Source organism: Phoxinus phoxinus (assembly GCF_949152265.1).
Source record: "Phoxinus phoxinus genome assembly, chromosome: 6".
NCBI classification, from domain to species: domain Eukaryota; kingdom Metazoa; phylum Chordata; class Actinopteri; order Cypriniformes; family Leuciscidae; genus Phoxinus; species Phoxinus phoxinus.
In genome coordinates, this window is record NC_136881.1 from 2996005 (window position 1) to 3140183 (window position 144179).

Genomic DNA, 144179 nt, shown 5'->3' on the forward strand with positions numbered 1-144179 from the left:
TTCTATTATTGCTCATTTGCTACTTTTATTTAGAGGGAAATTGAAAAAGAGGGTTATTGGGAAATTACTTTCAAATCACAATATAAATGATTTTATGTCATATTTTTTCAGGCACAATTATTTTATTAGTGGTGTTTTTAAAGTCAGGAATTCACTAAAAGAAGACGCAATGGGGAATAGGCTATAATTCCCACGCTGCAATGGCACATTTCAGAAGACAACGTGAAATCAAGTTGTGTATGTGCTTCACTATTTGTTAAAATCTGACATTAATCAGATGTACAACAATGTAAAAAAAAAAAAAAAAAAAAACTATTATTTTTATGTAGATGTAGATCTCTCAGCATCTCTATTACTGAATCAATACATCTGAATCACATGACCCCATACGGTATTATGTTACATATAATTATGACTCCACTTGTGAGAGGACGGAAGCAACCAGAAATTCAGTTTCATTTGCTTGTCAAGAGGATGAATTGTGAGACTGAGAATGGAAGATGGAAAGCAGCAAGAAGAGAAATAAAGACGTCAATCCCACGTCACTCCAGCTCTAAAAAAGAAAAAATATTCAGAGGAACGGAAACATCTTTACTCCAGCGACCTGGTCCACGACTACAACCAAGAGAGTTAGAGGCAAGACATGTGCATTTAAATGATGCAACTCATTAAAAGTAGTCTTTCTTTGGATAAAATGACCCTCAGGATGTGTATTTCCTGTCAGTGAGCGTGGGTTAGCTCTATCTTTCAGTTTTATACGTGTAGAAGTGGTTTTGTCTCAAACGCTGCCAGCTAGATCACAAAGGTCAAGCTGTTTCCCCATGCAGATGTAAAAAACAATATATATATGATTCAGATACAGCCATCATTAACATGGCTTCAGTCCACAAACCCCATCAACATATTACCGCTGGCTTCTAAGAGGGAAACTAATACTCTTGAGAATGATTATCATACAGTTATCCTCATAACACACTACTTAAGTTGCACTGAAATAGATAGCGAGATGTTTAAAGGAGTGTTATAATGCCCCTTTCACAAGATGTAAAATAAATATCTGATGTCCCCAGAGTGTGTGTGTGAAGTTTTAGCTCAAAATACCCCACAGATATTTGTATATCGCATGTTAAAATTGTCACTTTTTGAGGGTGAGCAAAAACGCGTCGTTTTGTGTCTGTTTCTTTAAATGCAAATGAGCTGCTGCTCCCGGCACAGGGGGCGGAGCTTCAAGAGCTTGTGTCCTTTTACCTCACACACACACACACACACACACACACTGAACATTTCAAAAACTTTTAGCCTTTTATGTTGAAACCGGAGTCAGACAATGATGGAGAGACTCAAGAAGAAGTGACAACATGTAGAAGAACAGGACATTTCTGAATGGTTAGTTGATTCATTTATGAAGCTTATGTGTAGTTATCTTCTAGTCATTGATTAGCATATTCTGTCATGATAATCTATACATCGTGTTCCGGGGGCGGGTTTATGTAAATTTTAGGTTTGGTGATGTCACTTACCATGGAGGAATGTCGTGTAGTTCCTACCAGCCGTTTGTTGTAGTGCTTAAAAAGTGATTTCTTTAAAGCTAATATCTCGCTTTGCTTTGAACTTTGAGCGTTGTAACTTTGCAGATGTTGTTTATGATCAAACACCAACATTACACACTAACTAAAGTTAGAAAAGTCAAATCATAATCAACCACTCCTTTAAACATTTATGTCCTTCCAATATGCTGTTATTTGTGAAACCCAAAATTGTTATTTTTTGTGCTTTTTTGCTGGTCATTGTATGCTTAAAAAAACTGCATGAAAATTCCTTGATTTCTCCATTCGTTTGAAACGACACGAGTATGAGTAAATGATGACGTGCTGGACTATTCCTTTAATGCTTTCCTGGAGTCTTTCTCCATTCTTCTCTTCTGCGGCTCAATCGATCCGCTAGTCTCCTGAGAGTCGCCCTGCACATGATGGTCATTAAACCTTCACTGTATAGTGCACTTCATCCAGGAGAGTTTCTGTCTTCGTGTGACTGCTAACAGAAGTAATACATCGCAGAGAAACAAGGACTTGCATATTGGCATGGTTTTCAGATTTAGTTTTTAATGAATGCCATTCTGCTTCTTGAAACCTCTCAGCCGTCTGTCACGCTTTCTGCATCAGTTCCTTGGAGAGGTTTGTGTCGACATTGCAGTTCTAGTGAAGCGCTGCCATTTTTCTCTTGGAGGCGCTCAGGGTCTCGTTGTGCCATGAGAGGTTATGGAGGGCAGATTGCATACAGCCTCTCTCCTGGGCTTTCGTATTATTCATACAACTCGAATGAAAATGAGAAACATTTGGTTACAAGTTAGAATATTGACTTCATTATTAGCAGTGTGAGAGGCCAAAAACTTTGAAAACTAAATGAGATCAAATAATAAATAGAGCTGCAAGCAGAAATTAAAGGCAGTGACATCATGTACCACAACATCTTGCATCATCGTGTATTATCATGCATCATCATACATCTTCATGTATTATCATGCATCATCATGCATCTTCATGTATTATCATGCATCATCATGTATTATCATGCATCATCATGAATCTTCATGCATTATCATGCATCTTCATGTATTATCATGCATCATCATGCATCTTCATGTATTATCATGCATCATCATGTATTATCATGCATCATCATGAATCTTCATGCATTATCATGCATCTTCATGTATCATCATGCATCATCATGCATCTTCATGTATTATCATGCATCATCATGAATCTTCATGCATTATCATGCATCTTCATGTATCATCATGCATCATCATGCATCTTCATGTATTATCATGCATCATCATGTATTATCATGCATCATCATGAATTTTCATGCATTATCATGCATCATCATGCATCTTCATGTATTATCATGCATCATCATGCATCTTCATGTATTATCATGCATCTTCATGTATTATCATGCATCATCATGCATCTTCATGTATTATCATGCATCATCATGCATCTTCATGCATCATCATGCATCTTCATGCATCATCATGCATCTTCATGCATCATCATGCATCTTCATGTATTATCATGCATCATCATGCATCTTCATGTATTATCATGCATCATCATGCATCTTCATGTATTATCATGCATCATCATGCAACACGACCAAAGGCCCCCAAAATGCCATTGCCATGTAAATAAATGTCCAAAACGTATAAAAAGTGTTCAGTTTTTAGTTGAGAACGGTGTCGTGTAAACGTCCCCTAAGTTCAAGCTTTTATATGGAGTTTTTATGAGCCTCTACCTACGTTTCTGCAAAACTCATACATCATGCTTAAAAGTTTACATACACCTTGCAGAATCTGCTAAATGTTCATTATTTTCACAAAATAAGAGGGATCATAGAAAATGCATGTTTTTATTATATACTACTGTCCTGAATAAGATATTTTACATAAAAGATATTTACACATAGTCCACAAGATAATATATTTAAATAAATGACCCCATTTAAAAGTTTACATACCCTTTATTATTAATACTGTGTGTCATTAACTGGATGATCCACAACTGTTTTTTGTTTTGTGATGGTTGTTCTTGAGTCCCTTGTTTGTCCTGAACAGTAAAGCTGCCCAATGTTCTTCAGAAAAATCCTCCAGGTCCTGCAATTTCTTCAGTTTTCCAGCATCTTTTGAATATGTTAACCCTTTCCGGCAGTGACTAATTTTGAGATCTATCTTTTCATATGGAGGACGATTGAGGGACTCAAACACAACTATTAAAAAAGCATTTTTATGATGCATTAAGATCTGGTGGTGGGGGGGATTTGAAGATAAATATACATTCATTTATAAATTGTACTTAATTTGTCTTCCGGGAAACATTTAAATATCTTCTGTTGCTACCGAAGTACTAAATAAAAAAAATATATATTTAAACAAAATAAGAAAAATGTGGACACATCTTCATCCTGTTCAAAAGACACCCCCAAGCCTAGGTTGCATATATTAGGGCATCATTTTGATATTAAGCTTAATATGAATAAATAAATGTGAAATTAATTGAATAATAATATGAAATAAATATGAAATACATTTTTGTCATTATCACAGCAATATTATTTCATAAATGCTGCATTGATACCATGCGCATTGTGAAAAGTGCTATTTAAATTAACTTATTTGGCATAAAACAAAGGACAGCAGATAAGGTTGTAAGAAGATTTAAACCTATTTTTGAGAACTGCTTATTGCAGGCCAGAAACATTCTTTACACGAGCATGCATGAATGCTTGTGTTGCCTTATTTTCATTGAAAAACATAACAATGCACGGAATTGAGCTTATGACTGTGTGCACATTCTACACACACAAGTGAAACTGGAAACATTTGAATATCATGCAAAAGTTCATTTATTTCAGTAATTCAACTTAAAAGGTGAAACTAATATTTCATATAGACTCATTACATGCAAAGTGAGATATTTCAAGCCTTTATTTATTATCATTTTGATGTTTATGAACAGCTTATGAAAACCCCAAATTCAAAATTAGAATATTGTGAAAAGGTTTTCATAAACTGTAAACCATAATCATCAAAATTATAACAAATGAAATGAAAGCTTGAAATATCTCACTTTGCATGTAATGAGTCTATATAATATATTAGTTTCACCTTTTAAGTTGAATTACTGAAATAAATGAACTTTTGCACCATATTCACATTTTTCCAGTTTCACTTGTATTTGCTTATTTTGGCCTAATTTTTAAAAACACTGACTTTTATTTATAGGATTATAGTATAAACAGCGACTGTGACTTTCACTTAAAATAGGTTTTGGGAGAGTGTTAAAAGGTCACCGTGTTTGAAATATAATTCACACGCGGAGTGTAATGTTGTAGGATTTTTATGAAGGGGTTTGTGGTGACCGTTTAAAGCTTAAAGCCATGACCTTTTAACAGAGAAGCTTAACCAGCGAACCTTTGTTACATCTCTCCTTTCAACAGAGAAGCTTTAAAGGTACAATATGTAAGAATTTTGTAATACAATAGCATATAAATAATATCAAAATATAAATAATCTTTACATCTCTCACCACCGAAGCTCTGACTCGCATCAAAACAACTCCTGAAATGGCAAATCACATGATTCTCTCACTAATGGATATTTATACTGGTTTTGGTGTGCCGTGTGTAAATTTAACAAGCACCAGAATGTTATTCCAGGTCCTGTTGATCACTCAAGGCGGATCGTCCCAAAATGACGAGATGATGCACAAGTCTGGAATTAGCACTCATCTCTAGACCACTGTTTAGACTCTTACTCAACATAATAAGCCACAGTGTGTCTCTCCGCAGCTCCTCGAACAATGCTATTTCACATGAGGGCGAGAAACCACACTTAGGTCATTATGGCTGCTGCATTCAACAGCTCCATACCATCGCTGGGCCGGACAGAAGGAATGTTTCGCCAAGAAATCTCTCGCATGGTTTTCAACATTGCAAACTGTGTACGCTTGTGTAACTGGGCTAATCCCGGAGGAGATGGCGGTGATGATGTTTCTGTTTGCGGATGTCTGGTGAACGCTGGGAAGGGTTGGGAGGAAGTCAGCAGTTATGGGTTTGAGGAATGCTGATTGAGATCTTTTGCACAATCGCAGAGCTGTTGTTGCTTCAGTTTAAAATAAGCATTGACATATTTAAGGCCAAATGCAGTGGCACAATGTTCTAATTGGATGGGTGGGAAATATCGGAAGCATGAAAACTGACGTTTATTGAAGGTCCTCTCACGTGGAGAACATATTGCTGATTATTTCCCAACCTATAGCTATAATGAAGAGCTGAATTTCTGTATTATATATTGAGTAAATGGGGAAGAGGAAGTTTTTGGGCTCTAATAGGTTTGAATGCTCATTATTTTCCTCATATTCTCCATTGTTGCGGCTCCTCTCTTCCCAGTCTGTCAGTAACGCTCTGTTTACTTCCTGCCTCTTTGAAGCCCCTCCTTCTGTAAAGCACACTGTGCTCTGATTGGTCGGATGGAGCAGTGTGTTGTGATTGGTCGAGCGTTTCGAGTGTGTTTGGGAAATGTCCCGCCCCTTTCCATAACCACAGTGTTGGGAAAGTTCACTTTCTACATGAACTAGTTCAAAGTTCAGTTCACAAATTTTAAAATGAACTAGTTCAGTTCATAGTTCACAGTTTCAAAAATTAACTAGTTCATAGTTGTTGTTTTTTCATGTTGCTGTGAGCTATTATTTTTCAAAATGATTGCCACAGCCCATATAGAACCACAGCAATTATTTGATCAGTTTTAACACTGAAGCTGTGCGTCAGATGTTTCCCATCCTCACCGACCTCGTCATAAAACTCGTTTAAATGATCATGCGACGCCTACATGCTGCTTTTTGTTTTGATTTTAGTGATGAGTCGTTCGTGAATCCATTTATTGCGTCTGTCACGTGACGAATGAACGAAAGGCTCGGAAGGTAAAGTAATTATTTATGTTCCCTGTAAATGATTTTTGACTGCATTATAATGATTTAATAATTCAGAATATGATCAAGATTGCGTAAGTGGATGTGTTCGGGGAATTTGCCAGTTAATAGTATAACATTTAAAGCCCCTTAAATGAACGAAATGACTCGGAAAAAATATTTGTTCATTTTGATGAACGAGATCGAACAAGAGAGTCGGTCGACACTGGCGGCTGGTGTTGCCAGATTGTGTGTTTTTTCCGCCACATATTAAGGCCGTTTACGGCGGGTTTTAGCCTGGAAGGCTCTATAGAAATCTGGCACCCTATTGAACGAAGTTAAACTGAGAGAGCGTGCCGTTCACCGACACCAGAATGAACGAGTTTACAGTAACGTTCATCAGGCAGTAATACAGCACGTTCAGTTCACGTTCGCACAAAATATGAACGAGTTCATGAACTATCATTCAATGAACGCGTTCAGGCACAACACTCCATAACCGCCAGTTTCAACACACTACTAACTAACTCAACCAGGCCCCGCCCCTTTATTCTGCATATTCATTATTTAAATGAGGAATACTGTGACGTGTTTGTTCCCGGAAGAAACTCAAGACAACAATGGAGGCGTTTCAGGAGTTCATAAACACTGATATAAAGAATAACTCCCGCTGGAGGAACTTTTTCAGCAACATTACACACTAAAGAATGATAAACATTTAATAGGTCCTCTTTAATCTAAACGTTACCACATTTTTAAAGTGAACATTTACAGTATGAGGCAGCCAGTGATGAGGTCCTGTAAGGTTGGAAATAATCCAAGATTATTTCAATGCAACAAAGACACTTTCTTTTCATTAAGACATTTCCAGCATAGCAGTGATTGGGACAATGGAGGAAATTGTGATGGTCTGATTGGTCAGTTTTGAATGTCTCACCTGGGGTGTTGGGCAAATGGTCGGGGGAGAGATGACAAAACAGGACGGCAAATGTTCTTCTCTCTCTTGTCTTTGGATGCCAAGCTGGGGAGAGGGCTCTCTCCCTCTCCCTCTCGCTCTCTCTCTTTCTCTCTCTCTTTCTCTCCCTCTCTCTTTCTCTCTCTCTCTCTCTCAGGTAACATTTATGCTGGGTTAAAAATGGTTTAAATTCTCATTACATCATGTTGTAACTATTTAAGTGTAAACATAACCTTATTGCACATTGAACTTTTATTTAATTCATGGAGTCAGATTAAAACGAGATAATTGCATATGAGAACCTGTGTCTTATTTAACCAAAATTCCTTTAAAACGCTGGAGAGACTTGAGCACGCGCTTCCTTCCCCGTGCTACTGGAAACCCTCATTGGACCAAAATAGCGCGGCTTTTACAGTCCTGACTTGTAATAATTTAATTTGCGCTTGCATGGCATGTAGAAATAATAGTATCAGTGAGTTCCGGATCATTAGGAATGTCTCTGTGCAACAAATGCTTACATTACAAGAAGATTATTGAGGTCTCCTTGTAGAGAAAGACGCGCTCTAACCAGCCTCTAATCGCCATCGAATCAATATCCTCCAGTCCATTAGGTTATTTAGTGTGTTTAGATAAACAATGGGCTGAACGTCCATCCTCGTAATACACATCAATACATATTTTTCAATCATTTGTTCCTTTAAAGCTGCCATTCAGTCACCTTTACGTCAATGTTAATTGATGATCTGCCAACCTAATGAGTTTCCTCTGGGATAGAAATGTTGGCACATCAATTATTTCAAAGCAGAAAGTCTCAATTAACGGTTCATGCAAGAGCTAATGCATCACAATTCTTAGTTCAGATGTCTTAATGAATGACATATTCATCATTATGGATTTTTTCTTCACTTTCTCAGGTCCCATGCATAGTCCTTTATCGAATACAAAACCTTTGCAGTGATTAAAATCTGGCTGTCACATGTTCGTTTTTGAGTCAAGATGCACAAGATTGCATTTGGACAGATGCACAAATCATTTTTTTTTTCAAGTGGAAAGAGATGAGCTGGAAAACAAATCTATTTTTCCAACAGGGAATGCCAAACAAAACACAATGTCACCATGTTCATTTTAAGGTTATTAGTTTTCTCCATTATGCTCATGGGATATTCCCATTGATTACTTTATGCCGCTCTTGTTTGATTACGCTATTTAAATGTTTTGGCATTTGTGGTAACATGACAATTAGCTGATTTTATTCAAATCAAACAAATTATTTAACATTACTAAATAAACTTGACTAAAAAATGCAAACAATGTGTGTCATCAATATCTTGCTCCATTTTTCATTAAGTGTTTAAATGTATTTTTAACCCTATAGTGCTGTTCAGTCATTTTTTACCCAAAGATTATTATTATTTTTTTATTTTTTTTATTTTTTTTCATCGGAATATAGTACGAAATAGTACGAAACTTGTTAAAAGTTTGATTCTTTATTAAAATAGCGCATTGGAAATGAATGGTAAACGAATTTGGAAGCGTTTGGCAAACACAATCTTACTGAAAGCTATACTTTTTAAGATATAAACCTCAAATTTGGAGCACAACTTTTTCAGCTTTGATTTTCTCATTAAAGAGTGTTTTGGAAAATAGATATTTCGTATAAAAATTAAAAATGGGATTGTTGTGCATGCTTTTTCTTAAACTTTTCACTTCAGCAATAATCTACCAAGTATCGTTTTTAAAAAGAGACAAAATTTGAGTCAAGATTTATGACAGTTTAACTTGGACATTTCCCTTTCAGGTCTATGCTAAAAAAAAGTTAATAAATGGATTATAACTCCAGCATAAATATAATTTATAAATCCCCCCAAAAATAAATAAAAAACATTATCAAACTAAAATATAGTACAATCATTTCATTGGGATAAAAAAAAAATCTGTAATTTTTGACCGACACGTGAACAGAAAACCAGAGGATTAAGAAATATGGAAGTAAATAATGACAAATGTTTCTGAAACAACTTGCATTTTTGTGTGGAGAAATTGTATATTTAGCCTAAGCTGTGAATATTTATATTCAAAACATTTCACACGTTTTCATTAGTAAAAATTCAATAATGCATATTCTTGATATCCGAACATTATAGGTTGTATTTTGAATCAGAATGACTATTATGGAAGTGAAATCTGACAGGTGAATATGGATTATTGAAATTTTATTAATGAAAACGTTTTTTTATTTTTTTATACATTTGTCATTATTTTAATAACAATAAAGAAAACAGACAGTTTAGTCTGAAACAGTCTCTCCATATTGTCTGTATTTTCCCTCTTTTTCTGTACAGTCGTTCACAGAGATTGCCACACCATTATTTATTAAACGTTTTGGTTACATTTTATTTTGTGATGTAGTTACATTTTACGAATTCAAATAAGTACTGAGTAATATTAATGAATGCACCTATAGTGTTACGGTTAAGGTTTGATTTTGGGTTAATTACTTGTAATTATGCATATAATTTGCTGTTATTATGTATGTATGTAGTAATGTGTAACTAAAGTGTTACCAATGTTTTATTATTGTGTATCTATCTCAGATAAACCTGCCCCAATATAGTCTATAATTTACTGTTTTTAACAGCAATTGTTGTCATTACTTTTCAATTATGCACTTGCAGGCTTCATCTTAAAAACTAAATAACTTTCATAATATTATGCATGGCCACAGGGGCCTCTATAGGCGAAGGGCTCTAACTCACTATCTGGACATGTAAACTGTTGCGGATTCAGCCATCTGAATCTAATCGTCACCATCTAAGATGTACAACAGGCCTTCAGCTTGTTGATTTAACAGCACTGTAGCCCACATCCATTGTACCCTCGGGAGATTCACTGTTGTTTCCACGGCAACAAGCAGACCCTTGCCCTTCCCAGGGCTCCTGACATTCATTTGGACGGTACCACCTCAGACTGTACATAGGGGGGCGTTACCACATCTGATATGATTAGTCATCTGACTACATTCCATAAACTACACATTTTTAACAGATTTCTAAAATTCCTTCACATATATTAATGAATAAAATATGTATATAAAGTAGATTTTAGGTATATTTGCTGTTAAAAGTAGCAACGCCCCCCCTTCCCCTCCAGTCACATGACTTGGTCCCTCCTCCCACGATCTGTCAGAGCAGCTTGTTGCACGACCAGGTTCTTCGTAAACTAACTTGAGTTCGGCGTTAAAATCTAAACCAGTTGCCTGAGAAATCGCGTGTCGTCGCGGACCGACGAGAATGTTCGCTTCGGTTAGAAAACAAGCCTTAATTTCTTTGACTTAACGAGTCATTTACGGCAGTTTCCATCGAGCTCTTTTTGCTGTCTGCGTGATTTGTGGTCAAGTAACAGCGGCGGCAGGTCATGGTCACCAGGTAAGCAGCAGGTTAAATTCACGCGTTTTCAATAGCGAAATTATATATTTGACTGTTTATTTTCGATAGAAAATGTTTAATGTCAATACAGTGCTTGTCATTGCAGAGAGAGAGAGAGAGAGAGAGAGAGAGAGAGAGAGAGAGTGTGTGTTTAGCTAACGTTGGCTTCGTCGCTCAGTGATGTCGACATGGGTTTAGTAATGTATGGTCTCCTTGTTGCCGAGCGAAAAATAAATGGATTGGAAAAATTAAAGTGCGCGTTTGAGCCCGAGAAGTTTCCATGTTTACGTTACATGAAACGCCCGCGTGCTGCTACGTCGTAAAATCACCGTTGGTGGCAATGAGTTTGACGTTAAAATCGATGAAAAATACGCTTTGACAGCTCATTTTTCAGGATCGGTTTAGTTGTCAACGGTTCTTTTTCCGCGTCATCGCTCTGTTAACGTTACTAGTTCGTGATGGGAATTAATTTGAATCTTATCACGTCCGTTTTTTAAACCGTCACGCGAGTTTGAACGCGATTAATGATGTAACAACTTGGATAAGACAACTTGTGAAAACAATGTACACATGTATATCTTAAAAGTATTTTATATTCTAAAACAATGACTTCACACATTTCGTTATAAAGGTTATAAATCGACCAAGATCAGAAATAATTCGCTTCGAAATAACGGCTTAACGAATAGTTTTTGTGTGTGGTAACGCGCACACACACAACACACAGATATGACATGACGTATAATATAAATGATGACGTTTATATTCGTTACTTCAGACTTTTTCCGCGTCATCGCCGCGCGAGGAGAATGTAATGACGTCAGTGTATAAATAACCCGCGAATCTCGAACATTTCTGGCTGTGCCGGTTTGATATGTACAGATTGACATATGGTTAACCCATCAAGACTAGTCCCGTCACGAAACCGCTCCACAAATCCCGAGCCACACCCCGTGCGCGCGCAGCAGAGCACGTGAGAGCCCGACAGCTCGTGCATTATCATTATCATCACCAACACACAACTACTAGAACTCTACATGTCACGCGCTTTCTCTCTCTATATATTATTTTATATATATTCTCAGTGCAGTGTTTCATGGTACAGTATTGGATATGAATACTTTGAAGACCTTATTCATGTAACGTGCTAGGTCAAGGTGGTTGAGCTAGCAGTAGCTATATTATCATGGTTCATATTCCCAAAAAACACATTGTATGTTAAAATGTTATTATGGCACTGTGTTTAAAAACACCTTTTTGTATTTTGAGTTTCAGTCGAGACATGCAAAATGAAAGGTGAGTTACCTGAGAAAGTGCTGAGAGACATGGATATTATGGAAGAGGATATATGCTAAGATGCTTTTCTAAATCTCAATAAGCATAATGCAAGTATGACCCAAATAGGAATCTAATTCCATGATCTCATTTTTATTTGCCCTCACAGCAAGTATCGCACCTTTTTATTCATGAATTAAGCCTCTGTCTGATGATAGTCGGCACATCCTGGTTGTTCAATGTGGGATAATGATTCTTATTCAGTGAGGATGTCTAATGCGGGTAATAATAATTAGTTACCTTTGGGTTTAAGAAGCCATAATTTAGTTTGGCATCGGAGTAAAACATGATGTGACAAAAGAAGTTGTGTATAAAAGTTATTTTTTTAGTAGCTTATTGTACTAAATTATTAATGGTCTCACAATAAAATGTATTAAGTATAATTAAAGTGTAATATTTACATTGCAAAGCTATTAAAAATAAGTATTGATGTGCCTGTTAATGCATTCATTTGGACATGCATGCTGTTTAAAGCAACGCTCAGAAGACCTTATTCTAGAAATGTTCATGTAAATGTAGTGGAGGTTTGATGAATTTGCATTAGGCCTGTCCTATGCAAAAACCTTTACATTAAATGAATGCTCACGGATAAATGAAATGTCTTTGCATTTCCATTTATTCATTTAGTAGATGCTGTGCTTGATTTGAATTTGATTGCATGGGGAAAAATGCAAGCATTTAATTGCAAGGACGCTTCACACAGTATTGTACATTTATGTTACCATTCTTCAGATGCACACAGAAAAACCTTGATTTTTGGGTCACGTCATCTCTCTGAAAACCGTCCAATAGCATCGTCATGGCAGATCGGCATGCTGCAAAGCATTGATTATAGTCTGAAGAAACCGGAAGCTCAGAGGTGGTTTGCATTTCTGTAGAACATTAACAATATGACACATTTGATAAAGCAATCATTAAACGGCTTCACGAGAACTTGAAATCGTGATATGCAACGTAATGGCTGTATTAGTCAGAGCTGCCCGGATCAATGAGGAAAAAGCTAGAACTTGTATATCAAATATTTAGGCTTAATGTCTCAATAAGCTTAACATCCTGTGATTTTACTTCAGAAATGCTGTCATGGGTTGAATTATTAACGCAGAAAACTGTAAATAATATGCATGCACAGAAATGCTTGAAAAATACCAGTTGATTTTCTTCCATACTTTCCTACTCTCTTAGAATAAAATAGTATTGAATGCCTAACCTTATTTTAAAGTAAGAGCGGCACGTCTATTTGTAACTTCAATGTGCGTGTCATTCACTTTTAGTTGTTTTACCTACAAAAAGAGTTTATTATGCGGCTTAATTTTCCAAACTGGTATTTGCATCTCATTATTTTAACGTATTATCATCAGCATAATCATAAACAAGGGCTGCACAATATATAGAATTTATCTAAATATCGCAAATTATATATCGCAATATGCATATCGCAACAGCTTGCAATAAATGGGGTCATAAACAAAAGACAAAGTTTTTTTAGCTTTAATAAGTATCAGGATATATTAAATTCATACAGTGAAAACTAAGCAATGTTTTATTTTTATATTTTATGATTCAGTATCTTTTATTAAATAAAGCTAATGTAGGATAACCTGAAACCCTGTGGTTTACACTGATGTTAAAATAACACTTCTTATGCTACAGTAAAACACTGATGTTCACTTTCAGAAGTTATAAGGATGTTTTCTTGTTATTAAAAGAATGTGAAACACATGTTATATCATTTTAAATATATTTTAAAGATAATTTAAGTTTATTCTACACACTTTAAGCATTATCGTATCGCATATCGAATATCACATTAAGGAGTTATCTCATATCACATTTTTCTTTAATATCGCACAGCCCTAAAAAACACATTGGTTTTTGTAGCGCAAGTATTACTGAACTTTGTTATTCTTCTAGTTATTAATCAGAAGTTTTGCACATGCATGCAAAGAAAGGCCTACTTCCACACTGAAAAATAAGGTCAAAACAACACAGTACACCTGTATAATTTGTTAAGCTTTTTTGTGCATTATTTTTTTGACTAAATACTTTGGTTTTCAACCTCGATTCTAAATGCCAAATTCGCAATTTCAGCAATACGCACTTAAAACCAGTGAGAGTGTTTAGTGTAATCACATAGAGTTGACTGTCAGGGTCATCAGGGTTAGTTGGCAGCTGCATTGAGTGCGAGTGTGTGTCTCGCCTCATTGATGTTTAAGCATTGCTTTGTTTTAACATGGTTTGCCGTTGCTTTTGTAAAAGCACTCTGGCTGTCACATAATTGCAGTGCGCCTGCGGGAACCTGAGCCCCTAAAAGCAGGAGGCTTCAGCTGTTCTATTGATTTGGATGGAAACAGTGTGAAGCGGCTTCTGACTCATCACTTCTCCCCGACTGCATCATCGCTCACGTGACGCGAGAGAGGAGGACGTGTGTGTCCTCGTCGCCCTACGGTAACGATGCTCATTGTCATAGTGATGGGTTGCCAGGGGATGCAGAGACCTTGGAGGCAGGCAGAGATGCTGCGCTTGACGGAGGTGTTAGACATGCGAGAGAATTCAAAGTCTTTCTTCGGCGTGACTACACAAACATTGCCTTGAGGGTAGAGGTCGACCGATGTGGGTTTTTCTCTAGTTGATGCCGATATTTAGAAATCGATTCTGCCAATATATGATGCCGATTTTTTTTTTTTGGCCAATATGTTGGGCCGATTTTCCTTTTTCCCCCCCCTCAATCTCATAAAACCTAACAGTTATTAAGAGAGTTGATACAGAAAATTGCTTAAATTAGGGTGACCAAACGTCCTTCTTGCCCGGACATGTCCACTTTTTACGTACTGTCCGGGGCGGGTTTATATTCATGAAAATGTCCAGTTTTCACTGTTTTTCCATTAAGCCATTAAGCGTGACCATTAAGGTGTACCTTTGCATACAAAACATATGAAACCGGCTTCGGCCCGTCTTGTTATAATCAGAGGGTTTCTCAATCCGCAGCGGCAAGCAGAGAGCACGTCAGAAAACGGAGACCTGTGTGTGTGTGTGTGTGTGTTCATCTCAGCCTCATTGGCCTGTCACTGCTAGTCAATGTCAGAATATTTGAAATGATCAATCAAATCAAAGTAGGTGGACTTTATGTTCACAGAATTCTAGCAGCGTGACTCGACCCTTCAGTTTACGGTCAAGTGCGAGGTAAGATGCAAGTAGCTAACAGCGTAAAAAAAGAAAACAACAACATGCTATTCTAATGTTGATCTAGCCTACTGCTAGTCTCATATAGCCAACAAACTAACACATAGAATAACATTATGGGCCCTATCTTGCACCCAGCGCAATTGACTTTGAACACCGACGCATGTATCATTCCTATTTTGCACCCGCGCACAGCGGACTTTTCCCTCCACAGACGCACGTCGGTAAATTAGGGAGTGAACTTGCGCTCGCGGGGTGGTTCAGCGCAAAGAGGAGGCGTGTTGCGGCGCAAAACTTCCCTGGTGCTATTTTCCAGTTTTAGAAAACAAACCGCCGTTATAATAGCAATCCGCCATGGAACAAGCGCGCCGGCTCTTAAAGGGAATGTGAGAGGACGCTCTGATTGGTTTATTTCACGTTATGCCCAAACCACACCTATGAATAATGAAGCTACTTCAGACCAACCCCTTTTAGATTTGCGCCGGGCACAAGAGTCATTTATCCCGCCGGAAAAATAGCAACAGTGCCGGGATCCGCCCACAAAGTTACTTGCGCTTTGACACTTGCGTTTCAGATCGTTAAAATAGGGCCCAGCAACTTGAACACACTCAAATGCAGTTTAGTGTGATAGTGTAGAGCGAGTGAAACAGCGCTGCGTTACCTCACAAGTTTAATTCGTCTAATAAACTGTCCTGTGTGAGTGAGTAGTAATTCAGCACTTGTGGGTAGTTCGGAAGAATGAAATGTCCTTATTCCTTTATATCCGCGGGACTCGCGTGTGGCGCTGATATCTGTCTCTCATTAGCAATCGCGCCTGCTTCATATCACAGTCATGTTAAAAACATCAATGTATTCACTCATCCATAAACATTATTATATCCATCAGCATGACGACAAGTTCCATAATTCCGCATATGCGTCATCAACTTGCGCCTTTGTTATTGTAAGCGGTTAGCGACCCCGGGCGTGGAAAAAAAATGCCTTATAGTGTAGCTTTAATGATTCAATGACAAATATATATTTTTTTAACAATCACTTGTCACCACCTACTGGTGTAACAATTTAATCGATACTATCGTAATTTGAAGTGTCAAGTAAATAACTTTTCAAAAGGTTTATTGCTCAATTTTAATCGCTACCGTAGACATCAGTGTTTATATCTGAATTATAAACCTTTATCCCAGTACTTCTGTGATAATTTGAATATTTGTGTAACACGGAAATAGTGATACTGTGTGGTTGAAAAGCTGATTCGTTCAGTTACATGGCAACGAATCGTTAAAAATTAATACTGCTGCTCTACCGAAAAGTAGCTCTCATGAATATTGAATATGTGGATTTAAATGAGAGATCGATTATGGAAGTTTTGACATACTTTTATGATGCTTTTTTGTCCTTTTTTTTATATATATATATAGAGCAGTCAAGTCCATTTAGACTAGAGTCTCATTTTGTATTCCAAGGAAAAAAGTAAATCCATCACGTGGTTGGAACAACTATTTGTAACACTTTATTTCGATGGTCCAGTTTATACATTCTAATAACTATAAGTAACTTTTTAACTAGAGTACATATCTACCACAAGAAGTCATTAGAGTTTTAGTAGACTATGCTTAGGCTAATATCTGCTAACACATTTTTTTTATGTTTCCCAGCAAATATTCTACTAGCTTTGCAACTATATGTCAACTTATTCTACTAACCCTAACCTAACAGTCTACTAATACATTAATGAGAGTAAGTTGACTTGTAGTTGCAAATTAATGAGAGGATACTTATAATATTAATAATACATTTTATTTATAGGCGCCTTTCATGGCACTCAAGGACACCTTACAAAATCCATAAAGCAATGACATTAAACAATAAAACCAGTACAGCAACAACAAACATTAAATCACATAAAAACCTGCCTAAACAGATACGTTTTAAGATGAGATTTAAAGACTAGAACTGTTGCAAACTTCTACTTTATAGAAGAATGTCTAAAGCGGACTATTGAATTAAAGTGTAACCCAACTATTCCTTCAACATGCCTAATCTGTGCTCTTTTCTGCTTGCTTGCCGTGTATAAAACATTTCCAGTCATAGAGATTCATCTCTGTCACAGTGCATAGGGAAAGTTGGTGAAAATATGTCAATTTTCTGTTGCCAGGGCGTAAAAATGGGGGAATACCTTTAAGATCAGCATTTAGGAGCCTGTCATCGGAAGCTCTGAGGTCAGCCTGCCAGTTCTGGGAAACTCGGCCAACAACAGAGCCTCTGAGAGGGAATGCGTGATGCTATTGGCTAGTTTGCGGATGGGCGGGCTCTTGCCGGAGGCAGTCTGGCAGGAATGGGTTGGTTGCGGGAGAGGAAAGGAGGGGAGGGGTGTGGGAATGGCTGGAAATGTTTCAGCCAGATAGTTGAGCAGCGAGCAGACACGCTGGTCCTTTCTGCGCTGTTGCTGAGAGAAAATCCCCGTCTCGGCATGGGCCGCCAGCTCACAGCTTCGCATAGGGAATGACAACGCTTCACGTGGTCGTTTTATACCGGGAGAGCGTGAAGTGAAAGGAGTCTGATTGCTGTACCAGGTGCACACAAACTGAGCAGGAGCGAGTGCGACGTGAAGAGAAAGGAGGCTTCGTTTATTCCAGCAAAGGTGGGAGGAGTAGGGATCCTTATATCCTTTAAAGTTCCTGTTTTTCCCAACACGAGGAATTTTGCTGCAATATGCTGCATGCAGGCTGGGGTGTGGAAAGAGAGGGAGGGAAATCTGAGTTGTGTCAGTAAGTTACTCTGTCTTTATCCCATGTGTATCCCAGTCTTTCCGGTCTCTTTCCCTTTGAATTCTTTAACATCTGGAACTAAGTTAATTTCCGTTTTAAAGAGTGTAGTGCTTATATTTATGTTAGTTAGACTGACTGATTTATGAGAGTTTGGTCGCATACCGAAGGCATATTGGTGCAGCATTTGCTCTGTAAGATAAAGTTTTGTTTTCTGAAATTGAAAAGGCAAGGAAATTATGGTAGTTAATGGGCCAGTCTAATTAGCAGGGGCTTTATCCCATATCCCAAATCTTTCCGGGTTTCTTTCCTTTTGAATTTAAGAATATAATGCTTATATTTATGTAGTTAGAATGACTAATTTGTGAATGTGGTCTCAAACCAAAGGCGTGTGTAGCTTTTCTTAAAATATGCTTTGTTCTGTTTTCTGAAATGGAAATTGAAATTATTCCAGGGAAATTATTCCAAACCTATCCAATGGTTTTAGTCCAGTCTGATTAGCAAGGGCTTTATGCAAATCTACTGAACGCCAGCATCGTTCATGTTGGCCCGATCAGACCTCCGGTCTTACTAGACGTACAATCCAGACTTTAAAAGAGCAGGACTTGCGGCGTGGCAGGAAAAGGCCGCATTTGTGTCGAACATTTGGCAAACGTGTTGGGAGGAAGAGCGTGTTTTTTTTAAAGAGGGAGACTGACTCTGCCCTTCCCGTTAAAAAAACCCATGAAAACAGTCTAGGCAGCTACTGACTCTTTATTAGCCAAAGCCGTGAGAGCAACAGCTCTCCTCAGAATCGATCAGAAACACGTTTAGAGAGACTCGGAAAGGTAATTAGCTGGCACCTTTTAACGCTTTACAACTGCCAGGCGTGTTTCATGAACAAATTACCCTTTATTACGAGACTATTTTAGTGGGGGTGCTGTATTGCGCACTTCTAAAGAGAACCGAGACTTTGTGCCAACATCTTTCTGTCAAGGCGAAAGTTTGCTGTAGAAGAGAGGGAGTTTTTAATTGCAAGTTAATGTTGTTTTTTCATGAATGGCTCCTTTACCAGCCTGTAAAGGTAAGTCATTGTGTCATAATTAGCTTTTTCCTGAGATAAGTTGCAGGATAGTTTTTGAAAACACAGTGCAAATGTCTTGTCAGTAGCTAAGTAGATCATATCTGTGCCTAAATGATCTTCTTAATTAAATTGCACATCAGTTTCAAACAGCCCGAGGATATGAGCGCGGTACCAGCCAGGCATGGCTGCCATCCACAACGCTATAAATAACTAGAGACGATGATCTGGGGGATAAAAGCAGCCTTGGTGTTATGAAGATAATAACTTGGGTCACCGGGATTCAGTTTTACATTAAGGCTATTATCATATGACACACCCGTTTTTTGCTGACCACATTGAATCAAGGCTGCAGCGCTTTACAAACTGCAACTACCGTCTGGCTCCCTTGCATTTGTTCCCTTTTCAATCGTAGTGCAAGCCTCGCAGAGTTGTAGATTGTTTTAAATATAAGAGAATTTGTTTTTAATCACATTATTGTGATTGTTTATCAGAAGCGTTTTCCATAAACGCTTTATATTCATTCAGCTATACAGAATGACGGCAGCGCGTTTTCTAATTACTGAAACATATGACTTTAATAAATGTTTGACATTTAACTCTTGACTATGAAGACATTAAGTGGCACGATTAAAAAGGGTGGTTTTAGTTGTCTAAAATTCTCCCAGCTGTAGAAAATGTGGTCTAGTTTTGTTCTTGAGTTACTTCCAAAACAGCAATCGGCCTTGACTTTGTCCTTAGCCTGCTCTATGATATGATCATGTCATTGTAAAAAACCTTCAGCAAAGAAAAGCGTGTGTGTGTGTGTGTGTGTCCCAAACTCATTGGTCTACAGTCACGCAGTCATCTATCAAGAAAGATTCAGACTTCATTGATTAAGTTTCAGAGGAGTTCAGAACAGTCATGTATGGATCTGATCGCGACAAACTGTATTTACCAAGATGTGGTACCGATGCTATACCAGGTCAAGGTTAGGGTTTAGTATTTTCAGTTTTGACCAATGAAATCTTTAGAATCTGATGTGCCCTTAACTGGTTGTTTGGGAAACAAAATCACATAAATTAAAACCACCTCCAAACCACATGTCTTTATGCATGACGTTTTGGTCAACCGGAGGCTAATTAGATGCAGTGAAGTCCAAAAATTGTGAAACAACCCAGCATCCTGCAAATTAGGAGACCAATATGATGTAATTCCAGCTGGCTTAGGCAACCCAAATCCTGATCTGATGCCATGGAGGATTACCCGACATTCATCCTCTGGGTTTTTAACCACTATTATTGTAACAAAAGAGGCTGTTTGAATGGCAGAACCAGTTTGGAAAAGCCTACACCGGTTCACCGGTTATACTGTAATTTTGAGCTGCTCAACTAAAGTTGTAAATTGAATTGTTCTTACGATTCATTATCTTTTAGACAGAAGATCTGTAATTTGCATTGGTCTGGCTTCTTGTTAATTAGCACATGCCTTTAATCAAGGGGTCACGTTTCTTTTTCAAAGGGATCTCAGACTTCTTCGATACTTGCTTCAGCATTTTCTGGGATGACAGTCTTTCTATTACCAGCTTTGCTACTTAATAACAAATTAATTAGCAACCTAGTTATGCACCTCACAAGTAACCCAGAAGTTAGCCGGGTTATGGTTAGGGAACGCTTGTTGTTCACAAGCGACAAATGGGGCGGGAAAATATTTTAAACTTATGAGCCATAGATTGGGCAACTTTAGCTACATTTCCATGCACCCAAATTGTGTACAATTGACCAATTTACTCATGGAGCCATATTAAGATCTCCATATCTATTGTATTTGAACCATATAAGGCCTTTAAAATGAAGATACCAAAAGAAAGGGTTGCTAAGAGAACCAGAATCTAAAAGGATATTAAGATATCTTAATACTTCTTGATTTACAGGCATGCAAACTTGGGGCAAAAAACACAAAGAAGTGCTTTTCCCCATTTTTTTTTTACTGTTACTGTTGGCATATAATGCAATAAAGATGGTCAAGTAAACATATTTAACTAACAGACCTACCAATCTCTGTGTAAAATTGAAATAATGATGCTGCCATCTTTCTAAAATCATTTTTACCATGTAATTTGACTCCAAATCTCAGGTAAAAATGGTAATTTTGATCTCCCTGTACAAAATAGTGGATTACTCAGTCAATATACATCTGTGACATTTAATATTTTGGCTTTCATCACTTTATGTTTGTCTGTCTTCAGCAAAAAATATGAACAAAATAAAAAATTTGGTTGATTTGACATGGAATGACCTAGCTTCCAGTTTTAGAAATGTCATCAAGGAACACATGACAATAGGAGCGTTTCCATTACAGATTTGTGCAGATTTTTTTTCTAAATGTCGACAAAAAACTATTGAAAAATTTCCATTAACTATTGACGCCGTTTCCATTAACTGATGTTAATCTACTAAAACATATTTTTTTCCTCTCACGATCAATCATTTCAAAAAATGGCAACGGACGTTGGTAGGTTTATGTATGTACAGCCACCGCACTACCCGTTATTATTAATGGAAAGAGACGTATGTGTGTTATCCAATCATTAATGACAAGGAAAGACTCTTATACTGTGAGCGGCTCATATGAGGAGTTTTTGGGTGTTTCTCACTCATTTCTGCTTCGAGGTCGTGTGATTGTGGCATTTCTTTGAGGTTTAGAATCCAGTATTCCTGTAAATCTTTTTTCTTTTATGAATTTAATAAAGAACTTTGTCTCGTATTCTGTCCAAACACACGCGTCATCTACGTCAGGTGACCTGTAAATGCGCAAAAACTGTTTCCATTGCTGTTTTGCGAAATATTTATTTTTCGAATTGCCTGAAAAACCTCCTCATGCGAGCATACTTTTTTTTTTTTTTTGATAAATGGGAGTTTTTGCGAAATTGACGTGTTTCCATTGGGTGTATTTTCAGTTCGCACATAAACACGGCTACTGACACTCGATAGCTCCTGTGACATTTTCATGGTGGCTTTCTCAGGTTCTCAACGCATAACTGAGCACTACACATGCGTAGTGATTGGAATCAGTTTTGATTGGAATACACTGCCTAAAAAACAAAGATTATTGGGGTAGCCTATGTTTTACAAAAAAATGCTGTTTTCTACTTTAAAATGTCACGTTTAATTCAATGCGTTACTTGCCATTTGTTAGTGAAAATTGTTTCTACAACAAATAATTTTCAGCTCGTGCTGCATATGGAGCACTTTCAATTTATAATTGTAGTATCTGTTGTCCAAATGTACTAAATGGTTTTTATTTCTATTTGACCGGCATAAAATATCGGCGCCGAGTCTATTTTTGCTGCGCTGCTCACGCTCAATTAAAGTGAAAGCACACTTTTGATGGACAAAATAAATATGATTTCACACAAAACAGAATGTGCATGTCTAGTGTGTTTTAATAAGAACTGGAAAAATATCTCAAAAATATTTATAGAAAATTTTGGGTAAATAGAGTTTGGGTAAAAGTATATGGTGTTTTATAAAAATAAAAAAATATAGAAAAAAATATTTATGTGTGCTGTAAAGTAGTTAGAAAAAAATTGAATCGTAATCGGCTAAAATTGGTATCGGCAGCTCAAACTCGATGAAAAATCGGAATCGGCCTAGACAGGGCTCGAGACTAACGGCGTCCTATCATCTTGGGGACGATAGAAAATGTGTTTAGGACGAACAGAAATATTCTCCAGAACACCTACAGGACGAAAGACATTTTTGTATGTGTGTTCATTTATTACTAGCCTATTAGGAAAATGGAAAAATGAACCGACCAAGCGCTGACTACAACGGAGCGCGTCTTCTCATGCTGTTACTATAGTTACTCTCACTGGCCGGCTACTCACGCGCGGACTTGTTTCGCGGTACATATTTCGCGCTGCATGTCTCATAAAACGTTAAAAAATGTAAACGTCTGGGAGAATGAGTAGAGCAGACATATAGATCTGAATAAGAGTGACGACGCTAAAAAAGAGCTCTATTCGGTACGGTTTTCTGTGCGCACACACCCGACCCCAAGCGTGCAACCTAGAAAATTTGAATCGGTGCATCTCTACTGTAATAAAAGCAAAACGACAGTGGGGCGGTTTCGCGGTGGGCAAGTAATGTAATGGAGAACGGTCGAACACCATGTTACACTGACTACCGCAGCAAGCCTATTCCCTACAGTGACGTAAGATCTGATATTGTACCTTTTTTTTGTTTTTTGGGGATAATAGATAATTGCATCTGTGGAATGCATGGCTTTGCTGTTCAGCCAGGCGTCCTCCTCCAGAAGCACTAATCATTGTGAGGACGGGCGGGGGCGTACAGACAGTGCTAATCTCTGCAGGTCACAACAAGGAGACCGCAGCACCTTCCTACCTGCACACCATCTGTCCTCCCTCATCAGCCGCTGACTCGCTCGCTTACAACTATCTGTCAAAGCTCTCGCCTCTGTGAACCCGGAGCGACTGCAGGTGACGTGGTGACTTGGCAGTATCTTGCAGTTTATCGGCCAATCTTTTTGAAATCGATGCCTTGTTCGGGTATCATCATGCCATTTAGACTTAACTAACCCTGTTTTTACTCCACGCTGATGTGTTCGCTAGCTTTGAACTATCTACAGGGTTCCCACGGGTCCTTGAAATCCTTGAAAGTTTGTTGATGAAAGGCCCTGGAAAAGTCTTGAAAATAAACGCATAGATACAGGTCCTTAAAGGTTGGGTAGGTAAGAATTGTCTAAAGAACTTTTTTTCAAATTGGCTTAAACTGTCTTTATAGACCAATACATAATTAAAATGTAAGTACTTTGAAAAAGAGAGTATAAAAATTGAGTGACTCTAGTGTATTTAATCTTCAAAAATCACAGCTCATTAATTCCTACCGGGACGAAACAAGTGATTGGCTTGCGCGACTGTTACTCTCCGTCGCCATGACTACCGCCGCTATTACTGGCTCTGCCCACGTGCGCGCAGTCGCTAGTGGAAAAGTGTGGTACTGCGCCCAAACTAAATCTCACTGAAAGCTTATTTTCTGAGATATCAACCTAACATTTTAAACACAACTTGTTCAGATTTTTGGCTTTGATTTCTTTGCATTTTAATAGTCCGCCAGTTTTTTAAAATGTAATATAAAATATGAATAATACATTTTTTAACATAGTACATTTTCATAAACTCAAACTTCTATAACTTTTTCTCTGTTTAACTTTCTTAACTTTATTTCACTTCTACAAAAATCTGCCAAATGTCTTCTTTAAAACAAGACCAATCTTACATCTATATATATTCCAAAGCATTCTTGAATTACAACCATTTAAGTTCAAAATGTGCATTTTCATGTCTATTAAAAAAAGGGGGTGGCGCTTAAGGGGTTAAATTCTTGAATTTGAGGGTGTTGGACCTGGAAAGTCCTTGAATTTGAAGTTAACCAAAATGTGGGAACCCTGTATCTACTAAAGTGCTTGGTTTTTCAAAACTCTGAGGATCCGGTTTAGGACATTACAATGTCTTGCCATTTTTTGCACCTTTTTTGTAATGCAAGCTTTGCCCCACTAGCATCATAAATGCAATTAGTTGAGCCAGTGTTGTGGTGTCGGGCCGGTCGAGATGCACACACGCAGTGTTTAGTAGTGCCGGCGTCCGCAGAACTGCAGTGTTTGCACTTTTCAGGGAAATTTACCTACAAATAGTTGACTCTGCATATTAAGCTAGGAGATAGTAGACGGTATTTCAACATGAAAACATTACACACTTCTTCCCCTTTAAAGCATGCCTCGGATATCACCATGTCATCCGGAGAAACCTACCCCGTGTGTTTGCTCCGTGCCGGCCGCAGTCGAGTCGAGCGAACAGCCGACAGGGAGAGATTTGCATTGATTTGACTGGAATTGCAGTTTCTTTAAGGGAGAGAGCAAATGTTGGTTTGCAGCTTTGCTTTGATGATTTGTGCATTTCCACCATTTTTGGCTTTAAACGTGCACTGTTTTATAAACCATTACCCTGTGTTTGCTGTGCTTCAGCGCTTGCGTTATTGCACCCTGAAAAGAAAAGCCAACAGGCCTGAGAATCCAAAGATTTGGTGGCCCATTATTTCGGTTTACAAGCTTTAAGCACTTCTACTAGCTGACAGATTGTGTTACTGAAGCACCCTTTAACTGTCATTCACCTCGTAAATTAGACCATCGGTTTTTTGAGGTTTCTAAAAATACAAGAGGATTAATTGCATGAGGTCACATCTGACATGGTTTCTATCCAATTTTTTTATGGCTTGACTCTCGGGGGGTAAAGCTATGAAATTAAATAGTGCCGTAGAGACATGAGTATGGCAGGCCATTTAATTTTATAATGGTAAAATGGAAAGGAGCGGCAGGTGCTGGGATTGTACGATGGTGGAGCGTGGATTGAGGGGTCCAGAAATGACTCTTTTTAACACCAGGGTTTTTCGCTCTCCAGTTCTAGGAATCGACCTCCCTTTGGTCCCGTTCAAAGTGCTGCCAGAAAGGAAGCTTTGCTAATGTGTTTTTTTTAAGAGCTCAAATAGTGCCGCACACAAGAATCTCAAATTACAGCAGCACCCGAAGTCTTGTTGAAATGACTGCTTGACAGTTTGGACCTTTAGGCCAGTTATGTTGACGAATGGCGCATTGAAGGCCTTGATTCAGGGCTTCAACTCACAGTTCAACTAGGGACACGTCGGAGGTCGTCTGGTGGCTTGTTGCCCTATTTATTCTTCAGGAAAGGCATTGCAGATGTTATTTAATTAATTAATTTTATTTATTTACTTATTTTATTTTAATTAATTTAATTTAATTTATTATTTTTCCAAAGCAGAAATTCACATATTACAAAAGCACTTACAATATAAATTTGTTTTTACACTTTATTATTTTATTATATTATTTTTAAGATTGCAGATTTTATTTAATTATTTAATTATTTTATTTTATTATATTTTATTTATTTTAATTTAATTTAATTTTGTAAATTCACATATTACAAAAGCACAGTACAATATAAATTAGTTTTTACATTTTATTATTTTATTATATTATTTTTAGGATTGCTACAATCTTAAATTAATACAAGATTTTACAAGCAAAACTAATAAAGGCTTGATTGAAAAACAAAAGGCTATCGCTATATGAAGACAACAAGATGTTTTTTTAATGCTTGTTTTAAATACTGTTTGTTGTTTTGTTGTTGCTCTGTCATTATTTTATGATTGTTTTGTCTGCATTATGCAGATTAGTGTGTATTTCTGTTGCGCTACACCTGTTGCATTCTTCTTAAAGGGTCGATTTCTCTTATTATGCCTCAGTTAGATTTTTTTTTTTTGTATGTGCACTCTTGTGGTTGCTAGGCATTGTGGGAAATAGAAAGAAGAAACAGACCCTTAGCAACAAGAGTGGAAAATGAAAGAAACACTCAAGCTCATTAGATTACGCACATGCTTGCTGTGTGTTATTGGTGATAGACAAAAGCAGGGTCCAGATCACCACGAGTCCTAATAAAACACTGAATCGATCAAGGTGGTTGTGTTCTGAATGCAATACTAATGTTTTGCTTACTGACTGCATACTTGTATATATTATTGTGTCTTGATTTCACTACGTTGCTTGTTTAATTCAGAGCGGCGTCTAGTTATCATCCCAGAAATAATTACAATTATTTAGCATTTTTTTATTTGATTTTATTTAAATGATTTAACATTTTGGCAGTCTGACAAATGAATGAGTCTAAAAGAGATGCCGTGATATTCACTGCATAGTGCATGCATACAACCCTCTACAATGTGAGTAAATTAAAGTAATGTCTATCGTTAGGCTAGCCATTGGCTAATCAATTTTGGAATTTTTCAGTGTTTAAGAGCAAGCAGAAGATATACGATATAACCAAAAAACATGACTAGCCAATGGCGATTCTATTGCCAAGGTGTGCGTAGAGGGTTGTTGTGTTATAGGCTACTTCATATTTCAGCAAATGTTGTAGGTCATCATGGTGTTTCGTGCTTGCTTTGCACACAACACTGGCCTACTTTTACTGCAGGGCTCCAGACTAACATCTGAGGGCAGAGCATTGGGGATTGTTAGTCATAAAGGCAATTTAATCATAATATTACTATTGTTTCGCATTAATAAGTAGTTTCGCAGTTACTAATAATATTACGTTTATTTCTTGAAAATTTACAGGGAACATTTTTAACATTTAACTGTTATTAAATGGACCATTGTTCTTCTATAGTATCAAACTGAACTGACCGGCAGCTTCAGTGATTATAAAAGGAGCGCTCTTTACTTACTTTCTGTGTAATTCTTCACAATTTAAAGTTTTAGTTTTTCTCGAGACTTCGTGACTTTCCCTACTTCATACTTCAGTACAAAAAAAAAGTGTGAAACTTTGACAATTTATTTGTTGATGATTTTATATTTTATAATAGGGATTTCATAATATCTAAATATACAATTAAAAGCTAAACGTATGATGAATCAACCATCTACTGATTATAGTGGTAGTTTCATATCTTTTTTATATTTAAAAATAAGCGTTTATTAGTTTTCCTGTATCTTGGGGACAATCTTTGATAGATGAACAAATAATGTTTTTGGTCATCACATCATAAAAACATTTGAACTGGATCATGTAAAGCAGCACTTTGAAGTGTTAAGCAATTGAAAGTCCTTTAAAAAAGTGCATGAATTTCACTCAAAAAGTTGTACGAACCATGAAATGAATAATGTAAAAACATTCGACTAGGGGCCTCGACTATTTCTGCCACAATACCATTACTACATTAAATCCATGGTGAATGTTTTGAGGACTGAAAAGCATGGCACAATGTTTCTCTTGCTTTCCACGTCAGCGCTGTTTGATCTGATATAGGCCTATATATATATATATATATACAGTATATATATATATATATATGGTTATCAACAGAGAATTCTGCACTGAATTTGAATGCTTCTCACTAGATCTCACTGCAAAGTTATTAATTTGCAGAGAATTCAAACGCTTTCTCACTCGATAGTAGTACCAGTGTCATGTGATTGAAGACAGTCCGCGAGTAAACCTGTATTTAGCTCGCGCTGTGCTGTCTATTATTGGTCCGAGCTGATAAACGGTCCGCGCTGCGCAGCTCAAACGAGTAGCACGCTTTCATTCTGCATTCATTTTGTTCTCATATGCAACAGAAATGGTAGCTTTTATCATTTGGGCGGTGGTGTTAGCTCCAGTGCGACCTGGAACGAAATGTTGTTGCACCGGCAGGATAAAAAGGTTGCAGTTTGTGTAGCCCTGTACTGGCATACTTAAAAAATGAGTATGTGTACAAACCGAGGCATTCAGGTTCCCTCAGAACTTGTTCAAACTTGTCTTTTTAATGCATACGATACCTCACCGGTACACATGTGTATTACACACAATGCAAAGGCTTGGGTTAGTATAGTGTTCAGTTCCGTACACACAGTTTTGTTTGGCTCTTGTCTGTTGGCTTTGCTGTAAGTGGAGGGGACGTGTCCGTCATTACACACTAAAGTGAATCTTCAACGGCAGCTGCTGGTTTTTACGGGCTTGTTTCGTCTGCGTGCACCACCCCCACCCCCACCCTTCCCTTCCCTTCCCGCCTCTCCTTCAGTTTGCACAAGAAAATATTTCCAGATGTTCCAAGAAAAGTCCTCTATTTCAGCAGCGATGAGCTTCACAAGTCGTGCCAGAGGCGGCGTTTTATTTTTGAAGATTGGGTGGTGGTTATTGTTATAAGCTGCTCCAAATCTGAGAGGTGACTAGTTTATTCTTATAAGGGTTAATCCTATATAAGGGTTAGTAGTGATCATGAAAAGTTCCGCTACTGTTAAGAAGAGTAACTTTATCTATCTATCTATCTATCTATCTATCTATCTATCTATCTATCTATCTATCTATCTATCTATCTATCTATCTATCTATCTATCTATCTATCTATCTATCTATCTATCTATCTATCTATCTATCTGCTTATCTATCTATCTGCTTATCTATCTATCTATCTATCTGCTTATCTATCTATCTATCTGCTTATCTATCTATCTATCTATCTATCTGCTTATCTATCTATCTATCTATCTATCTATCTATCTATCTATCTATCTATCTGCTTATCTATCTATCTATCTGCTTATCTATCTATCTATCTGCTTTATCTATCTATCTATCTATCTATCTATCTATCTATCTATCTATCTATCTATCTATCTATCTATCTATCTATCTATCTATCTATCTATCTATCTATCTATCTGCTTATCTATCTATCTATCTATCTATCTATCTATCTATCTATCTATCTATCTATCTATCTATCTGCTTATCTATCTATCTGCTTATCTATCTATCTGCTTATCTATCTATCTGCTTATCTATCTATCTATCTATCTATCTATCTATCTATCTATCTATCTATCTATCTATCTATCTATCTATCTATCTATCTATCTATCTCTGTCATCTTTTCACCTCTGTTGCTTTTGGCTTGCTTAGTTGAGTACATTTAATTAAATTTTCAACATTATTATTGATCTGCCTGCATCAACACCATTATATGATGAACTGAACTGAGCTGGACGATATAAATGAACTAAATTAATAACTTTTTTACAACAATAATTAACCATCACTGAACTACTTACTTAAGCTGGACTGTGACGCTATTTTCTTCTAGAAACAAACTTTGTTGCATTATTCTCCTTTTAAAGCTGATTTGAAACAATCTGTATTGTAAAAACCTCTATATAAATAAAGGTGACTATGCTTTCTTACTCTGTGTTTAATGTGAGCTGGTCGAGGTGTTGTGGCACTCGTCGTCTCTTTCGGTCTTTTTCTGGCTGTTGAATGGCTGCCAGGAATATTGCATGTTTTCTATTGGCTAAAGTCTCTGGCATTACTCAACAGGTTAGGCCGTCTTAAATGGTTCAGGAAGGGGTGTTTTTCCTTTAGTGCTTGAACACTTCTGCATTTTACCAAATGTGACACTGTGCTTTATCGATATAACAGTTTTTTTCCATGCGTGCTTTGATGCAACATTTGATATTGCACTGATTTGCTTCTAGCTTTAGTTCATGCTTGTGGAGTTCCTCATTTGTTAGTCTCTTTGGATAAAAGCTTCGGTTAAATGATTAAATGTAAATATAATCCTTGAAAGGCCTATGATTAGATAACACCAAATGCTTCAATTTCCAGAATAACACCCGTCTGTTATTCCTTTTAGGTGGATATTATCTATCTATCTATCTATCTATCTATCTATCTATCTATCTATCTGTCTGTCTGTCTGTCTGTCTGTCTGTCTGTCTGTCTGTCTGTCTGTCTGTCTGTCTGTCTGTCTGTCTGTCTGTCTGTCTGTCTGTCTGTCTGTCTGTCTGTCTGTCTGTCTGTCTGTCTGTCTGTCTGTCTATCTACATCTATCTATCTATCTATCTGTCTGTCTATCTACATCTATCTATCTATCTATCTATCTATCTATCTACATCTGTCCATCTATCTCGAAATATAAAATATCTCTATATTACTTTTTTCAAACATTTAGACCCTAGTTAATGCTACATAAACAAATGAGAGGTGTAAAGTAACAATTAAATGAACAAAATGGTCTATAAATTGTCATATTCATGTTCTATTGGCCTTGTTTCTTACCCAAATCAAATCTTGGCCTTCTTTTCCAGATCCCGGACAGAAGAAAGTGCCTTTTCTGACGTGGTTCCTACTTGAAGCTGCTCTCCGCCCCCATCCTACACTGGCTTGACCTCCGAAAATATCTCAATTCCTCAGACTTGCCAAAGCACAAGGAACCAACACGCTCTTTCCATTCACGGACCATTATTAGATATCGTTCCAAGGAGAGCCATTGCCTTCAGGTAGAGTTTCCCACAGCCGTCGGCCTCGAGACTATTCGGAGACCTGGAGCATGTTCTTATTGTCGCTCCAGTGTTGTGCACCTGGGACTAAATGACTGATGAACGACTTGGCAGAGATTGACAGCTTCACTGATAGCGGCCATCTCCCATGCGACAGCCAACGGGGGTCTGAATGTGACATCTCTATTTAAAGGGCCTCGCCACCAAAACTGAGACAAACCTCAAAACTACAACAACAACAACAACACACACAAATACATTCGCAGACTATTCAAACCCAAGTCAACAATCTACTGACGCCATAGAGCCTGCAGGTTCTCCACACAACTTTTTGCTATGGCTTTAAACATCGCGTCGATACGAGACACGAAATGGCTGACTCTCGAGGTGTGCCGGCAGTTTCAGAGAGGGACGTGCTCGCGCAGCGACGAGGAATGCAAATTCGCGCACCCACCCAAGAGCTGCCAGGTGGAGAACGGGCGGGTGATCGCCTGCTTCGACTCGCTCAAGGTCAGATTTTACACTTACGTGATGCATCTTTTTGTTTGCAGCTTTCTTTCAACAATGCCCGGAAGACATTTGATTAGCTCGGACTCATTCTGAATGTCATTTTGTTGTGGAAAGACAAATTTCTGAGTATTGTTTTGTTTCATAAACAAATCCGAAGAGCATTTAGCATGGCTAAGGGATGTTTTTAGGCATGACTTTTGGCGAAATCCCTTTAACTATGGTAAAATCACTATCTCATGAGTTTTTTTCTTGTTTTTTTGTAAACAGCAATATGATACACGATTCCAAAACAGTAATTTGGCGCGTTACTATAGAATTGCTGCCACAGATGTGCATTTATCTGCATTTTACACCATTGGCCAATCACGGTTGAGTACAAAACAAGGCGATTTATGTTCCAGAAAACATGGTAATTGTGATTCTTCCACCAAATATTATATTTCATGAGTGAAACTATAGGCTATTTATGTTGCTATTTAGCTAGTTATCGCATTCAGTTGTGTATATTGACAAATTTTCGAGCCGGAACTGTTATAATACGTAAGTTCACTATTGCATGGCCATTTTCTTCATTTTATCAAACAGCACTAACAGCAATGTGATAAACGATACCAATGTTACATAAATAATTACGTTAATTAATAATAATACACAATTTCAACAAAGAAACGGTGCATTTCTATAAAATTGCGGTCACAGGCGTGCATTTATAAGCATTTTCCTTCTGACAAAAACATGGAGACTTAAAATTCTAGAAAATATGGTAATTGCGATTCTTCTGCATGCATCTGTAGACTATATATGTGACAATTGTAGCTAGTTATCGCATTCACGACGCGTTCACAGGTGTGTGTATATCGATGGGTTTTAAAGTTGGAACCTAAGTTCACTTTGTGTGCATAAACAGCATATTTGACTGTGATCAGTTTCTAGGCAATTATTATTATGTAAATGAAGCAGGGGACGAGAACTTGCTGCACACGGTAATTGATCGAGTCAACACATTTTTTTGAGGACACTTTTTGTGTTGCTGGCAAATAGCTTGTCTTAGTGCAGCACTCTCAAATTAGAGTGCATGTGTCAGCTCTGCCACACTGCATACTGCACACTTCAAATAAAGCTGACCTATAGAGACCGAAAGGGCAGCGCTGCTCTCTCATCCAGCCAGTTTTATATCTCTCCATCTAACGTTACCATGCCACGTCCATTATATACGGCCTGGCAGTGGGTTTCGGTGAATGCCCGTGCTGTTTTTAGAACCGTGACCATGTGCAAAACAAATGCAGTGAGCAATAATTAAAGTGTCAGATTTTAGCCCATGCTTTTTGGTTGAAGTATGTCAAATGTTATGTTATACTTAGCCCAGTGTAGCCTATTGTTTATTGACAACTATTAGTATGGCATTCATGGGTTTATCTCTCCCAACACTGCCTCCCAGGCTCCATCTAAACATTGAGAGCGGCCCACTCAGATCTGTCAATCACTTTCCAGCTCAACCTATCGTGAGAGTCTGGGGGCGTGGCTACAGCAGTAGGCGGAGTCAGAGGGTGTTTAGATGCTAGTGCATCGGGTACAAGAGTGCAAGACAAAATTCTCTGCATTTAGACCTTCAAAGATTAAACATGTACACGTCAAAGCGAACAGGGCATTGCGATGAAACACACTACAATGGACGCTTCAGTACCATATAGCATCCTCATGCACCCGGTCAGAAAGACAAATGTACAGTTCATAATGTTTATTCACCGTTAATGATTATTCACATCAATTCTATAATAATAATGCACCAAATCAACAGATATGCAAAATCACCTAGTCAGGATAACGAATATGTGGAAGAATAGGTCTTATTTATTAAGGGTGTTCATGGAGATATGAATTTAAGAAGGGTTTAAGGCATAGTATGATAATTAAAACACTGCTAACAATATAAAATAAATAAACGAATTTCCTAAAAATCTCGCTCCGTATCTCTCGTTCAAATCCTGCCATCCCGCTCTCCCCAAAGCTGATGAAATTACCAAAATCTGCTGTATATTGCCGAAAAGCGTAAGCCGTCTTCTGTCAGGAGCCATTTGAATTATTTTGATAGTGCAAATGGTTGAAGAGTTATTGTAACATGAATACAGCTGGGTTAGATGTGTCGACGACGACACGCCGGTTTAATATGGCTAAAGTTATCGTAATTTTATTGTTTTTGTCATTTTCATTATTATTTTTTAAATATATCGATATATTTTTCAAGTTTTATCTATTTTAGTACATTTAGTTATCATAGTACAAGTTAAAATGAGCAATGTTGTCTGATCAGCTAGCTGAAAAAATAATAAAAAACTTTAATATTTGCAAATATTTGGTTTTAGTTTAATTTAATAACCCTGCCGTGAAGACCCTAGCAACACTTAAAAAAATAATAATAATTATAAACAATTTAGTGACGACTATTATTAATAATAACGTGAATTATTTATTAAACATTATTTTTTATCATATTTTTCCAGTAAACCAGTGATCACAAACTGATCTTTTTGTTTAATCTGGGCCACGTCGTGTTTCACGGCACAGATGGCCATGAGCCCAGCAATACAGCAATACATGTTTTAATGCAGTGAAAACACTGCGCGGTGACATTGACAAATGCGCAGTAAAACTGGAGCAGCTCCTATCTCTCACAGGAATAATAGACTTAAGATGATACTTACCTTCATGTGCGCTGCAGTCCCGCCCTTCAAAAACAATCGTCAACAGCTTACACACACTCGGCCGTTTATCTCGCAAATTAGGCAAGGTCACTATGTAGGTCAGTGTCAGAGGATAGTGTTGCGAGGCATGTGGGCGATCTCAGTACAGTGAACCTGTGCGCTCGGTTTCTTCCTATGGAGCTTTTGAAAAATGAGGCCTAAAGCTGATATGTGACCGTTTAAAAGGATTTATTGTTTTTGACTTGTATTGTTTTTCTATGTGCATTTAAATTAGCCAAAGCTTCTGCAATCATATTAACCCGTGGTCATGCATGCTCAGACTTTCAGTTAGCTGGGCAAAAGTTTCACTTATTTGCTGGAGAACAATTTTTTTTCTCGAGCTGTCTCTTCTCTGTTGTTCAGAGGTGAGGTATACTTGTGTCAGATATCTGGTGAATTACTGTAATTTGCCATTGACTTGCGGTCTGTTATGGCAGTTCAGGTCTGTCAGAGATGACGGCTACCTAATGTGTTAACCACTGCCTCCAGTTAGCACAATCGACCAAACCGTTTTGCACATCACAGGGCTTTCTGGGGGGGGGGTTGCAGTGTGGTGCGTCATGTGATTCATGTCACAGTTTTCGACTAAACCAAAACCTCCACCCTAAATTGCTAAATCCCTTTTTGGTCTTCTCTGAGCAAGTAGACGTATAGATTCTCAAAAAAACTAAAACATTTTTTATATATTTATATAAAATATATCTAACTGTGACTTAAAAATTTTTTTTATATATCTTTTTTAATAATCTTTTATATATATATATATATATATATATATATATATATATATTTATTTTCATTAATAGTGCGGGGCAATATATAGATATTTTAGGGAAATATAGGGATATTTTTAATGGAGATATGAAAGAAAGCAACCATAATTTTGTTACATTTTTCTTGGTCATTAATTTTCAAAAACATGCCATTGGATGTTTATATTATGAGAGTGTTTGTGACAATATAGCCTATTTGTTTATATTTATTTTAATGTATATTTTAACGGCTTAGATTCAAATTTCAGTAGCACACAACTGCATAAGAGTTTTAGTATTTCAAAGAATCAGTTCAAATTGTTCATTTTTTTAAAAAACTTATTCAAGTCTCTAATAATGTTTTTAATGAATTGATACATATCTCTGATTCATCTGTGTGAATCAAATCTCCCAAATTAGTGGTTCAACGTGTTTTTCATTCAAATGTTTTATGTAATTTTTACAAATCTTTTTATTACATACTGTGTATTGTTATATCGGTACATATAACTCAAAAAAGTGAAATAATTCATTATTAATCTTCCTTCCCTCTGTTGATTTAATGAAAAACAGTGTGGAAAACATTACTTGATTTGTATTTATTTATGTAAACTCGATTTTTACTCTTTGCTTTAAACAGTTTTAGAACAAATGCATAAATATTGCAATATATATTTAATATAAATGTCTGATAATCCCGATTAATTGAAACCTTATAGATGTTCTGTATAAGAAAAACTGCCCCAGACCCGACCCAGAATCTGTTGTCTTGTTTGGTTGGTGCATCTGACCTCCAGAACTGAGATATTCAGCGTATTGCTTTATTAATTCGATCTGTAAAACACAGGGGCCCATTGAGCGGGTGTCTTTGGCCCCTGGGAGTCGACGGTCATCAGATTCTCTCGCTCGCGTCGGGACTCGAGGTGCTGCGCAGACTCGTGAGTTCCTCTGACTGCGTTGACCTTGTGAAGATGCACAAAAGCCCGAGTTGTTTTCCAATCAGCCATGTGCTCTGCATTAATGGATAATGAATCTGGTCAGTGGGCTCATTTGTAACGCTCACTGTTTCATTGTGACGCCTTCCTGCCGACCTCAGCGTTTGCACGGGTGCTGTGAGATTCTGCTGCTTTTCTTTTTAGAAAAGTGCAGGTGTGTGTTGCATTGTGCTGTGTGTCCTGTCCGGACCAGAACAAAGAGATCCAGCCGAGAGTCCTCTGCTACTGACTACGTTTTCCATTTTTATACACAATGCAGCACAGCAAATTTCCTGCTTGACCGCAGCATGACTTCATATTCAAGGCCGTGTAGCGTTTAAAGAAGGAAGTAGCTCGTTATGCTAGTAACTTAGCGACTTTTTCAGTAACGAGTTACATCTGTGCATCAGTTCATCAGTGTTTTTCCCCAACACTGCATTACGCTCACAACTGAAAAATTGGGAAATTCAAGCACTGGTTTTGGCATTGACCTTTGAAATTGAATTTCACATTTTATTACCATATGTCTTGGAGTATCTCAATAATATCGTATCGTGATATGCATCGTATCGTGACATGAGTGTATCGTTACACCCCTAGAAATAATGTTACTACTGAAATAATTTTTCAGTATTTCTAGCATTTTTAGCAACGTGACTTGTTCAAAATTGTTGCAGCAACAAGTCATATTTGCTAAGATTCAATTAATTTAAGTGAATTGGTTCATTCATACGGTTAATTTCAGTTCACTGATTCGTTTTGTTCATATTCACAGAAATCCCCCCAACAACTGAATGTTTAGAACAAATTGGGAATTTACAGTAACATGTGACAAGCTGTGACATGTTGATAATGTTTCAATTGTGGCAGATATTGGACATTACAACGATGTTGTAGAACTAACATATTGGATTATATTTTGTGCGACAGATAAAAGAAATACCTGGATGTTTGGAGTTGCTCATAGCAAATTACAGATGCCCATTAGTTTCCCAATACTGTACCCCACTAGCATGCCTCTGTCCCGTCTAACCTAGTTACTCAGAAGCCGGTTGAACCGCAGATGTTCGACACTATTGACAGAGAGGCCGGAAGCGGAGCTGAAATGTGGGGGATGGAAAAGAGACGTTCCCGTCTTCCTAGATAATATACAAATGCCAGAGTCATGTGATGGTGTGCCTGACACTGAATAGCTCGTTGTTGTTGTTGTTCCTCGAGTGTGTGTGTGTGTGTGTGTGTGTGTGTGTGTGTGTGTGTGTGTGTGTGTGTGTGTGCTTGACAAGTCTCTTGCACCGGTTGCAGCCGTCAGTCCAGGCACAGTGTCCTAATAACAGCTCACATGTCAGCTAAACACTCGACTCGTCTCCAAACACAGTCAACAAGAGTCTACAGTTTTCTGTTTTTACTGCATGCATGATCAATAAACACAAGCCTATTGATTTTTTTTTTTTTTTTAGATTTCTAAATATATTTAGTATTTATATCTCGTCACTTTATCATACCGGTGAAACTCGGAAAATTAGAATATCGTGCAAAAGTTAATTTATTTCATTAATTCAACTTAATTGGTGAAATTTGTGTTATGAAGAACTTTTACTTTACTTTTACTTCAATTTTTAATTATGTGATATAACTACTACAATACATATTTATCTATACAGCTTGTATTATCAATATGTCTATGGCCTATTATGTTTTGTTTATTTAGTGTATTATATTAATTTCTAATATACTATTAAATAATACATAATGTGTATTATATTAATTAATTATATATATTTCCATATTTAATGCTATTTAGATTCTTTTAGCCTGTTATTTTTAATATATATATACGGATTAAATAATAATACATTAAATAAATTATAATAATAGTGAATTATCTTATAATTATTATAATAAATAATAACTTAATAATTCAGTGTAGTTAGTTGCTTTTCTTTTAATAATTTGTTGTGTAGCTTTTCATTTTATATATTATTTATTGTAAAACACATTTATACAGCTTACATTATCATTATGGCTCAGATATATAATAATTTTCTTTATTTAGCTTTATAAATTAATGTTTATATTTAATTTTTTATCGAATTAAGTTTGGCTTGTTTTTTTTTTAACAGGTTTTAAATATAAAATCTATGTTTTATATATATATATATATATATACATGAGTATTATATCATATACATTGTTATTTGTTTATATTTTCATATTTAATGCGGTTTAAACTTGCCTTTAAATAAATAATAGTAAATTAAAATGTATTCTATTTCTAACAATAAATAATATAACAAAAAACATTTTTTTTTATATAAATTTCTTCTTAAATAGAAGATGTTTCTTAATGATTCGTAGTGTTGTTAACTACTTAGTCAAATGGTTAGATTCACTGTATTGCAAGAGTCCATTTTGAGATGGATTGATATTCATAAACTCGACTGAGACGAACTTGCTGCACATTTGTTTTTTGTCAGTGCAATCTCCCAAAGCGAGCCGCACCCTCGCCAGAGCAAACATGCGGGGGAATGTGTTCGCTCGGCAGGGTGTCAATCCCCCAGGTCATTCACAAAACAATGAAATGCTGACTTGAGCTTAACGTCGGGCCGCTGCTGGGAGTGACTTTGATGAATCCTGCAGCCTCTCATTCCTGACCGGGGCCTCCGACACGTCGGCCTGCATTTGGTCCATGTGACTTCACTTTTACCCTCCCGTGGGGGTGGAGCGGCTCCGACATCAATGCAGAATCTGCTCGGACTCGTGACTCCTGAGCATGAAGTGGTCTGAGCTTCTCCTGCGCTACCGTTCGCTTGTTGATGTCAGCTGGAGCTGGTTAGCGTTAGCGCTGCGTGTTGCTCTTTCTGTCAGCTGCTGCTGGTTAATGCTGCAGTGCACCTGTGTGTGTGTGTGTGTGTGTGTGTGTTCACGCTCTCCCACTTGCTTCACAAATGTATTTCTTTCACATACCTATCCGGGGATCTGTAATGGACTATAGGGATATTAGAAACAGACCTTGGAGAGGCTCTTGGCTACTGTGTCAACATTATTTCAAGTGGTTACAGGACGGTTTCTAAAAACACACTACCTTGTTTGCTTGCCACATGCACTTGTCTTTTATTTGTCAAACATACTTTAGATGAGATATCAGACAGCAAATGAGAATTTTAAACTAAATTACAAAGTATTTAGGTTTGAGTCGAATCGTGTCTGTGTATAATTGTCTGTGGTAATAAACATTATGCAATACATGCTGTTGCTAGCGATTAGCTAACTTGTATTGATACTGGAACATTCTGTAAAGAGTCAAAAGGTTTTCCTGGAAAACAAACATCCCTTTCATCCATTGAACAATACAAGGAGTTTTTTCCTTCTTCCCGAGAGCAAACGATTACATGGTTAGGTTCCAATAAACAAGACTATTAGTAAATTTCCTGGACAAATGTGCAGTTTAGGGTCAAAAGTTATCAAATAAGGGTCAACTAATGCAAAACAATATTTCTTTGAGAAGTTAAATTGGATAAAACATGTATCGTATTTTCCGGACTATAAGGCGCACTTTTTTTCATAGTTTGGCTGGTCCTGCGACTTATAGTCAGGTGCGACTTATATATCAAAATGAATTCATACTGACTGAGATGAACCAAGAGAAACATTATCGTCTACAGCCGCGAGAGGGCGCTCTAGTTAGCGGAGTTTTTCAGAAGCAACACCGAGGATGAAGAGTACAGTGTTGTGGAATGAACTTGCTGACTGGTAACTTGTTGGACTCGCTGGCTTATGTTAGTTTAGCCTAATCAGCCTCCCAGGTATATGTTCTTTATGCTGTTGTGGAGCTGAATAACTGTTAATGTGTTACGCTAACACACCGGACACTATTCAGCCTGTTGTTCTGTGTGCTATTGTGTAGTTGAATAACTTTCCTTTCCAGATTAAATGTCTGTTCTTGGTCTTGGATTTTGTGAAATAAATGTCTAAATGCGACTTATAGTCCAGTGCGACTTATATGTTTTTTCCTCTTCGTGACGCATTTTTTGACTGATGGACTTAAGGCCTGATGCGACTCATTGTTGTGTCGAACTCACGCCGTAGCTATGTCGTAGGCTGTGTGTAGCGTGTAAAAGTTCAGAAATTTCAACTTTATGCAAATGTGAAGCATTTTTCACGAGCGACAACCAATAGGAAAGAAGACTTTGAGTGGAGCTCACGTCACCGTCTCGAGCACAGCGAGACAGAAGAGTTTGAGGCAGAAGAGTTCGACAGTCTCAGTGAGTTTAATTCATACATTTATAGTTCGAGTTTTATGATGCAAGTTTAGCACTGCTGCAGTTCATTTATTTAGCTGCATTATGGTGACCATAAAATGTATTATTTGTTCATTTTTACGTTTTAGTAATTTATGACCGTATGAGTGAGTTTAATTTGTTGATTGATCGATCGGTAATCTAGTAAATGATTTAATCCACTGGTCACTGCTGTGGTAAAATAAAAACACTCTCCCGGCAGCGTACTGTTTCTTTTGATCATAATTCCTAGTCAAATAAAAATTATATAGTTGTATATATCACTTGTGATGGTATTTTGTAGTAGAGGTCGACCGATAGTGGATTTTACCGATAACGATAGCTAGGTTGGGCCATACTTGCCGATAACCGATTAATGAACCGATAGTTTTTAAAATTGATACTGGATAAAAACAAACATAACACTCCAAGTAAAACAGTGCTGAACTTTATTATAAAAATAAATAAAAAACTGTATTGAACCAAGAAAACATGCTAAATGAAATAAATATATAAATGTGAATAAATATTTAAGTCAATAAAAGACATTCATTCAAACTGAAACAAAAAGTAATACTCTAAATAACAAATAAAACCAGTTACATTCAAAATGTAACTATTTAACAGTTCTTTTCAAGCCAACTTAATTAATAAAAAAGTAACAAATTTTGTATTAAAATGTGAAGATTAAAAAAAAAAACGAAATCGAATGCTTTTCTGATTCGTAATGTTTCTGTCGGCTGTATGAACATCAGTTTGCTTATGTCTCTAGCTTTAAATATGCAACTTCTCTGCATATTTAATGCATAAAAGTGACCAGCTGGATATGAACTAATGCAAATAGAGGTAACAATTGTGACATTAAACATTCGGGTCGGACTTACGTTTATGTTTGTCAGTGTTTTAACCGCTTGAGGTAGCCTACTACTAATGTTAGCGTCCTCTCAGCCTCGAAGGCAAACAAACATACTGTTGTGCTGTTCTTTCTCTACTAATGCAGCATTTAGTCAACAAATTAATCACTTTATAATATGACAAAATGTACTGTATACATACATTTGAGCTGTCGGTGCTTTAAACGCGCATCTGATGTCAGCGCTCTCCACGCAGCATGTGCTCTCCGCGCAGCACGCAGCATCACGTGTCGAAATAAACAACACGAGGCACAAGTTTTTATTACACCTCTAGAGGCCGCTCTTGTACTGCATCATGCCAGCAGACCCTTCTCAGCTCTTACACAGTGTAATGAATGACAGCGTGCGCTTCTCAGCCGCTCCAGCAATGGACGCAACCAGGAAAAACTATCGGTATATATTTTTGCCGATAACGATAGTTCCACCAGTCAACAATCGGTGCCGATTAATCGGCAAAACCGATGAATCGGTCGACCTCTATTTTGTAGTATAGATATGGCCAGATGTGCAGTCTACCAATAACATTAGAGCGACAATACTAGGAACGCCCACAAGCGACTACACGACAAAGTCGCTGGCGGTGTGAACGGGGCTTGAAACACTTGCCGTGAAGCACGTCAAATTTGTAGTTTCTTATGTCTCACTCGAACTACAGATCCGCTACCCGATCTGGCAAACTTGCTAGTGCGGTTATAGCCGATAGAGGACCGCAAATGCAGAAGTGCCGTTCACACTGTTACGATTTGAACTATTTTGGAAACATATTTTAAAGTACAAAATAATTTTTGGTGTTCCTTTAATAAATGTAATTGGAGAGACTGTAAAAACTACTAATAGATGTGCAAAGCTTAATGACTTCGAAACATAAAGAGGAATTGACTTTTGAATTACCTCTATTTATAATAAACATTAAAAACACAATTCAAGATGACCAAAAGCAATCTCCCTGAAGGCTCTAGTTACGGTTTCTATCCGAAAGCAGATTTTGTAATGCTAGCACAACACTTCCCATTCAATCAAATCTGCAATCACCATTGATTTCCCACTGTATCCCTTTCCGTAATGAGGCGTAGAGCAGGAAAACAGGCCATGTAGATCCGCATGCTCCCAATCCCATTGCGTGGTTCCCTTGGAGAAGGTTTGCACCGCCAGAGACCAGGAGAGATAGACTGGGAAGCCACAGCTGGTGTTAGGCGGCCAATATGCTTTAATGAGACGAGAGGCTTTGAAATCAGGAGCCTCGTATAATTAGGCTGTAACCTTTAAGTTACTGTTGGACTCCCAATTGGAGGGCCGCTTTGTGAATATCGTTTAGCGGACGTGAGTGGCAGTTTTCCAGCTTACGTGCCATGGGACGATACCTCCGCAAGATCCATCGATGTTGCATTGATGTTTAGGCTCTGAGGTCAGCATATTTAGTTCATTAGTGATTAGTAATTTGTGCTGCTTGCTTTTATTAATGATATTCACAGGTAAAGTAACATTTAATGTTATTTTTTTTGGGGGGAAATACCCATATTTATACTAAATGCTAATTATTTTAATAACAGCTATTCATTCTCAAGTTTGAAATGTATAACGTAACTGAACATCCTTAAAACAAAGATGAAAATTGATTTGTGAGATAGTAAACAACGATCTATTTTGCATGTGCAAACATCACTGTGTGTAAAAATGTGGTTATGAGTTTTAATGCAGCTCTTGGCTTTAGCACATAAAACAATGTGCTCAGATTTCAAGCTTTGATTGCAGGATTGATGGGTCAATATGTTTCACGCTTGTATGGCGGTTGTTTTATGATGTCATAACTGAAGGCTTCATGATTGGCTAGTTTGTCAGCCACAGATATCTGTCGGATGCAATGCTTCGTGCATGACGTGGCTGAGAAATGTCTCCGTCTCTAGGAAAGCAAAAGCCTGGCTGGGAAAACAAGCCTGTCACCTGAACGCCCGTGTGAGAGATGCCTTGAAGTCTTTCTGAGCGTTCAGCTATCGGTCCTGGCGTACGAGCCAAGCGCGGACATTTATCGATTGTTTATTTCACACAACATTATTGGCTGTCAGCCTAAGATCCTTGTTCTGTCTCCTTCAAAATCATTTCCATCTGACAGAAAAACAAATGTGCTATAATTAGTGTTCTGGGAGGACTTCAAAATCAAAGCAAATATGCAAAATACTGTTGGATTTGCTTGGAATAAAACATCTAGAAATGAGCCTTTGCTTAAAAACAAGCATGTTGTTTAACGGCCGCTCGGTTCATTCACTTTACTGGAGTCATGAGGATTTATTAGTAACGCAGACAGATGCATTTTAGAAATAGCACAGAGCCAGTGATCTTACCTTCTCAGCGTCATCTCAGTGGCTTTAGACGTGTTTGCTTTTAACTTCAGTCTTAAATCAGATTTTCAAGAGACACTAGAAAAAAGAAGGATTTTGCTGCTACTGTTTATTATTATTGTAATATTTTGTATACGATTGATTGTTCAAATAATTGACAAATGTGGCGAATCAAAAGTATCATGCATTGAAACTAAGATTAATAAATGCTGTTCTTTTGAACTTTCTATTCAGAAAAATATCATGGTTTCCACAAAAATATGAAGCAAGCTAAACAAAAATGTTTTTAAAATTGATAATAATCATAAATGTTTCTCGAGCTGCAAATCATCATATTAGAAGAATGATTTCTGAAAGATCATGTGACACTGAAGACTGGAGTAATACTTAAAAAGTAGTTGAGTTAGGGCTGCATGATTATGACAAAAATCATAATTGTCGATGTCGATTATTGCCTTGAAATTGTAATTACGGTTATCACAATTTATATTGAATTATGTTTTGAATAGATTTTTGCCATTGTTTGAAGTGACTGCATGCCTTATTGTTATATCAAAATAAACAAGCTGATGACACTCTTCCTGAAAAACTTTTCTATAGCATTAAGCCTCAAATGTCAAATATATTTTTTATTTATTTAAAGAATAAACCCTTTAGATAAGCTGTAAAAAAAAAAAAGAAACGCATCTTTGTGTAATTGCTCCTTTGAACGATTACATAATTGTGGCATCGCGATTACAAATTCGATTAATTGTGCAGTCTTAAGTTGAGTAGTTGTGGAGTTTACTTGTTATCATTCATTCTTAAGGTCTAATAAATTTGTGGAAAGCATTTCCTTCCACATTAATGGTAAATTATGATATTTATAATATTTTTGGTTATATCGCCCAGCCCAAAATATAAATGTAAAAGCATTTAAAATCATTTCTTAAAAAGTTCCTAATCAGTTAGAATGCAAACAATGACCAGCTGTATTTTTATTCACTAACATTAACAAAGATGAATAAATACTGTAACAAATATTAAGCTCATTGTTAGTTCATGTAAGTTAATACATTAGCTAATGTTAACTAATGAACCTAATTGTAAAGCGTTACCAATGTTATTTAAATTACATTCATCATGCATTAAAACACATTATGTAGACAGCGACTTTGCTCACTAGGTTTTGGACCAGAGCCGTAGAAGATACACAGATGTTACAATTTAAACAAACAGACCATAATATTATTTAAATTACATTTATAATGCATTAAAACAAGTTATTATCCGCTTCTGATTGCAACTGATGTAACTGGCGTATCACGTTACATCGCCCAATAAACATGATGTGACCGCATCCATTGAGAATAGGTGTGTGTGGCAGAGAAGCCGTCCCTCTGTGTGTCTGGCGCTGGAGGTCGTGGCCCGCCGAGGTTAAGACGCAGCCGGGGTTTGGCAGAGTTCACGGATGAAAGTCAGATCGGCTCTGGCCAATTTCACACCCAGCAGATGCCAACGCCACTGAACTGGCACGACAGGTGGGGGATGCTAATTGGCAGTGTGTGTATACGGTTACAGAGGGGTCGGGACTGACGCAGCGCTGTCAGCGTGAAGAAGAGGGGGAGCAGGTGGGCCTCGACTCGTTTATTTTGGGATTACATGTGCCGTTTTAAAGTCCCCCTGTAGTCAATAATTGTATCCCTTAAAACTCATCTTTGATCACCAAAATTACATTTAAATTTGTTTTTATGCCTTTAAATAGCTTGAATGTAACTCGACACCCTTGCCTCGTTTAGTATAGAGAGCCTAAGTCCCGCCCCTCCGCTTCCGGCTCATGGGACCTTATTTCGGAAAAAATATGTATGGAAGTCAATGGCGAGAGATAACTTATCTTTTTATTCCGTCTGAACTGTCCCCTGAACTACACATATGATGTTTGTCAATTTAAAAGGTAAATATGAAAGTCAAGAAAGTCGCAGTTTGTCATAAAACAGAAGAGTAACGTTTAGTTGTATGTGAAAATCGCTCGATGAACTACATCTCTCGTCTCGCACTATGTAGCCTACGTCACAAGATCCGTTGCTCGTATGTGTGTATTCTGGCTCAAAACACGAGTCAGGCATGACGGCGTAACGTTAGGATTATAATGTAAGACTATAGAAAAAATGACAGACGTTAGCTTCAGTAAAGTTAGCTTCATTCATTGAGAGAAAAGGTATGACGTCGCATGTGCGCCTTCTGGGTTTGTAGTCTTTGTAATTACGTATTTTCACAGTCTTATACCTCAACAGTTTTACATCAAACTGCGACTTTCTTGACTTTAAAATGTATCTTTTAAATTGACAAACATCATATGTGTAATTCAGGGCACAATTCAAACGAGATCAAAATATTTGTTGTCTCTCGCCATTGACTACCATACAATATTTTTCCGAAATAAGGTCCCATGGTGGTCGACCGGAAGGGGAGGGACTTAGGCTCTCTATACGTGGTTCTATATGCAAATGAGCCCCACCTCCACTCACTCACTCACTCAGAGATCCACTGGTTGACGATCACGCGTTGATCTGATTGGTTACAAGGTAGTGTGTGACGTCAGAAACACCAGCGATTTCAAACCGTGTTTTTGAGACTGTCTTTGGTTCACTGCAGTTTTAAGCAGAAAATACTCAGCAATGCTGTCGACTTATGAATTTACACATGGTTTGTCTTAAAACATACTAAAAACACCATGTAGACATACAGGTGAAACTTGAACAAATAGAATATGGTGCAAAAGTTCATTTATTTCAGTAATTCAACTTAAAAGGTGAAACTAATATATTATATAGACTCATTACATGCAAAGTGAGATATTTCAAGCTTTTATTTGTAATAATTTTGATGATTATGGCTTACAGCTTATGAAAACCCAGTGTTTATCCAGTGAACATGTCATTCACGCGCTTTTCTAAGAGCAAACACCCGACGCTCACATGCACTAAAAGACTGTCAAACAGCGCCTGGTTACTGGGCTAAGTTATCTTTCGAGTTTTATTGCGCTAATACACACAAGGTTTACATAAACAAAGTTGGTTATGTCTGAAGTGAAAGAAAACAGAAAATGTAGAGAAAATCAGCTTGTTGAATGCGTGTTATTAGACGCGTCATGTGCAGGTCTTAAAGAGACAGTACCCATATAATAGTAAACATGCTGCCGCTTGTCCTTAAAGTGATAGTTCACCCAAAAATAAAAAAGTCTGTCATTATTTAATCACTCCAATGTTGTTCCAAACCTGTATTAATTTATTTATTGTGCTGATCACAAAAGAAGATATTCTGAAGAATGTGGCTAACCAAATAGTTGCTGGTGCCCATTGACTTCCATAGTAGAAAAAATATATATACTATGGAAGTCACTGGGGTACATCAACTGTTTGGTTACCCAGATTCTTCCAAATAACTTTTATTTTCAACAGAAGAAAGAAACTTATTTGGGTTTAAAACAAACAATCAGGCCTTGAATCTGTTGATGGTATGTCATATTTGTATGTCTCAAAATGTCCATTTCTATCCACAAAACTGGCCAGAAGTCATGGTTTAAGGGGTAATTTAAAAAAAAGCTGTAAGCCATAATCATCAAAATGCCAACAAATAAAGGCTTGAAATATCTCACTTTGCATGTAATGAGTCTATATAATATATTAGATTTACCTTTTAAGTTGAATTACTGAAATAAATGAACTTTTGCACGATTTTCTAATTTTTTGAGTTTCACTCTAGTTCAATCAAAGCAGCTCTGTAGAAATCCGTGATGTCATCGTCGAGTTCTCCGACAGTCAACTCAGAAATATTGCTGAATGTCATGTGTCCCCAGAGGCGACAATATCAAGGTGACCGAAAAGGAGAGAGAGGCTCAGTCGAGGGACCAGTTCTCCTCCGGCCAAATCACTAGTTTCTACTACCGGTAGTCTTATCTGTTGTTTCTCATATGTTTTTATATAATCAGATGTGGTCCGGTATTGATATCTGAGAGCGAGTGAAGGGAACGTGTGCTCTTGAAAACGGATGAGTCACACTGATGCGCATGGCCTGTTGCGCCTCTATCATTTACAGACACTTCAGTCGCGTTAAGAGACTCCCGCCGGCCTCGCTCGTCCGCGTGATGCTGGGACTCATCAGCGAGCGCAGGAGAATATGGCGGTGAAGGCCATGAAATGTCAGGAGACACGTGGTGTATTCACGCTGCTGACGCGCTTGCTGTTGTTCTAGTCAAGAGCTCTGTTTGTCAGGCATAAAAGCATCGAGCAGAAATGTGTGGGATGGTTTTCGTGAACGCATTAAAGGGTTCGTTGTGTCATGATTTATTCATCTTTATGCCGCTTCAAAACTCATGTGACTTTCTTTCTCTCGTAGAACACAAAAGGAGAGACCGTGTAATGTACATGCTGCTCGTTTCCATGCGTTTGGCTACGTTAACTGATTTAATAAAATAAATGATATTAATAATTAAGTTTTTTTATTATTATTAATAGTAAATACTAAATTGCTAAATCATTGAATGTTGTTCGTCATTTTGACAGTTCAAACATTACGTTTATCTTTATGTAAAATACATGTGACTTCCTTCTCTCTTGAGGCCTAAACTAGCCATTAAAGCATGAATAATGTAGCCTACCTTATGTGTTTACTTCTTAAGGTAAACTACTTCCGGGTTAAACAGCATTTGGTTATGCATTTTAATATTGGCTACTAGAGGTCGACCGATTTTACCGATACCGATATTTAGGTTTGACCGTACATGCCGATAACCGATTATTCAACTGATATTTTTTTTAATGGATACTGGGATTAAAACCAAACATAACACTCCAAGTAAAACAGTGCTGAACTGAAATGTGCTAAATAAATATATAAATATGAATATATTAAAATGAGAAGTTGTACAGAATGAACTCTAAAGAAAATAATTTAAACATTACAGGTCAAATGTGTGTTTTTTTTTTTTTTTTTTTAGCTATAACCTAGAAACATAGCCTATGTAAATTTCATAGGTAACACTTTGGAAGTCCCATTTGTTAACAAGGATGTATTAGTGTCAGTGGTTCATAAGATCACTTAGAAAGTGTAAAGAAAGTGCGCTATAGTATATCGTTAATTTATGTAGATTTCCTTCCTGATAAATCAAATGTTTAAAACAACTGTCTTTATGTTGTTTTTCTACAATAATTTGGAGATTAACTGAAATTATTAGAATATTAAAATATATTAAAAACTTCAATGTGCGATTGATCACGATTAATTACAGAAAAATGGTCAATTAATTAGTTTACAAATTTGTATATTTCCCCCTACATGCATCAGCAAATTATAAGCAAACGCTTGTTGCTTGTTCATTTACTCATTTATTTAATCATTTACTGAATTTTATTATCACAGGAAATTACGCGCATGAAATGTGAATCATTTTGCGAGCATCTGGTGATAAAGAAAAATGCTGCGTCAGTGCATCACTACTGAATGAGTTTTGTGTGTGTGTTTTGTATGCATGTGTGTATTAGAGAGTTTATTTGTGTGTTAAAGTGAGGATGTGTGGTGGATTATTGCGTGTCCCGAGGGTGGGCGTCACATCTCGGCACTTCACAGATGATCAGAGTTACAGTGCTGGATCAGGCATGCAGAAGCAGACGGCCTCCTCCGTGGCCTAGACACCAACACACACTCGTTCACTCATTCATTCCTGCGTCCTTCTGTCTGTTCATACATTTCTTAAGTTCATTTGCTTATTAATGCATTTGTGCATTCATGCATTTAGTCAATTTTTTCTATATTTTTATTTTTTAATGAATTTAATATTTTGTTTTGTTGTGCATTAATTAATTTGTTGATTTCGTTTATTTGTTCATTAAAATCACAATTATGAATAGACAACTAAACAAAATATGTTCTGACAAAATTGTGATTGCTGTTGTCTAATTAAAATACACAACAAAAAAAAATTTTTTTATTGAATGAATGATTCAATGACTCACTCATGAAGACTTCACTTGTTTCATTGCTGGATGAATCAGTGTTTTTGAACAAATCTCTTGAACGAATGATTCAATTACAAATGCATTTTTAACCGTTACTTGTCGCCACCTACTGGAGTAATCATGTAATTAATACAAGCTTTATTTGAAGCATCAATTACTTTTAAAAGGTGATTTGCTCTATTTTGATCACTACCGTAGACATCAGTGTTTATATCTGAACTATTAACTTGTATCCCAGCACTTCTGTGATCATTTGAATGATTGTGACACAGAAATAATGATACTGTGATGTTGAAAAGACTGTTTTATACTTAAACATGACAACTGCTCTCTAAATGGCTTAATAGACACAGCCGAATCATTGTCATTTAGGTCATTCGTGCAACTCTAGTATTTATGCATTCAATATTTTGTTCATGCTTTCACTATTTTATAAACTAATTTAATTGTTAATTTAGTCATGCATTTGTTCATTAAATTGTTAATTCATGCATTCATTAATTTATTCACATAGTTTGTAAACATGCTAAGAATATTTAAATGTACTGATTAAAATATTTGTGTTAATATATATATAACTAAACGTGATTAAGCAAAACTCAAGATTCATTTTAGGTCGAGGTCTGGAAACAAAGATCACCTTTTGCACGAATTAATATAATGCTGCTTTAACAACTCATATTGTGGCTGGAAAAGGTTGTTTTGTCATCTTATGGTTCATTGACTCCAATTATATTGCAAAGAGTGGCCAGTATATGCAGTAAAATCTAGGTTTTGAATGACATGGCATAATTCTCACTTTTAGTTTAACCCGAGCTAATATTGTTCCCTCGCTCTGGCTCAACACAAGGTTGGCTGTCATCAGTGTTTTTCCAGACCTTGAGACTTCAGCTTGTGGTTTGATGCATCAGCACAACTAAAAACAAACATAGAGAGTGTGCTAAAGCGAGTTAAGATGCAACACATGAATCTTTTGTTCCTCTTGTATTCTCTGTGCACCAGCCGCCTCCCGTTCACTGCAACTCCTACACAGACCACGCGGGCGTCCATGTTGAATCCGTTACATCGGACTGCGTATAGAAATGAATATGAAATCTGAGGAGCTGAGTCGTGAGCGTGTGCCGGTGTTCATGACGTGTGTGTGTGTGTGTGTGTGTGCTGCCGGGATGTCCCTGCAGATGACAGGTTATGTGAGAATAGGCGATTTAATGAGAGTCTTTCTCAGGCTTAGGTGAGCGGGATCTAGTCTTTCTTGCGCATTAATCTCAGACACGTCAGAGCCGTCTGTGGGATTATTGCTGCGGAGTCCAATGCATGCATAATTACCGGCGGGAGAAACGGCTTTAAATGCATTTCAGGCATGTTCACATGATGCCATAATCTGCTCATTATACTGCGTCATTTAGTATACTCCGTTATAAATATATATTTTTAAAATGCAAGTGCATGCAAAACAAATGTTGCAGCATTTTACACTTTGCACTGCAACAATAATATAGTTTGCAGTCTAAGTTGAGATGCATAAATATACATTTATGTATTTCTATTAGTTTTTGTTTGGTTACTGCACACACACACACACACACACAAACATATTCATATTCACATATTCATTCTCTAAAGTGTTTCCTTGAAATAAATTGTTACAGGATTGTATTGTTCAGTAGCTACACTCATTATTTTCTCTATTAAGAGCTGCTTATTCATGCATTAAACGTGTAAAATTAAACAACTTTGTATTGCAAACTGCACCGCAGACATATATATTAGATAGATGTAAGATTTACGTACTTATGTGTGCGTTAGTAACATTAACTTAACCAGCGTCAGGGAGTATTTCCCCATAAGTCTCTCTCACCTCATTATTTGTAATTGCCTTTTCCGCTACAGTGAAACTCACTTTGGGGAAGCGGTGATCTGGAAGAAGCTGATCCTGCATCGAGTCTAATAAACTCTCACTTCTCACATCTGCAAATAACATCTCACAGAGGAAAGACTCTGAAACATCCCCAAAATGACCATAAATATTCCAAACTGCATTTTGCATTATTTCTTTTTCTCTTTAATTTGTTTACGTTAGAAAACAATTGTAAAAGCATTGCAAATATGTGACCCTGGATCATAAACCCAGTCTGGAGCCGCACGGGTATATCTGTGGCAATATCCAACTATACACTGTATGGGTCAAAATTATAGATTTTCTATACATAAATGCACAACTTTAAAGGAGATTTTCTCAATGTTTAGATTTTGTTGCATCCTCAGATTCCAAATTTTCAAATGGTTAAAGGGGTGTTTGATTATGATTTGACTTTTCTAACTTTAGTCAGTGTGTAATGTTGCTGTTTGATCATAAACAACTTCTGCCATATCCTAACAAACCATACATCAATGGAAAGCTCATTTATTCAGCTTTCAGGTGATGTATAAATCTAATTTTTTTAAAAATTACACATAAGACTGGCTGTGTGGTCCTGGGTCACATATGACCTGGACATCAAGGAAATTAAGCATCACATCACATTCGGTCTTACAGATCAGTGCGAGACTAAAGACTTAGTGTAATGTTTCAATTCCTTCTGTATTTCACTGATTCAGTTCCACTCTATTCGCTCGCTACCCACAGAGCCCTTCATTTTAAAGCAGGAAGTGATGTCGCTGAGCAGCGCTCACGGTTGTGTAGGTCATATTCCATATGATGTGTGCGGGAAATGGAGATGCGTGAAATGGATCAGAAGTCCGGAAGAGGAACCGGCTCATTCAAGGCTATTCCTACTTTCTCATCCACCTTTTTGTTGGTTCTGGTTGCAGGCACGTTCACTTAGTTAGGTTTCCTTTGACCGCTGGAGAAAACTCATTGGTGGTCGTTGACGGCCAGCCACCCTGAACGTGCCACAGACACGAGACACCTTCCTGGGTTCACCGCTTCATCATACACCCGTTTGTAGGTGCTTTTTCAGTGTCACTTTCAGTCTGTGAGCATGAAGGCATGAGAGATCAGCTGGACTCCTCGAGACTCCATTGCCCTTCAGCAACACACACTGACAGACAACTGGGGCATGACCATAACATCTCTGTTTCCTGTGATGGTTCACTCTGGAGGGTTCACACTCACACTCTTGTTTTGTGGTTAAGATTAGTGGCTAAAGCACAGGGATAGTAACCAGAAAGTTAAACCATCAGCTGTTGTCGTCTTGAGCAAGACATAAAGTCAACATGAAATCAACATATTAACCTTGTTAACTGTATTAATATGTGTTCCCAGTTTTATTGAAAGCTTCGTTAGTGTATAAGAAATGTTTTTCTTCATCAGTCATCAGTAATAATTTGCTCCACTTCTAAACTCCAAGGGGTTTGAGAGTTGACGAAAAGCTAATCATTTATTAATTTATAAAAATGCACAAATAAATGTAAAAAAAAAAAAAATGTATTCAGAAATATATTTGTTTATATATTTTGTTTTGTTTGTTTGTATATATGAGTTATGGATATAGAGTAGCCTTTGCTGATATGCGGTTAAATTATAAAAAAATAAAAACGATCAAAAAATGTCAAAAATATATGAAAAATATATTTTATTTAATTACCTGATTATTGTAATATTAACTTAAAATCTCAGGGTTCAGCTGACAATCAAACTAGGTGTGGGAGTAATATGATACTGGTTAATGTTAATTTATTAAAGATTATGGCAAGAATAGCAAAAATAAGCCTTGCGTTTAGAGATGAACTTCAACCTCCATGTCTTGGTTTGGAAATACGTTCATTTAATATTCAGTTTTTACTTTGCAATACATGATAATAACGCTAAAGAAGAACAATAGTTTGCAAATGTTGTATCATGTTGAATTATACTCTTGCATTCAACAGTCAGCTGATATACATGATGTCCTGTTCATGACATCCAACTGTGTGTGTGTGTGTGTGTGTGTGTGTGTGTGTGTGTGTGTGTGTGTGTGTGTGTGTGTGTGTGTGTGTGTGTGTGTGTGTATATACAATGAGAGAAGCTTGTTTTCATCAGTAAATGCGTGCTGAGGCATCAAGACGTCTCCAGTGTTTGGAGGGCCGCCCTCATCAGAAGCAATGCAGCTCGCCGCTGGAATAAAGGCCCATTGAGACTCACATGCAAATGTGTGTTTGGGTGTTGAGGCCACAACTGAGGCTCAGTTCTCCTTCTCCTCTGAAAATGGCCCCTGTGTTTGTCTCCCACCAGAGCAGTTGGATTACTTTTGACTGCAAGCCCGGAAAATCAAGGAAACTGGAGTCGAGGAGAGAAGCGGGTCCGCAGTTCGAGCTGTAATTTGTGGTCGATCGGTCAAATAAAAGGCCGTTTAACGTAAAAACTAGGAATTTATCTATTGTTAGGAGACTCTGGGATTATTCTGCAGGGAATATCTCAGTGTAAATCTATTATTAGAGTCTGAAAACACCACCAGCCAACTTCCACTTGACCTCAGTTATACCCTAATTAGCATGTTCACCCTCAACGCTCATTTTCTTGAGAATGCGTTACGTTTGTACGGGCGAGAGATGGGAATTACTTGGCTTGAGTCTGGGGCACGGATTTTAAATGGGTTAAGTGGTTTTAATCCTAATCTCTCCATGAAATGGATAACAGTGTTCCCAGTGCTCACTGGGATTGAGTTGAGGAGACTGTCAATCTGTGGCGCTGGTGCTGCGTTTCTGATGCTTCAGGTGCGGCCGTTTCTGTGCTCTGAAAGGGGCGAGAGCTTTTAGGGGTTCAAAGAAGTCATTCACAGCAAGTGGAGTTAATTTGTCTAAAAGCTTTCTGGTTACCTGATACCCTCCCGGTGCTCACGACTGATTGAAAGACTTTCCCTAATGCACTTAAACAGCTGCGGTGTGACGTTGCACGTGTGTGGTGCTTATGTGGGCGACACGGGTTCAAATCTGAATCAATCAGTATCCCGATTGCACCTGTCCTCACCATTATCTATCTATCTATCTTTCGTTCTATCGCTCTATCTATCTATCTATCTTTCGTTCTATCGCTCTATCGTTCTATCTTACTAGCTATTTGTACATCTGTTGTTCTATCTATTGTCTGTCTGTCTGTTGACTATTTGCCGTTCTATCGGTCTAAATAAGTGTCTATATCTATCGATCGATCATTCATTACTTCGTTCCATCTGTTGTTCGTTCTACGTATTGATCTAGTCTGTCAAGTCTATATCTATCTATTTATCGATCGATCGATCGTTCTTTGTTCCTTCGTTCATTCCTTCTATCTGTCTATCATCTATTGTTCTATTTATATTACTATCCATTGCTCTATCATTCATCCATCCAGCATCTATCGTTCTATCCATCATCCATCTATCTATCGTTCTATCATCCATCCATCATCTATCGTTCCATCCATCCATCCACCTATCTATCATTCTATCTATCCATCCATCATCTATCGTTCTATCATCCATCCATCTATCGTTCCATCCATCTTTCTATCGTTCTATCCATCCATCTAGGCCTATCGTTCTATCCATCCATCCAGCATCTATCGTTCTATCCATCATCCATCTATCTATCGTTCTATCATCCATCCATCATCTATCGTTCCATCCATCCATCCACCTATCTATCATTCTATCTATCCATCCATCCATCTATTGTTCTATCATTCATCCATCATCTATCGTTCTATCATCCATCCATCTATCGTTCCATCCATCTATCTATCGTTCTATCCATCTATCGTTCTATCCATCTATCGTTCCATCCATCCATCCATCTATCGTTCTATCATCCATCCATCTATCGTTCTATCATCCATCCATCTATCGTTCTATCCATCCATCCATCTTTCGTTCTATCATCCATCCATCTATCGTTCTATCCATCCATCCATCTATCGTTCTATCCATCCATCCATCTATCGTTCTATCCATCCATCTATCGTTCTATCCATCTATCGTTCTTTCCATCTATCGTTCCATCCATCCATCCATCTATCGTTCTATCATCCATCCATCTATCGTTCTATCCATCCATCCATCTATCGTTCTATCATCCATCCATCTATCGTTCTATCCATCCATCCATCTATCGTTCTATCCATCCATCTATCGTTCTATCCATCCATCTATCGTTCTATCCATCTATCGTTCTATCCATCTATCGTTCCATCCATCCATCCATCCATCTATCGTTCTATCATCCATCCATCTATCGTTCTATCCATCCATCCATCTATCGTTCTATCATCCATCCATCTATCGTTCTATCCATCCATCCATCTATCGTTCTATCCATCCATCTATCGTTCTATCCATCCATCTATCGTTCTATCCATCCATTCATCTATCGTTCTATCATCCATCCATCTATCTATCGTTCTATCATCCATCCATCTATCGTTCTATCCATCCATCCTTCCAAGTTTTTTGAAATTCTTTCTTTAATATTAATTATTTATTCCTTACATTCAAATTGTAATTCTGCATCCCTTTCGCTGCCTCAAATCTAATTCTGGAATGGAATTTGAATTGAAAAGGCCTTCAGTTCTGTCTCACACAAGTACAGTTTGAGTAACGAGGGACCGTCCAACGAAAGTCCCAACATGATGACAAGGACACTCATGTCAGAAGACTGTCTTTGTCAGCATTCCCAGGAGCTCATCCCGTTAAGCCTCTCGGATCTCGCTCTCTCACTGTGCCGTATAGTAATCAAGCCTATTTATTTAAGTGCCGGGCCCGGCGTGACCCACTGTACTTTCATCCAGTGCTGGCCAGACCACACCACGGCAATGTCACTGAGAACACTACACATCAATATTTGCTTGATTTTCATGTCAGTCATAGAGATTGTATCACAATTTTAAAGTTGTAGTAAATCTATATATGTGTCACAGTCTAGTAGTCCCTTGAGCTCAGTAGATTGTGAGTAGTGTTTTGTTCATGCCGCATTAATGGTTGTCTAACTCATTTGTTCTGACATGTAGGGTCTGACGGGTCACTTCTCTTGAGACACAAACTCATTTTCCATTATTTTAGGTATTTGAAACAAACATTGACTGGTATTGCTTGCTAATGCAGGGATACTTGGCCATTTTAAATGTTCGCGTATCGCCTTTGAGCTCAAAGTTACTCCAGATGTATAGTTATTTTTCACTGAAGTAACGCAGTGGCAAAATCTGGTTTGTATTGCAGCTTTACTTTTCAAGTCACATTTATTTATATAGAGCTTTATACAGCACAGATTGTTTAAAAGCAGCCTTATTTTAATTATGAGGAAAATAACTCTTTAAAACTACATGCACTAACAATGGGTGATGGAAAAAGTACATTTTACATAGTACATAGTCTTCACTAAATTAAAAATGCAACACAAAGTGACAAATTGAGTCAAATAAAAACGTGTTTGATCTTCAAAATACAGTTAAATTCGTGAAAATAGATGTTAGTATGTGATTGCTTAGTACACAACAGTAAGATTTACTTCACAGACTAATTCCACAACTCAACTCAGTTCAAATTCAGATATATATATATATATACATAGGTAACATGATGACTAACACACAATCCAGTTAAGTATTAGGCTAACCAACAGTACAGTAACTTTTCAAACTGAAGCACTTTGCTGTCTTTTTTGCCCAAAAATCACATTCAAAGTTTGTTTATTAATATTAGAATATTTATTAATAATATTTTGACCATTAAATGCCAGTAGGACCTATATTGGTATCAAACTTAAAGGTGCCCTAGAATGTGAAATTGAATTTAACTTGCCATAGTTAAATAACAATAGTTTAGTACATGGACATGACATACAGTGAGTTTCAAACACCATTGTTTTCTCCTTCTTGTTTAAATCTCGTTTTTGAAAAACACCCCTGAAAAACGGGCGAATCTCCACATAACACCTACTGTGACGTAACCGATGGGATCATTAATATGTACGCCTCCAAAATTTGCATAAATTTCAGAGATACGGTGCTACACAGAACTGCGCTGCGCAGGTGAAGCACACACAGACACACACACACACGCACGCACGAACGAACGAACGAACGCACATACACACACACACGCACACACGTGACTGTTAAGTTCGTACTGAAAATAATGAATAAACTTACCACTCCGAAACGTCCATTTGCATTCTACAAACAACCGCTTGTTCCTCAAACTCTGCATCGTCGTCTGAAACCGGCTCAAACATATACGGTTGTACACCGAGTCTCTCCATTTGCACATCGGACCTGTTTGCTGTGACTCTCTGAGCTCTTGTAATGAGCCCGCAGTGAAAGAGCCAATCAGAGCAGAACTCCTCATTACTACTCATGAGCCTTCCAAATAAGGTAAAAACAGACCATTTCATTCTAGGGCCAATTTATAGGGTTGGAAATTGACCTGTAAAACCTTTTCTGGACATTTTAAATGGCTTTTTAAGCCACATACCCTCTATGTAGATATCAGGGATAAAATTAAAATATTATTTCAACACATTCTAGGGCATCTTTAAGTTGTATATGTTCTGTCCAGCAGAGGGCAGTGTATCAGTCAATGTCAATAGGCAGGCAATGATGTTTTCAGAAGAAAAACCTAGTCACGACTCTTTTTTTTTTTATATTAAAAATCAGACCCTGGATTAAACACAAACAAAATGCTTTCGACAGGTTTTACCCACTGTTCACTGATCAAAAGTAAATAAGTTGCGGCCATTGTTTTGGTATACAAAATAGGCGCTAACCAGGACGCTAACGTCACCTACAGGAGCCCAGATGGCCAATAATTCACAACTTCACCAGCCATGAAAAACAACGTTTACAAGCAAACACATTTACAAAAAATAATGCCCATATTTGAATATTAAAGGCTGCCTAATATTCGTTCGAATATCATAATTTTTTAAAAATACGAATTATATTCGAATAACGAAGTTCGGAGTCGACGCCCTAGAACACACCTTTATTGTGTAATTGCCAATTTTTGCAAATTGTGATAACATCCAAAACTCAATTCGATGCAGATTCAGATTTGTGATGCTGTGTATGTGTAAACCACTCTTTTTCTTTTTCTTTCAAGAATGCATAAAATGAAACTAGATTGATTGTCTGTTGCTTTACATTGTCATAAATGGCCAGGACACGATGCAAATAGATGTTGATGAGCATTCACACTAACAACAGTTTGCAGCTGCAAAGTGAAGTGAATCAGTCATTTTCAGTGATACTGTCAATCAATAGTACGTCAGTTTGCCAAACTGAACCGGTTCAGTCGCTGCCACACTGAACACAGCTTAATTGACCGTTCGCAAAGACCCACCCCCCTTAGTTACTGTTGCTATGTCCGACAAGCTACGCCGCTCACACGTCACACCATCGTGGAGCAGAGAGGACACTGACAACACACTGACAGACAGGACAGACCAGCTTACTTTTGATATGAAATATTAAACAAAGTCTCACCTTTCAAATTTGGTCATTTTTAAAAAGAAATTTAAACAATAAATACTGTTTTGTGGCTCTTTAATGTGTCGTGACAGATCGCTGTGTTGCGTCAGTTAAAGCTGCTCGTGAACCGATCATCTCTTCCTTCTAGTTCATTTATAGCATCAAATAAACATGAATGAACATCAGAAGGAATGTTGTTTTAACCGCGGAAAGGCGTCAGTACACTCCGCTTCTCAAGTTCAAATCCTCCAGTGTTAATCTACTAACTCTCCTGACTGCTTTGTCAGACAAAATGGCGGATGGCAAAGTATGATTGGTCAGATCACCTGTCAATCAAGCTCCCGGCGAAGGGTCGATTGTATAAGATTGTGCTACACCAGGAATTCAATCCAGTTCAAATTCATATTCATTTGTGATGTGATGTTTCCTTCCGGATGTGAAATGCAGTAAATTAAGACTGTACACACTCATTAACATGCTTTGAACGGCTTGCAATGACAAGCCGTCATGAACCTTGTACCTCCTCTTTAAAGTGTCTTCCGCTTTTTATCTCCTTTAATGTCTTAGTTCATCTGATCTCGTATTTCTAAATCCGGTGCCTCCATTAATTGCAGTGATGCAGTATTGTGTAGCACGTCGAGGATCGGTCATTTGATACAGAGCTTCTTCTCGTCCTCCATCAGCACCATTCCTGCCGAGTTTGACGGTAAAAATAGACCATCCCTCCTTCATTATTGAATCAGCAGTCTCCTCTCAATCACACAGCAAATCAAACCTCTCATGCATATTCCAGTGCGATCCTTTGCACAGCATCGAAAATCCCGATGGTGGAAGTCCTCTATCAGGTGTCTTTCACTTCTCCTCACCATCCGTCACTTCAGAGAGTCCGTCTTTTGGCCCGGACTGATTGGCTTTGACACCTTTCAGCTTTTTGGCCTGACGGCTGAGCAACACTGTTATTCCAGCAGGGATATAGATAGCCATCGGCACCCTGATCCTATGGATTGCAGCGCTGCATGTTTGGGAATTTGAGGGTGTTAAGTGTCTAGACCTGTCTTCAACTTGGCCTATAATTGATTATGTGTTTATAACGAAGGATATTAGCATCATTTACACTAGTGGTCCAAAGTTTAGAATAGTTAAAGGTACAATATGTAGGATTTTTGCAGTAAAATATCCAAAAACCACTAGGTCAATGATATATATTGTTTAGTTGATTACTTACAATATCCCAAATGTTTCCAACTATTTGTAAATCGTAAGAAAATTGTGATTTTAACCAAGGAAACGGGGCGTCATATCCGCATTACCCTCGGTTTCCGCTCGTACTGCCATAGTAACCATGGCGACAGACGTGGACAACTGGGTTATGCCTAGCAGGACGCTCTGTTGTTGTTTCGTTCAAACATTATGGACCATGGCAATCAGACTTTGAGACAAAAAGAGGACTAAAACGAAAATCAACATCTTTCGAGACGTCGAGAGCTCCACGACTAACTTCGACTCGACAAAGACGCGAGTGTTGCATGTACTTTATTAGACAGGTGAGCAAATGTACATACAACTAATCAATGTTATTTAGTTCAACATGATGAAATGTTAGAATATGATCTGTATGTTATTCTAATGTTGATCTAGCTTACTGCTAGTCTCATATAGCCAACAAACAACCTAACTAACAACATTCAACACACTCAAATGCCGTTTAGTGTGATAGTGTAACTGTTCGAGTGAGTGAGACAGCGCTGCGTTACCTCACAAGTTTAATTTGTCCAATAAACTGACCTGTGTGAGTAGTAATTCAGCACTTGCGTGTAGTTCGGTAGAATTAAATGTCCATATTCCTTTATATCCGCGGGACTCGCGTTGCGTGTGGCGCTGGTATAGGCTACGTCTCTCATTAGCAATCGCGCCCTGCTTCATACCACAGTCATGTTAAAAACATCAATGTATTCACTCATCCATAAAAGATCCATCAGCTTGACGACAAGATCCATAATTCCGCTTAATGCTTTGCGTCATCAATATACACCTTTGTTATTGTAAGAGGTTAGCGACCCCTGGCGGAAAAAAATCCTACATATTGTACCTTTAACTTTTTCCCCGCCAGTGTAAAAAAAAAAAAAAAGTTGCTACCCCCAGCGCTTTTAGTCGTTTTCACAAAAGTATTCATATTTTGTTGTCTGAACATGCAATTTATTAAATGAAAGAACAGACCCTCTGCTTTAAAACATAAAACCTGTTTTATTGTAGCTAAAAGCAACATTTTGAGCAAAAAAGCGGAGAAAATCACGTTTTTGTCAAAGACTACATCCAGATCAGCTTCAGAACGATGATCTAATCACAGATTGAGTAGATCGAGTCCATCAACTCGTTTTGATTTATATGCTGTTTAATGTTGATAATCATGTTATTTTATCTAAACATCTGCTTACATATGATATCGCTTGTTTCTTCTTCTTCTTCTTCGCATGTGTTTTGATCTGGAGATTCAGTATTCTTTCAGAAGATGTGTCATAGCGCCCCCTACCGTATAATAGTGAAAACACGGATTGCCGGAAAAGGCCATGTGGGGAAGTGTCGTCTCACAAATGATGGAAATTTCCGTCAATGGCAGGGAAAGAGTTAAGATGTTTTAATGCTTTTTAATGAAGTCTTTTATGCTCATCAACGCTGCATTTATTTCAATTCAATTCAAATTTATTTCACAATACATATCGTTTCAAAGCAGCTTTACAGAAAATGCATTTCAGAAATGTACATAGATAGAAAATACAGTTAGTTAATCATGTATTAATTTAGGGCATAACATATCGCCGGCGTTGGGTCGTCATTTATTTGATCAAATATAGGCGTTATATAAAAAACGTTATAATGTGAAATATCATTACTGTTTAAAATAACTGTTAGTATTTGAATACATTTTAAAATGTAATGATGCAAAGCTTTATTATTCCAGTCTTCAGTGTCACATGATGCTCATTTGCTGCTCAAGAAACATGTCTGATTATTACAGTGTGTGTGTAGTTTACTGAAACTGCATTCTGTAAGTGCACTTTGGCGAGCGAAAACTAATTTAAAGCTTTTAAATGATCGCAAATGCGACGTATTTTGGGTGTGATCAATCACCCAAGGTCTCGAGCGCGTGAGGAGTCAGATGTGTGTGTCCTGGCGCTGAATCAGCGTTGTTTAACTGTTTGGAGATCATGGGAATGACAGCCATGCTCCTTTTAGATCTAGTTTCGGGTTATTTATAGCACACTATCTCCATTGTAATCCGAGTAAGGAAGGGTACCTGGACATCTTGCGCTTTTATCCTTGTTGTCATAAACCAACACAAGCAAGCAAGACCTCAGATAAGCTGAGCGAGCACATTCCTGCCAACGCTTCCCAAGATGTTTTCAAGGGATTTGTGACCTCCCTGCAACAATGCAGAGTACACAATAGCTTATATAGGTCACATCTCTACTTTAAACGCTCTCATGCCCTTGATAAGGAAGCATAAGTATTATGATTGAATAAATATTATGCAATTTGATCATCAGAGTGAAATAAACTTCTGAATATCATTTTTATTCTGAATTAATGTGGTTTATATGCAGTCTTTTGTCCTGCTTTGTTTTCTTTTATTCTTTTTTTTTGCATATATGAAGCATTGCATCTGGTTAGCATTGATCGTTTCTCAGTGTATGATCGGACAGCTAGCACAATGCTTGTGTTTTTAGTGTGTAGTTAGTTAGCAGAAAAGTTAAAGATATTGCTAAATGGATAAGCTTGTGTGCATCAGCCTTTTCCACGTTGGACTAGTTTTATTTTTTTGCATGTCATTGTTATAATTTTCTTTTTTTTTAAAAATGTAGCAGATATTAAAAAACAGAATTAAAAATGCAGAATTTTGAAATAATAATATGTACGGTACAGTTAAATTATATATTTTAAAAAATAATATTAAAAACAGAAATAAAAACATTTTAAAATATAAAGGTAATTAAAGTAGAAAAAATTATTAAACGGAGACATTAAAAACAGAAATTAAGAAATATGTGACATTAAATTATATATAATTAACCATATTTATAATAAAAAATACACATTTATTTGTACTAATGTAATAATTATTATTTTACTCAATTATATCTATATTTTTGTTTCCTTAATTTCCCTTGTTTGGTAAGTAAATATTAAAAACAGAAATAAAAACATTTTAAAATATAAAGGTAATTAAAGTAAAAAAAAATGTTAAGACATTAGAAACTGAAATTAAAAATACAGAATTTAGAAATATGTGACATTTAAATTATATATAATTAACCATATTTATAATAAAACAATTACACATTTCTTTAAATGTACTAATTATTATTTTACTCAATTATATCTATATTTTAGTTTCCTTCATTTCCCCTGTTTGGTAAGTATCATGAGCGTGTGATCTTTGCTCAAGGTTAGCGTGGAGATCTCGCAGCTGATGCTGTAGGACTCATGCAGGGCGATGAGCATCTGCAGAACACGAGTGTGTGTGTGTGTGTGTGTGTGTGTGTGTGTCTGCAGTATGTGCTTCCGCTGCGCTTCTTTAACCCCTCCTCCACTGTTCCTCACATCTCGTATCGGTTCGGCCTCCCGTGTCACTGGATATCCTGCAGTGGAGTTTTAATGCAAACACACGCGTGACCTTGTGAGAATATTCTTCTAACTTCGGCCTACATAATTAATATTGCAGTATGGAGCCGACATCTTCTCTGCATTGATGCTGCTTGTATTTTGTATAGAGTCATTTATACACTATTTTTAGCTCTCTTCTCTTGTTTTTTTTTTTTTTTTTTTGGCAGAGTTAAACTTTATTGATGTTATTTCTCATACGTGACTCTGGACCACAAAACCAGTCACATGGGTCAATTTGTTGAAATTGAGATTTATACATCATCTGAAAGCTGAATAAATTAGCTTTCCATTGATGTATGGTTTGTTATGATAGGACAATATTTGGCCAAAATACAATATTGTGCATTTATGTTCACGATTGTGCTGCATTAACTCACAAAAATACATGTTTTATATATTTACGCTAGGAAATTTACTAAATATCTTAATGGAACATGATCTTTACTTAATATCCTAATGATTTTTGGCGTAAAAGAAAATGTTTGACCCATACAATGTATAGTTGGCTATTGCCACAGATATACCCGTGTGACTCCAGACTGGGTTTATGATCCATGGTCACATATTGTGAAATAAGATTTTGGTCATATCGCCCACCACCCCTAAAGTGTAGTTCATGCTTTTAACTAAACTGATTTACTATTAATATAACAAAACATTCACCAATTAAATATTGCTTGCAAACTGTTTTATTTTGTTAATATACACATTATAATATTACGCTTTTGTAGTTGCGTCATCTACCACTCCTGAAAATAAATGAAAACAAACCTTGACCCCTTGGGGATAAATGAGTAGAAAGTAAAATAAAATATGCAAATAGATGTTGTTGTTGTTGTTGTTTCTGCAGATGTAAAGTTATTGATGTCTGTTTACTGTATATAATGAGTCAATAGTCGAATAATAAGAGTGTAAAGCTATGATATGAATGTGAATTTTAGAAATTATTAGGATTTTTTATTATTATTAAGGGTGTAACAATATCATGTCACAATATATCACACTACAAAAATGCAACAATATGTATCGTGGATAGTGACAATATATATTGTCTACTATATATAATGTTGAATATAATGCATAATAATGCAATGGGGGAATATTTGTGGGTCCTAATAAATGCCAAATGCCAGTAAAAAGTCCTATTTTTTTTTAAATATGTCAGTGAAAATTCTTCTAAAATAATTCTGTATTTTCATCTTCAGAATCATGAATATTGTTATTCTGGTGTCTCTATTGTCCTGTGCTTTGGGTTTTCAGCACCAAGTCCAAGTCTACTCATTTACACACACAATGTAAAGCCAAATTTAGCATTTTAATCAACATTTTATTACCATATGTCTTGGAGTATCGCAATAATATCGAATCGTGAGTTCAGTATCGTGATATCGAGTGTATCGTTACACCCCTAGAAATGATTGTATTCATATTGAGATCTCTGATTTTTGGGCTGGCATTTGTTAGGGCACCCACCCTGGGGTCTTTTTCATAGGAGACTTGAGCAAAAGTTTCAATTTCCCAAATAATGTAGATTCTCACGAGTTGTCATTTGTGATCTTTCCTGTCGTAGGGTCGGTGTACGAGAGAGAACTGTAAGTACCTTCACCCACCAGCGCATCTGAAGACGCAGCTGGAAATCAACGGGCGAAACAACCTCATCCAGCAGAAGACGGCAGCAGCGATGCTGGCCCAGCAGATGCAGTTCATGATCCCCGGCACCACCATGCAACCAGTGGTAGGAGACCTGACGTCTGTCTTTCTGGATGCCTTTTGCTTTTGTTGAGTCTTCCACAGGGTTTCTGCGGGGCGTTAAAAAGCATTAAATGGATTTTGTGAAAATTAAGGCCTTAAATGGCATTAAAAAGCATTACATTTTAATCCTACAGGCTGTAAAAGTGTAGATAGTTTTGAAGAAAATTTTATATTATCAATTTATTTCAATATAGACTTCATAATTAATGCTTTTAATTTGCTGAGTGGAACCAGTTTGGTAATTGCAATTTTGGTATAGTTTCATCATTGCATCATCGTCAAACTGAATGGTTGCAATTCAGAGTTTGGGACATGTATATTTAAAAAAAAAAAAACTATTTTATGTGTGTGTGTGCGTGTGTGTGTGTGTGTGACCCTGGATCACAAAACCAGTTACTAGTCGCACGGGTATATCTGTGGCAATAGACAACAATACATTGTATGGGTCAAAATTATCGATTTTTCTTTTATGCCAAAAATCATTATAATATTAGTCATGGGTCATGTATGACATTATATATATATTTTAAAAGGCATTAATAAAATTTAATATGAAGATACCTGCAGAAACCTTGCTTCCAGAAATTAAAGCCTTAAAAAAATGCATGAATGTTTTGCCAATCATTATTACATATTCGGGTCTTTAGCGGCCCGGATCTATATCTCACACAGATGGAACTGCCGCAATAATAATAAACTCCTGATATTTTAATAACTATTACAAAATAATAAAATAATGCATATTTTGTCACCTTTTTTAACTTGAACAATTATATATATAAAATAAAAAAATTTAAATACTAAAAATATTTTTTTTATTTAGCAGACATTAAAAACAAAGAATTTCAAAACAGTAATATGAACAGTTAAATTATATCTAATTAATAAAACAAAGAACAACATCATAATTCTATCATACTTGTTGTCTTCACAGCCTACATTTCCTGTCAGCCAAGGTCTGGGCTCGAACCCTGGACTGAGTTACGCGCCGTATCTGACTCCCATGAGCCACGGCATGGGTCTGGTCCCCACAGAGATGCTCTCCAGCACCCCCGTGATCGTCCCGGGCAGCCCACCGGTCAACGTGCAGAGCTCGTCCTCCACACAGAAACTACTGCGCACAGACAAGCTCGAGGTAAAGCGTCACACAGACATCATGAGACGAGCCGCAGCATTTCTGAGCCAGAGTTACAGTCTCTCATTGCAATTATTGAAATCTAGACAAAAGGCATTATAAAACCTAAAGAATAAAAAAGTAAGCCTAGTTCATGCTTTTAAATGTAATTATTTATTATGTATTTATACTATGTGAGATAATGTACATAGCAAATGAACGTAAGAGATAATTGTAAAAAAAAAAAAAAAAAAGATAAATTATAATTCAATAAAAGAAAAAGAAAAGACCAATCATATGTCAGTATGCAAATTAATGCAAGAAAGCAGACCAGTCATAATTCAGTATGCAAATATTAGCATCATCACTGTCGGCTGAATTCTGAACATTTGAGTGGAGTCGAGGTCACTGGGAGATTTTCAGACTGTAATGTTGAAGTTTATGAAGAAGACCGAAGGCTTTTGTCTGTGTGTTAAAGATGGAGATGAATTTATTACAGAGAAGTGTGAGAAGGAGGATAGAAAGAAGTGAGGCATTTCAATTCAGCCGTGCAAGAAAATGATCAGTGTGGTTGAAACAATAACAGTTGAAGTGTGTGTGTGTGTGTGTGTGTGTGTGTGTGTGTGTGTGTGTGTGTGTGTGTGTGTGTGTGTGTGTGTGTGTGTGTGTGTGTGTGTGTGTGTGTGTGTGTGTGTGTGTGTGTGTGTGTGTGTGTGTGTGTGTGTGTGTGTGTGTGACTAAATATGCAATCACTTAGCAACTGACTGATATCTGTGATAATAAAAGGTTCAGTTCCTCCGCGGCCCTCCCACACTGAGAGGCTGTCGCTGCTTTTGTTAATATTCGTGTGTGTGTGTGTGTGTGTGTTTATTTACCATACCTGTGCTCATACATGAAAGCTTTGTTTGAAACTTCAATGACTCACGTCTCTGTTTGCATATTTCTGTTGTGTTCCCTGTTTGTTTTGTCTGCGTGTTTGTTTTGCGTTCGCGAACGGCAGGTGTGTCGCGAGTTTCAGCGGGGAAACTGCGCGCGCGGCGAGACCGACTGCCGCTTCGCCCATCCTAGCGACAGCCCCATGATCGACACGAGCGACAACACGGTCACCGTGTGCATGGACTACATCAAGAGCCGCTGCTCGCGCGAGAAGTGCAAGTATTTCCACCCTCCGGCGCACCTTCAGGCCAAGATTAAAGCAGCTCAACATCAGGCTAACCAGACCGCCGTCGCAGCGCAGGCCGCCGCTGCAGCCATGGTGAGCCAATCACAGCATGCACAACTCATATTCAAATAACATGCATACAACGTTTAAAGAGTCATGTTAGAGGTTTTTAAATGACACCACCAGCTGCATTTAATTTAATTGACTGCATTGAATCGTAACCAAGGCAGTGCTTAGAATTGTGAAACCTTTTCGGTTATGTGTACGATAAAATCAATTGACAACACGTGTTGAGAGAGACGCGCCGGCGGAGGTTGCGATTAGCATATCTGATGATGTTAGCACGTTAAATGTGGAGCACTGCTTTATTATTATATAGCCATGACCCATCTCCAGAATCTGGGCGGGGTTGCGTGCCAAATCTGTGTCGACTCCCTTATCTCGTCCCTGGAGGATTTTAGTCCTACTAAACAGTGTGAGTAAAGAGAGAGAGAGAGAGAAGACAGCCTTGTGATAAAAATCACTCCCTCTTCTTATCCATCTTGTACTATACTGATGCGATCATTATTAGGAATAGGATATTTATATAATAAGCGCGATGGCTTAAAAGCTTTTTTGCTCACACCCTTGACTACACAAGGTCACGGGGGCGGCTCACTTCCCCATTTCTCTGCCCAATGGGAGACCTACTCTCCTCAAATCAGTCAAGATTAAATTAAGGAGATGGATAGCATCTTCATGCCAAACTGACGTGAATGCACAGGTTCATCTACTATCCAAGCGAAACTGTATTTTGGTCAGATGCCAGGCTGCTCTGACTTTTCTACGTGTCTACACTACAAGCAAGCGATGTTGAGTTTCATTGCATTTTGCACTTGCAATCTAAATGGCTTCGATTATAATATCGATTATAATAAAAATCACAATCTATGCATGCATGCAGTTTATTCTGTTGCATTACTTGCAGTATGGACAGTTTCGTTAAAGTATATGGCTTCGATTATAACAGGTGCTATCTAGTCGCAGTCTCTGCATGCATGCAGTTTTGTTGCATGGCTTTGCTGCAGCCTAGGCAGTTCTGTTGATTTCTGATGGGAGCAATCGACACTGCAAGCAAGCCATGCAGCAAAAAATCCCTTTAAAACCAATGAGAACACATGCACTGCAAGCGAGTGATGCATCAAAACCAGTATTGCACATTTGCAGCGTAGACGGCTTTTTGTTGTTCATGGGAGCAACTGAGATTTGTCTACATTGCAAGTCAGCAAAACAAAACTAGATGTCTCCTGTTATAATCAGCAAAACTGTCTACATTGAGAGCGGTGTGATGCAATAAAACTCGATATTGCACGCTTGTAGACTAGCTTTGTTGTTTATAATGGGATTGAATTTGTTTTGCTTACTCTGCATGCGAGGGGAATGTGTTGCAACAAAAGTAGATCACTCCCATTATAATCAGCAGAAGAGATTTGCAAGCTAGCGGGATAGTTAGCTTTATTGTTTATAATCCAAGTAATCCAATTTTGCATTGCTTTATTGCAGTGTTTCTGAAGCCAACATACAATTTGTCTCGAACATTTTTAAGCAATGTAATAAAACAAGATCGCTCCTGTTATAATCGATACAACTATACGTTACAAATTCACAATGCAATGCGACAATCGCGTGAGCTTGTCGTTTATAAAGGGAACGATCTAGTTTTCTCATTTAATTGATTATACCGGCGAGGATCTAGTTTGGTCGCGTCACTCGCTTGCAGTGTAGACCGTGTTTGGCAGCAAGCTTTCGCGCCTCCACATCTCACGCTGGTGTGGTTTTATTTTGCTGCGTTTGCTGTGTCATGACACTCACATGCTTGGCCTCATTCGTTTTGCTGTTTACTCCATTTTCGCTTTTGCTTTTGCCCTGAACCTTTTTTCTTTGTTCCACTGTGGCGTCTGGGTCAGAAGGTGACGCGAGGACAGTATCAGCTCACCAGCCATAACAATAAAACAAGAGTGAAAATAAAGAGCCAGGTTTCCCGAGCGCACAGATACACCGCCGGCTTTAGCTTCAGTTTAAACGCTGCTAGCCTGAAGGTGCGCTGTCCTTTCCCTGATTATGATTTTTCTAGGGTTTAAACCAGGCCGCTTACTGAAGCAATCGATCCCTGCACCCGCGACCCACATGCGAAAGAGTTTAAAAGTGAGCGACAGATGATACGGTTATAGTTTCTTCATTTTCTTGTCTTTTATTTTCTCTTCGTTTTGTTTTTCTCCAGTGGAAGGTTATGTAATTCTGTATGATAAATCCCTGTGGGTGGCATATTTATTTTAATGGTTCTCTATGTTGGCGGAGGGGAGCTAAACATGAAACTCTTGGTTACAAGAATGGCTTCAGCATGCACGAATAAAGTGCATCTTATTCTGATGTTTAATAAAAGCATACGTATACGCTCTGTTCCCAAACCTACTGATCTGCCCACCTAGACAGCACTAGACTCACGTAAACATGACGTCGAGGCTTGTGCATTGTTATTCTGCTTTCTAAGAAATCCATGCAGCAAGTATCCTTCAGGGAGAATTGAATCCCAGAATGCACGCGACAAGCTCAGTGAACAGTTGCAGAAAGTATCACTAAAATCGTTCAGTCATAAAAAAACGAACAATATTTTTATGCTTAGAGTGTTAGTTTAGCAACATGCAAAAGTCAGACTTTAGTTGCGACTCATTGCACTTTGCATGAGAAGTGTTATCTGTGTAGTTTTCCAAATCAGTCACGTATGCTTGAGAAGGTCGCAGCCTATGTAGACAGCAATGCAGCACACTAGGTTTCTGAACAGAGCCTCGAGAGAGTACTCGATAGATGTTTTTCCTGTTAATAAATGTTCCTCTTTCTTTAAATGACTCTTCAAGTGCATCATATGTCCCTCGTACAACCCATTTTCTGCACTCTGTGACTATACTATAAAGAAGAACAGATGCATTTTTTCTTTTCCACATTCTTTCCTTTTCTTTTGTGTGGATATTCTGATTTGAAGCATTTTTGCATGGCCCTCAGCGTCATCTCATTTCAAGCATTCTTTACTAAATATTTTGCTGCCCGTCATTCCATTGAGCCACATCTTTACTTCTTACCAGTACTTTTGCATGGCATTTTATTAGTGAGGAATATTGGAGATCTATGAACTAGGGTTAGTTGCATATAATAATTTATATTAATATAAATATAAAAATGGGCCACATCTGACACCACAATAAATATAACCCATAACCAGCAACGTAAAGGAACATAAATTGGATATAAGAATAAACAGAGCTCCACATTTTGTGATCACTCGCATCAGTTGTTTTGACCTTTACGCTTTATAAGTAGAGAGTCTTAGTTGGCAAGAAATTGCAACATATTGTGACAGAAATGAATGTCAAGGAAGGCATTTCTCCTAGACGACTTCGCCTCGTTTACCGAGTGTCCTTTAATTTCCTTTGTGCTTAAGTGGTGGTAAATGTCATAGCGCATGTTAAAATCGCCAGATGACAACCGCAGATTTCCATTGGCAGAAACATGATGCTGTTTGTACCCTATTCCAGTCTTAATTAGCAATCACACAAGCGTTCAATAAGACGGCGTGCCGTCAGGCAAAGTTAATGTAGTTTAAGTATTGACTAATCTGCCCAAACGAAGCCGTTCGTCTCTGAAAGGAAATGCCTACCTGACATTCTGCCGTCATTTGATTTTAATCCGCCACGCACACAGAAAAGCCTTCGATAGCGGATATCGGGTGCCGGATACGGTCAGTGTGTTTTATGCAGTGTTTGTTCTCTATTGATTTACTGCTAAAGATGATTTCCGAGAGCTTTCATAGCACTAATATCTACAATCCCATTTGACTTTGAATGGTAAATGGTGAGAATCTTGATTTCTGACGCTTTTAACACAGGTACTGTAGATGCTTTTTGCTTTCGTACTAATTCAGAACGTAGCGATATGTTTCTTTGAGACGAGTTTTTTCGTTTATGTGCATGCCTATTGTTTTGTATGTGGTATACTGCATTCAGATTATTTTTGTTTTTGTTTTTTTCCTTCTCACCTATCCACAATGCAATGCTGTCCCCATGATGCACCTCTGCTTGCTGTTACCTGTATGTTAATACGCTTGAATCCCATTGGCCCACTGCCATCATGTGCTCGCTGCCTGCTATTAAAAGACTCAGTCGACTGCCAAAGCAATGAAGCGACCCCTCGAGGCATCTGTAGATCTGGTACTATGACCTTTCACCTTTTGCTTTGCATGTAGCTTTTTAATGTACTGTAGCAACTCACAGACTTTTTTAATTTGGCTTCTTTGTTTTGATAGAAAAAGTAAAAGTCACCAAGTACATGTATTTGGAAATCAGTCAATTTTGAAGAATGAATGTGTGGTAATTATTGAAGCCTAGTAAACATAAGTGGCTCTAAAACGGAGCGATGCAGCTTCGAGTCAACAATGTGCATTGATATTTGTGTAAGTGGACGCGTGCAAACCCGGTTTAACTCACGCATGTCTTCTCTTTCACGTGTCGCCTCGCTCAGGCGTTCCCCCATGGAGTCCTGCAGCCCCTACCAAAGAGACCAGCACTAGAAAAGAGTAACGGGGCCAGTACTCTCTTCAACCCCAGTGTCTTGCACTACCAACAGGCTTTGGCCAACGCACAGCTTCAGCAGCCCACCGCTTTCTTTCCCACAGGTAAGAACACACCTGCACACATACACACACACACACGCACCGCTTCGTATTAATCACCCCTAAACGTTACACCCTTTTTCTCTCCTGGGATCCCGGCATAACGTCTTAAAGGAACACTCCACTTTTTTGGGGGAAATAGGCTCATTTTCCAGCTCCACGAGAGTTACACAGTTTTACCGTTTTCGAATCCATTCAGCCGATCTCCGGGTCTGGCGGTAGCACTTTTAGCATAGCTTAGCATAGATCATTGAATCTGATTAGACCGTTAGCATTTCTCTCAAAGCAGTGACCAAAGAGTTTCGATATTTTTTCTATTTAAAACTTGACTCTTCTGTAGTTACATTGTGTACGAAGACCGACAGAAAATGAATAGTTGTGATTTTCTAGGCCATTATGACTAGGAACTATTCTCTCATTCCTGCGTAATAATCAAGGAATAATAATCAAGCAGTTCCTTGATTATTACGCAGGAATGAGAGTATAGTTCCTAGTCATATTGGCCTTGAAAATCACAACTTTTCATTTTCTGTCGGTCTTAGTACACGATGTAACTACAGAAGAGTCAAATTTTAAATAGGAAAAATATCGAAACTCTTTGGTCATTTTTTTAGAGAGATGCTAATGGTCTAATCAGATTCAACTATGCTAAAAGTGCTACCGCCAGACCCGGAGATCGGCTGAATGGATTCGAAAAAACTGTGTAAGTCTCGGGGAGATGGAGAATGAGCTTATTACCAAAAAAAAGTGCAGCGTTCCTTTAATAACCGAGGCCTTTAAACTTTTGCATGCAGTGAGTGCACGAAATACTAATGCATAACGTTTTTTTTTTAACCAGACACGTTTTCTCGGGAGCACTCCTGATTTGATTCTAGCGTTAATGGAAGTTTGGGGTTCTTTGATCTAAAAATAATAGCCAGCCATAGATTAAATTAGAAAAAAGTGCTTTGATCTGCACATCTGTACGCTGTCAGATTATATATCTGACTCCAACCAATATGGGACAACACATAATGCCGATATATATACGTGTATCATAAAAAAATTGGATCACAATTAACAAAGCACAAAGTTACAGTAACATAACATAAAATACTCTTTGAAATATTTAGAAAATTGTGCATCTATTGCAAATGTAGAGTTTTCAGACTCAATATTTAATATATTAATCTGCCTGGCCGACATATATCGCTCTATCTCTACAAAATTGCAAAAACATTTTATATTTATATTTGGTACAATATTTACTGCTATTTCAAAATGAGATATTTGTAATTTATTTAAATAAACATAGTGATATATTGTCTATCACTGCGCAATTGCTGAAATGACGTGTGTGTGTGTGTATATATACAGTATATATACTAAATGATTAAATACATGTAAAAATATACAAAATACATAAAATTAACCTTTAATTTTTTTTTTTTTTTAAATGGCAGGAACATTTTAATATTAATATTATATTTTACACTATATTTTCTCCAATATTAGCATGTCTTAAAGACATGCTATTATTATAATTAATTTAACTTTATATACATTATATATTATTATATATAATTATTTTCAAACTAAATAATTACAATTATAATATTTTACAGAATTTTAATATAATATTTCATATAATCCAATTTAATATAATTATTTGAAAACAAAATTTCAAATTGCAGTAATTTATATACTTTAATTATCCATATTAATATTTTATTACCTATATTATTTATAATCGTTATTATCTGTATTCATCGTTTCAACTGATAATTATTATGATTGTTACAATTGTTTTATTATTACTGTGTGTAATCGACTGAAAAGATCGGCCTGGCTGAGATATATATATATCGATGAATCTCAGTAAACAATAGCAGTGTGTTCCTCCTACTCTCGCTCTTCACCTGTAGGCGTATCTACTGCAGTATTTTTATGGCCATAAGCACAGGAAAAACTCTCTCTGTGCGTCGGGTCCTGCGGTCTAATCCCGCGTAGGTGTATTTTGTCATCACACACCCACATGGTGGTTGTGTTTTCTTTTCGCTGTCCTCCTGTGCCCCCGTTCCTCCCTCTTCTCCAGCGCTGGGCCTTTTGTAGCAGCAGTATGTCTATTTTAACCGTAGGAGTGGCTGTTCCCTCACCGCATGACTCTCTAGTGTGTGTGTGTGTGTGTGTGTGTGTGGCTGATGTTTAGCCATCTTCCTCCTCTGCCCTGTTGCCCTCTCCCTCTTCTCCTACACTGCGCTCTAATTTCACAACGCTAAGCTCCTGTCCTCACATTGCGGCCCTTGCGCATATTGATCCGGTTGATCTTCCTGGAATACACCGAGGTTTTTACCGGAATGACGACACGGTGGAGCGAGCGATCTATAATGACACGCTTAATTGGATTTGTATGGCATGCTGAATACTGAATCTCTGGCTCTGTCTAATGTGTTTTTCTTCCCTATTAACCTCTCTCCACTCTTCACTGCATGGTCACAGGGTCAGTTCTGTGCATGGCTCCCGCTAGCAGCATTGGTAGGTTCCTCCTCTCTCTGTCTGTCTGTCTGTCTGTCTGTCTGTCTGTCTGTCTGTCTGTCTGTCTGTCTGTCTGTCTGTCTGTCTGTTTCCCACCTCACTAGTCGCTCTTACAGGGGACTTGAAGCTCGATTGACCCGTGACTGTAGCGTCACTCAAATTAGATCACTCTTTATTCTGCTTCTGTTCTCCTGCAAGAGCGCTCTGTGTGTGTTTGAAATATTCACATTTCTCTCTTTGGGGGTTTTTCAATTTACAGTATTTTTTCATTCATTCATTATTTACAGTGGTTATCTTAATACAGTAATTATATGTGTTTATTCAACATACTTGAAATTATTTCAAATTCCAATTTTTTTCAGAGTGGCTATTATTATTATTATTATTTATTATCTGAATTCTATATATTTTATATTTCATATTATTCAGTTTTTTGTGTCTTATTTAAAATTCAAATTTTTACCGGGACATTATTGGGATTAGAAATTTGTTATACTTATTTATTTTTTATAAAATGTATAAATATTATACATTTATATTATTACTTTTCATATTATTCAGTTTGTGGTTTCTTATTTAAAATTAGATTTTTTTACAGGGATATATTAGGATTAGAATTTTTTTTAAATAAAATGTATAAATATTATACATTTATATTATTTATTTTTTATTTTATTTAAAAAAAACTATTTATTAATTATTTATTGTTATAATTTTTTATAAAAAAAAATGTTTACAGTCACATTTTTTTATTTTTTTTATTCTTTATATTTGTATGTATTTTACATATGCATATATTATTATGCACTATTCATTTACAATAGATTTTTAAAATGCATTATTTTACACTTTATATATTTACCCAATTTTTAAATAATTTAAATTTTCATTATTTTTACTATTATTATTATCATCATCTTTATCATTTCATTGTTTTAAACTGTCGTATTAAAGTCGTTTAAACCAGTATCTGTGTGAAAACGCCCGATCCGAGCGAGCAGGCTCTTAACAACAGGCATTGTGTTGTGTTGTGCACTATTGATTAGGGAAATTTGATCAGTTTCCTAGAGAAATAGCCACACTTGATCATAATTGACCCGTCTGAGAGCCACACAAACGGCCATTCCCTGTAGTTTGCCGTAGACCGTAGCATCAATACTTCTCAGAAGCACGTGTAATCCTTCACTCGTACTAACCGACTTCTCTGGGTACAACTGATTATGGTGATAAATTTCCTTGAGGTGATTGTAATCAGCCTTTTTCCTCTTGTTTTTGTTTTATTTTTCCCATGCTTCTCTCGCTTTGCATCGTGATTGCATGCCATCTGCTGGTTTAACCTAACGATGGCTCGCTGCTCTGTAATATACACCATTGCTAAACTACAAAACCAAAAAAACAAACGACAAAAACCCTACCAACCTGTTGCATTGGTTTCCATAATGCTCCACCTACCTGTTCATTGCTTCCATGGTTCCCTTCCTGAAAAAGTACCCATGATGTACAGTGCTACGCCTGCTACTGTCTCTGCAGCAACAACTCCTGCCACAAGTGTCCCCTACGCAACAACAGCACCAGCCAATCAGGTTTGCTCCTTTTAAAAGCTTTCTTTCATAAATCCCTGAGCTCTGAATAAGCACTTTGCCTGGAATTCATTGGGCATTCAAAACCAAAAAGCATTTACCGCATTGGGACGGATCGGTGCTTATTCAGAGCTCGCACATTGGCAATTAGTAGTTGTGTTGTGTTGCATTATTTTCTTGTTTTGTTCTGCATGTCCTTGCTTTATTTTGATGTCGAGATATCCTTCCTCATCTACACATCTAGAAATACACACAGTCATATTTCCACTTGTTGATTTTTGGGGAAAGAAGGTGAGGTTTGCAGAACCAGGGCGGGCGGACGTCGCGACGACAATGTTTCTGTGGGAGGGAATGTGTGTGTGATGTTCACGAACCGGCAAGTACAGCGTCCGACTGACAATAGCCCGAGACACACGTCCACACCGGTTAATGTGAGGTCAGAGGTCAGACTGCACCCACACGATACTAGCTATAATGTTATGAGATCTGTTATCAGTTCCCATCATGCATTCTCGGACCGCTCCCGTTCTCTGGTATTGTTCACTCGGGGTCACATGAGGCGGCTTTGAGGGCTTTCCCACTTCCGTCGTTCTTTAAATGAAGCCTTCCCGTCACCGAGTGGCTTTTCCTGTTGTTTCGCGGGCCTTGAATATTCTCAGGAACTGGGACGTTTGTAGTCTTATCACGTGAAACTGAACCTGTTTCCTGAGGGTCTCTTGCCAGACGGTTCACGGCTCTTCAGCGCCACCTGGCAGGAGAGTGAGGTACTGCACCTCAGCAGTCTCCAAACACGTTAATTGAGCTTAAAAGATGAAGTTCATACAATGTTTTAATCGTACAATATCTTTCATAAACGATTAGGATTTAGCGTAAAGCCACAGATCTTGACACTGAACATGAACTGTGTTTTGCAGCCCGTTTTTATTTGGATAATGCAAGAGAATTTGTGTGAAATTTGTAAAAAAAAAATCTGTGGTTATGGAAATTTACACTATTATTAATAATAACAATAAAAATATTTTTCAATATTTTAAATGTATATAATAATAATAACGATTTAATTTAATTTTTTTAATTATTATTATTAATTAAACAGTGATAATAAATTCTCTGGTTATGGAAATTTACAGTATTATTAATAATAACAATACAAATATTTTTCAATATTTGAAATGTATATAATAATAATAACGATTTTATTTAATTCATATTTATCAAAATAAATAAATAGTGATAATAAATACTATTAAACGTTAATATTATTACAATAAATATTTGTACATTTAAAAACAATGTATTATTAAACTATTAAATATTTATAAAAAATAAATATTATAATCTTACATTTATACATTTAAAACAATGTTATTATTACATTATTAAAAATGTATTATTAATATTATTAATTTAAATAAATAATCCTTTAAATGTCAAAACCACTGAGAAATAAATGTGAAAATTGAACAACAATAATAAGGGTGTTTATAATTATAATAATAATAATAATACTTTCATTAATGATTTGGTAATCATGTATTTGTACATCTTTATATTAGTCATTTTATTATATATTGTTATTTGATCTATTATTAATTTTATTTAAAAATATTTCAGATTCAATGAACATTTAATACAATTTTTAATATATATACATATATATTTCAGATTCAGATTATTTAATTATCTCGACTTATTTCCATGTCAAACAGGATTTTCAACAAGAAAAAAGTGAGAATAAATAGATTTGCTGGTGAAAAGCGTGCGCCACTGATCCGTTCACTACAAGGCCAGAAATATAAATGAAGAAAATAAATAGTCAACTTAACTTCTACGTTGGCTTGAAACGACACATTAATATTTTTAAATATTAATCCTTGCCTCCGAAAGCAGTTGAGACTCGTGATTTAGCAGCGGCTCTCAGCGCTGAAGGAGGAACACAGAGGCCTTTTCTCTGGTGTTTGTTTGCGTCAGTCTCAGAGCCAGACAGACAGAACCAGCCGCGTCCGCTGAGTCATCGCCGCGAGCGCTAATCTCACACATGAGTTTAATTATGCAGCGAGAGAGGCGTAAACACACGCTTGACTGCTGACGACTCGAGCTCGCAGCGGATGAACGCAGGTCACGGTGTAATCTACTGAACTGAGGCTGTGTTGGGAATGGCACACTAACTCACTGCTTACTGCCCAGTGCTGCTGTTTTTGAGAATAGTGTGTGAAATAGTATGCAATATGCAACAAATAATGTTCCAGAGTTGAACATTGAACATTAATTCAGCAGCACAGCCGACCTTACAAATAAATGTGCTGAACATGCTTCTTTTTTTTACAGGTGAAACTTGAAAAATTTTAATATGGTGCAAAAGTTCATTTATTTCAGTAATTCAACTTAAAAGGTGAAACTAATATATTATATAGACTCATTACATGCAAAGTGAGATATTTCAAGCCTTTATTTGTTATACTTATGATTATGGCTTTATTATTCGCCCTGCCAACGACGCCGTGGAAAGATTCGTGGATGCTCTGACGTAGATCGAATGCTTGTTCTTTTTTAAAACTTTATTTAAAGAAGCCGCAAAGCAACCAAGCATGTCGATCATTCATTTAGCAGAAAATTGATCGTTGGAAAGAACTTAAAGCTACACTTACACTTTAGTTTATTCTTAGCTAAAAACACTTAGTTCTTTCAAAAATATATGTGCTCATTAATGTATATTTACTTCGTTCAAGTAATAAAGTATTCTCGTGAGTGTATTATATGCCATTGAAAATACATACGGGTGAGGGGTTCGAATGTCGGTCGCCATGTTGCCCCTCCATCTTGAAAGTACATTAGCCAAAGAGGGACATACACGTTAATTCAAGCTTCGCCTCCGCAATTCACTGATCTCTGCTCACGGAGAAAATGATATAGCCTACAATGTAAACTTTGCCTTACGCTAGTGATGTCGTACAATATACAAAATAAAGATAGCACTGATAAAAGTTACTTTACTAAGATTATCTTGCATTCGTCTGGGACTGATAGCTGATGTTAGCAATGAAATGGTAAAAAAATTACGAAAACATAAAACTATTATTCATTTTACATAGATGTCATAACCTATATGTTAACTGACTAATTAAATTACTGCAAATTATAATAGTTTTCTAAAGGAACCTCATCACTTGAAGGAATACTCATGGACGAGGTCGAACTGGAAGCCATGTTAATCTTGGACTACATTGGCCACCGTAGGAGTTAAAACGAAATCGGAATTGAGAGGAACAGAAACTAATATTCACTGGATGGTCATATACCTTTTCACCGCTAGATGGGGGTAAAAGTCACACAGTGTAGCTTAAACAATTATTGTGACATGTTTGCTAACGAAATAAACCAATTAAAAGCCGTTTGTGTGGTGTGGCTTTTGTGTTTATGGTTAAGTGCTATTCTAATTAGCATTCCCGCTGAAAAACAATCTTGCCTGTAAATAGTGTTGCGCGCCTTCTTATCAAATTCAAATGATCAACCTCTCCGCTATTTTGCTTGGGAACTAATGTGGTAGGAACCAAAGTTTACACCGCGTTCCCTGGAATCCTCTCAGACGGAGCACTTCTATATTCCGATTGGTTGCCGCCGAACAGCATCATAGCTCATTACCATAAAGTTGACCTGATTTCAACTCTCCTCGCCGTCCAAGACGCGCCGCGCCGGAGCTCGCCGCCTTCTCTCATTGAAAATGAATGACCTCCGGCCACTTTGACGCTCTCGCCGGTGGCGGTGACAGATTATGAAAACCCCAAATTCAAAATTAGAATATTGTGAAAATGTTTTTATAATCTGTAAGCCATAATCATCAAAATTATAACAAATAAAGGCTTGAAATATCTCACTTTGAATGTAATGAGTCTATATAATATATTAGTTTCACCTTTTAAGTTGAATTACTGAAATAAATTAACTTTTGCACAATATTATTATAATCTTTCGAGTTTCACACTATATGAAAATGTCCTACATTTTGATTCTCATCTACAGTCTCGATCTAACCCATAAAAAATGATGTTTGTTGATGTAAAGTCAAGTTGATTCGGTTAAATTAAAGCGTGTTTTTCACTTAAAATCAGTTGATTTAGATTTTATATTTGCTCTACACTGGAAAAATGTAGCTTACTGTGGTAACATGTACATTAACTAGTTTGAATCAGATAAAAAATAACATCATCATCGTGTACATCAACATTTTAAGGGTTTCGGTAACAGGAATGCTTCAATTATACATCGGTACAATAACTCATTACAGCTGGGTTTCCAAAACGTCACAAATTAAAGATTTATGATAGGTTATGCCCTACATATTACATAAATATATATTTTGTCAGCATAAAAAAGTTATTGATATGTTAATATATCTGAATCAACTTTATTGGCCGAGTATTACATGATTTATAGTTAAAAGTTCGATCTTATTCCTAAATGACAACGATTTGTCTGTCTATTAAACCATCACACCGGAACAATTCAATCTGTCATATATAAAACCCGTAAGTTTCATTATTTCTGGGCTACACATATTCATATTATCACAGAAGTGCTGGGATATAAGTTTATAGTTCAGATATAAACTCTGATGTCTATGGAACCGATCAAAATAGACCAAATCACCTTTGGAAAGTCACATGACACTTCAAAAAATAACTGTAATATTTAATAGATTCATCCAGTAGTGTTCATGAGTGAGCCATTGAATCGTTCATTCAATAGATTCATCCAGTAGTGTTTATGAGTGAGCCATTGAATCGTTCATTCAATAGATTCATACAGTAGCGTTTATGAGTGAGTCTTTGAATCGTTAATTCAATAGATTCATCCAGTAGTGTTTATTAGTGAGTCATTGAATCGTTCATTCAATAGATTCATCCAGTAGTGTTTATGAGTGAGTCTTTGAATCGTTCATTCAATAGATTCATCCGGTAGTGTTTATGAGTGAGTCATTGAATCGTTCATTCAATAGATTCATCCAGTAGCGTTTATGAGTGAGTCATTGAATCGTTAATTCAACCGGATTTTTACAAATAATTGATTCAGATTAAATAGACTTTTGTCTGAACCCTTTAGTAAATTACATGTTAATTTGTTTAGTTGTCTGTTCACAACCAAAAAAATTTGTGATTCTCAATTTAACAAGTATGCAAAACATAGAAGGGATTTGTCAAGGCGTCCCACATGTGTGTGCCGTGTATTATAATAGATGCAATACAGTGCAAAAATGATTAAATAGAATAACAGTGCACTTCATTACGGTTCTACACAAGAGAGAAAAGTAGATTGCGTGAGTGTAGAAGTCAGATAGTAGTTAAAACGTTGGGAAAAAAGCTATTCTGAAATAATATATGGTTTTATTAGTCAAGAGAATAGGCTTTTTCATATGACTGACTGCATCGTAATTATAGTTTGAAGTTTTGGATAAAGCAGATATGAAGCGCACGCTCTCTCAAAAGCGATTGGTCAACATTACACGAACGTAATCGTTGAGGGAATTTATCATTATAATGACACAATTTTCTTTTCCAAGCTCTGTTGAAGCATTGCTCTCTGTTTGCATCACTGAATCATTATATTCCTGCTTATAAAGCTGCTTTGAAATCTGTACTGTTTAAAGCGCTGTATATAAATAAAAATGACTTGATTTGACTTGATCGGAAACATGCCGTAGAGATTAAAGTGCAATTTCTGTGATACTAACAAGTGTTTTCCGGAAAACACAGCTAGATTGTACTTGACCCTAACATGTATATATGTGTACTTATATAAAAGTGTTACATTAATAATTATTCCCCGCCTCCAGTTCACTCACGCTGAATTCTACACGCAGATGAAACGTCACATGGAGCGCGTTGCATTGTGGGAATCAGTATCCCAAGCAGTGTCCTCAGATGCGTACATCAGGTTTCAGCAGATGTAGTAGGTAATGCGGGAATTTCATGCATACTATTCACAGTATACACACTGCATATGCAACACAATAGGATAAATATGGCAGGACGCCGCTCCGAACACAGCTTACACACTGATATCTGTGTTCTTGAGTTATGCTGGGTCAAATATGTGACCCTGGACCACAAAACCAGTCACATGGGTACATTTTTTTTAATTGACATGTATACATCATATGAAAGCTGAATAAATAAGCTTTGCATTGATGTGTGGTTTATTAGGATATGTCAATATTTGGTCGAGATACAACTATTGAAAATCTGGAATCTGAGGAGCAAAAAAATCGAAATATTGAGAAAATCTCCTTTAAAGTTGTGCGTTTATGTTCACGATTGTGCTGCATTCACTCACAAAAATACATGTTTTATATATTTACGGTAGGAGATTTACTAAATATCTTCATGAAACATGATCTTAATATCCTCATGATTTTTGGCATAAAAGAAAAATTGATAATTTTGACCCATACAATGTATAGTTGGCTATTGCCACAGATATACCCGTGCGGCTCCAGACTGGGTTTGTGCTCCAGGGTCACATGGTAGGAAATATAAGTGTGATAGTATGCCATTTCGAACACAGCCTGAGACTCGGTGTTAAGTGGGACGTTTGGTATGTGAACTGATGGGACGTCCCCGTTGGGTCTGATGTGGCAGGCGTGAGGAGTTCACGGGGCGCTGAGAGCTTTATCTGTAGGACAGCAGCGCCCCCTCCTGGACAGAGAGAGCAGCCACTGAGATTTATTTCCTAAAGCTTATTTAAATGTAAAACTTTAATCTAATATCAACGTTTATGAAACCTTGCGTGCATTTAGCAATTACTTGATATTAAAATAATGTTTGTAACCATGTAGCTTAAAAAAGTTTTAATGGCTTTTAATTCTTGGCTGTAAAATATATATTTTACAGCAATATAGAATAATATATAAACAGATATGCACATTTTAAAGGTCTATAGAATCATTCTATATAATGTATGTATTATTTTAATAATGTATATTGATGTATTAAAAAACTTCACATATACACATTTACAAATTTAAAGAATCAAATATTTACCTTCTATAGTGCATGTACTAATTTAATAAAGTATATTATTTACGCTATTAAGTATTTAAAATGTATATATATTTTTAAATGGATATGCACGTTTACAATGTAAAGCTCTAGATTTCTATATTAATATTATTTATGTAATGTATTTTATGTATATTTGCATTATTAATATAATATTTTAAAAATAGGTATTAAAATGTATATTTATTAAATGTGCTCGTTTGCATTCTATAATGTATGTATTATTTTAATTAAGTATATTTACATTATTAATGTAATTGTGTTTTTTAAGTATTAAAAATATTTAAAAATAAATAAATCAGGTATAACTGAAAATCAGATATGCACATTTAAACTTTAAAGCTCTATAAATCTATATTTATATTATGTAATGTATTTGTTTTCATTTTATAGTGTATATTTACATTAATATAGTTATATTTACTGTTGCTAAAACATTTATGTTTACAAGCTAAAAAATATAATTATATCTAAATAAAATATATTTACTCTATGTAATCTATAATTATTATTTTTGATACATTACATATTAATAAGTATATATTACAATAACTGTAATTGTTTACAATATTATTGTTACAATATATATATATATATCCTAGCTCCCTCTGTTTATTAATAGCAAGTAGCATATCATGTTTTTTCAGTGTGTCTAGCGTTGCTTGTCACATTGCTCATGAGGTCTTCAAATGCAGTATCGTGATACATTACATTTATGTTTTAATTATAGCAGCTTAACTTGGTTTACATCACATACAATATCATGATCCGACATAGAGTCGCTGTTCTTTACATTGTCACTGTCTCATCGGGCGCTGTGTAGCTTGCATGTGAACCCTCTCTGGCCTTGCTTTCCCATCATGCCGCGGTGCAGCCGGCTGTCACACTGCCTTTACCTCACAACACTGACTGTGTTTCACGGTGACTTTACACATTTGTGACCCTGGACCACAAAACCAGTCACATGGGTCAATTTTTTGAAAGTGAGATTTATACATCACATGAAAGCTGAATAAATAATCTTTCCATTGATGTGTGGTTTGTTAGGATAGGACAATATTTGGTCGAGACACAACTATTGAAAATCTGGAATCTGAGGATGCAAAAAAATGTAAACATTGAGAAAATCTCCTTTAAAGTTGTGCATTTATGTTCACGATTGTGCTGCATTCACTCACAAAAATACATGTTTTATATATTTACGGTAGAATATTTACTAAATATCTTCATGGAACATGATCTTAATATCCTCATGATTTTTGGCATAAAAGAAAAATGGATAATTTTGACCCGTACAATGTATAGTTGGCTATTGCCACAGATATACCCGTGCGGCTCCAGACTGGGTTTGTGGTCCACCGTCACACTTGGTGACTGAACTAGGATGTGAAGCTTGATCATACTGCGCTTTTACTGTTGGCTTGGGCTACTTTAATAAAACATATCAAGATGTTTTGAATCCAGGCACAATATTAGCTAAACGACCCACACACAGACGTGCCAGTTGGGGAACTAGACCAGCTATGTCCTTAAATATCTTTGATTATATATGATGTTGTTTGAGGGATTTCCATGGGTTTACGTTACTCCCACTTGCATGCATGCAGAAGAATTAAAAACCTGAAAAATATGGTGTGTGAGTCTGTGAGCGGAGGCCTTGCTGATTCCCACCGCTAATAATGCCGTTATATAACCGGATGAGATGAAGAGACCGTGTCCACAGTGTGAGACGGAGACCTGGCTGTGTTCTGACTCGCATACTAGCATACGACTGCTATATATGCAGTATGCGACACATCATGTTTTTGTATGCATTGATTATCCTGCCAAAGTTGACATTTTAACACAAAATTGTAGTAAAATAACATTGGAAGCCATACATGCAAAAGTTTTTTGAAAGAAATTAATTATTTTATTCAGCGAGGATGCATCAAATTGATCAAAAGCCACAGTAAGGCATTTATAATGTTACAAAAGATTATATTTCAAATAAATCCTGTTCTTTTGAACTTTCAATTCAAGTTAGACTGATTTCTGAAGTATCATGTGACACTGAAGACTGGAGTAACGATGCTTAAAATTCAGCTTTGATCACAGGAATACATTACACTTTAATATATATTCACATAGAAAACTGTTATTTTAAATTGGAATAATATTTTACAACTTTTACTGTATTTTTGATCAAATAAATGCAGCATTGGTGAGCAGAAGAGACTTTTTTTTAAAATATGAAAACATTTAATGGAAGTGTACATTTTTTATTTATTTAACAAATATTTATCAATGGAAGCATGCAAATAAGACCAAGTTCTGTTGCATTTGCTGATTTTTGCACCTGAAAAGACTTAGACAATCTTTTTTTAGGGAGTATTTTTGAGTCTCTACAGTACAAACACTACATTAACATGCATACGCTCAATAAATAGCATGCACATCCCTCGCTCATGTCGTATCGGCATCATCTCTCTACACGGACTCCTTTAAACAGTGTCACGTAGCCTATAGGTCTTCAGTTCACCCGGAAATATAAACTCTGTCAGTAATCACTCTCCTCATGTTGTTCCCCGTCACACTGTCCTTCATCTTCTGAACACAGATGAAGATATTAGTGATTAAATCTGAGAGCGGTCTCACTCCTCCATAGGCTTCTGTTGTAATTGAAACTTGCCGCCCAGAAAGTTAGTAAAGACGATGTTTAAAATAGTCCGAGTGACTCAACCTGAAGTTTATCAAGCGACGAGAATACTTTATGTGCAAAAATAACGACTTTATTCGACTATTGATTTTCTTCTGAGTGAGTTCACGTAGTGTAACAGCGCAGCGCTTCTGGGTCGTACGTGAGAACGGAGGCTTACTATTGGCCGACGCTGGTCATGTGATGCGTGTGATGCTGGCCAATAGTGAGCCTCCGTTCTGACGTACAACCCAGAAGCGCTGCGCTGTTACACTACGTGAACTCACTCGGAGGAACACACAGAAGAACATCAAGACGTTTTATCTACAAAAATCTATATAAACTATATTAACGATGTCTTTACTAACTTTTCTGTGCCGGCAAGTTACAATTACAACAGAAGCCTATGGAGGAGTGAGACCGCTTCTCAGATTTAATCACTAATATCTTCACTTGTGTTCAGAAGATGAAGGAAAGTCTGACGGGGAACAACATGAGGAGAGTGATTACTGACAGAGTTTATATTTCCGGGTGAACTGACCCTTAAAGATGGATTATGATGTTTAATGGGCCTTTACTAACACTCAGATGCTGTTTTGTGTTTGTTTTGCTGCAGATCATCTTGAAGTAAACCACCGGAGAGGAACGGGGTGTCAGGAAGCTGCTTTGAGAAACCCAAAAAGATCCCCGTGTAAATACGACCTGCCCTCCCCGATAGAACTACAGCAACCTGCATGATACAGCGTAAACACATTAGCAAGCCACAACACACACACACACACACACACACACCGTATACCTGTTATGCTCAGAAAAGTGACCAGTTTCTAACTTCAAAAACAAAAGATATAAAAAACGAAACATGAAAATATATATAAATATATATATATATATATATATATGTCAATGTACAGCACGTTTCATAGAGGCATACGTGAGATTCATCCGAATGATCGTCACACGTCAGATAATGTGTATTTTTCTCCCATGGTTGTTTTAAATGAAAAACAAATGCACAATGTTCACCCTGAGCGGACGACAAGCGCAAACACACACACACACACACACTCGGTTTGCACTGTCAGAAATAGTGCTTGATAATAAGTGCTTGATTGTCTTGAACGGGAGGACGTCTCCTGCAGAGTTTGTCTTAACATCCCCACGACCCTCCGGATAGGGGACAGAGGGGTTGCTTGATTTTTTTATTTAAAGTTTTCTCTTGTTTTAATACACCGAATGTCACATGGCGGACAAAAAGAAGATTGTCTACTGCTCAAAAATGCGCCTCCCTCCGGTTTCTCCTTCTTGGACTCGAGCTGATCCGACTTCGCGAGCGGAAATGATTCGTGTTTTTTTTTTTTGTTTTTTTTTTTCGTTTTTCATCCCCAGTGGCCAAAGAAAGGTTTACTGTGTGAGAAGAAGTGCGAATGTGGCAAACCACGTGCCATGCAACCACCTTTCTGTCTCTGCTAACGGACTGTGTTTTTGCTCCTTCCTTTATTGTTTTGAAGTGGACGGTGAATGATTTGGATGTGTCCGTGGGAACACTGGCCATCAGGGAGTCGACTCTGGCTTCTATCCCGTGCCAAGGGCTTACATTAAACTGGAGAGCTGCTGTACGACAAACTCGGACTTCTCCAGTTCGCCTGTTCGTTGTCCCAATCACACGGTGCCCAGCGAACGGATAAACCACACGTGAGGAGGAGGAGGAGGAGGGGGCGAAGCGGTGAAGTAGACCATCTGACGCGGCGACGTCTGCGCTCTCGCCGATAATCCTGTTTTATTTGATAAACAGTTTAGAAGTGCCTAAGAAATCTATTTTACACAGCAAGCATCTTGAGAAGATGACTTTATGTATGAAAAGAAAACACTCCCGAAATGACCAATTTGGACGAGAGAGACGAGAAACACGTAGACGTAAAATGCATTTCACACACCGCATCTCATTCACACAACATGGTGCACGACTGAAGAGGTCGAATGTTGATTCTGTTGACGTGGGAAATGTAAAGGACGAGCTAAATGTCTGTAACGTCGCGTGACGTTTGCGTTTGGTGGACGATTGTGTTCTTAACCAGTTTTGTTGTCGAGTCAGGACTGTCGTTTTCTTATAGGCCGCATCGTTTCATGTTTTTGTTCCTGGGATACGTGCACACACACCGCCTGGTTTCTGACGGGGTGTGTGTGTGCATCGATGTGAGCGTGTGCATGCCTGCGTTACCCATCCAATCAGAAACATCATGTCTTCTCATGGTGCTCAGTTAACACAGACAATCCACAGAGACGTTTGGTTTCGCAGGAATATGGCACTGGTCTTAGCATTTGTTTTTTTTCTATTAGGGCTTCTTTTTCTTTTTCTGTTTTTTTTTTTGTCCAAAAGTTACAGTTTTAATGTAATTTTTGAAGTGGAAAGTGATTTAAATATATTTTATCGTCATTCTGTTTTGTTAAATGCTAGAACACGGAACAATGGTGTAACCTATTTTAAAAATGAATGTAATTTATTAAGCCGGGCTTGGCTTCGCGCGGCCGTCCTCAAAGCGACGGTGGCCTCGGCCAATCAGGAGCCGCTTCTAGATCTCGCGTTCGGGACGTCGCGGCGCGAGTGCAGGCCGGGCTGTAGAACTGCTTGTGTTATGTAAAAAAAAAAAAAAAAAATGTTTATTGTATAGGTAATGTTTTACCAAAAAAAGAAAAGAAAAAAAAAGCTAAAATAGAAAAAAAAAAAGTAAACAAAAAAAAAATCTCAGTAGTAATGATAGTTATTTCATAATAATATTAAGTTGTTGCTGTGGCAACCTAAAGTTGCGATACTAAATTTTGGTATTTTTGTAAATGATGTAATTGTTAAGTTGATTCTTTTCTTTGGTTTTTCTTTCTTTTAGAGCACTGCAAAAGGTTAGATTGTAACGCAGATATCGGAACATTTCCTTGTTTATGTCGAGATTATATTACCAGGAGATTTCTCCGTAGCATTTAACAGTGTAACGTTTAAGATAGTAGTAAATACTCACCAGTTACAATAGTGTGACGTAACTTAAGAAACGTTTAACCCGCGCCCCCTTTTTTTTAATTGACAAAGGATCTCAAGTACTTGTGAAGATCAGTTTTTTTTATATATATATATTATTTATGAAAGTTGTCCTGGTTTGTTCAGCAACCCAACGATTGCACTTTGGTTTCCTGTAACTGTAGGATGTTCATTTCAAACCGATGCACAATGAATATGATATGGCGACACAAATCAATGACGGTTGTTTTATGGCTTTAGTTGAACCGGATTAGATCAAAAAAAAAATAATAATAATATTCAGTACGCATCTCTTGCATGGTATTTTATGTCAAATTAAGTTTCGATTTAATCTGAGAAGATAAAAAAAAAGAAATATATTGAATGTTTCTATCTACACTATAGATTAAAAAAAATCTGCACATGTGATGAAAGTGACGGATGTTGTTGGTCTCGGGATTTCTTACTCCCCGGATGAGTTGTGGGACACACACACACACACACACACGTTGTGGACTGATGGTGGAAAGAAGCACTTTGGGATCAGTTGATATATACTGAGCAGACACAGCGTATCCAAACACTTTGCCTTACCTTTAGTCCATTGTTTTTAAGCTTTTGTGTTTCAGAGCTATTAATATGTACTAGGGTGTCAACAGGTCTACTCACCTCCATCTATATATCAATATACTATACCTATAACTAAGACATGTAAGAGTTTATTATTACGATTATGATTATTTCGGAGCGTTGTCACCGAGAGGCCGAAAGGTTTGACGGTGTTGATGCTCTTCAACGCCCCCCCCCCCCCCCCCCCCCGCTCCTGTTTTCAGTGGGATTGTGGGTATTTTTTTACGCTGTGCTGCTTGACTTCCATCAGTGATGCAGTAGCCCATCGACACATTCACAGAGATCATCATAATAATAATAATAATAATAACAATACCAGAAGAAAATTATAAACCAAGCCCTCTTTGGATGATATTAGTTTTCATGTAACCATTTTAAATGTTTTATTTGTGCATATATATATTATGTGCTATTTTATGTCATATAGTCAAATGTTTTTGGTTCCAGAAAAATAGTGTAAAATCTATTGAGACAAAATGAATAAAGAAAGAGAAAAATGGATGGGTGTGTGCTTTATTTGTATTTGCATGATGATCCAGAGCACAGGCGTTACACTTCGCATGCATTGAGAGAGAAAAATGTATATATTTATCTGCATTTTTGTCCTTTTCTAATCTGAACATGATTAAAGATACTTTTACTTGAGATGCAAGTAACTCAATATGAAGTGAGTTTATGCTTAAAACAAGAACAAATATGTCAATTAGTTATGAAAACTTCCCTTTGAATTCAGTTTTTGAAATACAATTTTCTGATTTTTGTTCTCATTTTGATCAATTTCACAGAAAACAAGACTTTTGTGCGTTTGCATCTCTAATAAATGCATCTTGAAAGTAAAAAATACAGAAGATAATGATTTTTTTGTTTTTTTGCATTATGATCAGAAGGTTCAGTAAAAGATGTAGTGTTTTCAAGCTACACTTTTTTATAAATTTTTTGGTAAAATGAATGAAAAAATAATGAATATCTGTTGGAAGTTACATTGTTAAACTCTGAAGTGTTGCTTATACTCAGTGTTTTCTCCCCTAAAGACAATTTTGGTCTTAAAGAAGTCTTTATAAAATATTACATATACCTTCATAATACCTGCAGAAACCCTGAACACGTGCCATGGTAATACCGTGTTTTTAGAGATGGCGAACACAGTCTTTTTACACAGATTTGTTATCAACGAAGGGAAAATGCATCAAACTAATTTAAATTTTCTGTTTCCCAAATCAAATTTCTGTTCTAATCGTCTTTTTACTGATAAAATTGTGTGTAACGGAAATACTATGCTAAATGAATATTGCAATCATAATAGTATTATCATCTGACATGGTAGGGCATTAAAACATGATATTTAAAACTGAGTGATCTTGTATTAATTGTGTTACTCTCGGAACGAATAGTTGTTGCAAAGATTATAGTTTTGTAATGTTTATGACGTCCCAACCCTGTTTACATACTTTTATGATGCTTTTTGAAGTGCATTGATTTTAATTGCTTGGAAAATAACTGTGTTGCACTGAAGAATAAAAGTCACACAGGATTGGAAAGTCATGGTGAGCAAATATTAAGAGTACAACGACGCATTTGACTTTATTCTCGTTTAAACCACTAGATGGCGCTAAAATTCAGCTCAGCACTTTTATTTAAAAAAAATATTTTCTGTGGTGAAAATCCAGCTTTTAATGTTGTTTATGTGTCTATGTGGAGTTTTTAATATGTTTTAACACCAACCATGTGTAAATTCATAAGTCGACAGCATTGCTGAGTATTTTCTGCTTAAAACTGCAGTGAACCAAAGACAGTCTCAAAAACACGGTTTGAAATCGCTGGTGTTTCTGACGTCACACACTACCTTGTAACCAATCAGATCAACGTGTGATCGTCAACCAGTGGATCTCTGAGTGAGTGAGTGAGTGGAGGCGGGGATCATTTGCATATTCATAAGATATGTATAGAATTTGTCTGATCCTTGACCTGATGTCGGACAGCAAAAGTTGATTCTGTGCTAATTTGATCTATTTAATGTTTTTTTTAAATGTTGTAGATTTAAGTAGCAAGAATCGCTGAAATTATTGACTATATTTTTAGACAATTCAGTTTTGATCAAGGTAATTAAAACAACAGTTTTTCAATAACAGAAGAATATGTAAAAGTATGGTATTTATGGTAAAAGACGCCACTTAAAGGACAAGTTCGGTATTTTACACTTAAAGCCCTGTTTACAGATCGTATCTGATGAAATAGAACGGTTAAGATTAAAATTTGGACACATTCTCCTGTCCCGAGAATTTTAGGTTTATTTAGCGTTTGTGGACCTATTTTGCCAAACGCGTCACACCCGTGATTCTTCCGTTGAGAGCTTGAATAATAGACACCAGTTGGTGGCGATAATGCACCTTTGCCAATTGCAAGCAAACCGCTGGCATTTCATTGAATACACAGAAGAAGCAGAAGAAGAAGCGGCGGAGGAATATCGTACCTCACACAGCACATTCAATACAAGTCAATGGAGTTGGACAAACACTACGATAAAACCTGTTGGAATGCATCTTTTTCAGCGATTTTTTTTGGGACCGTATCAGTGAACACCCCTGACCACTCGGTGAGTTTCACGTCTTTGTAAACGAAAGTTTAATGTGTTTTAGGAAGGAATCTGCCAGTGCACCTAGACAACCATTGTGGGTGTGGGGGGGGGGGGGGAAGCGAAATAAAACTAAAATTCTCGGGACAGGAACATGTGTCCAAAGTTTAATCTTAACCGTTCTATTTCATCAGATACGATCTGTAAACAGGGCTTTAAGTGTAAAATACCGAACTTGTCCTTTAAGTTGGGTGTAGAGATAATCAAATTTATAATGAAACCATCATATTTAAAAAAATAATGAATCATATAATAAAATATTTATTGTTACTACTGTAAATCTATATTAAATGATTATGGGATATCATTCAATGCTTTCAAAATCTTTACTTTTTAAAATCATTTTGTTCCTGTATTTTTAAAATGCAAATATTTGAATGACAGTATATTTATTGAAGAATAATGTTTGTTTTTTTATCAAAATAAACTGAAAATACCACAAACTTCGCTAAAGTTGTTTTGAACAAGTATCAACTTAGACTTAATTAAAAAAACATATTATTGTTATTTTAAAGTAGACCTATACTATGTATTTTGCCCTGTGCTGGTTTTATACCCTGTGTGTCTTTTATATGATGATGATGATCTTTTTTTTTTTTTTTTTTAACAAAATAAACCACTTTTATGAATTATTTTCATACAAAATCTGTTGCTCCATCAATGTTCAATAAACATTTTCCGAGCCCAGAGTACTCCCCCCATAACTTTAGAGATCATAGGTATCTGTGAGCGGACCCAGCCGAATGTGGGGTGAACGGGTGGAGGTGGGATGCTGAGAAATTAGTCATGAGACAGGAGGAAAGGAAAGGCTTTATTTATACTGTCTTGTGCTGATTGGATGATTACCTGAACATGCTCCTCCCGAACTTTGTTACATAAAACTTCATTTAGCAGTTTCACTTCATGTGATTTATTTGGACAATGTATCACTTGTATTAAACATGTTTGGATGTACACCCAGATCTGCGGATGCTTTACACATCTGATGTATAACTCCAGCCTTTAATGAGCGCTGTATTCCTTGACATGGAGATGGATCATTTATGAAGAACTGCACAACCAATATTCCTCTGTATTACATAAAGACTTTCTGAAATATGTATGAATACGTTAGCATTATATATATATACACAAGTGGCATTTTTAAAATAAAGATAGCATGCTATTCAAGCAAAACATTTGCTCAGTTTTAAATACCACAACAACAGATAGCCTAGTGTTTACAATGAACCTGTGTGGTTAGCAGGACATGTTGAACTGCAGTAATCCCGCAGATGTGATGAATTGAAGTATTGAAATAGTTTGATGAACACTGCAGACTCGCGGCCTCCATCAGTGCGCGCACACACACACACACACACACACAATGGCCGCATCCCTGTTGCTTTCTATTTCAGGTGCTGATGCAGGCGACGCGCTGTTGCCATAGGAACAGCATCATTTATTGACACGCCCCCTGCGCCGCCTCTCATTGGTCGCTCAACTGATCCTAGAACCAACCGCGCCGACGTTAAAAGCGGAAGTCCCGCCCACCTCACTCAACCTTCGCCTTATTAAGAACAGTGGGCGTGGCTTATCGAACTCCTCCGCGCCCATTGAGCGCTCGCAGCATCAATCCCGCTATAAAACTCCTATCCTCGCCGCGAGACCGTGTTCTGGCTTCAGAAGGTCTCCACCCGAGAGTATGGCGGCTGAAGATGCTGTAAGATGCAGAGTAGTGAGCATCTTCTATTCCGGGATGCACCAGGGAGGGGACGCGTGATGTGTTTGGCGCTTGTATGCACGCACAGAGGTTATTTCTTCTTCTTCTTCTTCTTCTTCGCGCATCTGTCGGGTTCTGGCTCTTCTGCATGGTCACGGATGCCATGAAGCCCGCGCGTTGGCTCTTTGCGCGCTTCTGTTATTTGTCTCTATGGTGAGTGTAACACACACAGCCATGGCTCCTGGTCTGCTCGACTTCTGCAATATTCAGTGCAAGTTCCCCATCGCTTCTGATCGGCTCGGACACTGTTAGCTGGTTCCTTTACGCGCGTCACTCGGTTCGGTTCTGTGCGCAATGCGCGAGTATAAGGTGGTGGTGCTCGGCAGCGGAGGGGTCGGGAAATCCGCGCTCACGGTCCAGTTCGTGACCGGGACCTTCATCGAGAAGTACGACCCGACCATCGAAGACTTCTACCGTAAGGAGATCGAGGTGGACTCGTCGCCGTCGGTGCTGGAGATCCTGGACACGGCCGGTACCGAGCAGTTCGCGTCCATGCGGGACCTGTACATCAAGAACGGCCAGGGCTTCATCCTGGTCTACAGCCTCGTCAACCAGCAGAGCTTCCAGGACATCAAGCCCATGCGAGACCAGATCATCCGGGTCAAGAGGTAACACACTGAACACTGCATTGTGTTGCCATCAATGATATGGTATTCTGTGGTTACCCATTGTTATAGACATGTTAGCATGTTTTACCATGGTACACATTAAAGTACCATGGTATTAGCTTGTCATGTTAGAGGTAAGAGACGCGAGGCTCCTTCTTTAGACAAAAACACTGCAATAATCATTCATATAAATACCATGGTACTCTTTGAGGTACTGTGGTGGATTTGGTGTGACACTCTCTGAGGTACCGTGGTATTACCACCACTACCACCATCATTTTAACACTAGTTGAACATAGTATCAATACTATCATTTTACCATAACACTGCCACAATATATATATATATATATTGCAGAAAATAATGGCATCTACCATGCAAATATTAAGGTAGCTTGAGATACTTTAATTTTACCATGGTACTTTTTATACGCACCTTTTTATGACTTAAATTAATCATTCAATATCATTGTATACACACTGTATGTAAAGAACCTCTTTGACACAATCACTGCATTGTATTGCAATAATCAATGATGGAAATATCATATTACCACACTATAATTTTAACACTAGTTGAACTCGTGATGTGCAGATCGTAGTATTTCTTTGAAGCACATTTAAAAACCTCATGATACCATAAAATGACCAAATTACTTCCACAGTGTTAAATGTTAAACATGTAAGTTGGTCGTACCATGTTTAGCCACGGTACAGATTAAAGTACCATGGTATTAGCTTCTCATTTTACCATGACACTGCCACAATAGTTTTTTGTAAATTCAAGGTGAATTGTAATAAACACAGAAAATAATGGCATGTACCATGCAAATATTAATATAATTTTACCACGGTACTACCACAGTACTTATAATCACATTTCTATGGCATATATTAATATGATAATCATTCAATACCATTGTATACACACTGTATTAAAGAACCATGGCATTGCCATCATTTTTTACTGTGTAGTACTTGCAGTAAACTTACCGAAAAATATGGTATTACCATGTTTTTGGACATGTACTATGGTAAATATTGAAGTGCCATGGTTTTATTAGCATGTGATACTGTCATTTTACCATGGTTCTGCCACTTTTTTTATTTATTTTTTTAAGTACAAGGTAAAAAAAGACAGAAACCGACAGCCTTACCACGTTTTTTGACATGTACTATGGTAAATATTGAAGTGCCATGGTATTATTAGCATGTGATACTGTAATTTTACCATGGTTCTGCCACTTTTTTTTTAAGTGCAAGGTAAAAAAAGACAGAAAATGACAGTATTACCACGTTTTTTGACACATACTATGGTAAATATTAAAAGTACCATGGTATTATCATCTTATACCATCATTTTACCAGGGTACTGTCACAGTACTTTGTTTGTAAGTGTTATATAAATGTAGTAATCATTCTCTATCATGTATTAAAGAGCCTTCATTTTACCATGGTACCGCTGAGTCTGTAAAGCCGGTAGTTTCTCTGAGCGAGGTGAACTTTCCAAGGTTTTCCCAGTTAAGTGTGTGTGTGTGTGTGTGTGTGTGTGTGTGTGTGTGTGTGTGTGTGTGTGTGTGTGTGTGTGTGTGTGTGTGTGTGTGTGTGTGTGTGACGGTGCCGTTAATAATAAGTCCAATGGGAGGCAGCGTCTGTTATAATCTTTCCGTAGTTTAACCCGAGGCCTAGAAACAGATGCTGTATTGTGTGTGTGTGTGTGTTTTTTCCACATTGACTCTTGAAAGAGGGTTGAACACACTGCTTTCATAAACAGGACCTACAGAACAATTATAAAGCGAGCGTGAGGTAAAGCACAAAGAGACAAAAGATTCGTCACTGAAGCTGCAGAACCTGAAAGGCCAGAATTATCCTGTCAGAACCTTGAGCGAGAAAAGCTTTTAAAAAGCTCTTATTTATGCACTTTCCTCATATTGTCTTCTGGCATTTTCTGTCTACTCAGATGTGTGTGGTTTGATCGTGACAAATACAGTAACTGTTGCATTTGAATAGCAAAAGCACACTTAAATATTGCCTGATGATGAACAATAGTGGAGAGGTTTAGTGGCGGTCAGTAATCGGACACTTCACAGTAATCGAGTCATGACATCAATGCACAGTTCCTGAAAATATCACATATAAAGAGTTTTTTTTTTTTTTTTTGCATGAACGATTTTGTCATATTTGCATGCAGAACATCCTGAAAGTCTTTTGTAACTTGCGCTTGGCCTATTTTGGTGATGAATAGTTTATAAAGGATGAAGTAGAGCCCATATTTAGTTGTTTTTGTGCATGTTGGGTTTTAGCAATTGTAGCAACTGTGCATTTACGCACTAAATAAACGAATAAATGCATTATTAGATATATTTTAGTGCTGAGCGTGCATATCATGAGATATGACACTTGCAAGTAAAAGTAAAAATGCATCGAGTAAATGCATAAGTCGGATCTGAAGGAAGGTTGAAGTTCCTGTGCACATTAAGCACATTATATTTTTTTGCAGCGTTATCTCTCGCATTATGAATTGAGTTGGCACGGTTTTATGCCAGGACCTGCAGAAAGATATGTGAAGCTCTGGCACAGGTTGTTAATCTGCAGACACATGCTGATGATAACTACAGTAACGCTGGTGAGATTTGCACACTCACCACAATATAAATGTGATTGTGTGCCGGTGGAAGCCAAAGAAACATCACAACTGCATTAGCGCGCACAGTAACACACACACTTGCTGGACTTTTGGCAGCGAGACCCTGTGAAGAGGAACTGTGGGCGGACCCGTCGATCATCTGCTTTCTGTCTAATGTGAGACGCTCTTCGATGAATCTAGATTAAAAAACACATCCATGTATTCAGTTTAGCCACGGCAGGTGTTTAAAACACGACACACACACAATCTGTGCGCTGGTTCACTGAGTCTGCCACACTACATGTGTGCAATTCTGTGAAAGCATTACATGTTGTAAAATGTGTTATGCTAATGGCATCTAAACGCATTATTGAATTAATTTGAAGGAAATGTGTAAATGACACTCAGACTCCCTGCAGACAGAACTTATAACATTTATTATATTAATTGTGTGTGCTTTGAAAGAACTCTTCTGCTCACCAAGACTGCATTATTTTAATCAAAAATACAGTAAAAAATAGTGAAATATTTTTACAATTTAAATTGTGAATATATAATAAAATGTAATTTATTCCTGTGGTCAAAGCTGAATTTTCAGCATCATTACTCCAATCTTCAGTGTCACATGATCCTTCAGAAATCAGTATAATATGAGGATTTGATGCTCAAGAAACATTTATGATTATTATCAATGTTAAAAACTTCTGTGATTTATTTTTATTTTTCAATATTATTTGATGAATAGAAAGTTCAAATGAACAGCATTTATTTTGTAACATTATAACTTGTAGCATTATAAATTGTAACATTAACACAAAAGTAAATGTATTTACTGTTCTTTATGAAGGTTTATGATTTCCTGTAGTCATTACAACTTGTTTATATCTGATTGCATTTAGGCTTTTTTAAAGCAACACATACACAGCGTGTCTAACGCTAGCTTTATAAAGTAAATGTTGTGATCCGGGATTGGATGATGGTGTAACCGTCTCCCGCGAGACCTTCCTTCTCGGAAGATGAGATTGTGTTCCTGAGGGAAACCTGCTGTCTGAGCCCATAGATATTGACATTTCACACTCATCTGAAATCAGTTTTGTGGGAGTGTTTTTGCTCAGAAACACATGGAGAAGCGTGTCCTGGAGAGAGTGTGTAGGGAACGGGAAGGCCGCTGAAGACGATGATTGCTTCTTAACCTGCTCCAGTTTACTGTCCGCTCCACTGCACCGCTGTGACCGCGAGCAAAGCTGCGGCGTATTAACATGAACTCATCTGTCTTCATTTGTGTTTCACTCTGAAGAGAAGATTTCCTCTATTTCTCCACACCGAGGTGATTACGTATGTTGTACGACTTTAAAATTGGTTTGGCTACTTTTCTTCCTTTTACTTGCACTGTGACCTTTTACTTGATGTAGCGCTTGTATTTTCACATCAGTTCAGGAACTTTATACTGTTTAAATACGACCTATTATGCCCTTTTCAAAGTCTTGATGATGTTTCTAGGCTCTACTTGAACAGGTTTTCCTGCTTGAATGCTCATTATTTTCCTCATTTTCTCCATTTTTGCGGCTCCTCTCTTCCCAGTCTGTCAGTAACGCTCTGTTTACTTCCTGTCTCTATGAAGCCCCTCCTTCTGAAAGGCACACTGTGCTCTGATTGGCCGGCTGGATCAGTGTGTTGTGATTGGTCAAGTGCTTTGAGTGTGTTTGGGAAATGTCCCGCCGCTTTCCATAACCGCCAGTTTCAACACACTACTAACTAACTCAACCAGGCCCCGCCCCTTTATTCTGCGCATTAATTATTTAAATGAGGAATATTGTGAGTGTTTGTTCCTAGAAGAAAACTTAAGACTACAATGGAGACGTTTCAGGAATTCAGAAACAGTGACACTGATATAGAGAATAATTCCCGCTGGAGGGACTTTGGATCTTTGCGGAGCTTTTTCATCCTCAAACAATAATCTTTTTGCAGTATTATGAATCTTTATTAACCAAAACTCAAAACCCTCAGAACTGAACTGACAAAGAACAGGCTTAAATAGACCAAACAAACCAATCAATGAAAAACAATCCACAGGTGAAACTGATAATCAATCAATGAAAAACCAAGGTATCTAACCGAAACACAGGAAACAGAACTAAACACACAGGAAACAGAACTAAACACACAGGAAACAGAACTAAACACACAGGAAACGGAACTAAACACACAGGAAACAGAACTAAACACATGAAACAGGAAACGGAAACACACAGGAAACAGAACTAAACACACAGGAAACAGAACTAAACACGCAGGAAACAGAACTAAACACATGAAACAGGAAACGGAAACACACAGGAAACAGAACTAAACAGGAAACAGAACTAAACACACAGGAAACAGAACTAAACAGGAAACAGAACTAAACACACAGGAAACAGAACTAAACAGGAAACAGAACTAAACACACAGGAAACAGAACTAAACACACAGGAAACAGAACTAAACAGGAAACAGAACTAAACACACAGGAAACAGAACTAAACAGGAAACAGAACTAAACACACAGGAAACAGAACTAAACACACAGGAAACAGAACTAAACAGGAAACAGAACTAAACACACAGGAAACAGAACTAAACACACAGGAAACAGAACTAAACACATGAAACAGGAAACGGAAACACACAGGAAACAGAATTAAACACACAGGAAACAGAACTAAACACACAGGAAACAGAACTAAACACACAGGAAACAGAACTAAACACACAGGAAACAGAACTAAACACACAGGAAACAGAACTAAACACACAGGAAACAGAACTAAACACACAGGAAACAGAACTAAACACACAGGAAACGGAACTAAACACACAGGAAACGGAACTAAACACACAGGAAACAGAACTAAACACACAGGAAACGGAACTAAACACACAGGAAACGGAACTAAACACACAGGAAACAGAACTAAACACGTGAAACAGGAAACGTAGCCTTTTATGTTGAAACCGGAGTCAGACAAAGATGGAGAGACTCAAGAAGAAGTGACAACATGTAGAAGAACAGGACATTTCTGAATGGTTAGTTGATGAGTTTATGAAGCTTATGTGTAGTTATCTTCTAGTCATTGATTAGCATATTCTGTCATGATAATATATAAATCGTGTTCCGGGGGCAGGGTTTATGTAAATTCTAGGGTTGGTGATGTCACTAACCCGGGAGGAATGTCGTGTAGTTCCTACCAGCCGTTTGTTGTAGTTCTTAAAAAGCGATTTCTTTAAAAGCAAATATCTTCCTTTGCTTTGAACTTTGAGCGTTGTAACTTTGCAGATGTTGTTTATGATCAAACAGCAACATTACACACTAACTACAGTTAGAAAAGTGAAATCATAATCAACCACCGCTTTAATCTTTGATGTTGTTTTATCCTTTTTTATGTATACTCTTCTAGCAGTTTAGTTTCTGAACAGTGTGTCTCGTTCAGTCAGTTTGGACTTTATTCAGCCTTTAATTTCTGACAGACATTTTTATTTTGGGATCTTTGGAAAACAAAACAAAAAAAAAGTTCTCCTTTTTGTTTTCATTAACAACTAGGTTCCTTTGTTTCGCTCTGAATCAGCGTGTGGCCTGACCAGCATTTCTGGCCAAAAGCATCCCAGCATGCATTGCTTCCAGCAGGGTCTCTGGAGACACCACATCTGTTTTTGTGTTTCTAAGCGCCGGGGGTCGAACCGTTACCGGGCAACCGCGCCGGCGAGGACTTCAATGCGCTGGACAGAGCGTGCAGCCGTCACTCTCTGACAGCCGGACAGTGAAATCATGTGTTTAAATCCCTCAGCGCTCCATCACAATCAGTGCACACTCGAAACAGTTCCTCTCTATAAATTGCATTAGGCTTTTTTTTTTTTTTTTACTTGACTTGCTTAATTCCTGTAGCGAATAATGCTAAAACAACACCAATAAACTGTAGCAGTTTCCATCATTAAACTGCATGATTAAATCTGTTTGATGCATTGCATTATTTGATTGTAAATTCGCCGTGTGTGGTTCAGTAGCGTGTGCTGTGACGCGTGGCTTCAGGCAATAAGCAGTGCACGCGCGCGCTAGCATGAAGGAATAATTAGCTATTGAGCTGCTGTCAGATGCTAAACTGGTAAATGCAGCTTGTCATCTGCATGTGCAGCTCGTGGATTCATCATAATCTCTGCGTCGGGCTTTAAGAGTCGACGCTCATGCTTCAACGATCCTCTAATAGATGTTTGGGTCATGAAAGGCTCGCGCTTCGTTAAACTCCAGGCTAATTGCATTCACTTAAGTAGTGCTGCTGTGTTTGTTATCTTGTCACTGTATTAAATTATTTTAATCGCTTAGACATTAAGATGATAATGCATGGCATGACATTGTGGAAAATGTCGCCAAGCCGCATTAGGAAACTGAACGAGAACTAGTTTGTGGTAAATCACAACAACAACAACAGTTTGCTTGTGCTTATTTATAAATTATCAAATTAAAATATTGTATTTATTGGGCCTGTAAAATCGATTAATTGTGATTAATCGCATCTAACATACAAGTTTGTGTTTATGTGTGTGTGTGTGTGTGTGTGTGTGTGTGTGTGTGTGTGTGTGTGTGTGTGTGTGTGTGTGTGTGTGTGTATGTATATACACACATATTTATGTATATAAATATATATATATATACACACACACAAACTTTTGTTAGATGTGATTAATCGCGATTAATCGATTTGACAGCTCTAATATATCTATCATAATATAATTTTTTTAAGTAATTCATATATATAATATCCTTAAAGAATTTAATCAAATATTTTAAAAAAAAATTTATCATTTTAAATACATTTTATAATGTTTCATTTGAATATATATTTTAATTTAATTTATATTTTGAATGGAATTTTATACATCTCAAATTATTTTAATATTAGTAAATCGTTTCAAATAAATTATTAAAATGAATTAAAATTACAATATTATGTATGTATAATTATATTATAATTGTATATATAATAATTGTATATATATATATATATATATATATATATATAATAATTATATATATGTATATATAGTCAGATATTTAAAAGCATATAACAGTTATATATAATTCGTTTTTTAATAGCTGTAATAATTATAATTAAAATAATGCCGGAATCTTTCCTAGATCAAAAGGTAAGATCTAAGATCATTAGATGAGTGATCAACTCTATATTTGTATGTTATGAGTCGTGCTGCCGCTGAGACTGATGGGAAATGTGTTTCGGGGAAACGTGTGCTTCATAAACTGGCTGAATATAGTATTTTCCTCCGCCATTGCTATTCTTCATCAGCAGTGCTGCTTACAATGTGTATACACACACTTAGAAAAAAAGGTACAGTGATACAAAATATATAACTGTACCTTTAAAAGTCCACAATAGGTCCTTAAAGGGATAGTTCACCCAAAAATGAAAATTGTCATTTTTGGGTGAACTATCCCTTTAAGGTACAATTATGTTCCCAGAACGACTTATAAAGGTACAACTTGTTTAGGTTTGGATGTGTAAGGTCCATTTTTGTACTTTTTTGTTGTTGTTTTTTTTTACAGTTGAGCTACTATACCAACTAGAATAACTTTTATTAATTGAATATGTCAGCTCATGATAACATCAAAACACCATATTAAACATGAAATACGTATTCAAGTTTGTTGTAAAGTAGCTAGGCTATTAATTTTTTGTATTTTTGTATAAAAACTGTATAAAGCAGCATTGAAAATAACAAATAATTTCCATCATAATTCGTTCATTGACAAGCTTTCAACTTAAAAGTCTGTTTCCCAGATCGTGAGCTCGTGCACAGCGTCACACACTCGAGCTGAAGCAGCACATGTTCATACGACACTGACTCCCGCAGACTCAAACATGCGTCTAACTCCGACTCAGACTCCGTCCCTTGTGTCAGTCAGTCAGGCTATAAATAGCGTTTCCCTGCTCGCCACCAATAGATGACATTTCATCTGTGCCTCCTTCCTCCCACTCAGCGCTCACACCGCCGCTGCACAGCGTCCCGCTGGTGTGTCGAGGAGCATTAGCTGAGGCGGCGGAAGTGTGTGTGTGTGTGTGTGATGCTGAACATGATGTGGATGATGCTCAGTGCCATTGCAGAACGAGACGTGATTGTCTGGTGCTTCATAAATAATGCTGATCAGTGTCAATCAAACACCAGCGAGCTCCTGAAGCCCTGCTGGCATCACACACACACACACACACACACACACACACACACACACACACACTCCTGTTAAACACCACTGTTGGCATTTACTATGAGAACATATTTATATAAGTTTGGGGTCGGTAGTTGTTTTTAATGTTTTTGAAAGAACTCTCTTCTGCTCACCAAGGCTACGCGTTTATTTGTTTGTTTAGAGGGGTGGTTGATTATGATTTGACTTTTCTAACTGTAGTTAGTGTGTAATGTTGTGTTTTCTAACTGTAGTTAGTGTGTAATGTTGCTGTTTGATCATAAACAACATCTGCAAAGTTACAACGCTCAAAGTTCAAAGCAAAGCAAAGATATTTGCTTTTAAAGAAATGGACTACAACAAACGGCTGGTAGGAACTACACGACATTCCTCCCGGGTTAGTGACATCAGCAACCCTAAAATGTAAATAAGCCCCGCCCCCAGAACACAGTCCATGTTGAGAAGAGGAAGAGTTGCTGTAGTCGAGCACATTTGTGAGTCAGCTCAAACTTTAGCATCTTTTCACATGCAGAACGTCCCTCTGTGTGCGTCTCACAACAGTTCCTATACGAGCGGTTTATAGATTATCATGACAGAATATGCTAATTGAAGATAGTTAACTCCACATCAGCAACATAAACTCATCAACTAACCATTCAGAGACGTCCTGTTGCTTCTACATGTCGTCACTTCTTCTTGAGTCTCTCCATCTTTGTCTGACTCCGGTTTAACATTACAGGAAGAACAGTTTCTGTCATTTTAGTGTGTGTGTGCGTGAGGTAATCGCAGCTGCTCACACACACACACACACACACACGCACACACACACACACACACACACACACACACACACACACACACACACACACAAGCTCTTGAAACCCCGCCCTCTGCAGCAGCTCATTTGCATTTAAAGGAACAGACACAAAACGGTGTGTTTTTGCTCACCCTCAAAAAGCAACAACTTTAACATGCGATATAAAAATATCTGTGGGGTATTTTGTGCTAAAACTTCACACACACACTTTGGGGACATCAGAGATTTAATTTACATCTTGTGAAAATGGGCATTTTACCACCCCTTTAAAAAAAATTCTGTAAAAATTGTAAAATATTGTGAATTGTTTGCTGCATTTCTGATTATTATCAATGTTGAAACCAGTTGTGCTGCTTCATATTGTAATAGAAACATGATCATGATCCCGTGTGAGAGTCCTGGTGGATGAAACGAGCCGTGATGTTCAGAGATCTCTCCACAGTCACTCGGAGCTTCCTTTATTTCGAGCTGATATGAAACGCACACTCCTCCGCTCTCTGTGTTAAACACTGGGAGTGTGTTTCATGACTCAGCTGGTCTGAGGAGCCCAACAGCCCCGGACACACACTCCTCTAAACACACTCGCTCTTCAGCTGCAGGATCTGACAGATCAATAGCTCTGACTCAGAGTCTGTAGAGGGAATGATTCACAGCGTCAGTCCAGGATCAGCGACACACACACACACACACACACACACACACACACACACACATACATAGACAAACACACACACATAGACAAACACACACACAGGCACGCATACACACACACACACACACACATATATAGACAAAAACACAAACGCACGCATACACACACACAAATATAGACAAACACACACACACACACACACACACACACATAGACAAACACACACGCACGCACACACACACACACACACACACACACATAGACAAACACACAAACGCATGCATACACACACACACGTTGATGCAACTACATTATGAGGACTCTCCATAGGCGTAATAGTTTTTATACTGTACAAATTGTATATTCTCTCCCCTTACACTGCCTCTATCCCTAAACCTGCCCATTACACACACACACACACACACACACACACATAGACAAACACACACACACATAGACAAACACACACACACAGGCACGCATACACACACACACATATAGACAAACACACAAACGCACGCATACACACAAACACACATAGACAAACACACTCGCACGCACACACACACACACACACACACACACACACACACATAGACAAACACACTCGCACGCACACACACACACACACATAGACAAACACACAAACGCACGCATACACACACACGTTGATGCAACTAAATTATGAGGACTCACATCACACACACACACACACACACACACACACACACACACAGCCCCTATCCCTAAACCTGCCCATCACAGGAAACATTCTGCATTTTTTTATTTTTAATAAAACATCGTTTTTTAAGCTATTTGAATTACGAGGACTCATAAACCATGTTTAAGTTGTAATACCAGTGTACTACACATCATTATACAAATTTGTGTCCTCATAAATCAAATAAACAAGCACACACACACACAAACACACACACAGCTAGTGTGCCATTGCGAAGAAGACATACACATTTGCATCATCTTTAGTGATTGTGACCTCGGGTATCGGATCAATAACTGGAGTGAAGTGCTCTCGTGTTCACTCACATCAATCTTGGTAAAGAAAACATTGAACAGTTTCACCCGGAGCAAATTATTCACTAGATATTGGTGCAGTTTACCAATGATGATTATTGTGGTCGAAGAAAATATATATTTTTTTTATTTTTTTACTATTTTTTTATAAAACCTTGTTGGAAAGTGTTATGTATTTATTTAGGGACAATTCACAATTCATATAGGCTACTGTAACTGCATTACGTTAAAGCTTAAGAGCAACCACAGTTCCTGAGTAAATAATTATTTCAAAAAAGATTTAGCTGCAAGCATTAATTATGTTTACAAGTACATTACAGTTTTTTCCAACTGCTTACACACAAAATCTTTTAATGTCACACGATTTTTGAAACCTGTCACTCAAAGTGCAAAACTACACACCAGATCTCCAAAACCATGAGCTATTTCTCAGCCTTTGACTCAGTTTTCAACAGCATAAACACTTTGTTCAAAACACTACACACAATTCTCTTCCTAACACACACAAATCTAACAGGAAGTGACTTGCTTTCCTTTTCCAAACACAACCAATCAAAATGCTGCACTTATTCACCAGGCCACACACACACACTCCTCACATGTGCAAACACTAATCGCTTAACCGATCACTAACCAATCACTGCTTTACTGTAGTATAGGCCTATAAATAGGTCAAAGGTCAGATTACCTGTTTTGAACAATGGATGCCAACAATGGACAGAGTTATTTGACCCCATTTTGGTGAAGTTTGGTTAAAATTATTAGGAGAAACATGGATCGACGGAAAATAGCGTCAACGGCGGGGACAGAGTAAAAAAAAAAATATTATTACTGTTTACAATCAAGGGGGTAATCCATCCGCCGGAAACTGAAGCCGCCATTAGCGGACCATCAGCCGCTGTTAGCACTCCATTGACTCCCATTCATTTTGGCGTCACTTTGACAGCGAATAACTTTACATCTGAGGCGTTTAAAGACTCCATTTGTCCATTATTTATTTCTAAAGAAACACGACAGTGTATAAAAGGCTCCATTACCTTGTATCTTACGTTATGACCCCGTAGAAGCAGTTTTAGTAAAAATAGGCTAACGATTGCGTCATAACCACGCGACTCTCTGTCGCACTGTCGAGAAATTACCGTATAGACCGGCGGAGAAGCTCACGGGCGATCGGGGGGACGTGGAGACATAAAGTCTGATAAAGTCAAGGGAGAAGCCCACAGAGAGAGATAAAGTTGCTCCTGCTGCTAGCTCATGGACAGCTAATGCTCACGCTCTCCGTCTCTGCGAGATTCAGAAGGGAATGATTCAAGGCCTCATTATACTTCTGCGTAGCTACGTCGTAGGCTGTGTGTAGCGTGCGTACCCTTCGGCGTACCCTGAGGTGCACCTCTCCAAAAATGTAACAACGTGTCAATTCTACGCGGACGCAAGCGCTGTGATTGGTCTGCTAGAACCCCTCCCTCGGGTTTCATGCTCAGTCCATCTTAAATACTGTCTATGTTTACAATAAGTCAGCCATTTTGACTTCCTGAAGAATGAATGAGACGTTGTGGCTCGTTTCCAACGCTGTTCTGTTTTGTCAACTGTTGACTCAACCAATGACATGTGTTTGGGGGCGGGACTATCCGTTTGCCTGACCAATGGCAGATGAGAGCAAACAGGGAAACCTGTTTGGAAACTGTTATTGCTCTTAGTGTTTGGTGTTGAATCTTTCACTCATTATCGTGTCATGTGCATTCACAGGTATGAGCGTGTGCCCGTGATTCTCGTGGGAAACAAAGTGGACCTGGACAACGAGCGCGAGGTTTCGTCGAGCGAGGGTCAAGCTCTGGCTGAGGAATGGGGCTGTCCGTTCATGGAGACATCAGCCAAGAGCAAAACCATGGTGGACGAACTGTTCTCGGAGATCGTGAGGCAGATGGACTACGCCTCTCAGCCCGATAAAGAAGACCCGTGCTGTTCCTCCTGCAATATTCAATAACCCTCGCAATCAGGATCCACATGGAGATCATCGCTAAACTGGTGCATCCGTTCTCATGCACACGTCGAGGCCGTCTACACACTGGAGAACGCTGCCGATCCGCTCATTTACATGGGAACGGTGCGATGCAAAGACGCAGAAGTGATGTTGGAAACTAAAGTTGAGAAATGCAACTTTGAGCAATCCTGCAAATACATTGATTTCAACAGGAATTGTGCATTGCATTGATGAAAAAACTTAAAGTATTGTTGGGGTGTTCGAACAAAAGTTTAGATAAATTTAACAATTTAGGCAAAGATTCAGATCTTTTGATTTCAATGGGAATGGTGCATTGCAAAAAAAAAAAATCGCGAAAGCTGTGCAAACAAAAGTCGAGAATTGTAACTTTTGGGAAATGCTGCAAATCCATTGATTTTAATTGGAATGATGCTTTGCATAGACGTAGATAAAATACATAAGGGTTTGCGAAAGCTGTGCAAACAAACCTTGAGAAATTAGACTAGGCCTATTAGACAATATTGATTTCAATGGGAATGGTGCATTGCACACACACACAAAGCACGCAAGGGTTTGCAAAAGCTGTGCAAAGAAATGTCGAGAATTTTAGCTGCAAATCCATTGATTTTAATTGGAATGATGATGCTTTGCAATAACAAAACGCAAACCGAATATTGAGAAATGTAACTTTTAGCCAATGCTTCATCAGATCCGTTGATTTTAATGCTGCTTTTGCAAAGACGTAGATGAAAAATGCAAACCTTGCTTGCGACAATTCTGCAAATAAAAGTTGAGAAAACACATTATTCGCATCCGTCGGTTTAGTTGTGCATTTTCCCCGCGCGCGCGCATGAACCCATGTTTCCTGCAAACGCAGCTTTCTTCAGTGTGTAAACGCCTTAACTATGATCAATTAATTGACAAGGAACTAAAAAAAAAAGTCAAAGAGGTTATAAAAATGCACCATACTTGAGTCTTTCTTTTCTCCGCATGTTTTCAACACGTTCATTCCGAGTTTGACGCTGTTCGTCAGAGACTCATTTCGTTTGCACATATAGAGCCCGATGTCTTAAACTGCCATTACTTTAATACAGAGCCAGAATGAGCTAGTTTTGTTCTTCCAAGCGAGGGGACGTTTCCTCCGAGGGACTATCAGACGTCTGGGTTTGAGATGTCGAGATGTCGATGTGTGCGCTGGTGTCCCGTTGCAGTTTGAGGGACATTTTCTTTGAGGAAGCCAAATAGGATCCTGAGAAGCACTTTTCTTTTGTACCGTCGTGTCCATTTTTGATTTACGAAACTGCTGGGAATATTCAGCTGATTATGTTGTGGTTTTTCAATTAGCACCTCGATATAGAATGTTGCAAATTCTGAATTATGTATTTTGTAATAATGTAGTGAAACAATCATGGGACTTGCTTTAGATTAGACTGTAAAGCTTTGAATCGGGCAGGAACAGTATTTCGTGAAACGCAATCGGCACTTTCCATGAAAAGGGTCCCGTTACTTTTTTTAAGCAATAAAGACAAAACAACTAGTTGATATGTTAGATACACAGTTATGTAACTTACAAATCAAGTTACTCGTTTTACAGAGCCTTTAAAATGCTGATTTTTGGCCTGTTGCACCTCAGAGGTCTTCACTATTCAGCAATTAAACATAATCATATTGATATTCGTTTAAATGTAGGGGTGGAAATATTATTTTAAAATAGGTAACAATTTGAAATATTTTTTTCTACATTAAAAAAATTAATTTACATTAATTAAATTAATTTTAAATCTATTCTAGTTATTAAATCAATTTAAATTAATGAAATAAAAACACATCTAATATACTGTAATATTTGATGACTGTTTTGAACCCTATTTATGGAAAGTACCCATTAATCTTGAAGCCTGTACTAGATGTGATTGTTAATTTAATGATATTGTGGAACAGGAATAATCATAATGCAGTCAACCTCATGAATGTTGTACAGAAACACGAGGAGGAAAACAATTATAGTGGCTAACTTCATTATCAGTTCATCTGCTTTCAGCAAATACGACAGGAATAATAACAATAATAATAGAAAAATCATTTTATCATACCTTTCTCAGGAGAGTTACAGGCTACCAAATCTGTTATTAAAGTTTATGAGGATATGTTTTTTCATTTTATTTCTGTTTATTTAATCATTAGAGTATAAGATAATAATGTTTTCTTAATCTATATTGTCTTTTGGTCTTTTTGGGGGGGGTATTACAGAGCAATTCTTATTCAGACCATCACGTCTGTGATCCGTAAGATCATCCAGAAATGTAAAAATGTGAAAAAAAAAAAAAAAAAAATGGTATTGAAAACAATTCAAGATGGTTGTGTAGTTTATATCTAAAAAAAGATGCCAAACTTAGAGTATGTTGATTTAGCGGTCATATGCATGACTAAAACATCATTATTTGTGAATATTACAGCAGATGAGACTAACACGCGTAATAGATGCACACACACACACACACACACACACGGCCCTGGACGATCAGTTATGGGTGAATCTGCCTTGCCATGTGAACTAAGGGTTTGCCTTTTTAACTTTCATCATTGATCTTATATTTTTTTAAGTGAACATTTACCCTCTCCCATGGTAAATGGATTGTGAATACGGTTTCATTCAACACGACAATAAAAACATCTTATTCACAGGTGTGGACGCAGGTTTGAGTTTGTCTGAGAGTGTCGTGTTCATAGAAGCACGTGCTCATTATCTGAGAAAGGGATTTGAGCTAAAGATGCACAATATGAGTCTATATTGTTGACAGATTTTATTCCCGAGTTTACTGACCACGTTCAAAGTTGTTCAGCTCCTTCTACTTGAATGGGAAAAACCTTCAGAAACCCAATCTAACCTTTAATGAATCACATTGAAGTGTCTGTCAACCAATCAGAATTAAGAATCAAATATATGGGTTATTTTAGAATAATTTTCTACTATTATAGTAGACTACTTATCAATATTTAGAATTGGCTTTTATTGTAATATTTTCAGATTTCATTAAAATGTTGTTTTATGTTTTAGTTATTTAATGTGCTTTTAATTTTTATTATTATATTAAGCTTCGGTTTATTTTCATGTTTCTGAGATTTTCCCAGGAGAAAAAATATGTATATACAATATAACAAATAACATAATTATTATATATATATGTTTAATAATATATAATTAAAACATGATTTAATATATGTTTAATAATTATTGTATTGTTTTATATATATATATATATATATATATATATATATATATATATATATATAGACATAGACAATATAAATAAAACAAAATAATTATATATATATATATATATATATATATATATATATATAACATTATATAATTAATACATACGGTATATATATATATATATATATATATATATATATATATATTAATAGGCTAATTATTTTATATTTTATTATATGTATATAATATGCAAAATATAATAATAAAAAAATATTTATTATATGTATACATTTTTTATAAAATATAATGAGTATAGGCCTATATTACATAAAATAATACATACAAGCCATAATATATATATAGGCCTATATATACAATATAAATGTATAATATAAAAATAATTATTATATATATTTTTAAATAATATATAATTTATACTTTTATTTTTAATATTTATTTTATATTTTATTATTATTATGTTATATTGTAATGGCCAAAATAATATGTTTTACTTAACAATAGCAATTCTGCGTGTTATAAATACATATACTTTCACATATTTATTTTTTCACTCATATTAAGATGATGAATGTCTTGAATGCTGCATTGGCAGCGTTTGGAGTGAATGCGCTGTTATCTTGTGGAATGAGTGAGACGTTTGACAGGAGATTTCACACACACACCACCCACTCCAGCTTTCATCCTCCTCTGAGATCCTGATGGAGAAGTGTGTGTGAGAAACAGGTCTATAGAGGACGAGATTCGCCACAGGCCACAGCGCGGGTGCCATGGCAACAGGACGATAACATAACATCACGACGGTATCTCTGTTTATGTTAAAGTGGGTTTTGTGTGTGGTGTGCAGAGGCTTTGCATTCTCTCAAGCCCTCTTTAATGTCTCAGTGTTTTCTCCCACTCACACACACAGCAATGACATTAATGGAGTCTCATGAGTTTCAGAAGAATCAAACTGCTCACACTTGACAAAGATGCCAAAGACAAAGACTGCAATATGCAATAACTCAAACATTTCTCATCAAAGTCTCACTTTTTCATTCCAAAAAATAAAAATTAGCATTCTTCGGTTCAGAATCTCAGTGGCCGCCATGTTGGATTTCCGAACAGCGAGTGTGCGTATAGACACTTCCGGTTTCGCGGCCGGTGCAGGGAACCGGAGAAAGCCGAAAATGATCTAGTTGTTTATAGAATCAATTATATCACTTAAAAAAATACTCATATCCATATTACTATCACATGAGCCAATTAATGGCAATTAAATGCACTGATGCATAGTCAGATTAATGAATGAAATAACTGTTCACGAACAGAAAATTGTATTGGACTCATGCATACGCATACGCAATGATGACAATTATGCCAACTGTAAATATAGAGTTTATTTTCATAGAAGACTGATGAGTGACTTTGCATCGCCACGACTTTATGCCGAACCACAGCAGAAGGAAACCTCGTCGCCAAAAAAACTCATCCTCTTCCTCTCTCTAATGTTGAATGATATCTAACAATGCACATACACCGAAATATATTTTTTTATTACTCTGTTATTCATACATTCGTTTGTTTGTTGTGTGTCAAGTGTTGTAGTTTGTTTGAAGTATAACGAACCTCATCACCCGAAAGAAAACTCGATTGCAAGACATGTTGTCATCGCTTCTTTGGTACATAACGGCTACCGTAGTTGCAACACGCATTTGAAAAAGCTATAGGCACTAATAAAATTGACCCTTCGCTAAGCCCCGCCCTCCTTAGTTACTGTTGCTACGCCTGGCAAGCTTTTGCACCTGGCACGTCTATTATAGTGTATATGCTCAAACATTCCCAAGGAGATAATTAGTATTTTTTGGACTGCAGTATGCATTTGAGGGATATATTCACGACATAATATGCAACCGATTCGAGAATAATTTCATAAAAATTTTAAGCTATAAAGCCTTAGTCCCAGTGCAAGCAGCAGCGCGGCCTCATAAGCCGACCATTCACATGGGAAACACACAAATTGAAGAACGGCTATGTTCATGCACAGCAGGGTAAGTGAAATGTGAAAATAAATTATAATCTAATAATTATAAATCAAACAGCTTATCCATACATTTTGTGGAATAACCCTAACACCGGGAGAGCCGCGATCGGATTGGGGTAACGTAACCTTAAAGTTACTCAGGGGTAAGCCGTCGATTAACAAAATGCTTAAATATATTTTAAAGTGTGTCAGTGAGCCTCCGTCTTGCCTTTAATCGTCTTATTTTATGTTCAAATATATGCATTATGAACAAAGAACCGTCATTATTTCCAAGCAATATTAGGTTAGGTGTTTTTGTTAATCCTGTGGACATTTATGGGGCGTCCCACACTGCTTGATCCATGCCGGCATTTCTCCCCTCGGCTTTTAGGTTTCGAGAAGGAAAAAAAATTCCACCCCACCGTCCAAACTTTTAGGATACCGGGTATCAGATTTGCACAATCCATACGCACAACGCCTCGGGATGTTTCCCTCGCTCGAAAGCTGGCCAGACCTCCCGCGCGTAGTTACGGTTGCTAAAGCCACGATTGGCCAGTGGTGGTTTTTGGGCGTGGCTTAGCGAAGGGTCAATTTCACCGCTAGATGGGATAAATTCCTACACAGTGTACCTTTAAACACTGGCTATTATTAAAAACATGGCGCTCAAGTTACAAATTCAGCTTTTAAAAAAGGCATCTCTAGATCTTGGAGTTTTTTTCCCCTGTATCTCGACAATTAAATGACTGTGACACCGTGGTATTCTGAGGCTTGCAGGTTATATGAATTTCATAATGTCTTATTTGGTTTAAGGGTATTTTTATACATATTTAAAAACACATAAAAAATCATAACAACAATGTCTTGAGTGGATCATGAATATGACAAATAAATGATTTTTAAAATATATATTAGGCTATATTACTTTTTACTTGATGGTTAAACCACTTGACATTTTGGTATAGGCCTATATGTTTTTCAAAAGCAACGAAGAACGTTTTAAACTCGATTCGAAGTGCAGCTGAACTCAAGGGATTATTTGAAAAGCTCTTCACAAGTTTCCAAAACAAGTGGCTTTAGATTCAGAACGATGTGGTTGTTCAGAAACAAGCATCTGGTCACATCTGGAAACACCTTCCCATGATTCATCATTTCAGCTCCAGTGAATTCTCTTTAAAAGACGTTATTTGCGAGGGCCAAAGTATCCCGCTGACTCTGCTTTAGCGGAGGCAAGATATGCATCACTTTCTAATGCTTCATTACAGGCTGAGTGTTATTGGGACGTTGTCAAGCTAATTATGGCCATTACCTCCCAAACACGCTGGAGGAGTTTAAAGTTTCCATCTGTGTATTTTAAAGCCATGTAACTACTGCTATGAAAAGAACATTGTTCATGCAAACATCACAAATGAGGTGTAGCTTTTTATGTGCAACTGCCAGTTAACAAATAGGGTGAATTGCCCTAGTAAAAAAATTATCGTGATTTTTTTAACGGTAAAAGACTGTAAAAATGCTACAGTAAAAAACTGTTATTTGGTTAACAGAAAGTGTCTTTACTATATACGGTAAATAACTGTGATCGATCTAATGGTATTAATGTAATTTTACTGTAAAATACCGTTAAATTTGAAAGTGAAAAAGAATAACTCATTGTATAATTTTACAGTGAAAAGAAACGTAAATTGACATTCCCACAATTCCCTGCGTGACACTTTACATTTGATGTATTTTTGTTGAAATAACTGTTTCTTCATAGTTTTCTTAGTTTTTTTCTAATCAGTTATTAGGGTTTTATGTTACATATAATGTTGTTAAATTAATGTTTATTGCATTTTTTAAATGTCATGTGTGTTACCATGATGGTGTTTAATGTTAGTGTGAATAGTTTCTATAAATTAGAATTAATTTTCTAGTGGAAGATCTGCTTGTGATGAGCTTTGATTGATCATGTGACTCTCATCACTGCTGTGAATCGTTGGTTGTTATTGTATGGTACAAAACAGATATTAATAGCCTACTTCAATAGGTCGGTAAATTAACACTATATCAGATAATGAAATACGGTTTAATACTGTAAATTAAAAATTAAGTCTGTAAAACCTAAAATGTTGCTACCGTATTTTATACTGTAATTACTGGCTACCACAGCTGCCGGTATTTTACCGTAAATTTAACAGATTTTTTGTTAGATGTGGGACACCTAAGGTCTAGTGTTTGTAGGTCCCACATAAATACATGAATGACAGTGAAACTATGGGTTAGACAAAGCTGTGGTGTCATGTGAACAAAATCACATGATCTATCAAACGTCCAATCATATTTGAGGGTGGAGCAATCATCAAACCGGAGGCACCTTGTGTGAAGACCATCCGAAGGTTAGTGACATAGAGCTTTAACAAATTTGATATTAAGGAGTTAAATACATTTTAAACAAAGCAATCCTGCTACCTTTTAGCCTAATATGCTTATAAAATGTTTGTCCATCAAAAAATAGTTTAACTTTGTGTGTATAAACTATATATTTTATATTTTTATCAAATTTCCAAGTGTCCCACATTAGGAAATGTGGTTACCAAATCCGGGACAGCATGATCAGCCTAATGTGGGACAGTACTTCAATGAGTCAAAAATGTGTGGTGGGGCATGCTTTGTGGGATGGTTATTTATATGGTTTTAGTCTTGTAACGCAATATTAGAGTAGTGTTAAGCTCTCAAGCTGTGTTTGTTGTAAGTAAACTGAACTAGATAATGTATTAGATATTGATATTAAAGAAACTAGATATTGTATTATCGGTCTGATGATGTTCAGTTATCCATGTTTCATCCATCCATAACCAAGAGAATTACTAACTAAGATTTAAGAGAGAATCTAAAATAAAATAAGATTTTACTATTCTACATGTATCAATGTGATTTTTGGTCTTTTATCATAGATGTTTCAGTGTCCCACATTGGGGACACAACTGTCCCACATTAGGAAGCTGCAGATTGTCTCAGACGACTTGCATATGTCTATAATTTCTCTTATGAATGGGTTATCTGAATTTTCTCTTTTGATTTGATTAGGACACATACTGGGTTTTTAAAATGGTATTGGATGTGGATTTAATGATTTGGTTACACATCGCAATATGTCACAGAAGTCTGAAGTGCAAAAAATGTCCCACATTAGGGCAATCCCAGATTTGAACCGTTTCTGAAGACAATGTGAATGGTTTGTGCAATGCAAAACTCACTATCACATTGTAGGGCCATAAAATAAAATAAAACTAAAGATCAGAAATGGCATCCATTCCTGCATCTCAGATCATGTCTCTCCTGAGGGAAATACTCATTATGAGGAATTTAACGAGAAATATGTTATGCAAAGTTCAATATGTCAAACTGATAATTCAATCATGTCTTCAAAAGCTGCGAAAGAGTAAATCCTCATGAAGTACAAATGTTGAGATTTAGTATTTGAGGAAAGCTGATCTAGGATCATAATTTGGGAAAGCCGTCTGAAGCTGAGATGAAGGCAAGGCTTTCAAAGGCTCTCCATGCTGAGAGTCACACTGTCGGGAAGCTCTTGGATGAGAGCGTTCAATCCTCCTCCTGGAGAGTTTATCTGCAGTCCAGCTCAAACACACCTGTCTATGATTTTTAAGTGAACTCATTGGTGAACTGGTTCAGCTGTGTTTGATTTAGTTCTTTGGAAAAGAGCAAATGTGACGCTGGATAACAAACCCAGTCTGGAGCCGCACGGGTATATCTGTGGCAATAGCCAACTATACATTGTATGGGTCAAAATTATCCATTTTTCTTTTATGCCAAAAATCATTAGGATATTAAGTAAAGATCATGTTCCATGAAAATATTTAGTAAATGTCCTACCGTAAATATATAAAACATGTATTTTTGTGAGTGAATGCAGCACAATCGTGAACATAAATGCACAAATTTAAAGGAGATTTTCTCAGTGCTCAGATTCCAGATTTTCAATAGTTGTATCTCGGCCAAATATTGTCCTATCCTAACAAACCACACATCAATGGAAAACATCTTTTCAGCTTTCATATGATGTATAAATCTCAATTTCATAAAATTGCTCCATGTGACTGGTTTTGGCGTCCAAGGTCACAAATTAAGATTAGTTTAAGATTAGTAGGTCTCCTGCTGGAAGATATAAAGTGATAACACCTTTAAAGATAGACGTACTAGAGGTTGCTATCGACGGTATTTGCTTTTGTTGAATCTGTCAGCCCGCATTATTTTAACTTATTTGAATAATCATGTTTATTAACGGAATTCCTGGTGAAAAACTACATTACCCATGATGCAGTACATAAAATTACACCAATCAGAGTCAAAAATAGCTAAAACCTCTTTAGCTCCGCCCACTTCCATGAAGCGCTGCAAATGTACTCGCTTGCAATATATATATAACTTCATATTTTGTTTACATATATAATCAACATTTGTAAATGAGTAGTTTTATATTTCTCCACCGTTATAATTATATTATGCTATTCGCAATTCTTCATGGATTGTAGTTTTTTCCATAACTAAAGTCAAGGAAGCAAAATTGGTTGGTATAAAGTTGCAGATATGAGCTCATTATGACATGTTGCCAGGGTGTTGCTATGCAGTTACCAGGATGTTTTGGGTGGTGGACAGGGTGTTGTTATGTCATTGCAAGATGTTCTGAGTTGTTGCCAGGGTGTTTCTATGCAGTTACTAAGATGTTTTGGATTGTTGCCAGAGGGTTGCTGTGTGGTGTCCTGGGTTGTTGCCAGGGTGTTGCTATGTAGTTACCAGGATGTTTTGGGTGGTGGACAGGGTGTTGTTATGTCATTGCAAGATGTTCTGAGTTGTTGCTAGGTGGTTTCTATGCAGTTACTAAGATGTTTTGGATTGTTGCCAGAGGGTTGCTGTGTGGTGTCCTGGGTCGTTGCCAGGGTGTTGCTATGCAGTTACCAGGATGTTTTGGGTGGTGGACAGGGTGTTGTTATGTGATTGCAAGATGTTCTGAGTTGTTGCCAGGGTGTTTCTATGCAGTTACTAAGATGTTCTGGGTCGTTGCTAGGGTGTTGCTATGCAGTTACTAGGATGTTTTGGGTGTTATGTTTTCCTTTTGCCTTTTTCTGCTGTTGCTAGGATGTTTTGGAAAAGGAGATGAAAAAATGATTGTTAAAAAGTACATTACAGCTATATTTGGTGCCAGATACCTTGACTAACATTATAAGTGGAAAAATAAAATGCCACAACCACCCTCGATGACCTCCGCATCAGGACTAGTGATGTTTACACACCTCATTCTCCTCTGGATCGTCTCTTCCATCACACACACACTCTTTGATCTGTCACATCTAACAAGCATTCATAGGGTGTGCACCATCTGGAGACACAATCTACATGAGATTTTTCCGTGCGCCTTGTGTTTCCTCAAACCTCAAAGTCCTCATGAATTTCAGATCATGGAGGTTGACCTATTTCTTTGTTTTAAATTGATATTTTACATTGTAACTTTTTTCAATTTTTTTTCTTCTTCTATTCTATCCTATTCTATTCTATATTATTTATTATTCCCTATATTTGGTATATTATACTACCATAATAGTATTCATACTACACGCATTCATATAGAACATACTTTTTTAGTGGCTTTAAAAAAAAAAAATTAATACTTTTTAAAATTGATATTTTACTTTTTTCTATTTGTTTTCTTCTATTTCCTTTGCTATGTTTGAGACATTGTCTGTATGTTTACTGTATTTGTTTTGTACGTTTGGTGAGCCAAAGTAAAATTTCCACCCCGGTGGACAATAAAGATCTATTCTATTCTATTCTATTCTATTCTATTCTATTCTATTCTATATATTCATTATTCCCTATATTTGATATATTATACTACCATAACAGTATTCATACTTCACACATTCATACTATATAGAGAACATACTTTTTTATTGGCCGTGAAGTAATTACTCGTTCAAATAAATAAGTACCTAAAATAGTTATTTGTGTGATTTCGGACTTCTGAATTGTGCACAACATCACTGTCTTAAGTGTAGTTTACTATAATAATGTCTACTAGTATAATAGTCAGAAAACACATGAAATTATCAGTTATGAGAGTAACGGTAAATACGCAGCACAATAGTCTCACATCTCTGAACATGATGCAACAAAATATTTTTATTATAACCCCTGGATACATCCATAAATACTTCCCCTCCTGTTAGTCCTGTTCTCCCAAATGCACCCACGTACGTTACACACACTTTACATAATACCCACGAGCCCCTCTGTTCTGGGCAGCGGTGGAGGACGAGTGCTGAAGACGTCTCTGAAGGACACACATACAGTTAGACATCAGAACACATCACAAATAGGAAATTATTAACTTGATTTTGACACTTTATGAACAAAATGTCAGTGGTGTTCATGCAAAACTTGCTAGGGTGTTATCATTGGTTGTTGGGTGTTAATGAGTGGTTCTTAGGGCATTTATATGCTGTTACTAGGGTGTTGCTATGCTGTTAAGATGTTTTGGATGGTTGCGACTTGCGAGTGTATTATCTTGGTTCATATTGTATTTCTATGTTGTAGGATGTGTTGGGTGGTTGCCAGGCTTTTGCTATGCAGTTACTAGGATGTTTTGGATGGTTGCCAGGGTGTTGCTATGCGGTTGCTTAGGTGGTCTGAGTGGCTGTTGTTGGCATGTGGTTGCTAGGATGGTTGGGTGGTTGTCAAGGTGTTGCTTTGCAGTAACCAGGGTGTTGCAATACGATAAGTAGGATGCTGTGGGTTGTTGCCAGGGTGTTATCTTGGTTTGCTAGGGGGTTGCTAAAATGTACTGAGTGGTTCATATTGCATTTCTAGGATGTTTTGAGTTGTTTCTAGGGTGTTTCTATGCATTTATTAGGATATGTTGGATGGTTGCTTGCAATGGTGTTACTATGCAGTTGCTTAGGTGTTCTAAGTTGTTCTAAGCATGTTTCTGTGTGGTTGCCAGGGTGTTGCTATGCAGTTACTCGGCTGTTTTGGAAAGTTGTCAAAGTGTTGCTATGCGGTGGCTTAGGTGTTGCCAGGGTGTTGCTTTGCAGTTACTAAGATGGTTTAGGTGGTTACCAGGATGTTGCTACTGTATGCAATTACTATGATATTTTAGATGGTTGTCAAGTTGTTGCTATGCAGTTACTAGGATGTTTGGATGGTTGCCAGGAAGCTGCTAGGATGTTTTGGGTTGTTGCCAGGGTGTTATCTTTGTTTGCTATAGGGGTTTGCTCAAATATACGAGTGGTTCATATTGCATTTCTAGTATGTTTTGAGTTATTTCCAGGGTGTATATGCATTTACTGTAGGATGTGTTGGATTGTTGCCATGGTGTTGCTATGTGGTTGCTTAGGTGTTCTGAGTGGCTGTTAGCATGTTGCTATGAGGTTGCTTGGGTACTACAAGTTGTTGCCAGGGTGTTACTATGCAGTTGCTTAGGTGTTCTGTGTGGTTGTTAGCATGTTTCTATGTGGCTGTCAGGGTGTTGCTATGCTGTTACTCGGCAGGTTTTGGATGGTTGTCAGGGTGTTGCTATGCAGTTACTAAGATGTTTTGGATGGTTGCCAGGAAGTTGTCAAGTAGTTACCAGGATGTTTAGTGGCGTTGCTTGCCAGAGGGTTGGTATACGATAACTAAGATGTTCTGGGTTGTTGCCAGAATGTTATCTTTGCTTGTTAGGGGGGGGGGTTGCTAAAATGTACTGAGTTTATATTGCATTTCTATGTTTTGAGTTGTTTCCAGGGTGTTGCTATGTGGTTGCCAGGGTGTTGCTATGCAGTTACTCGGCTGTTTTGGAAAGTTGTGGTGGCTTAGTTGTTCTGAGTAGGTGTTAGCACGTTGCTATGTGGTTGCCAAAGTTCTTCTTAGTGGTTGCAAAATGAGTTTTGAGTGTTTTTAGCACATTTAGCATGTGGCTTGAGTCAAATTGTGCATGGTTCCTAGCATGTTAGCGCAATTTTGAATGTTGCGTTACAAACGTAAATGTTTTGTTTAGATTTATAAAGTCAACTGTACATACAGGGAGTTTTTTAACTAACCTATATTCAGCCTCAGATTCATGACGGGTGGTTTTACTTTAAAGAACGCATGTCTTTTTCTTTTCCAGTGCTTCTATTTCCACTCCGCTTTGGTCGCTCTCCAAACTTCCCCGGAGGGACTCGACTGCTGCCAAAACGCTGAGTGCTATTTCCACATCTCCATCCCACACCGCAAAGGGTCGTGGGAGACCCCGCTTTCCCTGGTCTGTCAGTTGATGTGGCCTGGCTCACAAACATCTCACTCGCCATTACACACATTTAGCTGCTCTTCCTCCAGAGAGTGTATCTATTTTATATCAATCACACACACAACGGCAAACGATCTGCGAATTTGATTAAAATGAGAATAAATATGGAAGGCACTATGATTTTAACCAATCTATGTTTTCTAATGTCACCCACAACACTCTTGCATATAGCAAAGACCTAACATCTTGCCTAACAACACCCTAGCAACCACTTGGAACACCCTAGCAACTGCCAATCAATTACATGGAACATGCTTGTGTAACTACCCAGCATGGTAACATGTGATGGCGAGTTATCAAAGCATTACTTATCCTCACTTCAGAAAATGAATCTAGTTAATTAATTAACACAAGTGCCAAATGCGAGTAAAATCCGGTGTTGGCGAGTATATGAAATGGTGTCAATCGCCAGTTGGCTGGTAATGTTTTATTTTTTGAATTCTAGCAATGCAATGTTGTGAGAACATGAACGTGAACAAACATGAACGACGCTCGGGACATAAGTTTAAAAGACTTACCAATTTAAATATTCAAGAGCAAGAAGACACGAAAGTGAACTCTAGCTTGTTTTCGCCACAGAATAAAACATTTTAAAAGATAATTGCGACTTTTTATCTCACAATTACGAGTTTACATCTCGCAATTCTAACTTTATTTCTCAGAATTGCGATATAAAGTCAGAATTGCATGATATAAAGTCAGAATTAAAGTCAGAAATGCATGATATAAAGTCAGAATTGCATGATATAGTCAGATTTGCATGATATAAAGTCAGAATTAAAGTCAGAATTGCGTGATATAAAGTCAGAATTGCATGATATAAAGTCAGAATTAAAGTCAGAATTGCATGATATAAAGTCAGATTTGCATGATATAAAGTCAGATTTGCATGATATAAAGTCAGAATTAAAGTCAGAATTGCATGATATAAAGTCAGATTTGCATGATATAAAGTCAGAATTAAAGTCAGAATTGCATGATATAAAGTCAGAATTGCATGATATAAAGTCAGAATTAAAGTCAGAATTGCATGATATAAAGTCAGATTTGCATGATATAAAGTCAGATTTGCATGATATAAAGTCAGAATTAAAGTCAGAATTGCATGATATAAAGTCAGATTTGCATGATATAAAGTCAGAATTAAAGTCAGAATTGCGTGATATAAAGTCAGAATTGCGTGATATAAAGTCAGAATTGCGTGATATAAAGTCAGAATTGCGTGATATAAAGTCAGAATTGCATGATATAAAGTCAGATTTGCATGATATAAAGTCAATTGTGAGAGAAAAAACTTTGGAAAAAACTCGGAATTGCAAGTTTATATCTCACAATTCTGAGAAAAGATGTCAGAATTGTGAAATATAAACTTGCAATTGCGAGTTATAAAGTCCAATTCTAAGGGAAAAAAAGACTGACTTTTTTTTTTACCTCAGAATAGTTTATATCTCACAATCCTAACTTTATATCATGCAATTCTGACTTTATATCATGCAATTCTATATCTTCAAATTGCTTATTATAAAGTCAAAATTGCGAGATATAAACATGCAATTGTTCTGAGAAAAAAAGTCTGAATTTCAAGTATATTTCTCGCAATTGCGAGTTTATATCTCATAATTCTGACTTTATATCACGCAATTGCGACTTTATATCATGCAATTCTGACATTTTATCAGAATTGCGAGATGTAAACTCAATTGTGAGAAAAAAGTCAGAACTGTGAGATTAAAAAGTCAAAATTATCTTTTTTTTATTTTTCACTCTGTGGTGAAACAAGCTTTCATCCGAATTGCACGCCCAGAAATCCTGAATTGAACTCTCTTTTACGTCTTCTTGTGCTTGAAAATGCCCGTATTCTCCTAAACATTCAGTTAGTGAAGTTGAGACAGAAAACGCATGTGTGTCAGTAGATAGATCCGTGCATTAGCTCTTAAAGTGACAGTAGCCTAATATTACTGCTAATAATGTTAATCAAAGAACAAAAGACAAAGAAAAAATCACTCAGTGCTCTTGACTGAATAACTTTTGTAACTTTAATAAGGATTACTCTGTTTAATTTATACAGTGAATGCAGTGTTAATTTACATTTGATTGCTTTATATTTCTGTATCTGAATATGGTCCTATTGGCGGGTGTGACAGAAAGTTAGTTGTATGCCCTGTGCTCTAGTGTGTGTAAAGGCTCAAATTAACCGTTATGGACACACACACACACACACACACACACACACACAGACACTGGACACTTTCCAGAAGTCAGTCCAATGCATCCCGTCACATGTTGTGAGCTGTCGACAACATAATGAACATATGAATAAACATTTATGGTGTATGTCTAATTTACTTCTGCTCAAGAGTAAACACACATTTTGACATGTCAAATTAATTTCTGAGCCTGATGTCATTGTGAGTGATGAACCTCCTTGGCTTGAATATGTTTAAATATCAAACTGTGTAACTTTTTTTGTTGTTGAGCAAAACGTATGACAAAAAGAGGTTTGAAATGCTAAGACGAGCAGCCATATTGTCATATCATGAAAAGCATTGCATTTGAGAACTGATGATACTTGCTTTCGCTTTTTTTTCTCTCTAAAAATGCAATGCATTCAGAAATGTTTACGTGTGTGTGACTGAAGTGAACAGATCATTTTTGAGTCTGGAGATTGTCAAACAGTTTCTCTCGCGCCCTCTTGTGGCCAAATAAAGATAACGTTTTTATTTCTTCAGCAGAGTGTCATTCTCAGCTTCAAAACACACATTTCTGGACTGCAGTCGCATTGCACAAGGATGCATGAGACGTATGTTTATTAGTTAAAAGGTATGATAAAATATCACAGGCCAAAGCACATGCACGCAACCTCATTCTGCCCATAATTTCACATGTTCAGCAAGATGCTTACCTTTATTATTAAAATACAAATGTTAGTACTAGCTGGTGAAGCTATATATAAAACATGCATTTGTGAAATTTTATGATTTTACCAATATTCGTCTCCCGTTGACCTCTAAATTGCATAATATATGTGTGTGTACTGTGAATAATTATTATGTATAAATACACACACATTCATGTATATATTTAAGAAATATTTGCATTTGTGTTTATACATTTATATAATTTATATTATATATAAATATTTTATACATAAATATAACCAATTTTTCTTAAATATATACATGATTGTGTGTTTTTATACATATAAATAATTATACACAGTAGGCTACACACATATATTATGTAAACACAAACTTTTATTTTGGATGCGATTAATCACGATTAATCTTTTGACAGCCCTAATATATATATATATATATATATATATATATATATATATATATATATATATATATATATATAGCCTATATATTTATTTATTTTTATAGCATATCAGAACAATAACAACATACACATAGGATCACAATGTATTTAACTATTATCTATTACATTCATAATAGCATAAAATTAATTTTTTAACAATAAAAACAAATAATACAATTATACAGGGGATAACTTACCAAAAAAATCAATAAAAAAAACGGACATTTGAATAACGACTGATAAATTCCCGCGTTTACGGTCACTCACACTTATTTTGCAATGACATCATTGCGTTCATCTAGACTCCACCCACTTTTATTTTACCCGCGTTCCCCAGCCAACGGGATGATCCGCAGCTGAATTATATGTGCGTCACGATGACTGACATCCCAACGCACCAAACACGCCAATCATTTAATCTCATTCAACAGCGTGAGCCAATCAGCGGCGAGGAGACAGTGCATTACGAGCCAATCGCGTCCCTCCGTTCATGCCGTCCGGTGTCAGAGGTCGCTTCCCCTGCCGGCTTTCATTCGCTCGTCTCTCTTTCTGAATCCAGCAGCGATGGCGGAGCAGCAGCAGTTCTACCTCTTACTGAGCAACCTGATGAGCCCTGACAACACCGTCAGGAAGCAATCAGAGGTATGAGAGTCGTTTCGGGACCGCGTTGTGTGGCTGTGTGAAGGGAAACGTAACGTATTCGTCTCGAGCTCGGTTCGCAGTTTTAGCGCGGGCCCGTCAGCCTCGCTCTGGCCCAGCACATGTGTGAAGCGCGCGCTGCTGCTGCTATGCGGCTCCGAATCTTTTCAGAGAGTCGATTCGTTTCAACGATGCGACTCTAGAAACAAATCAATCCATTCTTTTGAGTCATCATCACTCAAAAACATTTTTTTGGGTATATAATATATCAATATTTCGATAGACTTAAATCTTGTGTTCTTATTTTTTAAAATTTGAATGATTTTATTTAATCACAATATGTGTGCTTGGGGTCAAATAATTGTCTAAATTAAGTTAGTCATTTTATTTGATGTGAGATTTTAACTAGAAAGTTAAAAATCACTCAATTGCTATTGTTTTTCATCATATTAATGTTTAAATGTATTAAGATTTAAGACAGTTTCCACTTGTTTCGCTCCACTCGAGTGTTTTACAAAGGCTGAATAATGAATAGCGTACAATATATTAATCGTACTATTTCTGTAATCGAAATATATTGCAGACGTAACGTTAATGTTAAAAGTATGATATTCCGAACTCAGCCTAACCTTTGGCGAATCGGTTCGATCGAATCACTCAAAGGAATCGGTTCAAATTAACGATTCGTCTGTGAATCGGGACATCGCTGTAGTGTGTTACGTATCAACGTGGCCTAACTAGCATTCAAACATTGATGTGTACGATTTTTGTCTCCCGTGTCGGTTTTAAAACGCCTTATTGTCGAATTTCCCCTCATACCGAATCTTTCAACGTCCGCTTTACTGTTTTTGCGTTATTATTCGAGCGGCTGTTGAGGCGCTGCTAACCCGGCGCAGGTGTCGCTCAGATCGGCTTGAGTTGCTCAAACGGGTCGTTAAATCGGTGTGTCAGTTCTGTGAGGACTTTAGAGCTAATCGAGTCACATTTGCGTCTAAATTTCGAAAAACTGCCAGTCAGAGTGGCGAACACTAACGGTAATGTTAGGTGACGACCCAAACACAACCGGATTAACGTAACAGTTAACGTTAGTCTCTTTTGTACTTTGCATATTTGTATACATCTCTAACGTTACCCGATAATCAAACCACATTTCCCAGTAGAATAATGAATATTTAAAAACTGCTAATTGTCGCCTTTGTGGCGAGTTTTGTATTTCACTCATTAAACAGTAACTTTACACCCATCTTCACGCACTGAGGTGAGCTTATCACAAAAGATGCCTATTCATACGGCCATGTCATGGAAACACCTTGGATTTGGGTTATGGATACGTAACGTTATTTAACCGTTTAGATTTACCGTTTTTCATGATTTTAAATGCACACTTCTAACGACTTTTGGAACATGGAAGCTCACCAGCGTTCCAGATTTCTCGGCAGAAAATTCGAATTTTCCCACCAAAACTCGGGCCTCATTGGCACGTGTTCCTCTGGTCTTTTGTTAGGAGCTTCTTTATCTGTGCTAAAGCCCCCGCCTGTGGAGTTCAAACCGAGCTCATGTGGATCAGGACAGGTCATTGGGTCTTATCTCTCATCTCTGCCATCGGTCAGCACTTTCCTTTAGCACAGACAATGCATGACCAGCATGCCTCTAATGCTGAGCGGAAACTGGACACATGAATCCAGCTCGTGGCTAACCACTGGAAATCAGCTGTGACGCGCCTCTTGTGTGTCTTCAGTGTTAATTGCAAACATTTCCACAATGTACAATCTCTAGTGTAAGCTGCGGGTATAAAGGTGTGTGATTTCCTTTTGATTACATCTGTGCATATTCCCTTTGCACTTCATTCCAGACATGCTGCGCATAACCACTTGTAATCTGACTCATGCAAAATGAACTTAAGTGTCTTTTTCCTCCTAGAACATACTTGCGATTTTAAAGCTGTGACCCTTTCTGAGTAAAATAAACTGTTGTCTTGTAATTTATGTAATGTGATGGCGCTCGGCCCTCCAGTAACTGTTCCTCTTTGCTCTTGTAGGAAGCGTACGACACCATCCCCGGTCAGACGAAGATCACGTTTTTACTGCAGGCCATCCGTGATGCATCCGCTGCTGAGGAGGTTCGTGAGAGTCTGTTTACTGTCATCGGTCCCGTGAAATGTTTTGCCAGGCATCCAATTAGACTTGCTTCTTTAAAGAGGCAGAGAGTGCTTTGTTTACACCGTCCATTACACTGCAAAAAATGCTTTTCTTACTTAGTATTTTAGTCTTGTTTCCAGTCCAAATATCAAAAAAAAATTAAATCAAGATGCATTTACTAGAAGAGTAAAATTACATTAGATATTAAGTCAAATAAATCAAATCAAAATTAAGTGAGTTTTTGCTTAAAACAAGCTAAATTATCTGCCAATGGGTTAAGAAAAATAATCTTGTTTTTGTTTGAATTAAGATTATTTTTCTTAACCCATTGGCAGATAATTGCACTTTTTTTTTAAAGGGGTCATGACATGGTTTTTTTTATTTTATTATTATGTTCCCTTAGGTGCAATCATAGTATTACTATAGTTTTTTTTTACAAAACTTTTAAAATGTAGTGATTTATGACCTTTTCTCACCCTGTTTCTCATCCTCTGCTGATAACGACAGTACACCATAGTTGGCTAACGATGCTTTTGGGAAACGCACCCCAGGTTGATGGTTCACAGAAGTGTGTAAAGCTCTGAATGCGTCTCCACAGGTTAAACAGATGGCGGCCGTTCTGCTGCGGCGTCTGCTGTCCTCGTCCTTCGAGGAGGTCTATCCCAGCCTGACCATCGACATGCAGACGGCCATCAAGACGGAGCTGCTCACCGGGATCCAGTCCGACGGCTGCTCCAACATCCGCAAGAAGGTCTGCGACATCGCCGCGGAGCTCTCCCGAAATCTCATCGGTCAGTTTGCTTTTGGTTGACCCGTAGCTTGGTTTGGCCACACCGAGTGGCGTAGAGGTTGAGGTTTTTATTATTAGGGAATCACTCGGGATGGGAAAAAAAAATCACTATTAATCATGTTTAGGACGGGACAGGAAAAAAATGTCAGCGGGACTGAGAATCGTAATAACACTGATACCCAACTTTATACTAGAGATGCACCGATTACAATTTTCTAGACCGATTTATCATTGTTTGAGCTGCCGATACCGATTTTAGCCTATTCCGATAAAAAAAAAAAAATCTAACCATTTTACAGCACACAAATATTTATTTTCTATATTTATTTATTTTATAAAACACCATATACTTTTACCAAAACTAAATAATAAAAACAAGTTTAAATGGGTGAATTTTCTATAAATATTTGAGTCTTTTTTCTTTTCTGACAGTTTACTCCAGTTCTTGTTAAAACACACTAGACGTGCACATTCTGTGCATTTTGGGCACTTTTTGTGTGAAATGATATTTATTTTGTCCATTCAAAAGTGTGTTTTCACTTTGTAAGATCCGGCTGATCGGCCCAACTTCCGGTTTCCGGCCAGCCGGTGAAGGACGCGCGTGTTCTCGCCTTTTTAGCGTCGCAAAGTAATTTGGTTAAATAAGACACATTCACATCTAAAATCTCGTTTTAATCTGACTCAATGAATTAAAAAGGTTCAATATGACAAAATAAGTTTGTTAACACTTAAAATAGTTAGAATAGAAACATAGAAAGGTTTATGTGATAACTTAAAGCATTAATTGTACCCAGCATAAATGTCAAATGTTACGAGAGAGAGAGAAATGAAGAGAGCCAAAGGCAGAGCGCCTTTGACTCAAGAGCAGGCCAGCATCCGAAAAAGAGACAAAAGAACAGTTACAATCCTCTTTTGTAATCTTCCCTGACCATGTGACTAACACCTAGGTGTGAGATATTCAAACTAACCAATCAGTTAATCGCAATTTCCCCCATTGTCCAAAAACTCTGACCTACAGGCCCAGATCACTCTCAGCATGGTCCTCCTGAGAGAGAGAGGGGGTGAAAAAGCAAATGTCTTGAATTATTTCCAATCTTACAACTTTAATTGAGCGTGAGCAGTGCATCAAATAGACTCGTCATCGAAACCCGCGCTTCACTGCTGCTCACTGACAGATTTTGGGAGTGGGAGGGAATGGGAGTCATTCTTCTGGGTTTTTTTTTTTTTGTGATAGGAATGTTTTTTTGTGGGAGTGGGCCTGAAAAGTTTTGAAAATCCACTCCTGTGTCCCTCTAGTGTAGAGGCGATCTAATACCTTCTGTTTTTATCTCAAGATGATGACGGCAACAATCAGTGGCCAGAGATCCTGAAGTTCCTGTTCGACTCGGTCAACTCTCAGGACGTCGGCCTCAGAGAAGCAGCGCTGCACATTTTCTGGTGCGTGAACTGTTAGTCTGAATCGGTTAAGTTAGTTTAACCCAGTATATTTGCTTATAGTATGCTGTAAAAGTACAGCTGCACTTCTCTTTCTGAATCATGTTTCCTCCTCGTACAGGAACTTCCCAGGTATCTTTGGCAATCAGCAGCAGCATTACATGGAAGTGATCAAGCGCATGTTGGTTCAGTGTATGCAGGATCAGGAAAACCCACAGGTCAGTGTCTTGTGCCTAGTATCTGCGTTTTTTTTTTTTTTTTTACACGTTTGTTCACGATAAGTGACTAATTCAGGATTCCCACTGGTGCTTTCATTCAGTTTGATCAAATTTAAAGTCTTACATTTTAGAACAAGTCTGTGATCATTAAACTTCACAAGCTGATTGAATTAAAGGAGAACTCCGGTCAATTTTAACATTGAGCTCAATTTTTAGTAAATTTGGAGTGCTGTCAATACAGAGAACAACGACAAAAATCGGTGTTGCCTACACCGTGTTATCCTCTTTTTAAAATTTACACCCTGTTGACTTGAATGGGGCAAGTTTTAAACTTAACCAGTTCTTAGTCTTATCATGTGTCATTACAAGTGCCCAGCCATGTTGAGTGATTCCTTCAGAGTGAACACGAGTGAATCTGACTGCAGTAGATGTGAACGATATTAATAAAAATGATGTTATATCAGCCAGCACAAATACCTGTATTTAGTTCCTGTTTTCGGTGGAAGTCCAAAGTAGTCGATTGTCGAGTTCACGCGCGTGATCATAGTAACTAAACCTATGCGCGTGAACTCGACAATCGACTACTTTGGACTTCCACCGAAAACAGGAACTAAATACAGGTATGTGCGCTGGCTGATATAACATCATTTTTATTAATATCTTTCACATCTACTGCAGTCAGATTCACTCGTGTTCACTCTGAAGGAATCACTCAACATGGCTGGGCACTTGTAATGACACATCAAGGATAAGAGAAATAAAAGCAGGTTTAAAACTTGCCCCATTCAAGTCAACAGGGTGCAAATTTTAAAAAGAGGATAACACAGTGTAGGCAACACCGATTTTTGTCATTGTTCTCTGTATTGACAGCACCCCAAATTTACTAAAAATTGAGCTCAATGTTAAAATTGACCGGAGTTCTCCTTTAAACATTGAGCGCTGCACATTTAAAGCCAAAACCGTTGCATTCTACAGGCTTGTGATTGCTTATGATCTACTGTAGATAAATAAACAATCTGTACTTGTTTATATTGTAATGTTTTAGGTGACTGTAATGGTGTGTGTGGTATCTCCCTCGTCTTTTTGAATGAGCAGTCAGCAATAGTAAAGCTTAGACATTTCAAAATAAGAGTTCCTGTGTTTTAGGCTTGTTTATAATTAAAGACCCGCATTATACATCTATTTTATTTTTTACCGACATGGCATTAAATAAAATAATCTGAATCTGAATTGTTTTGGTTACCTGATAAATTCAGCAAACTCTTGTGGCTTCTCTGGGAGTTTACGAGTACAATCATTCCTGTAATATACGTGTAACTTTCATTATGTATATAGTGAGTTAAACTTGCAGGCTCCCTAATTTGCAGTTTAATGTGTGCAAAATAATCTAAAAACATGATTTATTTTAAGTTTTTTGGTTTTGTTCTGAATATGGTATTCATTTTGTGTGCATGCCTTAAAGATCTTAAATTTTATTTTAAAAAAAACCCCCTGTAATCTTAAACTTTGTTCTTTTAGATTCGAACCCTGGCTGCCCGTGCTGCTGCGTCCTTCATCCTGTCCAATGAGGGAAACACAGCTTTGTTGAAACACTTCTCAGACCTTCTTCCCGGCATCCTACAGGTGACGGGCTCTTAACCACTCGCACTTAAATACTGCCGAATATGGGCTTTCCGTCACATTTGATGTTTTATTGCTCTGAAGGTTGCTTGTTAGTTTCTGCTTTATGTGCTTTTAAATGCGTCAATTTTTGGCAAGTTTAAACTGGAGGGCAATATGTGCATATGAACACTTGTCTAGTCACTATTTCTTAATTTAATGCACCCTTTTATTGATCTTCATTGTTTGCGTTGTTTTCCATTAAATCAGAGCATAAAATCAGTTAGTCAAAACGGTGCTCAACAATAAGGACTGCCTGATGTGTGTGAAGATGCTCAACCATGTGAAAAGATAAACTCCATCAACTGTCCTAAGTCCTTATGTTATAATTTTCTCATGGTTAAGACTTGCCAGTTTAAACATCCAAGTGATTTTTAAACCATTCAAGCGCTAGACATTAATTTAAAACACCTAAATTGAGGTCTTCAGAATGCAATTTTAGTAAGCATGCTTGTTAACGCTGTCGGTGATGTCTTTAGTGAATGTAAACCGATGGGAGAAAATCAGATGTGGATCAATTAGTGCTGTTAACGCTAAATCATATTAACGGCACTAATTTTTTTTAACGCGAGATTAACGCAGTGCGTATTTTCCTCTTTGACCCTTGGCCCAACCCCTAGTTGGAGAAATGGAGATGCAGTGTTGCCAACTTTTTTTTTTTCATGTTTTTTTTTTCCTTCAAAAAAGCGATCAAACCTTTTTTTTAGTTTCTGAGAATCGCCGGTACCGCTCTCCCAGCACGCGCGCATGTGTCTCGCGCGGCAGAGAGGAGCAGCGCTTTAATTCTAATTTTACATGCAAGTATAGCCGAAATCACAGCACAGATATTGTCTATCTTATGTGTATTTGATTTCATCAGACGACGGCTCGATTATTAGGATTTGTGCAGATTAACATCTTGGAAGGGAGAGCTAGTTATGTCCTAATGGGTCGCGTTTCAGTCACTATTTCATATTCCGTTGTTTGACAACACAAACGGTAAAATATACCAAAAAAAAGTTTTATTGAGAATTTAGCTTCATCAAAATGGGCAGAGAGAGAGACAAACTAATGTAATAAGAAATTATACATTTTCAGAAGAGCTGCCCTGTCATGCAAACATCTAAACATGATTGTTTTAGTAAATTGCTCAGTGCAAAGAAAGAGAAGTAATGGGAACTTGGTGTTTCTTTGTTCGTTCTTCATGCGTCTAACAGACATGAACAAGTTCTTTGAAAAACATCTATGACCTTTGAATCATTTCTTGTCTTCATGCTCTGTTGACTATGCAAATGTATGTTTGTTATTGAAACCATAAAGTATCCATGCCCATAATGATTAGTATTACAAACTTGAAAAGTACATTTTCAAACTTTAAGGTACATTTAGAATTAAAAAAATGTGCAATTAATCGCGAGACAATCATGCAATTTAAATGTTATTTTTTTATCGATTGACAGCCCTAGTATCAATACATTGGATCCGTGCATTAGGTCTGAAGTTTTGTAACAACCTTATATATTAGAGTACGAGATTATATGGTTGAAAGCAACTCACTTTTTTTTTAAATAGTGGGGCTGATAATTTTGGCAGGGCAAGTTGTCTAAACCACTAGAAAAAGTCCCTAGTGTTGATAAAGTGCAATAAAATAATCTTTCTTTCCTAATCAGGCGGTGAATGAATCGTGTTATGCTGCTGACGACTCTGTGCTGAAGTCATTGGTGGAAATTGCAGACACGGCCCCCAAATACTTGAGACCAAACCTGGAAGCCACTCTCCAGCTGAGCCTAAAGGTAAACGGCTGTACATTGGGAACTTTCTTTTATTATGAATGCATCAACAATATAGATAAAACTCTTCAGATGTGCCTGGTGGTTCCTTGAGACGGCTCGTCTGTGCTGATTCTTGAGGTTTTATTTGACAGGCACATATTTATCTCTGCGATTTAATGCTTGGAAGTTGCCAGTTTCATGCACCTTCCATAGCCCGGTTGCAGATACAAGTTTTCATTAGCAAATATTCACTCTAAACAGCCTTGATGTAGATGATTGTAAGAAATGCAGAATGTTATTTTTCTTGTTAACAGCTGTGTGCGGACACCAACCTCACAAACATGCAGCGTCAGCTGGCTCTGGAAGTCATTGTCACACTCTCTGAAACTGCTGCGGCCATGCTGAGAAAACACACCAACATCGTTGCTCAGAGCGGTAAGAGCCGCTTAACACTTCCTGTGTTGCAGTGCTAAATGCCTTCATCGAAGCCGCTGAAACTTGTCAAGCTACAATCTGTGCGCCAGTCCATGCAGATTCACTTGTAGCATTTTCACTTCCCCTCACTAAACACACAAGTACTTATTTTGCTAACTTATGTTAGTAGTTTGATACTAACAAGTCTGGCTAAACTCGTGTATTGCATATGTAGTAATTTTGCATGGTTCGGTGCTTTTTGTTAAAGGGTCAGTTACCCCAAAATTAAAAAATTGTCATCAATTACTCAATAAGGGTGATGAAAATGACAGAAATAAAGATTTATTTTATTTACTGTATTTAAATTACTGTCTATGGTAAATGTTAATTGTTAGTAATATTTATAAAATGTATAAATATATTGATTTGATTTACAACTACTGTAGTATTCATTTTTTTTTGATTATAGCAGTACAAATTAAATTACATGTAGTATTTTATTACCATAAATAGTTATATAAAAATGTGCAAAGTAAAAATTAATGACAATTTTATTGTTAATTGCATAAATGTATTGATTTACAATTAATGTAATAATAATAAATAATAGTTGTAAAAAAAATCAATTTATAATATTATTGATGGTAAATACTAATATTATGGTAAATAAAATGTTAATTGTTAGTAATGATTGTAAATCAAATCAATATTTATACATTTTATAACTACTGTAGTATTAATAATTTGATTATAGTAATGAAAATTAAATTACATGTAGTATTTTATTACTATTAGTTGTAAAAATTTAAAGGACAATTTTATTATTAATTGCATAAATATATTTATTTACAATTAGTGTAATAATAGTTGTAATTTGATAGTTGTAAATACAAATTTGTTATTGATAGTGAAAAATACCAATTACGTATGATTACTGTATTACTATTAATGCTTAAAATATATAAAAAAAATACTCCAACTGCAGAGCTGTTGTGACTCCAGACGAATGAAGTCACGTTGGTAGCAATGCTAATTAGTCGCAAACCTAACACTGCTCGCAGTCGTGTAATGCTGGACGTTGAGCATGTGAAGTTCAACAGTGTTGCTTGTGAATGTTTCAGTTCCTCAGATGTTGAGTATGATGGTGGATCTGGAGGAGGATGAGGATTGGGCCATGGCTGATGAACTAGAAGATGATGATTTTGACAGGTGAGAAATATATAAAACGTCTCTTTTGATGCAAACATTAACACTGTACACTACAGTTGACCTTTGGTAAAAATTAGCATACAAGTAATTTTCCAGCTTGCTAGGATTTGATCTGAGTGTGGCGTTATTGCTTTGAAATGCCTGTCAATGCTTATTTGTTAGTGATTCTACGTCTTTAATAATGTAATTCTGGTGTTCAGTAATGCCGTGGCGGGTGAGAGCGCTCTGGACAGGATTGCCTGTGGCCTCGGAGGAAAGATCGTCCTTCCCATGATCAAACAGCACATCATGCAGATGTTGCAGAACCGTGAGTAGATGCATTTGATCGAACAAAAATGCTAATGTTTCTATAAACGCGCTCATGTAAACCGTCTTGTGTTCTCGCAGCGGATTGGAAGTACAGGCACGCTGGTCTTATGGCGCTGTCTGCTATCGGCGAGGGATGTCACCAACAGATGGAGGCCATTCTGAGTGAGATCGTCAGCTTCGTTTTGCTCTTCTGTCAGGATCCTGTAAGAACTCTTTTATGGCCCATAAATCACCACTTCATTTGCGTATGAACAAGCAAGTACAGACGCTAAACGTAGCCTCATTCCAAACCTCTCAGCACCCCAGGGTTCGCTACGCTGCCTGCAACGCTATTGGACAGATGGCCACAGACTTCGCCCCCACCTTCCAGAAGAAATTCCACGACAAGGTAGTGCTTTTTTTCTTGGATTTTAAATGTTGTTTTCTTCAGTGAACACTAGCCTGGCTCCACCATCCTACGTACTTCTGCTCAATTTTAATTTTCCTTTAGAACGTCGTCTGGGTTTGCAGTGTATTGTTTTCTCCGGTCCAATTTTTTACGGGTCCAATCGCTGAGAAAGATGACGTTGAGGTCGTGCACTAGTTTGAGTTTAAGTTTCGTCACGACCAAACGTTAGCAATTGGTTATAGATCCAGAGTGGCTCTGGGCAGATCCAATAGTTTTAAACTTCCTTTACATATGGCTAAAGGTGGAAATATGCTAATACGGGAAATATGCTAATACGGGACAGTCCGCAGCGGTCGTGGGTAGGGGTGTAACAATACATGGATATGGACCGATGCATCGATCAAATGTCTAACAATACGATGCATCGATGCCACACATAAAATATCGATATACGGTACCTTTATTTTGAGACACTCCACATCACGTAACTTTTCTCAGCTGAAATAGACGCCTGACAAGATTGAGTGAACCCTTTTGTCACAAAAGCCGGTAAAACCCAGCCACTGGCAAGGCATCGCAAGTTCATGTTTTACAGCAGAAACGACAAGACCCGAAAAGTCTGTTATAGCGACTCAGTGCGCAGTATTCAGGTCAGGTGACAAGGCTGCTAGTCACTTTGAAAAGACTCGCTAGCTGAGAGGAGTTTCGTCAAAGTTGACTTAAGTGAACGAGGATGGATTTCAACGAACTTGATGAACCCGTGATATCTTCTTCGGGGCGTAAAAGGGAAATTAAAAACTGAATCTTGCTAAAACAGAACGTCAGTGGTGAGGGAAAAGCTCTCTGTATTGCGTGTGCATTAATCGCAACAACAAAGTTTTACAGGCATCTATGTCAGCTGAGGAGATTAACATTACAAAGATTAACCAAGTGTTTTATGTATCATAGCAATTACTTGGCTTAGTTTAACTCTGAAAAATGAATCTGCTTTTGCCACTAAGAAAAAAAAAATGTCAATGTAATTTAATATTATTTACTTGTATTTTTCTAGTTATTACTTAAGATACAAATATCGTATCGCTGGCTGAGAGAATCAATACCGTATCGTGATGAACTGTCCGATTTACACCCCTAGTCGTGGGCGGAGCATGAGCAATATATCATATTGCTCAGAAAATCCAAACGGCTTGTTTATTTATTTTTATTGTATGGTGGTTGTGTCCACACACTGCAAAGACACATTTACATGCAAACGCCAAGATACAAGTGAATTTTGCATCCAATGACCCCTTTAAAGGATTTGTTTTTCTCATTTGTCCCTGCAGGTGATCTCAGCGCTCCTGCAGACCATGGAGGATCAGTCGAACCCTCGGGTCCAGGCCCACGCAGCTGCCGCCCTCATTAACTTCACAGAGGACTGTCCCAAAACCCTCCTCATCCCCTATCTGGACAGCCTCGTCCAACACCTCCACGTCATCATGGTCGGCAAACTCCAGGAGGTGCTCTTATCCCTTTCAGTTCTCTTATTGGATTGGTTAAAGGCAGTTTGAATCCCGAGCTGCTCCTTTAATGAGTTTAACTCTCCTGTTGTCTTGTGGAAACTGCAGCTTCAGTGTCACATCTGTTTTCCCTTCTGTTAGGTGCACAAAGCTAACATGGTGAGATCTAGTTTGATCTGGGTTCGGCTCAGTTAAACTTCAATTCAGAAATGAATGGTTTCATTTCATTTTTAAAGTTTCTTGAATTGAAATTCAGCCGAGCCTCATTTCAGATGTTAGGAGGTGTTGAGTTGTGTGATCACAAATGGTTTGACCGTGTGAGAACTTCTCCTGCATGCAGTTTGATGCGGTTTCACACTCAATCAGGTTTATGTTGGTGACTTCATTCTGTAATGTTGGGTTGTTGTTCTTCCAGCTGATCCAGAAAGGCACTAAACTGGTTCTGGAGCAGGTTGTGACGTCCATCGCGTCAGTGGCTGATACCGCCGAGGAGAAGTTTGTGCCCTACTACGACCTGTTCATGCCCTCGCTCAAACACATCGTGGAGAACGCCGTTCAGAAGGAGCTCCGGCTCCTCCGGGGAAAGACCATCGAGTGCATCAGCCTGATTGGCCTGGCTGTGGGCAAAGACAAGGTGTGTGTCTTTAGGGGCACGGATCATGAAAAGGGATAATTTTTAAAGTTAATTAAATTGAGTAACTTGAACTTCCTAATAGTTCATTTTAAGTAAATCAACTAAATAAATATGAGTGATTTTTAAAATGATTAATTCTTTATTTTGAGTTATTATTTAGGCTGTAATACTTCTACCACTTTGAGGAACTTATTTTATTCTGTTGATGCTTTTGAAAAGGTTTTGAACCAAGAAAATCCCAATTTAGTTAAGGTTTTTAGAAAAAAACTAGTTTACGATTACATTTTTGAATAACCAAACCGGACTCTGGCTGTGAACGTAGCCAAAGAAGTGGTATTAAAAAGGAAAGCAATAAATATTTGATTTTAATAACATCTATGAATCTAGCCGGGCTCACTGGCATTGGCGTTAAATTATAAACAAACATTTAATACATTTTTATTTGACTTATTTCGACTATTTTTTTAGTTTATTTTTTGAATAGTTAAGCTTGTTTTATTTTATTTATTTATCAGTATTTGATTTTAATTTATGTTCTTTTCTTTGATCTAATTTACTTATTTCATCTTAATTTCTCTACTTTTTTATTTATTGTGGTTACCTCAATATCAGTATTTATTTTGGTTTATCTATTTTATTAAAATAATTTAAATAGGTAGACATTTTCACATTAAAACATAGAAATCCCAAGTAAAATGAAAAACGTAGTTATTTTTTTGGCAAAATTAATGCATGTAATTTTAATGTAACTTTGACAAGTCTCATTTAATCCCAGTTGCTTATGCCAGCAACTACTTTTGAATGGAAGAAATTTGCCTGTGTTTGCTTCTGAACCGTACGTTTGATTTGTGTCCATTCCACCCTTTGGTTTGTTTGCTTGTGTAGTTCATGCCGGATGCTTCAGCTGTGATGCAGCTCCTTCTGAAGACACAAACTGACTTCAATGACCTCGAGGATGATGACCCACAGATCTCCTACATGATCTCGGCATGGGCGCGCATGTGTAAGATCCTGGGGAAGGAGTTTCAGCAGTATCTGCCTGTGGTGATGGGTCCGCTGATGAAGACGGCCTCCATCAAGCCTGAAGTGGCTCTCCTTGATAGTAAGAGTTCTGTTCCTAGCGCATATTCAGACTTTCACTCATGTTATTATTGTAATGTTGTTAGCTTAGTAGTGTATGAATTGACCTGGATGTTAGTAACTCCCTTTTCCTCTGGCGCTCTCAGCTCAGGACATGGAGAACATGTCTGAAGATGATGGGTGGGAGTTTGTGAATCTTGGAGACCAGCAGAGTTTTGGCATCAAGACCGCAGGACTGGAGGAGAAAGCCACGGCGTGCCAGATGCTGGTGAGATGCAAAACCACCCGGACATGCACTTTAACCAACAAAACCAACTCTTATAGTCAAACTTTAAGATGCTTTGAGTGGCTTGGGCGTTGGAGAAACAAACCGTGCTGGTTAATATTCTTGGCTAGTGTCATTTATTTTTTAAGCTGTTTATACAATAACAAAGATGGTTTCCAAGCAGCTTCACAGTAATAAAGAAAATGACACCATTAATGTTTCAGTTCAATTATGAAATTAGTTTTAACTGTGAATCCGCTCTAAAAAAACTAACTTTCAGTTTCCATTTCATTGCAACATTCATACTGTTACTGAACTGAATTGCAAAGTTCAATAGTTATGAAGCAAACTCTATCTTCTGTAGAAAAGCTACTTTATATTTGTGTCATTGTTCAGTATAGTTGATTCACCTTGATTGAATCTTTCAATTGACTCAATTCCCAAAGCTTCAGAATCAGGGAATTGATTCATTTTTAAAATTGATTCCCAGCCCTACAATTTTTGCGCATTGCAACGAACCAGATTATTGGCCTTTTATAGTGAAAATGTTCCTTTGAATTACTTTAAGATTGAATTTCTTCTGTCTGTTCTTCCTCAGGTGTGTTACGCTAAAGAGCTGAAGGAAGGTTTCGTCGAATATACGGAGCAAGTCGTCAAGCTGATGGTCCCTCTGCTCAAGTTCTACTTTCATGATGATATCCTTCATGAGACTAAAATTACTGTCTTCAGTACATTTTGCAGTTTAATGGTCAGGCAATGCTGAAATCTGCATTTTATCTCATCTAAAAGCATCGTAAAAATCTAGTTTAGCATTCACAAATAAGACATGCACAATTTTACACTGATTCACTTCCAAAATCTAAACTGGAAATGTTCATTTAAAAAGGATTCACAACTGATAATCGCAAATATCGGCTAATCAATTGGTTTTAATTGCTGTAAATGTATAATTTTTCCATTTTTAACTCTTTCCCCACCAGTGCTAAAAGTTGCCAGTTCATATTGTCATGCACAACTTTCATGGCCCCCTGAATAAATCATGTTTTTGTCAAAGACTTCATCCTGATCTGATTCAGATCGATGATCAAAACATAGATTGAGTCCATCAACACCCAAAGCTTCAGTCGTTTCCTCTTCATATCTTCGACATTTCATTCTGTAACATCAGGCCATTTGGATTTATATGCCATTTAATGTTTTATCATGCTAGTCTTATCGTGCGCAAGTGATGCTCCTGTTTTACGCAGATCTTGTTAGCTTGTTTTTGGGTGATATCAGAAGTATGTTAGCATCCTTAACTCAGTCTTGACGTGTGCGAGTGGCGGCTGCCGAGTCCATGCCTCTTCTGCTGGAGTGCGCTCGCGTCAGAGGCCCAGAATACCTCACTCAGATGTGGCACTTCATGTGTGACGCCCTCATCAAAGCCATCGGCACCGAACCCGACTCGGACGTGCTGTCAGAAATCATGCACTCGTTTGCTAAGGTCAGTGTTTGTTCTGTGTGAGTCCACCAGAACGGTTCTGTACTGTAAATAGAGAATGCTAATTGTTCTTTTTGTGTGCGTTATTGTAATTAATGTCATCACTCTTAGTGCGTCGAGCTGATGGGAGACGGGTGTCTGAACAATGAACACTTTGAGGAGCTGGGAGGCATTTTGAAAGCCAAACTAGAGGAGCATTTTAAAAACCAGGAGGTCAGACAAGGTGAGTCGCACAGGAGCTACTCTTATACTCACCAAGGCTGTTTATTCGATCAAATATAGTAGAAATGGCTAAATATTAAAATATAAATAACCATTTTCTAAGTGAATATTTTGTGAAATGTAATTTATTCCATAAAAAATTGCAGCTTTATTTTTTTTTTGTCAGGCTATTTAAAAACAACTGAACTCCTATAGCAATTTTGCTCATTTGATTCATATCAAACTTGTTTTATTATTCTTCAAAGGCAGGATCAAACACCTATTTTATCAGCTTATTGCAATCTTTAATACTCAAATTTGTGAGTTTAATTAGTGATTGTCCACATTCCTTGTGCTTTCACAGACTTTCATTAACGTTTAAACTAGTCTTTAAAGTCGACCATCAGCAGCAGTGTCGCACGTCATATTTCTAAAAACAACCCGAACTCATTAACACTGCTTGTACGTTTTCTCTGCAGCCAAACGGCAAGATGAAGACTACGACGAGCAGGTCGAGGAGACGTTACAAGACGAGGTGAGCTGCTCATCTAACAGGTTCTGAAGGTCTCGTTTTAAAGCAGCTCCTCTTGATCTCGATGTTTCTCTCGTGTGCTTCAGGATGAGAATGACGTTTACATCCTGACCAAGGTGTCGGACATCCTGCACTCGATCTTCAGCAGTTACAGAGAGAAGGTTCTCCCGTGGTTCGAGCAGCTTATGCAGCTCATAGTCAACCTGATCGTAAGTGAACTCGTTCAGTCTTCAGGAGTGTGTGTTTCCCGTACAACGGTGTAACTCTGCTTCACTACTATAGTACGATGCACTCAACAAAAATTACTAGGAAGGTTGTACACTTTACATAATATATTTAGTTTACTTATAATAATTGTGTCTGTTGACTTGAATTTTTTTTCTATTAAGGTCCATGCAATTGTCTCAACTTAACAGTACAAAATCATAACGCGTAGTCTAAACACCATTTATGTTAAGTAAAAAATTACATCCAGAGGGTGGCGGTATAGTGCGACGCCAACTGCCATTTTGCCCTAACTTAATTTGCAATCTGTTTAAATATATGTAAAATTTAAGTTTACTTAATCCGTTTGTGTTGGATTACATGAATGATTTGTTGCATTAACTGAAAGTGGGCGGTACTTAGTTCTTAGCATGCTTTGCATATGGTTGAATTGAGAGAGAATAAATGTTAAAATTATGGGTTTTATGGGTTTTTTTTTTAGAAAGTGAGAAAAGGGCAACCTTGATACCGTGTAATTGTTTAATGTTCAATTACATTGGAATTATTAGAACCATTTAAATTACTGTGGGCCATTGTGGAGACGAGTGGAGCATTGTGTTTGGCTGTGGACTGATTCGGTTAATTACGACTGCTTTGGTTGAAGGAGCATGTAAATCTTAGCATTTAAGATGCTAATATGTGCTACTGCTAGCAAATAGCTAGCTATAGTCTATCAATTTGTGTAAAATAAAATGAAATATTAATAGATCAATTAAAATAAAAAACACCTGAATCATGTCAGGAAATCTTAAATTCACTTTGAGTACTTAAATCGGGTCGCTTAAAATTAATTAATTTGTTCATGTAACTTCCACATCATGGAATTATGTTTGTTTAACAATCCATTTATGTGTGACCTGTTGACATAGTTAAAGCCAACATGTAATTTTTTGAGTGCATCATTGAAGAAATCAACTTATCATCATTAACCCGCTTATTACACGACTACTTGCCACATGTAAATTATTAGACAAAATATTGATTGAAAGTTCAATATTGAGTTGATATATTTGATTAGCTCTTTAAACGCAAAGCTTCCGCGGAGAGAGCAGTTCAAACTAGACGGACATTCAAGAGACGGTTTAGTCACCACTTATTTCACATAAATAATTAGAGAGATAATAGATATTGATTTCAGATTAAACGGGTTTAAAATCATACCTGTTTGTATCTTATAATCCAACAGTGTACAAAACAAGTCACAAAATCAAAAAAAGTTTGTATGAAATGAGAGCGAGTCCACGATACTGGATGGCATAATTAAATAACTACAAAATATTTGAGTTTTAATATTCTATTAGCTCACCAAATGCAAAACTTCCATGAAGAAACCGTTCCTAGCAGGCGTATAGCCCAGCTGACTTCAGTGACCCGGATGAGCCTGTTTCTGTTGTTATCTGGGAATTACAGCTGGATGGCGCTATTGACCAATCAGAATCAAGTATTCCACAGAGCCATGTAATAACTACTTTTAATGAATCTGTTTGAGATCAAATTAATGCTAATTTTTTTGCTTTACATTACAGACTGAGGACTAATTCTCATTTTTCTCAGCTTATGATTGAATCTGGAAATAAAGCAAAATAACTAAGTTTCCATCCACTTGTCAATCAAATTATCTGAAGTTCGGTATAAAGCTGGTGAAAGTGTTTCCATCCAACGGCTTTAAAGCGAATAAAAACCTGTGCGTAATGACGTCACATGCTTGCGATCAGATTGGTATATCGAATTGATTTGAGACGTTTTAAGGATTTTCCATTCATTTTCGCAACGAATCGCACAACATTCAAGCCAACATTTGCGAACAAAGTTTTGCTAGACAAAATGCAATTCATTATTTATTCGGCAAATAACGTTTCCATCAGCGTTTATCGCATAAGCCGTATATCGATCAAGATAAAATGATGAGAATCGGATTAAAAAATCATCCGATGAGACCGAACATATTTAATTTGAGTCGATATTCATGAAATTCAATCGAATTTTACGGTTTCCATGAGGCATTTTTCATTCGATATCACTTAATTCTGATAAAAACATGTGGATGGAAACATAGCTATAGACTCGTTCTTACTAGAGCCCTGCACGGGCCTCAAATCTAGGCCCTAGCCCGGCCCTGGCCCGAGACGCTCAGGCCCTAGCCCGGCCCGTGTCCGACAGCTCATCATAATTATCAGCCCGAGTCCGACCCG

The 144179-nt window shown here is 37.3% G+C and overlaps 3 protein-coding genes across 37 annotated transcripts in view; all 3 read left to right on the forward strand.

The window, feature by feature from the left end:
- The first annotated feature begins 10571 nt into the window (after positions 1 to 10571).
- On the forward strand, positions 10572 to 87106 carry mbnl2 (muscleblind-like splicing regulator 2). Of its 35 annotated transcripts, none has more exons than XM_079615477.1 (11): positions 10578 to 10850; positions 30891 to 31592; positions 65233 to 65397; positions 66349 to 66549; positions 67529 to 67783; positions 71878 to 71931; positions 72242 to 72395; positions 74871 to 74906; positions 76395 to 76489; positions 82317 to 82436; positions 86835 to 87053. In XM_079615477.1, the coding sequence occupies exons 2-10, from the start codon at positions 31419 to 31421 to the stop codon at positions 82431 to 82433; spliced, it is 1251 nt and encodes a 416-aa protein (XP_079471603.1). In that variant the 5' UTR covers positions 10578 to 10850; positions 30891 to 31418; the 3' UTR covers positions 82434 to 82436; positions 86835 to 87053. The 35 variants fall into 35 exon arrangements, with proteins under 35 accessions (XP_079471634.1, XP_079471603.1, XP_079471633.1 ...); XM_079615507.1 differs by having other exon boundaries at positions 82344 to 82436; XM_079615488.1 differs by lacking the exon at positions 10578 to 10850 and adding an exon at positions 17716 to 18006.
- Positions 87107 to 94139: 7033 nt separating this feature from the next.
- Positions 94140 to 110881, forward strand: rap2ab (RAP2A, member of RAS oncogene family b). Its single transcript, XM_079615514.1, has 2 exons — positions 94140 to 94860; positions 107968 to 110881. The coding sequence occupies exons 1-2, from the start codon at positions 94547 to 94549 to the stop codon at positions 108203 to 108205; spliced, it is 552 nt and encodes a 183-aa protein (XP_079471640.1). The 5' UTR covers positions 94140 to 94546; the 3' UTR covers positions 108206 to 110881.
- Positions 110882 to 125568: 14687 nt separating this feature from the next.
- The window catches only part of kpnb3 (karyopherin (importin) beta 3), a 27336-nt gene continuing 8725 nt past the window's right edge, over positions 125569 to 144179 (forward strand). Inside the window, exons 1-21 of the mRNA XM_079617304.1 lie at positions 125569 to 125725; positions 127761 to 127841; positions 128459 to 128651; positions 129985 to 130087; positions 130206 to 130302; positions 131821 to 131925; positions 133611 to 133733; positions 134027 to 134147; positions 135248 to 135335; positions 135536 to 135642; positions 135723 to 135847; positions 135943 to 136032; positions 137358 to 137531; positions 137947 to 138165; positions 139051 to 139267; positions 139392 to 139513; positions 140109 to 140205; positions 140821 to 140993; positions 141102 to 141213; positions 141671 to 141726; positions 141810 to 141932. Of these exons, the coding sequence (XP_079473430.1) occupies positions 125648 to 125725; positions 127761 to 127841; positions 128459 to 128651; positions 129985 to 130087; positions 130206 to 130302; positions 131821 to 131925; positions 133611 to 133733; positions 134027 to 134147; positions 135248 to 135335; positions 135536 to 135642; positions 135723 to 135847; positions 135943 to 136032; positions 137358 to 137531; positions 137947 to 138165; positions 139051 to 139267; positions 139392 to 139513; positions 140109 to 140205; positions 140821 to 140993; positions 141102 to 141213; positions 141671 to 141726; positions 141810 to 141932 (2604 nt within the window). The 5' untranslated portion in view covers positions 125569 to 125647. The remainder of the gene's footprint in view (positions 125726 to 127760; positions 127842 to 128458; positions 128652 to 129984; positions 130088 to 130205; positions 130303 to 131820; positions 131926 to 133610; positions 133734 to 134026; positions 134148 to 135247; positions 135336 to 135535; positions 135643 to 135722; positions 135848 to 135942; positions 136033 to 137357; positions 137532 to 137946; positions 138166 to 139050; positions 139268 to 139391; positions 139514 to 140108; positions 140206 to 140820; positions 140994 to 141101; positions 141214 to 141670; positions 141727 to 141809; positions 141933 to 144179) is intronic.

Bases quoted from the DNA above. Each gene is read 5' to 3' on its own strand.
- rap2ab (XM_079615514.1), top strand. From the start codon at position 94,547: ATGCGCGAGTATAAGGTGGTGGTGCTCGGCAGCGGAGGGGTCGGGAAA. The intron at 94,861-107,967 runs GTAACACACTGA...GTGCATTCACAG, and splicing joins CAGATCATCCGGGTCAAGAG to GTATGAGCGTGTGCCCGTGA.
- mbnl2 (XM_079615477.1), top strand. From the start codon at position 31,419: ATGGCTTTAAACATCGCGTCGATACGAGACACGAAATGGCTGACTCTC. The intron at 67,784-71,877 runs GTGAGCCAATCA...TGCTATTAAAAG, and splicing joins AGGCCGCCGCTGCAGCCATG to ACTCAGTCGACTGCCAAAGC. The intron at 74,907-76,394 runs GTAGGTTCCTCC...TTCCTGAAAAAG, and splicing joins GGCTCCCGCTAGCAGCATTG to TACCCATGATGTACAGTGCT.